This window comes from Copadichromis virginalis, linkage group LG2, assembly GCF_057382275.1.
Source record: "Copadichromis virginalis isolate Kocher_CV1m ecotype Utaka linkage group LG2, C_Virginalis_male_GT1.1, whole genome shotgun sequence".
In the NCBI taxonomy this organism is placed as follows: domain Eukaryota; kingdom Metazoa; phylum Chordata; class Actinopteri; order Cichliformes; family Cichlidae; genus Copadichromis; species Copadichromis virginalis.
The window spans coordinates 7,186,991-7,331,169 of record NC_140619.1 but is presented as its reverse complement, the minus strand read 5'-3'; the positions used below and the strand labels follow the sequence as shown (position 1 = coordinate 7,331,169).

The 144,179-nt window shown below is 38.9% G+C and overlaps 3 protein-coding genes across 13 annotated transcripts; 1 reads left to right on the top strand and 2 right to left on the bottom strand.

Moving 5' to 3' along the window:
* Positions 1-31,613: 31,613 nt before the first annotated feature.
* LOC146716901 (transmembrane O-methyltransferase homolog) lies at positions 31,614-35,206 on the bottom strand. Its single transcript, XM_085434923.1, has 4 exons — positions 35,116-35,206; positions 34,742-34,864; positions 31,933-32,129; positions 31,614-31,847 (listed from the first exon to the last, which is right to left on the bottom strand). The coding sequence occupies exons 1-4, from the start codon at positions 35,204-35,206 to the stop codon at positions 31,821-31,823; spliced, it is 438 nt and encodes a 145-aa protein (XP_085291049.1). The 3' UTR covers positions 31,614-31,820.
* A 1,823-nt stretch (positions 35,207-37,029) lies between these two features.
* LOC146716900 (LIM and calponin homology domains-containing protein 1-like) lies at positions 37,030-120,738 on the top strand. Of its 11 annotated transcripts, XM_085469572.1 has the most exons (29): positions 37,030-37,322; positions 73,077-73,147; positions 75,426-75,495; positions 81,232-81,338; positions 85,629-85,659; positions 88,780-88,890; positions 90,280-90,478; positions 96,574-96,832; positions 98,079-98,351; positions 100,733-101,119; positions 102,405-102,440; positions 104,592-104,718; positions 104,977-105,134; positions 105,586-106,072; positions 107,713-108,042; positions 108,373-108,478; positions 108,596-108,687; positions 109,076-109,181; positions 109,780-109,854; positions 111,320-111,348; positions 111,955-112,068; positions 113,624-113,716; positions 113,900-114,067; positions 114,534-114,628; positions 115,065-115,217; positions 116,034-116,129; positions 117,038-117,146; positions 117,778-117,880; positions 118,789-120,738. In XM_085469572.1, the coding sequence occupies exons 1-29, from the start codon at positions 37,221-37,223 to the stop codon at positions 118,812-118,814; spliced, it is 4,113 nt and encodes a 1,370-aa protein (XP_085325698.1). In that variant the 5' UTR covers positions 37,030-37,220; the 3' UTR covers positions 118,815-120,738. The 11 variants fall into 11 exon arrangements, with proteins under 11 accessions (XP_085325698.1, XP_085325634.1, XP_085325626.1 ...); XM_085469508.1 differs by lacking the exon at positions 98,079-98,351; XM_085469500.1 differs by lacking the exon at positions 98,079-98,351 and having other exon boundaries at positions 108,373-108,481.
* Positions 120,739-122,006: 1,268 nt separating this feature from the next.
* On the bottom strand, positions 122,007-125,438 carry phox2bb (paired like homeobox 2Bb). Its single transcript, XM_085469489.1, has 3 exons — positions 124,854-125,438; positions 124,030-124,217; positions 122,007-123,693 (listed from the first exon to the last, which is right to left on the bottom strand). The coding sequence occupies exons 1-3, from the start codon at positions 125,092-125,094 to the stop codon at positions 123,265-123,267; spliced, it is 858 nt and encodes a 285-aa protein (XP_085325615.1). The 5' UTR covers positions 125,095-125,438; the 3' UTR covers positions 122,007-123,264.
* Positions 125,439-144,179: the final 18,741 nt, after the last annotated feature.

The window sequence follows — 144,179 nt, the reverse complement described above, 5'->3', positions numbered from 1 at the left end:
CTACTCAATTTGAGCTCTCAAAGAACTTTCTTACAACAAGCCATATTCACACAATTACTTTTTTCTATGCCTGAGTGCTTTACCTAACATTGACACTCTCATGGATGCCTCAGGGGCAACTTGGGGTTCAGTATCTTGCTCAAGGATACGGGAGCTAGAAATCGAAAGGCAGACTTTCCATTTCATTTTATCTTTCATGAAATATATTTACACTGTCAGAATAATCATGCACTCCACTTTTACTCATACTATTCTACAAAACCCATGAAGTCATAGCTGCAGGATCACGTTACAATCAGTCACGAGCTGAAACGACAAACAAGAGTACATATCCCAGCGGATTAAACCACCCGTTCTCCCATTTTCACTCTATTCGTGTTCTGTTTACTGCTTATTTGATTCAGATAAATGGAAATAAACAAAACTAGGAAGCAGATTTCTCCACAGTGCAACAGTGTTTCCCTGGTGTGACACCATCTGTTTGCTAGCTCACTGAAAACGATCACTTCACCTGACTGTCAACAAACTGGGAAGATATCTTGCTTCCTCTGCTGAGATACAGCAAGGCTTAAGGAGACCTTGTTATCTCTGGCAATGTAACTTCAGTCTATTCGAACTGTCTCCTGTGTGTCCCTGCACTTATATATATATATATATACGTGTGTGTGCGTGTTCATGATATTGTTGCTTAAGAGAGACACAGGCCCATTCTCCCTGGGGATTCTGGTGTCTAGATTTGATCCATGTTGTCGGTGGCGTCAGTGCAGCTCTCATTGTTTATCAAGAGAGTATAAGACAAAGAACAGCATGAGCCAGTGTACCCATTCAAAAGATGGGCAAGAAAGTCCGTACCAACTGTGCAGTGAATGCCATTATCTGTGGTGTGCATATTGAGAGGCACCAAGGGCATCAACAAGAACGTGTTGTGTGTTTTGCCATGCTGTGAGCTGCCTTTCAACACATTTCCAAGGGCAGCTTTGGAAATGCACTATAGGGGCTCGGAGATAGAACAAAATATTCTCAATAGGCCATGAGCTCATGTTCTTTTCTCAGCCATAAGAGAGAGACAAGGGGAGAGAGTAAAACTGCCACGACCTTTAAAATTCACAGAGGACAGGTGCACCCCTCGGGGCTCTCAAGAGCGCTGCAGCCTGAGGGTAATATCATGCAATTCCAGTGTAGTTTAACTGTGTCAAGGGAGGCCTTGAGTGTGTCATTTCTGGTATTACTTCTAATGAACTTGAATAAAGAGGTCTTTTCAGTTACAAACAGACACGTTGAACAGACATTTTGCTCTAATCATACAGCCGTTAAGACTAGCGATGTTAGAGCCGCACCAGGTAGCATGATATGAGCGTAACCATTTTTGGAGGATCTTGGGCTTTTGAAGTATCTCGTTTTTGTGCATGTAAACATCATGCTCCAAGTTCAAAGATGTGTATGAGCATTTATCTTTTTAGGTGGAGCACTAGCTGTTACATGAAACAGTCGTTTCTGAATTCTTCTGGCTAACAACAGAAGCATACTGACATGAAAGAAGTTGCAAAAACACTTGCAACTGTCCTGAGGAAGAAGAGCAACAAGTACAGGTTCACCTATCTCTTTAAAAAATAATGTAATTCTTTTGAAACATAAGACATAAGATGACCCTTTGGTTTGACTACATGACAAACCCAGCGGTCTGAAGCCATGTTTTAGTCAAGTATGCCCTGAAATATTTACTGCATATAATCTTTCATGCATGTCTTGGAGCTTATATAAATAAAAAAATAAAAAAAACACTACATGGGCATGTTATTTATTTTTATTTAGATGAAGTGGGAGTAACCCATGGGGAACATGTTTCCTGTTTTCACAAATACTAATAAAAGAAATGCTAAATGAGAGATTGTATGAAGTTAACGTTGTTTAATATTCAGTTATGATCCATTTCACCCCTCAGCACAGACTGAGATGACTGAATATGAGCAGACTAACAAAACTTAGAAGGCCACGAGCTTAACAGGTTATTTTTGTCACTTTGGGAATGCAGACACTGATGGATTCATAACGTTCTTTAGAGCAGTATAGTCACACCTGCAGGTTATACTTCTTAAATCAACAGCATAAAATGCCTGCAACATATTTCTGTTTTGTTGTCATTATATAACTTGAATAAATCTGCAGAGCACCTTTTACTGTGAATGAGCCTGTAATATAGTAATATTATTGGGGTTGGTGGTTCCGGGTTCTGTTGAAGCACTCTGTCTCTTTTACTCAGTTTCATAAAACATTGGCATCTTATTGTTTTTACAAGCATTTAATATATGTGACATTTGGCTGACAAAGTGATGGATAGCAATAAAAAGTGAAGCGAGTGCTTTTTTATGTTAGTGCCAATCACTTATATTGTAACTCAGCAGTTGTTTCCTCCTTGCACAAGAGGTTGTTAGCTGCCATTCATTCTAGTACAATATGAGAAGAAGCTTCCATAAAATAAGATGATTCATTGCAGGAAACATTAGGCAGTGATTTCATTTAGACGAAGTTTCTGTTGCGATACTTTTTCAGTGAAAACTGAAAAAAATATGATATATATTGCAAATGCAAGTAAAGAAGAAATTGCAACTTGGAGATATTAAACATTAAGGACTGCTTACCATGAATCCAATCAAACGCTGGGCATGCAGCACAGGTCACCATGGACAGACATGGACAAGGCTAACACAGAGACATACAACCATCCACGCTCACACCATCAGTTTCGAATCACCAAATAACCTACTCCTAAACAGTGGAAGGAAAACTGAACACCTATGGAAAGCTCACACAGGGACAAGGAGTACATGCAAACCTCACACAGAAGAGGCCCCACTCGCAGAGGTGGGAAGTAACGTTCATTAGTGTACTTAAATAAAATGTTTATGTATCTGTACTTTTCTTGGGGATTTATTTTTCTGACAACTTTTTACTTTTACTACCTGCATTTTTAAAAACCTACTTTAGCATTAAGCTAGTGCTACTGAATAGGAGCGAGCATAAAGGAAGTAACATTTAACCGTCAGCTCATTTCAAATGCTATATTTCTATTAGTTCAACAAATAACAGCAAACAACCAAACTGTTTGTGTGTATTTTATTGCAGCTGTTAAATCCAGCTGCTGTATTTCCATGGAGAGAAAAAGTTATCTGCCATACTGCTGTGAGTTTACAGTTATGCTGTGTTGGACTGGTGCACTGGACAGTTACTGTGGTTCTTATGGTGAGTGTTTGGTTACATTGAATGTAGTAGACTAATTTGCATTTATTTGTGATGATGCTTAGATGCTAATTCACTGAATTACCAACTGTATACAGTCTAGTATAAAGGCAATATACAATATACTGTTAGTGTAGGAAATGGAAACCAGCCAAGATAGCTCATGAAACATCTGCTTACATGTTGTTGAATTGAGCTGCATAAATCCACAAACAGCAATGGGTCACCTGATCACAGCCTCTACCAGAGCTCACACATCACAGCTATATGTTTCAAATAGCTGCAAAACACCATCACCAGAATGTAATAGTATATTAAAGAACATTAAAGTATGGAAAAACACTAGACTTTTGGATGGTGGCTGAATTTTCTTTTATTCTCTGTGAAGGTGGTTCCACCTTGGCCCTTTTTTTATTTTATTTTATTTATTTATTTATTTTTTACATCAGGCTTATTAGTAGTAAAGTTTAACTGGGCAACTAGTAGTCGATTGAGAGATGGAGAACCAATAGCAGACAGTAAATCAGTAATGTAAGAAGTCTGTGCTGACAGGGGTAATAAAGTTACCCCAGTAAACAAGTTTGCAGGTGCGACCTATGTACATGTATGTTTGCTTCCTTAGAAGAAAAGAAAGAAGGAGCAATCCAGTGTCTTGACAGCTGTGTTAATTTTCCCTACAAATTCAAATGTAGTTTTAGTCTTAGAGTTTTGACTAAAATGTCAGTTAGTTTTAATCTTAATCTAAGTAATTCTTTCATTCCTAGATAAAAGACGACTAAATCTAAAGACTAAAATAGAATATTTACAAGTTTGTCATGTTTTTACCCGTGAGAGTTGCTCCAGACACTTTACATCAAAAATGTTCAAAAATGACATAAAAAATGTGGCTTCCTCTCAAGCACTGACCTGTTGTTATTATTTTGATGAGAAACAGGGAGCATGGGTGCTGGCTCTACCATTTCCCCCAACAAAGCTGTACCATTTACCAGGGGCAGATCAAATCTAACCCAAAACTTTACTTCTTTGGATCTCGTCTCTCCAGAATATCTTCATCGTCATTTTTGTCATTGTGCGTTAGGTTTTGTTTAGTTATCATCAGGAAAAAAAGATGTTGACAATAACATGACGCAAATTATTGGTCAGCTCACACGTTGCATTTAGAAATTTGGCACATAGATAAAAAAAATAATAATAATGCTGTAAATGCAAACTGAGTATGAATGGCATGAACTATCATTCAAAAGGGAAACTATTTGATATAGGTAAGTTACTGCTAAAATAACAGTTATCAGTTATTTTTTCTAAGAATTTATTCACTCATCTACATGCCTCATAAAGAGAGCTAACCTACTTGTATGTTGACTGTTATATTACTTTGACAAATGATGTGATTCAAACGTTATTGGAAGTACCTGTAACATCGGCATTATTAATCACTTGCAGTAATGTGAGTTTGCATCTAAATTCATTTTATTTATATCTGAGTGTTCTTCGTTTGTCAGTGAGGTCAACCTGCCTTGTATTTTAGCCAAGCTTTGGATATCTAAAAGCAATTACACTACGCAGCGAAGACAAAGAGAATGTATGGTGATGGTCAACATTTACAGCATTAACACTGCCCCCACATCTCATCATTATCCCAGAACAATCTAAGGCTCAATAAAATGCAAATTAAAATCTCTGCAGTTCTCTCTTTGGAAGATTTATACATTAAAGTGCGGCAATAAAAGGAATCTGCTGAGGTTTAAGGTCATGTTGAAAGAGTGTAGAGTAATGGAATATAGAATGAGTAGGAATGCTGATTAAATTAGCTGGGCACTATACTGTGTGGCATCAGGTGTTTTAATCCGTTTAGAGGGCTATGTGTGACTGTGATTTACACAGTTCATATATGTATGATTTACTGCTGTACCGAGCTCATCTTTGCTCATTAGAGAGAGATTTTCATTCCTTTCTGCTCATTTCTCTAAAAGAAACAACAAGGGAAGTGCTGGCTGCTTTTGGAAAGCAATCACTTTCCAGAGAGCTCATTTAGCAAGCATAAAAATAGGAAAAAATTTTTTTTAATATCACTAATCTCCTCTAGTGAGCCAACTTTTTAAAAACTTATCTTTGATCCACCTTCAAAACCTTTTGCAACTGCACACCTCTCTCCCCCCTACCCTGGCCTTTGAGGAGCAATGCTTTGTTACTCTCGCGTTTAATCCAATTCATTATTGCGGGCCCCCCTTGGTACACTCAGCTGTCAGGGGAGACAAAAGCCCCCTGCCAAATATGGATGCGTTTTTGTTCCCTTGGATTTGTGCTGCCCTCCCCTGGGGATATTGCACCCCCATTTCCACACTGCACACATACAAAGATACACTCACAGCCCCCTCCACCATCACCCCTCTTTCAGGACGGGTGAAAAAATACCTGCGGCTGTTCATTGTGTCACCTTTTCCATGGGTGGAAATGGCATTCAGGAAGGATGGAACTGAGCACAGTCACAGTGGAGAGCATATTCTTCTGGGGGTCATGCTAATTGAATGTAGAAAAAAATCCACAATGCTCAATTGAGAGTAGAGATCTACAGGGAAGATATTAACTATTGATCAATGATTATTGGATGCAATTGAGTATGGAGGCTGTCTGTTATGCTGGCAGAATGTTTTTTTTTTTTCATATCTAATTTTGTAAATGTTTGATTTTGTGTGTGAGACATGCACAGCTTCATACACAGACATTTTGAAACAATACTAATAATAAGTATTACTTAAAATGTCTGGATATCAAAAGCCAATCTCATCTACTGAGAAATATACTTATTTATACTGTTCCATATTTGCTTTACCCAGTACCTTTTAAAAGAAAAATAATTGCATTGTATTATGTTAACTAGCAACATTCACGTCACCTGTATTTATTGTTTTATGCTGTTTAAACATGAACAAAGACTTATCTGGAAACATGTTCAGCAAGTCATTGTTGATTGCTTTTATTTGTTTAAACATGACCCTAACCTTCACCTTAAAATGTCCTCATAGGGCTCATTTACGGGTACATAGTTTTATTTTTCCTTGTAGCACTTCAGATGCATTAATGTTCAAGAAATATGTTTCTGTAATACTGCAGCCTACATAGCTCTGCCACTCTTTTCACTGTGGAAAGCCCCTTTGCTGCGAATGTTTAGCTGTCCCAGTCAATATAAGGCTAAAACACATACTGTAACAGAGTCTATATAGGCATAGCCCTCTAAGAGCTGCCAGCTAGGAACAAAACCCTGAAGTTCAACTGTATAGGTTGAACCAAAATTGGACTAACAATGTAATCACAATGAAGAGGTACTCCTGCAGATCAGGGCTCGCAAAATCGCTAGCCCGACGTCCCGGGGCTAGCGATTTTTCCAGTCGGGCTACCAAAATCTATCTCTGCCCTGCCCGTCGGGCTATTGTAGGAAGGAAAAATATATGCCAATGCTTTTGCATTCTTTCAGAAATGTAGCTGGGTAATTATGTCATTGGCATCGGTGAGCCACTGTCAATATGTGACATATTGAAATCGCGTTTGAATTTGCGCTTGTTTTTTGCTTTCACTTTGCAATCGTGCAACTGTGTATAGAGAGCGACAGCACTGATTGGTGAGTGATGATAATTTGCGCACCAATTCCTCTGACATCATCTTATCAATCGTTAGCTTACTATGCAAACATGACAAGTGAAATCTCCCGCAGCAAGCTTAAACATATGAGAGGTTGATTGAGCAGAGAATCGCTGACCGTTATGTGTGTGTATGTAAAAGCAGCAGGATATATATTTTAGTTCTGCTGAGCCAAATAAGACAGGTCAGGGTGAAGAAGTGACAGCCAAAGAAAAGCTTACCACAAAACGGAAAAGTTATGACAAATCAGACTATAAGGCAAAAAGAAAGTGCAGCTTTATGGTTTCATGGACAAAAGAATTTCTGTGGCTGCAATATGACGAGCTAAATAACCAGGGCTGCACATAAGTGGTCCGCAGGTGCGCATTCGCTGTCAAAATAAAAAACGCGCACAAGATATGAAGTTGCAACGCGTGTTTGCGTACATAAGATTTTCTGGAGGAGGACAGACATTTGTTTAGAACTCTTAAAGATGTCGAAGAAGCTCCTTTAAGCAATTACTTTGGTGTTCCTCCACCTCCAAAGAAATGTCAGAAGGAGTCCGAACCACAAAAGAAGCACGTATTCTCAGAAAAGTGGTTGCAGGAGGTGAGCTGGCTTCAAACAAATGATGAACGCACAGAGATGTGGTGCGGAATGTGCCGTGAAAATCCCACTCTAGCGGACAAAAACAGTGCTTTTTATATGGACGCAAACGCGCGTTGCAACTTCTTATCTGGTGCGCGTCTTTTATTTTGACAGGGAATGCGCACATGCGGACCACTTATGTGCACCCGTGTAAATAACATAATGTTCTGCCGGGTGTGTTGTTGGTTTTCTCTCGATTTCTGAGTCGACAAGCGCCTTTGTTACTGGGACCAGTCATTTTAAGAAAGGCCCCCATTAGAACCCATGAGAAATGCAAGAAATGCATTATTGCTCAGTCTGCAATATCTTTCCCAGAACAAACACCAATTGCAAATAACATACTAAAAATAAACCTGAAAAATCTGTTTAGAACAGCGTACTATGTTGCAAAGAGTGAACTACCACTGGCAAAATTTAGCAGTCTTTGCAAACTTCAAAAAGCTAGATCTTGGTTCCACTTGTCTCTTACCCGTGACTTCAGCGGAAATTTCAAAGTCAGGATCTGACACAGACTGATTCATGTCCTACAGTTCTTACAAGTTCATAGAAATTTCTGTTCAATTAGAACCAAGTATTTGAGTTGATGATTGTAATTTTTATACAATGTTGTAATTTGTTTTTCAACATTTTTTTGATTAATGTTTTGTTTCCTTTACAATATTATACTTTAATGTATAATATTGTAAAGGAAACAAAACAGGAAACAAAACATCAATCAAAAAATTGCTCTCTTTTTTTATTCGGGCTACTTACATTTATTTTGGGCTACCAAAAACTGAAGAGTCCCTGCCCGAAGGGCTACCAGGGATTTTGAAATTTTGAGAGCCCTGCAGATGTAACTATGCTACACAATTAACAATGTTTATGTGTGATCCTACCATTTCTGTAATTTGGTGCATTGTGACCATGTATCGTTGATGTGCATCAGCAGTAAAGACTAAAAAATGGCAACTTACTGATTGCATAATAGTACAAAAGGCATCAAGAAAAGACAGTAGGCTAACATTTAAAGCTGTTTTATAGAATTAGATTTAGCAGAAGAAACTTATTAAAAATGGTGGACCGCAAACTGCTGCTCATCCTTTGTTTGAGTGTCTTAACTGCTAAACTTGTTGTTTTACATTTTGAGAAGGAGAAACAAAAAATAAGCTTTACTGTTGGTAAGTTTTATTACGTAAGATATTCAAAATAAGATATATACAAAATCTAATTTAAAAAACCCCTGCATAAATTACATACTCTACATCAGGACTACATCCGTCTGTAATTACAAATTACTTGTTTAAATATTCACATCATTACATAGAATACTACTGTGAGTGTCAATTACTTACAGAGTACTGAATCAGAAAACAAGTTGGGGATTTTGAACAAAGCTCATGAAGCTGTCTCTGATGGAGTTGTTTGTTAGAGAGCTTGTGTTTACCTCTTAGGTTTTGATTAATCTCTTTCCCTGTTACAAAAGAGCAGCATCTGAGACTACGGTTTTTAATTTTCATACACCGTGAGAGTTATGTTGTGCATCGAAATGGAGTACTATTTTCTTTAGTACTTTGTGATTTGATGTTGCCTAGTGAAGTTTTTTGCATGCAGATAAACAAATACCTTTTCAAAAATGCATCACAAAAGTAGCACCTGGATCCCTTTCTAGTTTTCTTAATGAAACTCCCTCTAAAAGCAACACATCATTTGTCCACAAGAGTCTCTTCAACAATTTGTTGTCAGTCATGGCCCTTGAGTTAGTTCTCTGCTGCTGCTCTGCTACCAATTACCTAGCATGAGTGATAGGCGGTAGTGTGGAGGGCTTGGGCATACACCAGGGTCACTAAGGCTAGGTCTCAATTAACACACTACATATGGGATCTGCCATGGCCCTTATCTTGTATTTATAGCATAACACAGAGACAAACAGAGAGCACTGTCAAGAAGCAAGACCCACAGGGTCAGCTGGTGTTGCTGCTTTATATTTGCAGCTGCTGCTCAGGGATGAAAAAGAAAAAGGAAACTTGACAGAAAAGTTTAAATTGAAAATGAAGCTTTTACAGCATGCACCTGCAGTACAGTTGCTTTCTGTGTATAGCAGTCGCACAATAAGGTGACTTTCTTGACACAGAAAATATGTTCTTTCAACATCCTTGTGCGTGTGTTTTCATTGTCATCTTTCATCTAATAAAGAACTTCAGCTATATCAGATTATCCTTTTTTCTATACTATACCTAGTTACATACTATACTGAGTTAAATCTATGTAACTCTATGTAGCATGCAGCATTTTGATTTACTTTTAGTAAACAGCAGATGTGTAGGCTGATATTAAACTAAATATGGCAATGTCTCCCCCGAATAATCTTCCTCCTGCACATGAGCTTCAACGTAATGAACTTCAACATATTAAAAATTGCAATCCGTGTGCTAATGGCCATGGCATTTTTGTCTCGCTTCATTATGGAGATTTAATGCAGACAGCAGAGCTTTCAAATCACTTTTTATGACAACCAAAATGCAATCAAAGCTTGCATTAAGACCTTCATTAGGTGAGTCTTAAGACATTGTGGGATACAATTTGCATCTTAAATATAAGCACTAACAGCTAAAAACACACAGCATGCATGCAGATTTGGTATAATTATAATAGATTCTGTCTTACTGAATGTCCACATATTTTAATGGTCCCTGCATTTGACAAGAAGAGCTACGTATCTACATGGCAATGCGAACAGTATGAAAAACAAGGTCAAGCCCTATATTTTACTATGCAGTGATACACTGATCCTAAATACACTGTGAATCACATAGCTCAAGCACATTTTCACAATTTCCTTTCAAGAATTACCGAAGAACAACACATGACATGTGCTGAATGGCCAGTGTGCATTAGCACATAATGTCAAAAAGCAGTGACATTTACAGAAAGGAAAACAGAGACAACGATGCTGACAGTCTCCTGCAGCTTGCTGCACTCTTCCTAGACATTTTCACCTCTCTGCAGTCCTTCCTAGCTGAAGGATCATAAAAATATTGCTTCTATACTCATCATCTAAATATTTAACTATTACCTGACAATGATGAGTGGTGGAATTTTTTAGAATTATTCTTTAGTAAAGGTAGCAATAAAACATTATGAAAACACCTCACTACACATAAAATCAAAAGTAAAAGTTCTTTTTCTTCAGAAAGATGTTCACAATTGGTGTTTTATGGATTAATGTTACTGTTGTTGATGTTTAAGGTTAAGCTCATTTACTTCATATTGTTAATCTACAATACATCGTGTTCTATAAAATATGTTTGTAGTGTGGCTGTCCTCTGAAGATATGTTATCTCTAAAAGCTGTTAATCAGCCCAGAAGCACAAGCCTACAGCCTCTTTTAAAAATGTATATTAAAAACACATATAAAAATGAAAGTGGTATAGCAGAACAGCTGGTTACATTGCCTACCACACTGGTCTTTCATAGGTTTCTTATCAGACAACAAATTTATCCACAATGCCCATGGACAAACAACCAGAAAAAAGCTCATGGCCTCCTAGCTTGACAAAAACAAAATAATTTGGCAAGCTAAAGCCATTGTTAAGGTGATATATACATGCTCACCAAATGCTGGCCCAATACAGGTTCCAGTGCCTCATAGCATCAAGCAGAGTTAATTTTGCTTTCAGAGACAATGGCCAGCTGCGGCCATAAGACAACTTTATAACAGCTTTATAACATTAACATTTGAGCTTAAAAGAGAGCAATTCTGTTTACTTTGGTATGAATTAATTGCTATCAATTTTTAGAATTTACTAGCCAAGCACTGTTTGTCTTTCTTGCCTTGACAGAACACCACTCCCAGAAAGCTTACACTTGGGGGGGGGGGGGGGGGGGGGGGATATGTGAAAAGCCCAGTCTCTCTCCCTCTTTGGCATACATGCATCTAGTCAAGACATCATCACATTTTAACACACTATATAGCCTTTAGGGTCTCAGACCAAACATGAAATTTAATGTATTAGTTCATGAGAAATTGTCCCCTTTCTTTTATGACAAATTAAAGCTGTGCATTTCATTGGAGGTATGTTTCATACATGTTTTGAGCCATATATAAAGGTTGCTAGCATTTTCACAGAAAAGGACCTACTGAAACACTTTGTAATCACTGTACTTTAACCTATGATCTTTCCAAAAACAAGTTGTTATTGTATCTATTATAACTAAATAGTGAATGACAACCAAAGTAAAACTCAGGTGTGCAGAGTGACCTTGTGTGAGATTCATATTGTAGTCTAATGATATGGTAAGTTTAACGTACTGTAACTTATGACACTGCCACCACCTCCTGCTTCCACGTGTGGCATTTGCTGGACGGGCTAATTGTAATCTATATCATTTATGTCCATGATCATTAATGAAAGGATGATTTCAATTCTTAGTGCAAAGTTATTGATGCATCTTTTTGTGTTTTCTCATCTCTGGCTTCATGTGCAATGTGAGTCTGCTTTGTCACATTCAGTATGTTTTCTTGTTGCTGTTGTTAAGTGTCTGTATTTCTGTCTGTGTCTGTTTCCTTTAGTTACTTCCTGTATTTTACTTTAAAAAGTCGGATGTATCTTTACTTCCCGTGCCTGCTCGCCCTGATTTTCTGATTGTTTTCAGCTGTTCTCATTACTCACCTGTTTTCTGTTAGCCCATGACTATATAAATAGCACCAATCCTCTTTGTTCTTCTTTGTCATGTTGTACTTTTGTAGTCTGCTTACTTGTTTCCTCCTTACTCCCTTAGTGACTTCCTTGTATCCCTAGTGTTCTTAGTAATCCTTGTGATCCTCATTCAGCTTTTTGGTCTGCATTTTTTCACTCTCCAAAATATACCACTGTATCTTTTTCCTATCTTCAATGAATGCATTTTGACAAAAGTTTTCATTGCATTCTTTTTAATATACGTATTACAGCTTTAGGGATCTCAGTTTTCCTTCTACAACAATAATATGATCACCGAGGCCTACACATGTAACACATAAAACTTACGTTTTATGTGTTACATGTGTACATTATGAGTACGTTTGCCCACACAATTAGTACTTAATCAGTAACACTGATCTATGCATGCTGAAGACATTCATAACAATTTATATTAATTCTAGTAAATTTACATTTGGTGATTTATTACACACAATAGCTAGGTCATTTAATTTTTTCGTCAAGATACAGGTACAGAAGAAACAGTCAATATTAAGGTCTTCAATAAAATGTATCTCTCTGCCAGTATCAGTTACTAAGTGTAGCATTGTTCATATGGCCTCAAGGTACAGTATATTACAACTTGTATATATACTATAACATCAGAACAATAAAACAGGTTTCAGATAAGGTAAATGGACTGTAATACTTCCATCCCTGTTAGGTGTACCTTCTTATTTTGACTGGTACATGATCTTGAACATAAAACACTACACTTCCACCACATTTATTTCTAACCTGTCTATAGTATACTATACCCTTGTATTGCAATCTCAGTATCATCAACAGCGCTGTGATTCAAAAAGATAAATATTATGTAAAATAATTTCCAAACAGCACAGGTTTAATCATTGGCCTTAAAAAGGACTGCCAAGGTTTTTCTTTGGTCTTAAAATGAGCTAAATTAGGGCTGTTCGATTTAATGATATATATCGGATGTTTCATTTTATGCTATCGTTTGTTTCGTGGTGTCGCAAAATAAACTGTTTACGGCAATACTTTTTTCATCGTTTTGATGGTCACTGTAGTGGCTATATTAATTTCTTAAAGTTCTCTCTTTCTATTATATTTAATATAACCACACTACAGACGGACAAGCCCCTGTTTTTATGCGTTGTGGTTAGCAACAACGACGGTAACAGCATCGGGTGTCCGCTTGTTTATGTTCCACATAAACCTTTCACAATAAAGCTCAAGATCCTGTTGAGGCTTTTCAAAATAAACTGAATCACGTGAAAGAGCAGATTATTTACGGATGAGAATTAAAAAAGAGCCGCCAGGTGCTAAAAAATAAACCTTAGACTCAAACGTTAGAACAGGCTTTTACCCGCAGCACACCGTGTAATAAATACTCACAAAGAAAACGGCGGCCGTTACAACTTATGTCTAAAAATGTATCGTTTCATGCATCGGTTAAAACACTCGACTCCAGCTACATGACACGCAGCTGGAAACACTTCCCGCGATTCACAGAATTTACAGAAAATGTTAGATTTTTGTGATTTATATCGTTATCGGACGATAGAATTCTTATAACGGGATATGAGATTTTGGTCATATTGCACAGCCCTAAGCTAAATTCATCTTAATTACAGTGTAATAATTTGGCTTCTCGGGTAAAAGCTAAACTCTTTTCTTCCTCAGTTGTCCTTATTTATGTACACAGTGGCATTTTTTAGATGGCCTCTCACCTTTTTCATGAATTTGATTAGTTTGTCATCCTTAATTGGTTGCTTCAGTATGGCTCTTTCTGAGTCTCTTCAAAAATTTCCCAAAGGGCTGATGATACTTTTAAAATGTACGCTATGATATACACAGTTGTTACATTGCTTAATTGCCCTTTGGGAAACATGGCGGCACTCCTGTCAAGTTAGAAGTGTGGCTCATCAATAACAGGCTACTGACAACAAGGTAGGAGTTGGTGTTAGTATAGGTCACAGATGCCCCATAGACCTGCCAAGTTGATCTCTGTAAATAAATGTCTGATAAATAAAAATAACAAAAGCCAGTCTGCACCTGTCTCTGCCTGCAATGATTGTAACCTAACTACTCAATAGTCATTTGTCAGAAACTCACAGATATCTTATTTTTGGTGTATCCTGAAATCTTTAAATCATGTTCAGAGCCCCAAGGACACATTAACCCAAACACCCTGGAGAGGACAGAGGAGAAAACAGGTGAGATTTTGCCAAAGCATAAATCCACTTGTACTAAAATCAGCACCCTTATTCACAATTATTGCACAAATACATTTAACCAAACTTTTTCCCCAACCACATGATATTAAGTTACATTTGTAGCTAATATTGTCTTTTTATCTTACAGTATCTGTCCACCATATACTGCTCACGCAGCCAGAAAACAGAATCGTACAAATTGCTGAAATGCTCAATAAGTGTGCCTTTCTCTTGTTTTGTATATATCCCCCTTGATTGTATATATTTCTCATGTTTGTTATTTATTCCTGCTGTCTCGCTATTTATATTTTATTCCTGCACAGTTGGTGTGGAGCACCTAGAATTTCGTTGTACATGTACAGCGACAATAAAGAGCTATTCTATTCTGTTCTATTCTGCTACTCTAGTTAGTCAAGTGTACTTATTGAGTTTTGAGTTTAAGATCTGCCAATTTATAGTTTGTAATGTTAAAACAGTTTTTTTCTCAAGTGCAGATTACCAACTAAAGTGTGAATATGCTGAGAAAAGTGTTCACTGTTACTTAAAACAAAATACAATTTACTCTGAACCAGTAATAAACCATTTCTTTGTTGCATTGGAGCGTGATGACCTTCTGTCTACCTGAACACAAAGGAAAGGAAAAAGAGGAGGAAAGGTATTCAGTTTTAAACTGGCTCTGACAGATTTGTCTTTTCAGAAAGAAGAAAAAGCACCTATCTGATGAAATGCTGCAAGAGAGAACAGATCAAAGTGTATATACGTTTTTATGTTTTAGTTAAAATTGTGTTTTACAAAACATAAAAACTCAGCAAGAGGGAAAAAACGACACTCTTATTTTTCTTAAACAACGCCATAGGAAGTGGAAATAACACGACAGAATCTCCCACTTTCTCTTTATCCTGCCAAAATGCAGCCTAAGAGATTTGATGCATTTAGAGTTGAACATTTTCACAGAATCATAGAAGTGCTATTGAGGATGTTGTACCTCTGAAGTATAATAGCTACGGATAGCTTTAATGGCACAAAATGCACCACTATGCAATTACGCAGCAAGTGATATATAGACCTGTCAGGAAAATATCCCAAATCAGGTCAGTTTTGCACTCAAGGCAAATGGACAGCTCTGGCCTAGACAAATTTAATCAGTGTCTGATTTACAACCTCTAACCACTTAATGTCCCAGCGCCACATTCACATCATATAGCCATTTGTTTTTCTATCAAACATCTACAATAAATCTATTGAGAGAAGAGGATGGGGATGCATTTCATTCTTTTCCTTTCTGCTCCCAGGTCAAAAAGACAGAAAGAGAGACAGCCTGACATACAGCATCATGATGTGCTGGTCTAAGGACTTTTTTTTTTTACATTTGATACCTGGCAGTTACCTTGTCTTTGAACATTGGCAGCTAATTTACAGGTAGTGGAATTACAAGCTACAGAATACATTACCAAAAAAACTGAAATGTGAAATGATGGATTCTAGTCTTTGTAGCTTTGTCCAAAGGTAATAATCAATTTATTAGCTTCTCTGGGGTTTCTTTTTACTAACTATTTTACCTTACTGGTTAACTTGTGTGTAGCCAGAGGGGAAGGATGCTGCAGTTTTTAATCACACCCCAGATGGCACTGCTACTTTTGGGATACCCCTGTGAGGAACAGTGTAGAGAGAGCACAACATTATTTTGGTATGAGATTAACATGATGTGCCTTTCAGGGTCCCAGCCTCTCACCCTATGGTAGCTGGAATCGATTTCACCCCCCACATCACTGATAAACATAAGAAGCAGAAGAGAATGGATTAACTTCATGTGATGTTTCTGAGAATCATGGTTAAATATCCTTTCAAACTGTTGTTTTCAACCAATAAACATTTAGAAAGCTGAGTTTGTGCACACTGTAAGGTTATGTTAATGAATGTGACTATATTTGAGTGCTCTACTGCTTACACCTACAGAGCTCAAGCAATTTCTGATGTGTGGTGACTCTTCTCCACTGAGTCAAGAAAGCAACCCTTGAATTTGAATTTCATTTGATGGAAAAGACAAAAGTCAAAGGGAGACAAATGTGGTGCAGACCTGCAGAGTAGATAGTGAGCAATGATTGTTAGTGCAACAAAGATACTCCTGCCCTGAATGTATTGAAAGCAAGTGCAGGATAGCATAACTGTATGGTCATCTGTATTGAATTCCTCAAACCCTTCAAAACGTTACAGTATAGAGTTTATTAATGACAGGCATAATCTTTGGATCACATTTATGGAGTAAAAATATGTCATAAATGTGAATGTCCAAAATTGAGACAACCATGCTGCTGGTAATATGATGAGCAGCCTTTAGGCTTGTTTACTCCAGGTTCTTCCACTAAAACTGCTTTAGTCTGGAGACCCAGCTCAGTTTGGCACAAAAGCAGATGTTTGCTCTCTGAGGTTTAAGGTCTGTTGTGAAATGGCAGTGGTTTAGAGCTGGACTTCCTGAGAGTCATCCAAATATAGCTGTACAAATAAATTTCATTACATAACTTTCAGCAGAACAGCATGCTGTTTTTTAAATTTCACTTTTGCTCTAAAATTTGTATTTTGTAATTCTGAACAGAGCCAGCTTAACCTATTGATGATTTACTGTCATCTAAGCTAATGACAGTGACCAATAACCTGTAGCCTTAAATTAACTGGAAAGAGAATGTCATTTGTTCACTGATCCAACCTTCAGCAGTATCTCTTTAAGCTTTGATTACTACAATCACAAAAGTAATTTTTTTATGTGAGTAGGAATTGTTTGAACAACGTGTAAAAAACTGGGATTAAATGTTGAAAACATGAAAAGAAGACACAAATTGTGTTCTTGTGAATCCTGCATTATTTGCCAAATCACAGATCACACTCCAGCTTATATTCACAGGCAGGGCCACATCAAGCCAGCATTAACATGCACACACACACACACACACACACACACACACACACACACACACACACACACACACACACACACACACCTGGAATCACATCAGTAAACAAAGACCTGGAGCAGAGCCAGCAGCTCCATTGTTTGAGATTTGATCATCTCTGCTGCTGCCGCTGTGACCCAAACCCATTCCGTGTCCTAATGAAAAGTCCATTTGGATGGCAAGTAATGTTGCCTCCTCCTCTTATGTGGCCTTATAAAATGAGGTTCTGCACAAGGGGATTGAGGAACACTTGTCCTCTATTTTCAAATAAAATGCAAAAGACCAAAGTGATGCATCAGATTAGACATTCACTGCAGCCATTAGCAGCTGTATGCAGGGGAATCTCAACAGAAACTATTGGAGCAAATAGGTTAGACAATATTAAAAAAAAAATCCAGGTCTCTGGAAGTGAGTTTATTCCATTAGGGATCCACAGAAATAGCCTCAATTCAGGTGTGCCGATCAGGGAAAATAATAATACAATTTAAATTTGATATTATGGTGTGCCGCTACCAAATATCTTTAAAACATGCCTTAGATCACATGGTGCTCTTTCTGCTTCAAGGCTTAATATATCTATGGCTACTACAACAGTTATAGACTCATGGGAAATAAACTCAGCAGTTCCATAACCGTTTCTGCTTCACCCATGGCAGTTTGTTGGAATTACTCTCCATTTTGAAATAGGGTCATTATAGGCTGGGTTTTTGTGGGGCTTGATGGAACATCTGTGGCTTACGTGAGGTTATTTTTTTTACCATTTGCCAGATTTAAGAATTTAACATTCATTTAATTTGGTGATGGCTCATTCTGACTGAATTGCTATTTTAAGATAAAATAGACATTAAGATTATTGAAACATATACTGATGATCATTTCTGGCAACATTCACAGGTTTTTAGCCGGTAGTGTCACTTTCAGGATGCTAATGGAAAGCAATTTTCTCACATGAACTCTGGACGATGTTAAGAGAATCATTCACTCGCTGTGAATTTGCTGGATAATTGCCTTGGCTATTCTCACATGGGGGTAATCAGACATCACACCGATTCTGAATTAAGGATCTGGCAGGTTAAAAGTAGCTTAATGTCTGATCCAACTGCTGAGTAGTGCCTTTGACAGTTCAAGGCTGCAGTGTGTGCATGAAAGCAGCTTCAGGCTGTCCTTTAATCTGTCCTTTGGGCCCATGCTAAAATACTGGTGACTATAAATAAGAATGCATTTTTTCATCATATTCCAAGGAAGATTATTCCTAATGAGTTTGTTAATTCCCAGATTTCTGACTAATATCACCATAAGGCTGGAGGTTTTCTCCTTTTTTGAAAGAAGAGACAAAAGAAACAAAACAGCAATTCTGTTTTCAACTGATCTGCTAACAAAGTTGCCACAATACAATTAAACTCACCTTGTTAAGCATTTGAGTGTGAAACAAACATCCAGTTGTAAACTGCACACACTTAAAACAGAGCTTGTAATTCTATCTTTGTGTTTCAACACTAACTGACCTCCAGTGCTACAGCATTGGTTTCTTCAGTTAGCCAAACCAAATAACACTGAAACAATCATACTAGGTTTCACTAATGCAAACAATGTGTGGTTTTAAAAGTAGATCTACCAGGTTTTTTTTTTTTTTATTGAATATCAAATCTAATATCAAAACACTGTATTAATTTAAATCATTATTTTAGTCTAAAGAGTTGAGCAGATTTTGCAGTATATCCAAGAAATGACATTACTGTGTTCAACAACAGTTTTGTTTTCTATCACTTTTTACTCATTAACTAATTCTTATCATTTTCTGTGAGTTCTAAGTGATGACTTTTTTGATGTGAACTTTGATGTGTAGGATTTCTCATTTCAGCTAATCATGTTTCTGTTTCATGAAGTATTTATTACAGCTTTTTGAAATTTGGATAAATTAAGTGTAATTCCTGAAGCCTTGTGCTATTGTTTCAGGTTTGGTGTGGTTGTTGGCCTCGATCGTTTTGCTTTTCATCACGTCATCATGTTTAGGGTTACTCGTCATGTCTCATTTACTTTTTTACAGTTAAGATTCGTTTTCTTTTGGCTCTTGTTTTGATTTTACTTCCTGCCTTTGTTCCTTTCATTCCTTCGTGATTGTCCAGCCTCACTAGCTTCACCTGTGTTGGTTTATTTTCACCTGTTCTTTATTTATAAATGTAACGTTGTTCTAGATGAGGGAAAATCTTTTGGTGTTTCATTCTTTCAGCAAATATCCAGAGATTTGAAGAATAAATCCCAAGGTGCATTGAACCTGTCCTGGAGGCATGCAGTGGTCTAATACTCTAAGTGTCAGGGCTCTGTGTGCGGGCAGGCAGAGATGAGGATCCAAATGCAGGACTCGGAAAATGGAATGTAACTCAAAAAACCTCAGCTTTATTGCTGGCAGGAAAACAAACATGAAGTGAGGACGGAACACTGAGACCAAGGACACACAGGCATAAACTGATGGTACGACACGACACTGAGCATGGGAAAACACAGGGCTTATATACACAGGGTAGTAACGGGGAAATCGGCAACAGGAGGGAGACACAGCTGGGAGAGATCAGGGCTAACAAGACAGGGGGAACAAAGCTGCACATACTAACATCAGACAGGAACAAGAACCTTCAAAGTAAAACAGGAAACAAAACACACTTTACTAAGACACAGACTAGACAGAGACAGACTTGACACTGACCAAAGGCTACTAAATGATAATCATAATCACAACAGTATCAGATCATAAATCATAATATAGAAAAACACCAAGATAACTGAAACACCAAGTACCAGAGAAACATAAAGGAAAATCCATGATGCAAAAGTACCAAAACATAATGAACTCAAAATACTGGGTCCAACGGACCCAGAACCGTGACACTAAGAGAATTCATCTTTTCCTTTAATTTGTCTTCTACAGAGTATGGAGTATGCACTGTCAGTTTTATATAATCCTCCTTTGAGAACTTTTTAGTGCCTATTCATCTCTCATTTCCCCAGTAACTTATAGATGAATGGATTCACATTTTTCCAGCCCACCTTTTTTGTGTGTATTTTTGTGCTGAAATCAATACACCCTTAGTGAGCTTTAAAAGGTTGATGATGCAGAAACACAATTGATCCATTAATAAAACTGTTGAGCTCAATCCATACTGAGCAAGAGAGTGAACACTGCGGCCTACTACATGCATTCAAGGATGCGTGCACACACAAACACACACACACACACAAACACACACTATAGTCACACAAATTATTTCTTGACCCTGGTGGACCAAGCAAATGCTTGAATAATACATAAAAGGTCAATGATAATGAGATGTCCCGCCAATGTACACTTATTGAACTAATTGCACTTGTTCCCTCTCTTCACCAAGAGTATTTCCAATCTACCTCCCTCATCGACCTTCCCTTAATGTCCCATCTCTTCCTTTCTTTTTCCTTTATGGGCTGAGCCACACAAAAATAACCGGCCAAAAGCTTCTCATGTCTTATTCTGATTATATGCTTTTATAATAGTTCATATTCTATAAATGGCATAACGGCATGAAGACTACCAAAGCAAACTACTAAACATACACAGAAACAAAGCAGTTTTGTCAATTTAAAATCTCCTAATGCAGGCTTATAATAGTGCCAACCTACAATATATGCAACTATAATGATGAATGAGAGTATTTATTTATAACAATCTGATGGTTACTTTTTTGGTGGTGAACGTAGCTGTGCATCTTTCTGCTATGTCTCTGAGAGGTTTAGTTTTAATATCAGCTTCACAAACATCAACATTGGTAAGCATTGAAATCTTTAATGTATAAAGGCTATAATTAAGTTCATTAAAATGAGGAGGCGTTTTATTGTCTTTGTTTGGCAACTGACAGAAACTGTGGGGGAGGGGAGGGTGTTGACACACAACAAAGGCCCTCAGTGACAAACCAAGGGCATTGTGCTACATTATTCAGTTGCTGCTTAATTAGGCAATTTTCCAAGTAATTAGCAATGCATTAAACGAGGTAACGTATATAGCTAGCAACCATCAAGGAGATAAGCTTGTTATTTTCAATACTGTGTAAAACATTGATTTTCTCCCATCTTAATGTATAAAATCCAGATTTTCATTAATTGTAGTAACATTTGCATTTATACAAATTCACAATGTAGTCAAAACAGGTGAGATGATATGTTGACAAAATGCCGTCTGTTTTATATTTCTAAAGAAGAAATATTGCCATCATTTTGGTGAAAATGTCTGATGACATCTTCCCTCAACAAATTTGAATTACAAGCAAGAGATGGACAATGTGTGTTGCTTTTCACTAAAAAAAATAAAATCCCAAGCGTAGGAGGTCTTTCAACAGACAAAGTGCATTCTGAGAGGCTTCAGTCCTCTTAAGACACCACACAGTAGGAGGTCTATTTTCTCTCAATCTTCCCTCTCACCACAGGGAAGGTTGAATTCATGTGTGTGTGTGTGCAGTGTATGTGTGTAGGTTAAAGTCTGGGCCAAAGGCGGGTGGCAGAGTCACTTCACATTATCAGATCCCTCTACAGATTATAAGAGAGAATTCAAGTGTTTTCATTCTTCAATCGCTGACACTTATCGAAATGATAGGAAGTAAAGGAACAGGTAACACAGAACTCCTCTTATTGTGGCTTCGATGATCCAGGTAAAATATTTATCTCAAAGCAAATCTTTCTTTTATTTATTCAGATGAACTTTAAATAAGCATGTTACCTTCTAAAACATCTCTTTGGGTTTTAGCACAATTGCCAGAGATATTTTAATATTAATAAGTTGAAAAAAATGTGTAATAATTTAGTTCATTTTCAAAAGTAAAGTAACAAACCCTAAGACTGTTGTATTCTCTTACTGTAAACTCACTCTAATATCTCAAAAGAGCAGGACAGTCTAAATTTAAGCTTGTGTCACAGCACCATTTCACAACCCCAAGGTGAAGAGTGAGCAGGCTGGTTTGTGTGTGATGGTGGTGGCCCGTGAGCCGGGATCACGAGCTATCACAGCGTACCAAATATAGAAGTCACTTGGTCTCAGGAGAGACCATCAAGACACTCACTCTTCTTTTGCTCTGCCCACTCCAGTTGATGAACTAAGCACAAAGGGCAAAGCTTTTTTTTTCCCTCACTGCCTGAGAAGAAACATGGCGTGAATTTAAAAAGCACCCATGCTGATGTTAAGATGAAAATAATCCCGTGACCATATTGTAGATGTAGGTTGTTTTGGTGCAGGCATAAACCACCTTGGTTGTGAAATAGATGAGCTAGGCCTAATATTAAATATATATATATATATATATATATATATATATATATATATAAAAACAACACCCAGCACACCCCTGCGGGCGGTTTATCCTTCAAGCTCGGGTCCTCTACCAGAGGCCTGGGAGCTTGAGGGTCCTGCGCAGTATCTTAGCTGTTCCCAGGACTGCGCTCTTCTGGACAGAGATCTCCGATGTTGTTCCCGGGATCTGCTGGAGCCACTCGCCTAGCTTGGGAGTCACCGCACCTAGTGCTCCGATTACCACGGGGACCACCGTTACCTTCACCCTCCACATCCTCTCGAGCTCTTCTCTGAGCCCTTGGTATTTCTCCAGCTTCTCGTGTTCCTTCTTCCTGATATTGCTGTCATTCGGAACCACTACATCGATCACTACGGCCATCTTCTTCTGTTTGTCTACCACCACTATGTCCGGTTGGTTAGCCACCACCATTTTGTCCGTCTGTATCTGGAAGTCCCACAGGATCTTAGCTCGGTCATTCTCCACCACCCTTGGGGGCATCTCCCATTTTGACCTCGGGACTTCCAGGTTATACTCGGCACAGATGTTCCTGTACACTATGCCGGCCACTTGGTTATGGCGTTCCATGTATGCCTGGCCTGCTAGCATCTTGCACCCTGCTGTTATGTGTTGGATTGTCTCTGGGGCATCTTTACACAGCCTGCACCTGGGGTCTTGCCTGGTGTGATAGACCCCAGCCTCTATGATCTTGTGCTCAGAGCTTGTTCTTGTGCTGCCATGATTAGTGCCTCTGTGCTGTCTTTCAGTCCAGCTTTGTCCAGCCACTGGTAGGATTTCTGGATATCAGCCACCTCCTCTATCTGCCGGTGGTACATACCGTGCAGGGGCCTGTCCTTCCATGATGGTTCCTCGTCTCCCTCCTCTTTCTTGGGTTTCTGCTGCCTGAGGTATTCACTGAGCACTCGGTCAGTTGGGGCCATCTTCCCAATGTATTCTTGGATGTTCGTTGTCTCATCCTGGACTGTGGTGCTGACACTCACCAGTCCCCGGCCCCCTTCCTTCCGCTTAGCGTACAGCCTCAGGGTGCTGGATTTGGGGTGAAACCCTCCATGCATGGTAAGGAGCTTTCTTGTCTTTATGTCAGTGGCTTCTATCTCCTCCTTTGGCCAGCCTATTACCCCAGCAGGGTACCTGATCACGGGCAGGGCGTACGTGTTGATGGCCCGGATCTTGTTCTTACCATTCAGCTGACTCCTCAGGACTTGCCTGACCCTCTGCAGGTACTTGGTGGTTGCAGCTTTTCTAGCGGCCTCTTTATGGTTCCCATTCGCCTGTGGGATCCCCAGGTACTTGTAACTGTCCTCTATGTCTGCAATGTTGCCTTCTGGTATTTCAATCCCCTCAGTTCTGACTACCTTCCCTCTCTTTGTTACCATCCGACTACACTTCTCCAGTCCGAACGACATTCCAATGTCATTGCTGTATAGCCTGGTAGTGTGGATCAGTGAATCGATGTCTCGTTCACTCTTGGCATACAGCTTGATGTCATCCATGTACAGGAGGTGGCTGACAACTGCTCCGTTCCGTAGTCGGTATCCGTAGCCAGTCTTGTTAATGATCTCACTGAGGGGGTTCAGGCCTATGCAGAACAGCAGTGGGGACAGAGCATCTCCTTGGTAGATCCCGCACTTGATGGTGACTTGTGCTATGGGCTTGGAGTTGGCCTCTAGTGTTGTACGCCACATCCCCATTGAGTTCCTGATGAAGGCTCTTAGGGTCCCATTGATCTTGTACAATTCTAGGTATTCCAGTATCCAGCTGTGGGGCATTGAGTCATAGGCCTTGTAATCAATCCAGGCAGTGCACAGGTTGGTCAGTCTGGTCTTGCAGTCTCGGCTGATTGTTCTGTCTACCAGTAGCTGGTGTTTTGCGCCTCTGGTATTCTTGCCAATTCCTTTCTGTGTCCCGCTCATGTATTGACCCATGTGCCTGTTCATCTTAGCCGATATGATGCCTGACAGGAGCTTCCATGTAGTACTGAGGCAGGTTATTGGTCGGTAGTTGGAGGGGACCGGTCCCTTCTTGGGGTCCTTGGGGATCAGGACCGTCCGGCCTTCAGTTAGCGTTTCCGGGTGTCTCTCGTTAACTAGCAGCTGGTTCATTTGTGCTGCCAGACGCTCGTGGAGTGCAGTCAGCTTCTTCAGCCAGTAGGCGTGAACCATGTCGGGCCCTGGTGCTGTCCAACTCTTCATACTGGAGACCCTTTCTTGGATATCTGCCACTGTGATGGTTACTGGACCCTGTTCAGGGAGGTCGCTGTGGTCAGCCCTCAGATCCTCTAGCCACTGAGCATTGCCGTTATGGGTTGCATCCTTCTCCCATATGCTCTTCCAGTATTGCTCCGTCTCCAGCCTTGGTGGTGCTGTTCTCTTATTGTTCCCTTGCCACTGAGAGTACACCTTTGCTGGTTCTGTGGAGAACAGCTGGTTTATTCTCCTGCCTTCTATCTCTCTGGTGTACCTCCTCAAGCAGCTGGCCAAGGCTGTGAGTCTTTGCTTGGCAGTTTCCAAGGCCTCAGGTATGGACAGCTTGCTGCATTTCTTAGGCACCTTATTTGTCGCACCTTTCTGCAACTCCGTTAGTTGGCTAACCTCCCTCCGTGCTACTTTGATCTTGCCCTCTAGCCTCCTTCTCCATGGAGGGTACTGCCCCTTGTCGCTGTTCAACTTGTAGCCAAGCATCTCACTGATCACTGTTGCCGTATTGTAGATCAGCTTGTTAGTGTCGGTAATCGTGGTTGTAGGTATTGCCCGTAGTGCTGCATTAACATCATCTAGCAGACCTTCTGAGGGTACTTCACGTAATCTTGGTAACCGGCTACGGGGGATCCAGGTTTCAAGCTTGGCCATGATCCTATTTTTCAGGTCAGTTCCTCTTCTCCTATCGCACTTGGGGCTATGTACCCAATCTCGGGTGGGGGTGATGATATCTCCCCCCTGACCTGGCGTCCTGACTCCTCCTTGCCGTAGCATTTGTGTTGTACCTCGTCAATCTCTAGCTGTGAGAGCAGTCCCTTCTTTCGAATGTTGGAACACCGAGCTACTAGTTGTTTCGCCGTCATTGTGGATGTTGGGTATCGAAGAATCCATAGGTCCCTCATCCTATTCATGTAGCCCCTTCCGCCGGGGTTACTTGCGTAGTAGCATTCCAACAACGCCCTGTTTTCGTCTCTTGCCCACCGATGCCTTCTTGTTCCTATATATATATATATATATATATATATATATATATATATATATATATATATATATATATATATATATATATATTATATCCATAGCAGCTGGATAGCGTAGTGGAGCAGCTGGATAGCGTAGTGGTCAGACTACACGCCTTTGGAACAGAGGATCGCAGGTTCCATTCCTGCCTGGGGAGTCTGTATCCAGTAAGGGTCCTAAGGCTAGACCCCCTATGCTAAGCAAGCCTACCGCAGACATGAGCGAGACAGATAAATATGAAGGCATGCTGGCTCGGACGTCGCCCCGATCAACAAGGTCCGCGTCAGGTGTTGAGGAACCAGGGCACCCTGACAAAAAGTGGGCTACTGGAACAAGAAGGCATCGGTGGGCAAGAGACGAAAACAGGGTGTTGTTGGAATGCTACTACGCAAGTAACCCCAGCGGAAGGGGCTACATGAATAGGTAGACTGGTAGACAGAACAATCAGCCGAGACTGCAAGACCAGACTGACCAACCTGTGCACTGCCTGGATTGATTACAAGAAGGCCTATGACTCAATGCCCCACAGCTGGATACTGGAATTCCTAGAATTGTATAAGATCAATGCCTTCATCAGGAACTCAATGGGGATGTGGCGTACAACACTAGAGGCCAACTCCAAGCCCATAACACAAGTCACCATCAAGTGCGGGATCTACCAAGGAGATGCTCTGTCCCCACTGCTGTTCTGCATAGGCCTGAACCCCCTCAGTGAGATCATTAACAAGACTGGCTACGGATACCGACTACGGAACGGAGCAGTTGTCAGCCACCTCCTGTACATGGATGACATCAAGCTGTATGCCAAGAGTGAACGAGACATCGATTCACTGATCCACACTACCAGGCTATACAGCAATGACATTGGAATGTCATTCGGACTGGAGAAGTGTAGTCGGATGGTAACAAAGAGAGGGAAGGTAGTCAGAACTGAGGGGATTGAAATACCAGAAGGCAACATTGCAGACATAGAGGACAGTTACAAGTACCTGGGGATCCCGCAGGCGAATGGGAACCATGAAGAGGCCGCTAGAAAAGCTGCAACCACCAAGTACCTGCAGAGGGTCAGGCAAGTCCTGAGGAGTCAGCTGAATGGTAAGAACAAGATCCGGGCCATCAACACGTACGCCCTGCCCGTGATCAGGTACCCTGCTGGGGTAATAGGCTGGCCAAAGGAGGAAATAGAAGCCACTGACATAAAGACAAGAAAGCTCCTTACCATGCATGAAGGGTTTCACCCCAAGTCCAGCACCCTGAGGCTGTACGCTAAGTGGAAGGAAGGGGGCCGGGGACTGGTGAGTGTCTGCACCACAGTCCAGGATGAGACAAGGAACATCCAAGAATACATTGGGAAGATGGCCCCAACTGACCGAGTGCTCAGTGAATACCTCAGGCAGCAGAAACCCAAGAAAGAGGAGTGAGACGAGGAACCATCATGGAAGGACAGGCCCCTGCACGGTATGTACCACCGGCAGATAGAGGAGGTGGCTGATATCCAGAAATCCTACCAGTGGCTGGACAAAGCTGGACTGAAAGACAGCACAGAGGCACTAATCATGGCAGCACAAGAACAAGCTCTGAGCACAAGATACATAGAGGCTGGGGTCTATCACACCAGGCAAGACCCCAGGTGCAGGCTGTGTAAAGATGCCCCAGAGACAATCCAGCACATAACAGCAGGGTGCAAGATGCTAGCAGGCAAGGCATACATGGAACGCCATAACCAAGTGGCCGGCATAGTGTACAGGAACATCTGTGCCGAGTATAACCTGGAAGTCCCGAGGTCAAAATGGGAGATGCCCCCAAGGGTGGTGGAGAATGACCGAGCTAAGATCCTGTGGGACTTCCAGATACAGACGGACAAAATGGTGGTGGCTAACCAACCGGACATAGTGGTGGTAGACAAACAGAAGAAGACGGCCGTAGTGATCGATGTAGCGGTTCCGAATGACAGCAATATCAGGAAGAAGGAACACGAGAAGCTGGACAAATACCAAGGGCTCAGAGAAGAGCTCGAGAGGATGTGGAGGGTGAAGGTAACGGTGGTCCCCGTGGTAATCGGAGCACTAGGTGCGGTGACTCCCAAGCTAGGCGAGTGGCTCCAGCAGATCCCGGGAACAACATCGGAGATCTCTGTCCAGAAGAGCGCAGTCCTGGGAACAGCTAAGATACTGCGCAGGACCCTCAAGCTCCCAGGCCTCTGGTAGAGGACCCGAGCTTGAAGGATAAACCGCCCGCAGGGGCGTGCTGGGTGTTTTTTTTGTTTTTTAATATATATATATATATATATATATATATATAACTTTTGTTTACACTGACAACTCAAATCTTTGTTTTGATATTTTATCTAAAATATCATTTCCATTTTGCACTTTTGCCTTTTGCTGTTCACAGTTAGCTGACAATGACCTGTGTATTGTGGCAAGTACGACTCCATCAGAGTAAAACAGTGATCTAATGTAATGATTGGCTTAAATTTGAAGCCCTCGGTTGCTCTATGTCTAAATACTTGAGGCTAATACTTTTAGGATATGCTGTACATCTCCTTAGGTCATGATATAATATGTTGATGTTTGCAGCAACTTGTGAAAATACACTGCACACTACTATTTGGTTTGACTTACAGTGTTGTAATCTACATATTATAATAAACTGTGATGTTTAAGGTGCAATCTTACATTCGGTCATGTTTAATAGTGTCGTATAAAATCATAGATGTCACACAGTAGTAGGCAAGCCAGTGCAAAAGATCAGCATAACATCCTCTGAGTAACTTTGACACTCACAGACACTGAACAAGTTTCTGTTTTGAATTTATCCTGGTAAATAGAAGGGCAGAAGTTCCCATCAGTGCAATGTGAAGCGTTTTGCTATGAAGGCTGGGCCTTTGTGCATAGAGCCTGAGGGCAGCAGAACATGGCTCTTTTAGGGTTTGATTTATAATTGAAAGCTGTGTTTACATCCGCTCTCCAGCCACCACAGCACAGAGTGCAGTTCATAGCCTGGTGACAGAGGAGACCAGAAAATTGAACCCATTAAAAAGAGAATTTTGGGGGGAAGTTGGAGGAAGGGGTGTAAGCTGGAGTGGTCATAGAGCCTGGTGTTTACATCTGGCTGTACATCACTATGTACACTAGTGTTACTCTGTAAGCAAGGCAAGGAAATGTTAAATCACTTCTGACAGCTGAGAAATTGACCGCTTCTTGGCTCTTACACTTGTCTTATGGGAAGTAAGGAGGCTTTCTGTGCTGAGAAGTTGCTGGAAGCTAATAAGTGAGCCTTACACATTGTCTATTTTGTGTAGTTACATGCATAAACATGACATTTGAAAACACATCGATATGTTTGTAAGTGACTCAAAAATCCTTCCTAGTATGAAGAAAACCACTATCTCTTTGTGCATTATGGGCTGTTAAGGGAAAAAGAGCCAATGTGCAAATATCAACTTAAAAGACTAAAATGCAAAATACAAATGTAGGTTTGCAAATCCACCAGTTTGTGACTCTATGGTATCTGCATAAGGCCCAAAAGGGTGTACATGAATTAGGGGGGGAATGACCATTTCATTTGTTTGTTATTATTTACAGTGGAGAAAATAATTATTTGATCCCAGATAAATTTGTCAGTTTGCTCACTTGCACGAGTGCCAAATTGGACTTGATCTTATCAAGAAGATAACTTGTTTTATCTAGCAAAGCCGAAATGGGACCGACATCAGGGCAAAACTTGCAGTCAACATCAGCAGGTCGGAGCATTCATGGACGGAGTTTCATTTCAGGATGTAAAACTCACCCTAAGATTGCTGTCTTCTGGCTTAGAGAGGCTAGAGTTAGCTTGAACTAATGAACAGTACAATATATAGCACAGCAAAACACTCGCTTTAGTGGATAAACAACAGGGTCTGATCTGACGGGCAAGTTAGATTATTGTTTTTATATTACTTCAGCCAATGAAATGCCATTTTTTCAATCCACGGTACTTACAAATCGTTTTCATTTGAGCCGTCAATAAATTATTTACTTGTACAAAGTAAGGGTATATACCACTTTCTACAGCCCTAGCCAAGAGCAATGCAAGGCAAAAGGAAATAACCAGATATGTGTAATTTTTGCAGCATTCATCAAATGTTCACCATTGTTGTCAAATATTTATACTTAAGGTATAAAACATGCCGGTCTCTCAGTCAGTGTTTTGGCTGATGGTGTGCCCGAAGCAACAGGATGCTAAATAATAACAATAGTTGTACCCATGTTAACCAGAGAACATTAAACTGATAAATAATGCACAATAGTAAAGATGAAGAAACATTTATTAATCTGCAAGCTGTCAGAGTTTCCTGAAAATCTGTGTTTTTCCTTAAAGTCTAAATCCGCAAACGCAATCATGACTTTTCCTGTGGTATAAAGAAAAGTATCATCTATGTATGAGGTTATTAAGTATTAATGAGGCTTGCCCCATTACCTGTTTTGCTCTTTCTCGGTATTAAGAGTGAACAGTTAAACTGGATAGAGCTTAGGGCTTTGGTTTCAACCAGTTAGGGTGAGAGGAACACGGGTAGCATAATAGTAGTTTCATTCACTGCTCTTCCCCTGACTCTCATTTTCTGTCTCTCTTTAACTGCAGTAAGCTCTCTTCTTATAATTTTACATATTGCGACATTCATTATTCTCTTGTGCAACAGTTGCGACCTAGAATCTAGACCCTCCCTGAGGCTGTGGGAAATATTGCATTTAATTAAATCGTTATTGCACAAATATTATTTATTTATATCAGGCACTAAATTGTCTCTAAACCATGTAATGGCTTTCCAGCTGCGTTGAAAGCCTCAGTAACATCATTACAGACAAATTCAGAAGAAAAAACACTGAATCCCCTCATCTAAGATGTTTGGTGGAACAGTTAATCTTGATAGACGTTAGAGTCACTTAGCAGAAAAGGGAGGAAAAGAACAACTGAGTTCATTTTCTTGTTTGTTTTTGCTTAAATTTTCACAGAAATTCAGCTCATCAACGGAGGAAATATGTGTCAAAATGCATGAAACAAAAAAAACCCCACTAAAGATAAAGTGGATGTATTAATGCCAGGCTTAAATTTCCAATTTAAAGCAAAATAAATATGCATGTATTTACAACAACATGGGTGGCATTCACCTTTAAACGCTTTCCATAACAAACACAGTTCAGGGTCTAGGTTGTTATCTTTTTAAGGCAGGAGTGCCACCAAGTGGTAAGTCTGTGCAGTACATCAGGTAATGTCTTCTCTTTGTTTCTTTTGTTGAGGCGAGGCGGTTGTGTAAGCACCTTAAGAATTTTTTAGGGATGTGCTAAACAATAGGAGGTAGTCATTTGTCTTTTGGGGGCTATGATGTGGAAAAGAAATAAATGAAGAGAAGTAATAAGCTTAAGTAAAGTAGATCATATTTAAAGTATATAACAAATGCTTCTTATTTCTGCCACAGAGGAAACTGTAATATCTTTGGAGACTTTGAAATACTGAGAACAGACAGACTTATAGGATGATTAATATCACTTTTTTATTTATAATAAAATTTTCTCAAAATTGCAGTTCTTTGCCTTATGAGTCATACTAGAGATTATGAAATATTTAACACCCCCAAAATACACCCACATCTTAGCTAAACTTTGCCATTGCAGACTTCCTTTGTACTTCCCTTCCTGTAAAAAATCTCCATCATAAATGGATGCTCAGTTTTGATGCAGTAGGAATCGACTCTTCCTCTGGTGTGATCCAGGACTCCTCTGAGATCGTCGGCTCTTTGATTCCTCTATTCAACAGCACAGTGCAGCCAGATGGGCAGAGGAGCTCCTCTCTCTCCAAGGCCAGCAGATCTAAAAGGTACTGCTGGGAATCGTGGTCCATTAGCACCAGATTTATGCCATCACTGAAAGAATTTAATGTTGGGATGGCCTCAGCTGAGCTGGGTAAAAACCTGGAACTGAGGAGGTTTGGAAAAGTGAGTAATAGAGAGTTATCTTTTAGAGATATTTTAATCATATTCTGGTTTAGAGTCCTCACTGTACCTGGGATTGCTTGAAGCCTGCCACCAGGATGATTTCCTCTCCAAGATCTGCTGTGACTGGGTCCAGCACCACTGTGATCAGTCTGCCTCCATGGGGCAGCAGACGAAGCAGACGGCCAGAGCTGTAGCCACAGTGCATTCTGAGCTCCAGCACCCACAAAGGGCGGACACTTTTCACTACGTCATCCAGTATCTCACCTGAATCCACAGGAACAACAAACTTTATTTCCTTTGCACACACCAGGGAGTATAGTTGACATTTTGGAACATTTTGACATTGTGGAATGTAGAACATATGCACCCAATAAATAAGTTACATTACAATAACTTATATTAATGAATATAAAATACAAAAATGTATTACATAATAAATTAAGGGAATGGTTACTAAACCAAAGGTAGGTACCTGCTGCCATTTCAGCCAAACTTGCTTTTTAGCAAAATATAGTAATTGCAGACTAATAATGTTTAGTAAATGAAAGAAAATTAAATAAATCAAATGGTTTAAAGCAAGTTCACGATTTACCATTGCATTGCTAAATGCTCAGTGTTCAAAGAAAGGTGTTATATTTCTGACTTTTGTGGAAAAAAGCATAAGCAAGTTGGGTAAAATTGCAAGATGTTGTGGTATGAAATGCTCTGCTGTTACGACCCGGCTCAAAGACCGCAACATAAAAAAAAGAGATTAATACCAGAGTGTTAGTGAGAAGAGGTTTTATTTTATAATGGAATACCAGGTTGGCTAAAATGGCTGGTGCCACCAAGGCGACAAGTGAGCTCCTAGGGAACTTGCCTCAGTATGCTTTTATCCTAGTGATGTGACGTTCTGTATCGAGGCTTCGAAGCTTGTGTCGAGTAATGGAGGGGGCGTTTCCGCGAAGCGCGTATCGAGGCTTGCTTCATTTATGGGAGGAGCTGAAAATGATGACGTCCGAAGCCTCGCTGCCCGGCTGTACCACGTGACTGGTTCAGGAAGCGGTTCGAACTTTGCCGCGAGCTATGACAGCGATATAAAACCCTCAGACCCCATTCAAAATGTGGGTGTTTGATGGAGAGTTGCGGTTAGTGAGAGTTAGAGACAGTTTGGAGAGAGTTAGAGACAGTTTGGAGAGAGGTTGGAGGTTTAGGAGAGTGAGGAGAGAAAGTCAGGAGAGAATGGAGCCAGCTAAGAAGAGGAGGATGTCCTCCCCTGTGTGGGAACATTTTGAGCTTATATCTCCCAACAAGGTATGTAAATTTCCACAGAAGATGTATTTTCATAATACTGATGGTGCAATAAAACCTATGTGAAGCTGTCTGTACTTTTGTACAAGGTGAAGTGTTTGCTATGTGCCAGGGAGCTGGGATATAACAACAACACCTCATCCATGCATAGGCACTACAGAGCTTTGCATGAGAATAAGGGGAACACCGATTGTGGAGCAAAACCAGGTGAGCCATCAAATGCCATGATAATATAGCATGCTGTAATGTTACTAAATGATATAACAATATTATACAATGCAATAAGTTATGTGTGTGATATTTATATTTGTGCTTTGTCTTTATTGTCTTTCCTCAGGAGAACAATCTCAAATAGATGAAGACCTGGTTAGCATGGTGGTTGAGGACTCCCAGCCATTTAGCATTGTGGAGGACAAAGGATTCAAAAGATTTGTTAAATCATTAAATCCTAGCTATGTTCTCCCCACTAAAAAGGTCATAAAAGCAGCGAAAATTTAGTTTTTACAGAATAAAATGTGAACAGGCAGGACTGACGCCTCAGTGTGTAGCTGTCCATACCTCAACGTTACAAAAGCACAACTACTGTCCACACCCCAACCACACCTCACCTCACAGTAAATGATCATTTCCATTTTAAGCATTTCCAAATGATCATTTTCCATACTGCCAGTATAAATATACACAGTATACTGCCATCAATACAATATACATGTTTTACACACTCCTTTTGTTGTTGACATTTACAGGCTGTGTGCAAAATGCCACACTCTTCAAATTCATGCCAGCTATTATTTTTATGTCCAGTAGGTGTCCTGCTAGAGCAAATGAAGCTTCATGAAGCTTCGCGTTGGGGTGAACCAATTGGATGAAAAGCTTCAGTGCTTCATGAGGCTTCATCTGCCCATCACTATTTTATCCACACCTGACTAGGTGTGGCCAATTAGCACCAGCTGAAAACATTGAGATGATTAGGGGCTGCAGAGGGACGTAACATCTGCAAAAGCAACATAGTTTGTAGAAACTGAGCTAATGACTGCTACTTTTTATTGTTTTCCTCTGACAGAAGTGGAAAATATCCAAAAGCATGAAAAAAAAAAAAGAAATATTTTTCAGAAGTCTTAAAAGAAAAGGCAATGGGCCCCACGGGGTCTTGATGTCATTATCATGTAAATAAATTACACAACCTTTATTATTTTACCATCAAGTTGCAAATGTAATTGTATATCTAAATAAAAGAGACTGCATCTTATTTATTAACGCGAGCATTCACAAACTTTTTTGCAAAAATATCATCTTTATTAGAGGCCTTATTCGATAATTGTAGCCTACTGCATCATTGCATAAAAATAAACAAATAAATGAGTACAGCCTACATTCTTTATTCATTATATTTAATGATAACCATTATCACATCCATAAACATGTGTTCTTTTTTTTAGTTCAGTTTTTAAAGTCCTTGAAACTATTAACGCAGCTAATTAAAATTTGTGAAATAGCATTTTAAGTAATGAAATAAAATCCATTTGTTCATCCAAAATGAGTAAAAAAAATAGTATTAAATGGTAGACCTATGTCCGTACACTCACCTTGACCGTTCCACTTCAAACCTGCCCACAGGTTGCTTGCATTAAAGCAGGCCGTGAGGATAAGCAGCAGAAATGAGGTTCTTCTGCTGCTGGGTGTCTGGTTGTATGATCTTAGGTAAGGAGCTCATTCAACTCGGAGTAAATAAGTCAGTTGAGATGCTTCGGCTACCTGTATAGGATACCTTGTGGACGCCTCCCAATCCCTGGTCAGGTTTTTCAGGCTTGGGACACAAACAGAGACACGCTGCTGGATAGAGTATGTACGTTTGTATTTATATGTATGTATTATACACGCTCCCTGGTTTGTAAAACCATTCGGGGATAATACCCCCAGGGAAAGCCGAAGACAGGAAGGTCTTGGCACCCCTGCTTACCCTCCTGGATAACGGATAGAAAACTGATGAATGAATGGATAAAGCAGTACTCGCCAAATTTCAATATTGCTCGTCCAGGATCAGAGTCCATCCTGTCAAACACAGGTCATCTTGCCTCTTGTGGAAGTCAAGCAGGTGGTCAGCATAAACGGATCACTTTTTATCTCTCTTACAGACTCTCTGTATGACTAAAGTCCGAAAGACAACACTGTTTGGTGGCATCCATGAAGCAGGCGTGGTGAGTGCACCTAAACTACAAAAAGAACATACAATCGATGGTGCTGTCTGGGAAACTCCTCCTCCTCTCTGTCTGCACCACTGCTTTTTTCCACAAGAGGTCAGCAGAGATGAAGGTTAAGAATGCCAGCAATCATTTGGAAAAAAGAGTCTGTGGGGCTTTGAAAAGTTTCAAGGGTCGTCGTGGAACTGACAAGTCTCAAAGTATACAAGGCATGGGATGCGACTCCAAATGTTTTTGTGCGGAATCTGCCATTTGACGAATAAATAATTTCCCGATGGGTATTTCACTCATTGCTGGTTGTTTTGGCTCCAGGTGGACAGCTGGTAGTACTGAGCAGTTACAACTTCCATTTCAAACACTGATATGGCAGAAGTAGAACTGCCTTAAGGAAAACTCTGACAAACAGATAAAATAGGTGAAAAGAGAATAACCCAACAGTTGCAAAAGCGTGGAAACATTGCTGAACTTTCGTTTGCTTTTATTTACAAAAGTGTTCTTTTTTTTTTTTAAAGACTAACACAATTCTCAGAAGTCTGTAACAGAATTAAACTGATAAATATGAATACATTATATCATAGAGCCTGTAGAGTTTTGTTAATGGAAAATTATGTTAATGGATGAGCATCTGGAGTTTAATGTTGGCCCTCAGTTTCAGGCGCCTTTGCTCGAAATCTGTGCACTTCCTCTTTTCTAAGTTGCCCCACATAATGAAAGTGGGTGTGAGCTCCCCAGCGTGCTGCTGCCCTCGTTGGCTGCCGGTGAAGCGGCGCTGCTCTGTGTATTTTTGGTCGTTGGAGCTAATCATACTGCAGTGTGCAAGTCCATCAGTCCAGCGGAATCAAGCTGACCTAGAACTGCTGGATTATAACCGGAAGCAAAGCACGGTGCCATCAAAATAAGAGCAAACACAACATATCAGCGTGGATGGAAGGCTGTAACCATGGAGATGACCAGCTCTAGAAAGAAATGAAACATACTTGGCAACATATTGTTGAACCATTAATGCTATCAAAATGAAACATTGTATCATATGATCATATGCATCATATGTATGATGTGTAAATCATACATACGTAAATAAATATGTACTTTTTGGGTTTGCATTGCCAAAATAATGATAATGAAATAATGTTTACTTCTGATTGCCATTATGTTTCTTAAGAAAGAGGACTGCGACTTTTTTTTGACTTAATTTAATTTCAAAAGCTGGGTTAGTATATGGTGAATCAATCTATGTAACTGGATATTTATCTTTGAGAAACACATGCTACCTTACCCTGAATGACTGTAGTGTAGCACTGAACTCTGTCAGCCAAAGGTGGGATGTAGAAATTATGACTGAACAGTTACAGGACAGGCATAAACAGAGTTCTCCCTTTAAGCCTGGTTAAAAGTGAGATATTTTTCAATCATATCAGTTTGTGATTACTCTCAGAAACAATGTTCATTTTCTTGCAGCATTGAAAAGAAGTAGGCTGGAATATAAATACATAATTCTAATAGCGATAAATAATGCAATTTGATGGTGGGTTTATACTCAATTTACTGGACTGTATTATTATTTTTGATAAATTTGAATTTCCTGGTCATCCACTAAAGCTTTTATTCTGAGATCTCCCACCGGAATTCCTGTGTTTGACGACTCTCTCTGGCTTGGAAGCTGGTTGTTTGCCCACATACTCTTAACAGGAGCGATACGGGAGCAGCAACTGGTTCGTCCGTCTTACCGGTGCTGCTGCTGCTACAGCACCTTCTACAATCAGGGGAAAACAGACTGGCCGACGCATTTGACGACCAATTTCGGTGGAATAACGCTGCACCAAGCTGCTTTCATACATATCTGCAGGACACAGCTTCTTCGCCAATGGCAAGTCCGGTTGCAGACATAGGACAGTCTCATCAGCATCACCCCGTGAACGAGTCGGCCGCACAGTCCGCGTTTCTGGAGGCGCAGAAATGGATAGAGGTGAGTCACGGAGTACCAGCAGCGAGCCCAAACGCTGTGTCACCTCTCCACCACTTTCCTTCCCTTTCGCGCAGGTGTTTCGTTGTCATCGCATGGCCCTAGTTACTGGTTTGTACCTGCAGCGTCTGCCCCTTTAAAAGGCAGTTTATTTTATTGCTTCGTCACCTGTTGAAAGGTGACAGTAATTTGACTCAGATCCTAAAAACACATCGTCACTGTGTTCCTGTGAAGTCCCCGGGATGGGTTAGAGTTCCCTTGCAGGTGTGCATATTATGTCAGTATGAGCTGTTTAAATTATTATTATGTTAACAATTATCAGTACATATGAGTTAAAATAACTGTCCTCAAAATAAAATGGAAAAAGATAATTCATTCCTATCTGCAATAATACAGAATTCTTCCAAGTGACACTGGCTATTTATTTTGTGCGCATTTTCACCAGACCTTCCTAAATGTTGAAGAAGGCTTTCTGTTGTTTTTTGGTGAGGGCCTGTGTACAGTAGCTTTGGTCGCTATGAGGCCTGGTGCGTGTTTGGCTGCAAACAATGAATGCATCATGTGGAATGGATTTTTGCCTCATTGCGAGCCCGGTGAACAATAATCACACAAACGAGGTTTTGTTCTGAGAGAATTTCAATCACGACACTTGCCTGCCCCCATTGCGTTTGACTTTGTCATCATGCAGTGAGCTGTCCTCCTGTCAGGCTTCAAAACACTGATGACTGGGTGGTTATAATTTGCATGTTGGTCGAGTGCAGGCGTGACTTTGTGTGTTTCCATAAAGGGATAACAGTTCGGAGTGGCACAGCGCTTTTTCTAAAGTTTGTGATTCAGGGTAGCAGGGGTGTAGACTGGGATTATGGGGCCTCTATACAACATTTTTGTCAGTGCTGATGATATGATTTGTGATTTTCTTTTCTTTTTTTTAAACATTTTTTCTGAAGGGCATCAGTGTTTTTGTTTGTTTTTTTGGAATGATCACATCAGTTTCTTAAAGCACCTTTGTGTTGGTCCTTAAGGCCAATAATACCAGATTTAAATTTCAGATTAACATTTGAATTAAACAACGAAAAACTACCTGAAACACACAAAACAGCACAAAAGTTAGTGGTAATGTTTCTCATAGTTAATAGGAAGTAATATGAAGTGAAACTTCCTTTTTTACTACTTCTGTGCCCGTTGGTATTTTAATACACTGACTAACCTGCGTATGTCATTGACTTCATTAAAAGTGACAGATCCTCTTTAAGCGTGTCAGGCGCCATTACAGGCCTATTTAGTAGTTCCAAAGTCCTCAGAGGCTCAAATCACATCTTTAAAAAGCCACTATTGACCTAGAATTTCCAAGGTGGATTAGGGGCAAAAGCTGAAAAGGTGAGAGTGAAGTGACACCACTCCTGCATTTTTTCTCTTTCACCCTTTCCCCATGGGGACTGATTATCCACATACACCTGTGACAGTCCTTAAGTAACCTCAAGGAACAAGAGACCACTCACTAGATCCAGAGTGAAAACAGCAACACAAAACCTCAGTCCAGATTCTAATAACTGCTCATATTCAACTGCTGTGTCCTATATAATATCCGAGCCTGAGGCTAGAGGTTGTAAAAAAGGTTTTCTGTTTGACATGAATTGTCAGATAGAAATTTTTAAAAAAGCAAAGGGACTGTTAAGACCTGTGGTTTTTGTTTTGTGCACCTTTGCAACCACTCACCACTGTTTAGAAACTAAGCTTTTGCTTTTTGTTTTTTATAATTTTTGTATATATACACTACCAGTCAAAAGGTTGGACACATCATTTCATTTAATGGTTTTTCTTTATTTTCATGACTATTTACATTGTAGATTCTCACTGAAGGCATCAGAACTATGAATGAACACATATGGAATTATGTAGTAAACAAAAAGTGTGAAATAACTCAACATGTTTTATATTTTAGATTCTTCAAAATAGCCACCATTCGCTTTGATTACTGCTTTGTACACGCTTAGCATCCTCTCGATGAGCTTCAAGAGGTAGTCACCTGAAATGGTTTTCTAACAGTCTTGAAGGAGTTACCAGAGATCACAAGTACTTGTTCTGCGATTCCATCTCATCCCATGGCTAGGTCATCTGGCGTAGTACTTCATCACTTTCCTTGTTGGTCAAATACCCCTTACACAGCCTGGAGGTGTTTTTGGGGTCACTGTCCTGTTTAAGAAATAAATGATGGGACCAACCATAAAGGCCTGATTCCCACAGTCTCCTCTGAACAGTTGATGTAGACATGTGTCTGCTACTGGAACTCTGTGTGGCATTTATCTGGGCTCTGATCTGAGGTTAACTTGCGGTTTCTGAGGCTGGTGACTCTGATGAATTTGTCTTGGTCTTCCTTTTCTGGGGCTGTCCTCATGTTAGCCAGTTTCGTCATAGCACTTGATGGTTTTTACGACTGCACTTGGAGACACATTCAAAGTTTTTGGAGTTTTCCAGACTGACTGACCTTCAGTTCTTAAAGTAATGATGGACTGTCATTTCTCTTTACTTAGCTGATTGGTTCTTGCAATAATATTAATTCTAACAGGTGTCAAATAGGGACGTCAGCTGTGTCCCAACCTGACTTCTGCACAACATAACCGATAGTCCCATTAAGAAGGCATGAAATTCCACCAGTAAACCCTGTTTAACAATGCCATTCATTGTTAGACCAGATGATAGACTTGTCTTGCAGAGCTCTTAATATCCTCCTTGTACTATTTTAGGTCCAAATATATAGAGTGATATACTTTTATTTATTTTCTTATGTTGTAGAGCAGCTGTATTCAAGTGTGGTTTGTTTTAGCCAGTGAGATTATTTTAAAATCTTTGCACTCAATAAGCATACAGAGGTCCTTGAAACTGCTGTTGAATTCCAGATTTATGCCTCTGTGTCAGCCTGTTCTGCTGGTCCCACCAAAAATGCATTAACAGTAAACTGATTTATAGCTCAGTGTTGGGTTTTACTCTGTTGATTGCTGATGCAAGCACCATAACCATGTTGTGCATTTATTGTATACTTAAATTAATGTTTCCTGCATGTTGTGACATGGGAGGGCTTGCACTGGCAATTATTTTGCTAGATAGAAAACAAAACAGTCTTTTGTAGTAAAAGAAAATAAATCAATTGTGATACATGTAAATATTTAATGAACACATTTGTGTTAGAAAATGTTTTAAGGGAAGATTAATGAATCATGTTGTCACATGTTTTCTTGAGTTCACGCTCAACAATCTCGAACAGCAGTGGCGACATGCCTGAAAAAACACGAGCAGACGTATATTTTGAAGTATATTTTTCAATCACAGTTATGCTCAAAGGCAATGTTTAACTGGGAGGGAGGCATAATTTAGATTTTTTTTTCTTTTTTTTTTCAAAGCAGCAAATCTGTATTGTTCAATTTTAACGCGTCTTCAACGAAGTCCTATCAGATGGCATCCAAGAGTAAAAATCCAACATCTTAAAGAAGCATTCACACCTGCACTTATTGTTTCCTTGAAAGTGGCAGCCTCTCACCATCTGTCAGTAACGCCGTTGCCAATAATGGTGTTTAAGCTTCTCTGAACTTCAGAAGACTGACGAGCCCTTTGATGAGGGCGAAAGCTTTCAGTTGGTTAAGTTGATTGATTTCTGTCATGTAGCCACAGGCTGTTTGTGTGAATGGAGCCCCGATGATATTATCTGACTGGGTCTTTTTCTCGGAGGCCTCTTTTTAGTTTGATTAATTTGCTTCCTTGTTAACAGTGTTTGAGGAGTACTTTGCTGCTGGCAAATTCAAAACAAAGTGTAACTATGAGTGAATACCAGAGTTGCGTAATTCCATCACTCTCCTTATGTTTGAAGACAAACATTCAGCTGATAAATGAACATGAAGAGTGTCCACTGGAACAATTTGAGGAAAAAAAAGTTTAAATTATACAGCCAAAAAGTTGCCAAGAAAAGAAAGCTTACTTTGGCAGATGGAGTGTAATAATCCAAGTGCTTTAGATTATCTCACTGATTCTTTTTTGTGGTGGTGGGTGGTTTTTCTTGAGGTGTTAGACACGGTAAAAAATTCGTAGTAATCTATGTAAACTGGCAATTACCCCTCATCACCTGAGAGCTTGTCTTGTACTGTTTGGCACAAAACCTGCATAAACTGGAAAGACAGCTGGGTCCACATATTTGCAAAACTTGGAAGGCCAACATGGACTTTACATTGACATTTACTGGGTTGGCATCTCATTTGATTTCAGAACTGCTTTAATTCTTCATGGCATAGATTCAACACAGTGCTGGAAACATTCCTGAGAGTTTGTGATCATATTGACATGGTAAAATCATGCATTTTGGATGATTTAAAACTGGTTTCCAATCATCACACCACATAATCCTGGACTCTGGATACACCCATCAGAACATATGTACATTCTCAGGTAGGTTGTAGTTTTTAATAAGTGCTCATCGGATAACAGTGGGCGCAAAGTCTGCCAAGAAAATATCTCCCATATATTGATTCAAGGCTGGATGGTTCTATGGTTCCATATTGTTTACACCGAATTCTGAACCTGCCATCCAAATGTCACAGCAGAAATTGAGATTCAACAGACGGGCAACATTTTTCCAATCATTTATTATCCTGTTTTCATGAGTCCTCATGAATTGTGGCCTCAGTTTTGTATCCACAGTTGACAGGAATGGCCCCTGGTGCTTTCACCCATCTGCTACAGCAGTAGATTTGACATGTTGTTGCTTCACAGATGATCTTCTGCATACCTTAGTTGTGACAAGTGGTTATTTGATTAATGTTGCCTTCCTATTAGCTCAAACAGCTAGGATTTTTCACCCAGAGAACTGCTACTCACTGGATATTTTTCAGCAGGTTGGCTTGACCATGTCTACTTGCCTAAATTCACTAAGTAACTGCCATGTCATTGGCTGATTAGATGTATGCATGTGGTGTTACTAATGAAGTGCTTGTTGGGTATTTTTCCAAGCACTTGTCTCAACTTGTTTAGAGTCTCTTCTCTCTTGTCTACTGCCTAAGTCATAACATGTTTAAGCAGTTGAGAATAATAAAATTCCATTGTGAAATGGAATTGGGAAAATGCTACTGGGTCAGACAAATCAGCAGTCTAATCAATGTCCTCAGAACATCTTTACAGTATAGATATTACATCAGTGGAGATTTAATCCTAACCAACTATCTGCAGTATGTATCTGCAGTGGTATTTTACCTTGGAACTTGGATGAAAGTGGGTTTTTTTTGTTTTTGTTTTTTTAATGCATTCATTGTTATGCTATTCAACAAACCTGCACAAAATTGCAAAATATCATTCAGCTAGAACAAGTATCTATGGTGGTGTTCTTTGAAATGATAACAAAAGATTTTGCAAAGGCATGATAAGTCCTGTGCAAAGGTTCAATGGAAGGCATCCAATACAGACTAGACTGCAAACATGTTTACATAGTGACTGATTGACAACGAGAGCCAAACTAATCCTACTGGAATGGGATGCCGTATATCAAGTTAAAATGCCAAACGGGACCAGACTTGATGACAGCTCTTGGTGTTTGCTACGGAAAAGTTGAGTTAAACAGCAAGGAAAACATGAAACAAGACAGTGGCGGGGAAAAAGAACGTTATAATTGTTAAAGAGTTTTAAATACTGATGATCGTGCCCTCTGAGAACAGTCTCTACACACTTCTTAAGATGCCTAACTTGCTATGAGGATCATTCAAATTTTCAGAAGATTATTTTTTAGACTATGATGGTAGTGTTGAATAAAAAAACATTTAGCTTGTAAGACTGTGAAAGATTTGAATGAAATTCTGAGTACTCTGTGGAACAAAACAGCCAAAAGGTGTTTTTAAAGTGAACCAAATTAATATTTATCCCATCCAATAAAATGAAAGAGCCTATGGTGTGATAGCATGATATAAGAATGTTTACCAGGGCAGCATAACTTTTTTGTAGACCCAAAGAAATGGCTTCTGTTGAGTTATACAATATGTTGATAAAGTAATCAATGGAACATCTTAAATTTGGGAACAGTGTTGCTGCATCTCTTACACCTTTTCCATTGATGCAGTGCTGCTGCAAGTGTCCTGTCTGGAAGTAGTTCAATATATTGCCACCAAAGAAAGCTGGTACTGGTGCCAAAGGTGACACCACAAAATTGCTCAGCCCAAAGTTGGAATTTAACCCTTTTTTGCAGATACAGCCAGCCATGATTATTTTGCCACTGAACATCAACATGTGCTTGTAACACTACATAATCAACAGGTTTTAGGACTGATTATTAAATGTGGGCCTGATCTCAAAAGGAACCAAGGCAGAAGCTTAGTTGCAGTGCCAGCACAGGCTGATAGAAGAGAGGCAGTTGAGAGCTATTTAAGACTGATGCATATCGAAGTTCCAGTTGTTATTCATCATTATTTGGATTTCTTTGTAGTTGTCTTTGCAGTCTGGATTAGCCACTTCAGAGTGTTTTGTTTTTTTGCTACACAAACGCTATTGATAGGTACACATGGAGAAGCCATCATTGTCTTTCATAGTGACAAAAAGCTCTTATTAAGTCCCACTCTCTCTTCTTCTGTCTGAACTATAAGATGGAAATCCTTTGAATCTGGCCTCCCAGAGGCTGTTGGCATTTTTAGGCATTTTGATCCAAGTATCTTCTTTCTGTGGCCCCAGGCTGTTTTGAAAGGCTGCCTGACAAAGGTCTGTACTCTCCTGTATCATTCCATGATGTCATTCCCAGTTTGTGGTCATTGTCATTCTTTCCTGCAAAACAGACTGAGATATGTTTAGTTTTCTTGTCACTTTTTTTGCAGTACCTGCCATGCATTACTATGACTACAAGCTATGCAGGAATGTAATTTTGGAAGGAAGTATTCTGTTAGAGAAGGATTCAGGCTATATTGAGGAAGTACCTTTCATCACTTACCTTAAGGATATGACAGTCTACCACATGACCTGCTAACTGTAAAGCTTAAATGATGAGGTGTTATTTCAGGAGGATAATAAAGTTTGTTTTTTCCAATTTGATAAAATGTACTAAGAAAATCATAATCAGTAATCATAGATAAGACAGAAGTTAAACCGTTGCTTTAATTTTATTATCCTTTATGGCCTTTCAATTAAATGTAAGGAAATTAAAGGCCATTATAGGCCAGCTGTTTTCAAGTGCAAGTATTATTACAGACAGATTCCCAAGTGGAAAGAGTCAAAGCTTATATCCTTTTGACATGGAGTAAAAGGTCTAAGTGAAGCATGCACACATACAGCCTTTTCAAGATGCTAGTCACTGTCATCACACAGAAGTTTTTACATTAAAAAAAATGTGCTGTTTTGAACAATTTTCATGAAACTATCAGGGCAGAGATATAGAAGAAAACTCAACCAAGTCTTTGTTACATGAAGTAGTTGCATGAACATTTTCAGAATTCTTGTTAAGGAGGTTTTAATAATCATTTAGGGGCATTACCGCTTATGGTTCAATCTCCAGGTCTTCCAGTGCATTTGTTGAAGTGTTGTTGGGCAGAAAAAAATGCTGTACAAATGGGTGAATACTGCTTGTAGTATAGGGCTGGGCCATATTATACCGTTCACGGTAATACCGGTATAATGTTAGGCAACGATAGGAAAATGAAATATCGCGATAGAATGGGAGTAAAACGCGCATGCGCAGTGCCTTTGTTTTCATACGCACATGGCCGATTGTTGAGTGAAACAGATGAACCAGAATTGGTTTGTAAAAATGGTGCAACTTCCGTGATGTGGAACTGGTTTGGTGTTTGTCCGTCAGATACACGACAAAGCACATTTTTTTTGCAGAACATGCAAGCGGCCGTTGTTATTGTCATATTTGTCGGACTAAGATGCTCTTAAATCTGGGAGTAATCTGGGTCCTAAACTCCGTATGCTTCAGGTCAAACAACACTGCAGCATCACTTAGAGTTAAAAACTGTCTAAATTCTTTCATCTTTAATAAAACGATCAGCATTGCTGCTTTACCAGGTGTAACTATGAAGTTTAACTTCCAGGCATCCATGAAAACTAAAGTTATTACATTTAACGGAGTTAGACGTTAGCAGGAAGCTAGCGGAAGTTAGCTCGCTAGTTTCGCTAGTTACCTAAGCATGATATAGCATGTTCTGACTGAGAGATTTCTGAAAAAAATCAAACGTACAGTTCTGCTATCACTTCCAACATAAATGAAGACAGGAAACTAAACAGCAGTGACGTTTGTAGGGTTACTGAAGTTGGGCTAGCTGGTATATAATGATGTGCTACGTGATCGCTAGCGACACAGCTATGTTAGCATAACATAAACAGTGAAGTTGGAGGACGAACACTAACACTTTTCCACTTATAAAAGTTAACGTGAAGGTTCTTCATGGTTAGAGACAAATGCAATCGCATGGCAGGATGCTGTAAACGGACCAAACTTCAGTCAGGAGAACAACTGAGATAATCCATCCACAATATGAGGTTAGTCATTAATAGACTGCAACAACATGGGAATAGAGCAGCTGCCAGAGAATTCAACATTAATGAATCAATGGTACAGAAGTGGAGGAAGCAAGAAGAATGAGTTTAATAAAGTTTGATTTATCTGACTGCTTTGTTTCGCTTAATGTGCCTTATAATCCCGTGCACCTTATGGTCCGAAAAATACGTACTGCACACTGCAGTTTAATGTTGCAAAGCACCTCTTTTTAACTTCAGTGGATATTATACATGGTTATGCTCAGGATATGTCAGCCCATTTCTACTGGAAATGCCTTTTGGTTAAACTTTCAGCAAGGAATTTGCATTTGCACTGTTACATTTTTATAAAGCTTTAATGTACATAAAAACCAGCTTCTTGTTTAAGTGAAAATAAATGGAAGGTTGTCTTTTTGCGCTAGTAATGTTGTGGAGTTGTATTTTGTCTCGCATCAATTATATCGTCGGTTATATCGTTATCGCAAATTTTCAAATATATATCGTGATAAATATTTTTGGCCATATCGCCCTGCTCTATTGTAGTATACAGTGTTTTAAACGGTCAAAGAGACACTGCCTACACTGCTTACAGAGAAGCATTAGAAATGCCACTGATTAAGCTAGTCACAACATAATTAACATGCAGCACTGAGCTATGGCTGTTACTACTCCCATACAAGATTGGATTCTGTAGTGTTGACAGTTTAATGCAGTCGCTTCGGTCACTGACACAAATGAGAAATCCCTGTCGGTAAGATGCTAATCGATCTCTAATCCTGTGGTTATGATCTTCTTAACCACAGCCAAAGCCTTCTGAGAACTGGTGTGTTGACATGGTGACATTAGTGAAAGAGGAAGTAGCAGGAATTACACATTTGAAAGCGGTTGACTGATGGCTTTTCCATTCACACTTATGAATGGAAAGGTGTATCTTTTGACTATAGTGTTTTTAGATATAATCACTAGCTTTCATGTGGATTTGTGCAGTATATATCCGTAAGTATGGACTGTTAGCAAAAACATGTATACCTTTTAAACAAAAATCCAGATGGTAATGAAATTATAATGTTCTCAGCAAATGCCTGTCAGTCTGGGTACAGATGGGTCTTTATAAACACATGCACGTTTAGAGTGGGAGGTGATCACATGATGGTTTACTCAACTAGATGACAGATTAACCCCCTTTCCATTTCAGTGTGTCTGAATCCCTGTATATTTGTTCTCATATTGTTGTAAAAGTGGCTACGCATGCTGAGGTTTCAGGTTAGCTGAAAACCAGACACTGCCATATTAATCAAATAAACTTGGGTAGGACATCAAGAATATGTAGGCTGTTTGATATCTACTGAATCGGGGCCAAGATAACTGTTATTCCTCTGCTGTTGGACTCCATGCCACCCCCCCCCCCCCCTTGGCTTAGTCATGATAACAGCTGGAGGACACATCATAAAAACATGCTTCTGCAGCCACAACTCAACGAGTTTTTCTTTTTTGTTGGTATAACAATCATTTTCTCTCGCATGTATTATTTCTGTCAATTCAATTTTGTGTGTTCTGTTTTTGTTCTTTCGTTTTTTCCCCCCACAAGTAGATACTACTTTTTTTTTTTTTATCATTATTTTAACATTATGGATCATTTTCCATTCTCACATGGACTTCCATAAATTTCCATAGTGGATATTTAAGGCTGTATCTACCAGAGCAGACTTACACAAGAAACGTGCTGATGTGATGCAGAGAGGTTCAGCTTATCTATTAAAATCTGCAGGTACTTCATTTGCACAGCCAAATATATTCAAATAATGTCAGTCGTTGCACTTGGTGAAAGCAGCATTATCCAGTTTGACCAATAGCAGCTTATATTTACTCAGTGTCTTTATAGGTTCTCAGGCATCAAAGTTATAACGACTGAATGACTTTCTGGTTTGTGAAGATGTTTCACAGGTAAATCTGTGTGTGCTAATGGTAAGAGTGTAATTCTGTTTAATGATGGTTTTTCATGGTGGACACAGACATGTATCGCTCCTCTGTCAAGCCAGCTGTTCCTGTCCCCCTGTTCAAAATTTTAACAGGAGTGTCCTTGAAAGAGGGTATTTTAGGTGCAGATTTACAGCTTAGCATCGCCTTGTTGAGCTGGCTCTGCTCTGTTCAGTTCAATTCAATTCAGTTCAATTCAATTTTATTTATACAGCGCCAAATCACAACAACAGTCGCCTCAAGGTGCTGTTGTTCCATGTATCCATGTAGTGTTTGTTATTTTTTGATATTTTACTTGGTGTACCCTTTGGGAGTTAGTTTAGTCTTTTCTTTATTTTTTTTTTTTTTTCCAAGCGTTAATAGCTAGTGGGTCATCTGAGAAATGACAAGTTAGGTTTAGGAATCAGCTTCTTGGCTCTTAATGGGGGGAAAAAACTAAGGTTGTTTTAGTTCTTAGAATATTTTAATATGCCAAAGTGTTTCAAGGCCTCTTTAACCTTTGTTACATTCACATTTGATGAGACTGTCTTATGACCTGCTCACGTGTCCAACTTAATGCCAGAATTATGTAATGCACTGTCCATCTATCCAGGGTGTGCTCATCTCCTCACTAGATACTGCATACTCTAGCAGAGACATTAGTCCACTGCAACCTATAATGAAGTGCATATTAATTAAAATTGGTTAGAATTATTAAACAGCCATCTAGAATCCAGCAATGAGAATATCTGCTGCTACCTTGGGATGTCTTTGGCTTTCTGTGTATGTTTATTTTGCCTGATGGGGCATGTCTGCCTATGACAAGGTGAACATACTCATCTTGTTCAGCTGTCAGCGCTGTGTGTTCATGCACTGAAAGAGAAAGGAGGAGAGATCAAGGCAGCCTGGCACTTAAACTGCAGTGTGACACACACATACACATTCACAGACAATAAGGACCACTGTGAAGAAGTGACAGCCGGCTGTGTGCCAGGGCTGAACAGCCACCCTCTGCAGGGAAGCTGTTGGTAACTGTTGTTACTTACCACACTCACTCTGACAAGAAACATAACTGACATAATAACAGCATCTTACTGTGAACATCAAGCACTTTAGAGTATACTTAAAGTATCTAGAGTGCCCTAATAGAGACTGACATTAGAAAGCCAGTAATCATAGCTTTCACCATCCCTATAATACGATCATTTCCAGTGTCTTCTTGCATAAGTCCCCATTTTCACTCACATTTCTATTCTATTTTGCAGCATCTGCTGTTGCGTGACCTACCAAGAAAGTTGGCTTGTGGCAAGTACAAAGTCAGACACTCAGCACCCTGATGAAGTGTTAAGTCTGAACTCTCTAAAAACACTTAATGTTCATTGTAGAAGGATTGTGAGTTTTCAGGAGTAACATAAAAGCCAAGCAGGCAGAGAAACTTTCCTTTTTGTTCTTTTCTCTAGTTTCCAGGAGACAGATAGCTGAATGTAAGGATAGACAGCTGCTCGTTCCAAAAAATGTTCAGTTATCTTTGATAACCAGCTCCACAGCCTGGGCGGGCGTGCTTTAATATTCCACATCAGCCTTGCCAATTTTGTTGTTTGGACTGATGAGTCACAGCCCTTTTTTTTTAAACTTTCTTTTTTCTCTAAGAAAGGCCAAATTCAAAATGAAACTACAAAAGAACATTTTGATCGTTGTTCAGCTCAGTACTTGTGCATGGCTGACATTTAGCATCAACATCAAGTACAGGAACTGTAAAACATTTTTATTAATATTTTTAAAGGAAAAGGAAAACCACTCGAAGGCACTCTTGAAGTAGATACTGTTATGCAGTTGTCTTGTAATTTGCTGTACTTCCTCATGAAACCCACAGCTAGAGTTAATAATTTTCTTTGTAATACCCCATAAAATGAAAACATTTAAAGTTTACTTGAAGGTTTTGCTTTTCTTCTCATTAAATGTGAGATGAAGTTCAAAAATGACAGGGATCTGTGCAGCCGTGCAAAAGTATAGTCTGTCAAATTATTCAGGTTAATTTAAAATATTCAGCACTTGCTTTGTGTAGAAGATAAAGGGAGAACAAAGTTACATGTGAAGTATGGCCTGTACAGACAGTACTGCCATCACTACTGCTCTGAAAGGATCTGCAATATATTGGGAATATTATGAGATATTATCAAAGCTCTCACAGATCAAAGCGTCACAAGCGTGTCCTCTAATCGTTATCTATAATTACAGGCCATACCTCTTTCATGCAATCTCCCATTGCTCTATTGATTGCCCTTATTCAAAGGCAAAGTGGGTCACTTTGCATGCATCCGTTTAACTCGAATTTATTTACTGCTCTGTTGATTTTTGACGTGGCCTTAGACTGGCAAACATTTGCAAATGTTCAACGCTCTCCAAGAGATACTTGTAAAGATCTCTCTTTGGGTCATGTGCTGACCTCTCTCAACATCTTCTGGAACCTACTGAGTGATGTACAAAATGCAGATTTGTTGTGCAATAGGCAGCTTTCAAGGCTATAATTAAACTACAATAAAACATGTTAATATTAAGGCTTTACAAGAATTGTTACCAGGATTTCTTTCTGTATGCAGTAATTGGAACTATTTGATAGATCAGGCAGAATGATGTTTCTGCACTGTCCAGGGATGTTTCTAATTGGGTCATGAGCTGGTTTCCTAGTTTTCTTAGTTGAGGCGCTGGGGAGCTGGACTCTTTCTGACTATCAAGGGAGCAAGTGTGACCTGTGCTGCATGGCTGACTGACAGTCACAGTCACATAGCAACAGTTTCAGGCTGCTTTATATAAAAAGACTATGCTCAAGTTCCCTTCCTTTTGCTTTAGGCTTGCTATGTTTTGATGTACATGATTGGCTGAAGATCATGCCTTGGCTCTTGTCACAGCAGTGTTTGTTGGGCATCGGAGTGTTTATCGCAGAGCTGGTGGTTTGATTCCCGGCCTTGTTTTTTTTCTCTTTTTTTTTTTTTTTTTTTTTTTTTTTTTAACCAACCTGCTGGAGCCTAATTCAGGTGACACGGTGAGCGATAAGACACACTCATAGACTCTGTATGAGGATGATGGCCAAGCGCTTTGAAGCTGCATTCTTTTTTTGTTGCCGTTTATTGCAGTAAGACATCCACAGGTAACACTCAGCTTGTGGTTTCACAGTTGGACGCCACTAACCAATTAGTTATGGTGGCTGCTTTTGCCTGTGGGCAGACTACAAGTTCATCATCACAGGGCTTACACAGAGAGACAATTTCAAATATAGACATAATTAGCAGTAACCTTACTAGCATGGTGGCTCCAGAGTACAGTGGTTTACGCATTTGCCTGACAAGCGAAAGATTTTTATTCTGGGAGGGGGGGCTTGTGTCAGGAAGGGCACCCAGCATAAAAGTCCCACTGTGGCAATGTCTCATGAATAAGGGAGCAGGTCGCTGCTACCTTATACCACAGTGTAAAACAAATAGATACTTAAAATCCTCTCAGTTATTAAGTCACCTAACTTTGACTGGCGACATTTGGATACATTTTCTTTCTATGATTGTTTAATTTTACACATGTTCTTGCTTTTCTATTTATTGATTCATTGATTTTATTTATTTATTTTTGTATAATAATAAGTCTATATTTGCTGATCGGTGCCTTGGCACACAACACTGATTGTGATTAGTGTTTAAGGACCGTAGTTTGAGTTTCACTCTGTGAATAGGTTTTATAGGTTCACTGCAAACAAATCTACTTTATGGGATTAATAAAGTTATCTGGATCTGAAAAAGTTTAAAGTAGTTTTTAATTAATGTTGCTTGCGTGTATTTGGACTACGGGAGGAAACCACAGCATCCAGATGAAACCCACTGAAAGCAACATGCTTGAGAACGTTTTTCATGTAGGTAAATGTTTTAATGACTAAACATCAACATGCTTGCATTGCCCCTTTGTACAACTTACAGCTAAAACCACTAAATGTTAGACAGAGTTGACATTTACATTTTAACTAGAGTTAATATTTAGTTGTTGTAGGTAGTTGCTGATGGTATTCAGTTTTAATTCAGCATAAATGTTCTGGAATTCTTGAATCAACTAGAATCATCCGCTTCAGTCTCTTATAAAACATCTTTCTGTTGTTTAAAGCGAAAGGTAAAACTGTTAGTCTTGTTTCACTGGAGGTATCAAGATGACTCAGGTTCACCATGAATGGAGGCTTTTAATACCGAGTGGGATGGTTTTCATTGTCTCGCACACAGCGTTGTACACATGACTCCGTTCCCACTCACCCCAACATTCCTAACCCCCTCAGTCCCCATCCCATTCAGACACCAGCGTACACACACACACACACTGTTACACACATATTGGTAACCCCCCAACAACAATGCATGCTGTCACCAAAATCTGGAAAGTGACACAATTGTGCCTCAGCTGACTGGCATTTGTCTGAACTAGCCTGCATGATACAGCATGTCAGTGTTTTTCTGCTATATCAGTGAATGTTTGTTTAGTCTATAAAAGATCTTTCCGTGTAGTTACAGTCTACATAAGTTGATTTAGATTTCTCACTTGAAGGGTTAAATGCCTGGTTAGAAATTCTTGCAGCTACATCTGCTAACAACTAATTGCGGAAATTTCTCTTTGCTCAGAGAAACTCACTATTAAATGACTCTTAAACAATATTCCTTTTGTAGTGGGATTTTTTTTTTCAGTTGTTCTTGTTTTCCCATACTTTCAGGTCCAAGAAGCTGTATGGGAGAGGCAAAACCTTCAGTTTATAACAGAAGAACATAATGCTTGCTAGATAACATCTGTTTGTATCCCTCAGTGCAAACATTAAGTTTATTTGATTGATTATTATTATTTGGTGTTCAGTTCAACCTATTAACTCATATTTGCTTTAGAATAAGTTTCAGAGTCTCTCTTTCTCTTTTTTTATATTTGCTTTTCTTTTGGATTTGAATGAAAAGCTGTGTTTGTCAGCTCCTGAGACAGCAAGAGGGGTCCTGGTGGTGAATTTGAAACATCTATTGATTCACACGTAGTCTTAGAGAAATAAATACAACTGTGGAATATTTGGCTGGCTGTCTGTGTAAACATAGATCCTCACTTCTCAGTTTGTGTTGAGAAATCGGAATTTATTGGAAGATTGAAAACTCTAGGTGGTCCAGCTAATAGTGGCATATTGTGGTGATTTCCTTTCACCCATTTGGATCTCATCACCGAGCATGAAGTTTAATTGGCAAGATGAGAACCAGGGCCACACAAATATACTGTCAGCAGATGTTACTGTAACAAGCTGTAACAGTCTAGCAAATTATTCTAATAGCATATCTTGCACCTACATTAATAGATACATAGTCATTCTTCTCTTAAGCAGGGAAGATGAAACAGTGAGCTACTGTGCTATGACTAAGTGCTGTTGAAGTAAACAAATCTTGAAATGAATTATCACATTTTATAAATTCAAACAATGTTTTACACAAACATGGCAAAACCTATATGCTGATCATGAATTCGTGTACATCTGCTTAATTACAGCAGTTTACTACAAAAAGAAAAGAAAACCAATCCTAAACTCTGACAGTTGCCTGTTGTTAGTATCTCATTGGCGCTGCTACTAGCAGGGTAAAAAGTTCAGATTTCCCCTGGGCCCAGCCATGCTGAAGATACAAGCAGTCACTGTAGTGAAGGGGATAAAAGTTTGCGCTAGATGACATGTGTTTAGCTTGTACAGTAGGAGCCCTGTTTTCTCTGACTGCAGCAGGTCAGCCTCTGTGTAACGACAGCAGCAGGCAGAGGAGCTGGACCAAAGCCAGCCCTTCAATTCAGGGAGCCTGTTTGTTACAAGTTGGCAACAATTTAATTTTGGCAGGGTATTTACTGTACCCAAGATAGGCAAAGGCAAGCTCTGCTAGAAATATTGTATATGAAGCCCTCAATTGACCAGATACTGTAACTCCCTCTATATTGGCCTCCAATCTACCCTTCACTGCAGACTGCAGCTTGTTCAAAATGAGAGGCACACCTCTTAACTGGAATTGGCAGGTTTGACTCTATTACCCTTATCGTCGCTGACCTGCATTGGCTTCCCATCAAATACCGTATTGATTTTAAAATTCTATTGCTTACCTATAAAATTATAAATAACATTGCTCCCAGCTATCTTGTTGAACCTCTCAGCTTGTACACTCCTGGGAGAGCACTGAGATCAACAGGCCAACTGCTCTTTGTGCAACCTAGGTCACGGCTGAAGAGCAGAGGTGATTGCACTTTTGCCATAGCTGCACCCAAACTCTGGAATAATCTTCCTACTGCTATTCGCATATCTGAATCGGTTCAATCTTTTAAATCGCAGTTGAAAACCCATTTATTCAATCTAGCCTTCCCTAGTTAGTGTCTGTATCCTGCAAATGTTTTTTATGTAGTTTTAATAATTTTATTCTATTTTATTGCTGAATAATCTCTTAGTCGAGTTGTGTTTGTATTTTCTTTTGCATATTTTCACTGCGCTGCGGCTAATTGGTGCTCTCCACCTGTTGGTGTATTTATACCCTGTTAATGTTTCTTTCTCTAAATTATTGCATTACTGTAAAGCACTTTGGTGTACCGCTGGTTTTAAATGTGCTATACAAATAAAGTTGTATTGTATTCACATACACACTGATATTAATTAAACTGACTAAATTACTACCAGACTGCTAAAACCTCTCTTGTATAGACCGGTGGACTTGTGCGTTCACTGTTGTTCTAAATTGGCATTGTGACATTTAAAAAACAAAATATATTATTCAAAGCCAAATAGCACCCTTACAATAGGTGATACTTTTATACAACTGGTATAAATACTGTTTGTTACTTAAAATCTGCAATATTTTAGAGACCAACATTCAAGAATATGACTGAGTGTATATATATTTTGAATGAGCTACATTAGGAACTAACAGTGATTGTAGGCTGGGGTGTTTTGCTACTCTTTCATGTCATGTCACCTTTTAGAAACCAACTAACACACTGCTCATTTAGTTTGATAGTGCAACAATCATTATGCAATATCTCTAGTTTTCTTGCTCAGAACACTACTGGCTCCCACCCCGAGTCCGTCTTGGTAACAATGTCAACTTAATACCTGCAGTGGAGTAGCTTAGCTTACAGTACCGGTCTTGAGTGATGTTATCCCCATCAGCTTGCTTGTAACAGAAGATAAACTCTAATCTTGACTAATCTAGCCAGCTGCACCTCCCTTCTTTGGGGGCTAGCTTGACAGCTCCCCCCACTTGGCTTTAGACCAACTTTGACACCATCGTTATATGAAAACAAGAAGCTTATCTGCATGTGGTGTAGTGTGATGTTGTGAACTGAGTTATTAAATGAAATTTTTATCCTGGATTTGTTTTTCTCTGATAGATCTATAGCTCTGAGTACAGGGAATATTGTCTCATGATACCCTATGATATAAGCGAACTGTCAAGATCATATGTTACTTGCCTTTTAAACTATTTCCCCCGGGGCAGCACAGGGCAGAGATGCTTTAAACTTAATATTCATTTTCACAACATGTACTTCAGAGCTCAGTTCCATGTTAATCCTACTGCAGCAGGAGTAGAAACAACCAGATCTGTCACCAGTCCATACAGTATCAGATTGCTGACAGTATGCAGGCTTGTGTATAAACAGTAAGTAATACAAACTCTATGTAATAGAGTGTGGGCTGTCGGTTTACATGATCCTTTCATGGAAAATTCCTTTAAAGAAGTTGTTACTTACAGGTTATTTGAGCATTTTAAGAGTTTACCTCCTAATTACAAATTAGTTTACAATATGCCACCAGAGTGCTATCGTAGAAATGTCTTTTTCTTTATTTTATTTTTATTGACATTTCACCATGTAGAAGATGTTTGCCCACACAGAATGATAGGTAGGTCCGTAGTTTTCTGCTTAGGGACTCTCGGTTCTTGGTTTGCAATTGTTACACCAGCTTTTGAACAGTTCAAACCTTTGACATTGAAATGATGGCTCCTCTAACTGTTTTCAGCATTTCCACTGGTAGATTGCTCCATTACATCACAACAATTACCTGAAGAGAGCAGCATTTCTACTCCACATTGTGCCCATCAGTTCTGGGAATCTGTCAATGAGTCACACAGCTTCTTCTTTTCTCCAAGCATAATATTTGTCTCTGATCTGGCACAAACATCTACATTTTCTTAAAACAGATGATTTCCATATCTTGTAATATTACAGATACAGTTATAGTCTTTTGTTTTTGTTTGCTACTTTTTTCTTTTTCTTTTGAGGGACTGACCCACCCGCAGCTCAACATGATTAACTTTAGTAATTTACTCAAATGTGGCTGAGCTAGTCATCCAATTCATGGAATGACTATAGTGCCAAAAAGATAAATCTGAGACGTGTTATCTCCAACATTTTGTCTGTCTGTGTTATATCAACAGCAGAATTGACCCATATAAGACTTCTTTCTTTTTTTTTGCTATTTCTTGTTATTTTTGATATTTAAGAGAACATTACAGCCACAATGCTTTCAGCCCTACTACTTTGAAAAAATAATTTTGGAAGTATAGTCCATTATTTTGCTCTTTGAACGCTACAGTATTGGTCCAGGGATTCTTTCTTAAAAACACCCTGAACCCCTGGGGAGAGGTACAATGGCAGGATTTCTGTGCATTTTGGGAAAGGAAAGCTTGGCTTCAGTGTTTCATTTTCCTAGTGGAAGCTCACTGCTAACTTGGAATGACAAACATCCATGGTTTCCTAGGGTGAAAAAAAGCACTTAGCTTTGGGAATCTGTCAGGGAACAGGGATTCCATTACCTTCCAGTTACCTATTGAAAGTTTGATTCCTTGACATGGGAGAGTGGGTGGCATCTGTGAATTTTGTAGTCTTTGATGCTTTGTGTTAAGTGCTCATCTGTGTTTGGGTAGTCTTAGGGGGTGTAGGCATATATTTAGCTGGATATATTTTTTTAAAAGTGTAGTTCAACATTCAAAATGAATTTAAGTTGTATTAAAGGGGCCCTGTTAAAATCATATCATCATATAGATCTGTATTTTTAGATCTGCTAAAAATGGCATTGCACGATTCACAGTTTAAATTCTTATTTGTACAGCCTTTCAGTTAAGACTGTCTGAAACAGCCAGTTTTTAGCTCCCTTCCTTGTAAGACGACTTTCTTTTATTTGGTTGCCCATTATAAACAGAAGGTTTGAACAGCAGATGGGTGGGACTTCAGAGCAGGTGGAAAAAAACCAACTGTCTCAAAACAAGTGTGTAGCCTGTGGTTGTGGCTTAGAGCAATTTCTTAACCATATGTTTACATTAATTTTGTAAGCTTTTGGTCATGTTTAACTCAAACATTGTAATGCTTCATCATAATTACACTGTTGAACAAAGCGCGTCTCAAACGTCCAACAGCAGAAGTCACAGTAAACAGGCTGATTATCTCCGACTGATCTCGTGTTGATACAGTGTTTCAGCAAAGCTCCCAATTTGTTCAGTCCTTCTGAGGACAGAGCTTAATAATGAGACTAAAGAAGAGCATGTTGAGACACGCAAACAGCTTAAACCAAAATCTAGTTCTAAAATAGAAATTTAGAAGTGTTTTGGTTTGCCTTGGCTGTGATACAGGCCCCCTTTTAATATTAAAGCATGAAGATGAATGTAATCATTATCTTCTTACTTGTTTCTAGCAGTAAGATCTGTTGCCTGGATACTGTCTGAAGGATGGTGCTTTTAATGTGCGTTCTGCAAAATTTTGGTTTCCAGTTTGACATTTTCTGTCATAATGTCTTTACTTAAAGCTTAAGACCTTTTTTTCATAGGGTTATTATTAGCTTGGACATTAGGTTGTTTAAGATCAGTACAGAATTAAAACTGTACAAGCTCTAAATCATACTCCCAGTAACAAGGTTTTTGTGTTATCTTGTTGTGGTTTCTGTACTTGCTAATAAAAATATAGAGAAAACACAACTAGGAGTTAACTTATAAAACTTGCTAATATAATGAAGGAACTCATTATGTTTGGACTAGTAATGCATCTAAACTATTTTAAAGTGTTTTAGGCCTTTACCACGCTGTCTTTGTACATTTAACCACTGAGTCAAGTCTTTCAGTAGCTATTGGAGATGTGTTTACTTGGTAGCTTAAATGGCCCTCTGTTTCAATAAAAGCACCTATTTAAACCTGTTCGATCTAACACTGGCGTCAAGATGTCCATCCAGCTAGACCAAGACCGAAGTGGCTGTCTATTTTACTACAGCTTCCAGTGTGGCTACTGGATAGATGTTTCCGTCATTCACAGGAAAACTGTAGCAGGCAGGATATTGGAGACTAGGAGAGGCCCCTGTAAAAACCTGCGCGCTTGCAAAGCTTAGGTCAGACGGCCAGTATAGACACGGAGGTTCTTTGTTTCTGATCCTACAGAGCTGTGGGGAGCAGTCAGTTAAATTCAGCTAGGTATGGTATGCATGGTATGGTAAGGCATGGCTCTGCATGAGATGGTTAATGTTTAACCTCAGTAACCATCATTATTGGGTTGTTTTTTTAATCTGTATTGTATCCAGAGGACTTGGCCCTAAAAAGGCTAGACTATAGCTCAAAGGTCATATCACTCTTGTCATTCATTGTGAGCAACTTTGTGGGGTCTGTGTCAAACTGGAACGCCATTTCTTCATAATTTTTTTTCCCCTTCACAAAGTTGTCTTTTATAAATGAATTCACCCTTTCGCTTGCTGTGTCTAACTTCACTCAACATGTGTGTAACATGATCTGGGTTAGTAGAATGGGGATTTGTAGCAGCTAAATTGAAGAGCCAGAATCTGTGCCACTGAGAGGAATTCAAAAGCCCCTAGAGTATTTCCTGAGTAGAGGGGGGTTTGAAGGTTTATTCTCACTCATGTTCATCCCATAAAGCCAGTTTGGGGGTGACAGTTAAGGGCTTGTATGCCCCTGTCCTACCCAAAAGGCTAAATGCAAATATAGAAATATATTAAATTCTCAATTGTAGTTATAAAAAAAATCAAAAGCAGGTTTCACATTCATAATTTTGTACCTAACAAAGATACATTGTTTTAAGACAAAAAAAAGACATATAACCCCCTCTTATCTTAAAAATTTCCATGCGAGCAGCCTTGCAAAAGTAGCAAATAGGCCTCTACTGCTGTCAGTGTTTTTTGTTCTCCCAAGCACTTTAATGGCACAGTTGAACAAATATTTGTGAGTCAATATACAGATATCAAATGTCAGTTATAGCACCCACACCTGTGTTGTCCTCTAAGGACCTCGTTTGTGGGACCAGTATTTAGCTGTCATGTGCTATCTCTTTAATAAGTGCATTAAAGTGAGTCTGCTTGCCCTCAGTTGGGACATTTCTCTTTGCAGCAACACTGTAAACTGGTAGGATTGATATTAGAGTTTTACTTTCGCTTAATGGATGTATTGGTAAAGAATTTTGACTGATTTCTTTACAATTCAGCAATAAATTTGGTCTCACATCGTTCAGTTGTGTGTGAGGCCTTTAGACAAATCATCCATAAGTGTATACTATATGTTCTTTAAGTGTCAGCTCAAATGGATCACCATAACGTCTTTCATTCAAAAGTGTTGTTGCATTAGTCTGCCTATTGCCCACTAGACTACCGTGAACACAATTAAATATTGATTTAGGAAGTGTCACACAACGGTTTCATCCCTGTTCCTGTGTAAACACACTCGCCACATGCACCTTTCTGAAGCTGGCAACCAACCCAAAAATATAAGCATCACCTTGCAGCTAAAACAGGACATTTTAATCAACTTAAACCTGCCTGTCATCTCATAATATACCTCACCTTGGACTGTACTCCATCGTCCATTTTAGTCCCCTCTTCTTTTTTGTCTTTTACCCTGACAATTGCCAAGTCATTCCCAGGACAAAAATATCTTCCCCTCATGTCGACTCAAAGACCCACCAAGCATAGAAGAGTATTGGAGGAGAAAACACTGGAGGGAGTTGGGGTGGAAGTGAGCATCTTTGGGGGCCAGGACTTCAGTTAATCCACAACCCAAACATTGTTCCATCATCTAATCTGGGTGGAAATGGGACGGACTGGCTGGAATACTAACATTTAGCTCACAGCGCTGCCATTTTACTTGCAGGAAATTTGGCATGTTTAATCAGAGGGGGCTTATCCAGAGTTGAGGGAAAAGGGAGGCATAAAGAAGAGAACTGGGCATTGGAATTCAGACAGTTAAAGCTCTTAGGAAAACATGTTTGGAAGAGAGCTGTCTCCTCTGCTCTAATTCAAGGTGTATAGTTTGAATGTATGTTATACTGCTATAGTCTAAAGGGTTAGCAGAGTAACAAGCTAAATAGAATTTTAGGTATTTTAAACACTGTAGCACTTTGAAAAGCCCCCTTGTTGTTATTCACAGCTAAATATACAATAGCACTGGGCATGCCTGAGTAGAAAAGGAACTGTATTGTGTGTGAATGGTGTGTGGGAGTGTGTGGCACACTTGGTAAGCTGTTTTTTCCTCATTGAGTAATAATCACAATGAGAGAGATTAATTTGTAAAAAGAAACCTTTTGATGGTGTAGGTTAGAGTTCAATGAAACAGTTTTTACAAACCTAATTAATACAACATATTTTGTTTGCATTCCTCCTGTTCTTCCTGCTTGTTCAAAGCCATGTTTGAATAGTTAATTCAGAATATGAAAAAAACAAATCAAGTAAAGAAAGTATATTAACCATCAAATATCTAGCTATCTAGCAACTATTTTCTTCTGCTGATTGTCCCCTTGTGGGACAATCAAAGGATTATTCTATTCTATTCTATTCTATTCTATAGCATAATTGTTTTCTGCTCTCTTGGTTAGAAATCTTTTCCCAATCCAAATTTCTCCTACTGCGCTCACATACAGCTTTACAATTTGCTACACAAACGATTTATTCTGCAATTTCTCCAGTGTTGTGTAGTACTTCAGCCCTTACTTTAACATAATACGGTATCTGCAGTTCTTTTTTTTTCTTTCCTTCTTTCTTTCTTTGTTTTTTTTTTTCATATTAAATGCCAATGCTTTATTCTTGAGATGTTTGAAATTTGACCTTCTTGTTTAGTGTCAAGCTTCATCAAAAGATATGTTTATGTGAATGCTGAGCCATCTTTTCATCCAGCATTTCATCTTTGATGTGAAAGGAAATGACAAAGAACGGCTTTTACGGCCAAATTTAAAGAACTAACAAAAACAAAATGGCGAGTTTTCTCCTTGCTCGTGTCCTAATGGGATTAATGGGTTAAAATGCTTAGTTTTATATAATAATGGCTGTTGAATTTAAAAAGATCCATATAAAAAAATAGTATAATACTTTTTAATGTCATTGGTTATTAAATGAAAAAACCTGTGCTGTTATACACCGTTGTTTACACCATTATGGGGTATTAAATGAACAGCTGCATTGGCATTGCCCACATTTCTATCATGATCCATGGAAAATATTCAAAATTTAAAGGGAAAATCCTACTTAATGTACCTGTTTAAAATGTGATGACAACGTGTTTACTTTGCAAGAGGCCACAGCTTGCATGGTTTCCAGTTGACGTTATGAGTTTAACTCCCAATGATATCTATTGACACCATATATTTAAAGATTTATGGATGCAGGAAAGGCTAAGACTGCATCTTTTGCAAGCACCCTTTGAAAAGTAAACTAACTTGGATGACATGTGCAACTAGTAAATTAAAAGTAGTTTTTGAATACTCCCTTAACAAGGTAGTGGCAACAGATTAAATGTTAGTTTAAACTGTGAACTTAACTTTGTTAATATTGTGCCATATGTGTCACCTCTCTCATGAGTGGGAGTTGATTCATTGCTCTGTTGAAGAGAGATGCAAAAGTTGAGCCAAGTGTGGAAAACTTGCTACACTCCAAGTTCACCTACTAGTCTTTGGGAATTACTGTCACAGGGTGTTTAGCTGAATGTAACAGATTTGGTGTGTGTGACTGTTTGTGTCTGTCTTTTTCCTGCTAATTGAAACCAGGTGACAAGCGGTTGGGCACTTGCACGCTTGTATGCAAGGGTGAAAAGGAGAAGTGGTTACTATTAAAACTGACAGTCGTGTTGACCAGTGTCTCAAGAGTAGAAAATTATTTGTATTACGAGTAACATGTAGCAGCATCACCACCAACATGGGGCACTCAGCACTCAGGTACAGTTAAAAAGAAAAAAGAAAAACATGAAGGTCATAACACGAGAAAACCTTTCAACTTAAAAGCTGTTTTACCTTTGAGTGAGAGAGTCACTTTCTACTCACTGAAAACCAAAGAAAAAAAATCAGCAAGACAGAAAAAAGCCTGGTTGCATTTGGAAAGAACCAAACAGGACATGTGTTTTATATTCTGACATTTCAATTATGATATCTTAAAACTAGGGCCTCCAGTTAACTGACTTCTGTGTGTCCAGCATTACGTATCTCCATAAAAATCAGAATAACTGCAGTCTTTAAAGAGCTGCGGTGTTTTTACAGTGATGACTAACAAATGTTAATATCAAAAACTTCTGTCATAATGTAATCAGGATTATAAACCCTTTTTACAATATTACAATTCATAACAATAAGACTTATCAATTACCTTTAAATGAGTCAGCACTTTGCATGTGCAGTTTTAGGAAAGTTATTTAAGGATTCTAAGCAATCCTGTGAAAAACTAAGACACCCTATGATTCAGTAGCAGCAATATTGTGAATTACTTACTTTATCGGTATCTCACATTGTTGGCCCACTTTTCCTTATATCATCGCTTATCTTCAGTGAGGTTTGCCAGCAATAATGTACAGTGGGGCAAAAAAGTATTTAGTCAGCCACCGATTGTGCAAGTTCCCCCACTTAAAATGATGACAGAGGTCAGTAATTTGCACCAGAGGTACACTTCAACTGTGAGAGACAGAATGTGAAAAAAAAATCCATGAATCCACATGGTAGGATTTGTAAAGAATTTATTCGTAAATCAGGGTGGAAAATAAGTATTTGGTCACCTCAAACAAGGAAAATCTCTGGCTCTCACAGACCTGTAACGTCTTCTGTAAGAAGCTTTTCTGTCCCCCACTCGTTACCTGTATGAATGGCACCTGTTTGAACTCATCATCTGTATAAAAGACACCTGTCCACAGCCTCAAACAGTCAGACTCCAAACTCCGCCATGGCCAAGACCAAAGAGCTTTCGAAGGACACCAGGAAAAGTATTGTAGACCTGCACCAGACTGGGAAGAGTGAATCTACAATAGGCAAGCAGCTTGGTGTGAAAAAATCAACTGTGGGAGCAATCATCAGAAAATGGAAGACATACAAGACCACTGATAATCTCCCTCGATCTGGGGCTCCACGCAAGATCTCATCCCGTGGGGTCAAAATGATCATGAGAACGGTGAGCAAAGATCCCAGAACCACACGGGGGGACCTGGTGAATGACCTGCAGAGAGCTGGGACCAAAGTAACAAAGGTCACCATCAGTAACACACTACAACGGCAGGGAATCAAATCCCGCAGTGCCAGACGTGTTCCGCTGCTGAAGCCAGTGCATGTCCAGGCCCGTCTGAAGTTTGCCAGAGAGCACATGGATGATACAGCAGAGGATTGGGAGAATGTCATGTGGTCAGATGAAACCAAAGTAGAACTTTTTGGTATAAACTCAACTCGTCGTGTTTGGAGGAAGAAGAATACTGAGTTGCATCCCAAGAACACCATGCCTACTGTGAAGCATGGGGGTGGAAACATCATGCTATGGGGCTGTTTTTCTGCCAAGGGGACAGGACGACTGATCCGTGTTAAGGACAGAATGAATGGGGCCATGTATCGTGAGATTTTGGCCAAAACCTCCTTCCATCAGTGAGAACTTTGAAGATGAAACGAGGCTGGGTCTTCCAACATGACAATGATCCAAAACACACCGCCCGGGCAACAAAGGAGTGGCTCCGTAAGAAGCATTTGAAAGTCCTGGAGTTGCCTAGCCAGTCTCCAGACCTCAACCCCATAGAAAATCTGTGGCGGGAGTTGAAAGTTCGTGTTGCTCGGCGACAGCCCCAAAACATCACTGCTCTCGAGAAGATCTGCATGGAGGAATGGGCCAAAATACCAGCTACTGTGTGTGCAAACCTGGTAAAGACCTATAGTAAACGTTTGACCTCTGTTATTGCCAACAAAGGTTATGTTACAAAGTATTGAGTTGTATTTTTGTTATTGACCAAATACTTATTTTCCACCCTAATTTACGAATAAATTCTTTACAAATCCTACCATGTGGATTCATGGATTTTTTTTTTTTTTCACATTCTCTCTCTCACAGTTGAAGTGTACCTCTGGTGCAAATTACTGACCTCTGTCATCATTTTAGGTGGGGGAACTTGCACAATCGGTGGCTGACTAAATACTTTTTTGCCCCACTGTATGCACAGCTGTCTTAAGGGCCCACCACAGCTTTTCAGTTAGGTTGAGGTCTGGACTTTGACTGGGCTTTGCGACCCTTTGGCTAACAAAAGAGATGACTCATACTATTTTAGATTTGGTGTTTGTGGTAGGATCGTGCTGTATGACACAGTCTCAGACAAGCTTTAGTTATCAGACATATGGCCTTAAATTTAACTCTAGAGTTCTTATACATAGACGGTCAACTTGGTAACTTCAAGCTGCCCTGGTCCTGTGGCTGAAAAATAAGCCAAAATTATCGCCCCTTCACCACTGTACTTGAAAAGTACAGTATGAGTTGTTTGTGCTAATATGCTGTGTTGGACCTTTCACCAAAGATTGTCCTTTGCATTATGTCCAAGTTCTCCTTTGTCCAAAGGACAGAGAAAGGTTTTATTCAGCTCAGACTACTTTGCAAGCTTAAGCCATGCTGCCATCTTCTTTTTAGAGAGAAGAGGCTTGTTCCACACTTGTTCAGTCTTTTTGTAATTGTACTTATTGTACTCAAGAAATTCAAAATTAAACATGCTAAATGAGATGTGGCTCTTGGGTTTTCTTCAGTACATTTTTGTCAATCCTTGATCTCTATATATTTTTGGTTTCATGTGCAGTTTCAGTCTTTGGTAGTTAATTTTTATTGTTTTGTTTGTCCATTTGTGTTAAAAAGAAAAATGCTCCTCATTCATGAATTAAACTTTATTATAACTGTAGCTATAGCTCCACCACAAGAAAATGTCTTTCTCGGATTCAGAGTGAGCTTTCATTTTACTGTTTCCACTTTAGCATGAGATTTTTAACCAACTAGTTTTGTAGTTAAATATTTATCTGGACCACGATTGCTCTTCGAGTGTCAGTTGACAGCTCCAGTCTAACATGTTAATGTGATGAAACTTCTTCTCAGAGAAAACCAGTGTGTCTTGCTGAGTAGGAGCAGTACATGACTAAGCATTGGTTTTGTAGGTTTCCCACGCCAGATGACTCTCACAGGATCCACCATGTGCCTGGAAACATTTGTGCTCTTTGGACTGAAATGTGACAGTACTGCTGAGAGTGTTTGTGTTTTAAAAGGAAATCTATTGCATACTGGGGGTGGGGTGGGGGGGGTGGAAAAAATGTATCCATACAGGGACACCAAATATTTAATATTTCCACCCATCCATCCGTCCATCCATCCTCTTCCACTTATCCAATTCAGGGTATTGATATTTAGATAAATAAATCTGAAATTGAATTGACTCAACTGAAAAAACATCCAACAGTGTACACACTTAGCTTGACAAAGCTACCTTCCAATTCAGACCAATCTAAAGGCACATTCGCATTGAGTAAAAATAGGACTGCAACCTCTTTGCGTTTATAAACTCTATCTTATAACAATATTTATGACAAGTTTTAGTGCCAGTGTTGGTATTCTTAACAATATAATTTTGCAGCAAAAAATAAATAAATAACTGAAGTGATATGACTTTCTTATTGGATACAAACAATACTGACAAAGTTTAACTTTTAAGGACAGAATTTGAAAAAAGGTGAGAACTCAGCAAATTGTTTTTATGTCATATTATGGATGAAGTATTGTGATATTATCATATTGTGGTGTGTCTGGTGATTCCTACCACTTTTGAAACTATTCTGTTTAACTAGTCTGTTTCAGTGTTTTTTTCCTTTCCTTCTCTTGAACTGCACACTTTATTTATTCCTTCTTTTCCCTCTTTATTGTGCTCTGCATGACTATAAATCAACATACTTCATTGCTGCTGCCTACGGCGTGTGGTACAAAGGTCTTGCATAACATGCTGTCCCACACATATTTTTTTCTGTTTTATCTTTGAGATTGAAAATTAAATGATGTTTTGTACCTAAATGCTTTCCTTCTGACAGCAGTCTTTATTGCATTTGTTCAGTTCAGCCTTTCACAAGTTTTACTCTATAAAACTCACTCATCTATCAGATAAACTGAGCATTCCTGCTCTGTGATTGGACTGTTGCACTCCAGTGCTGATTCTACTATTTCCTATAATAACATGCTAATTAGTTTCTATTAACTGTCATTGCTTGCTTAATACCTGTTTCATAATACTCTTTTGTTCATTGTCTCCAGGCTGGGCAGCAGCACTACTGCCGTTCCAACTTTGCTCAATTGACTTAAAAACTTTAGCCACTTCCTCAAAGCCATTTGTCTTAACTCCTGCCAAAAAGAAGGAAAAAGAACTTTGGTGTTGTCAGCATGTGTTTACAGGATGCAATCAAATACATATACTGATGGGTTTGTAGAAGCCTGGGTCACTGAATGCTTTTTGATGTCTTGTCCAATAGGGGTCTCTGTGTTTGTGTCGGTTGATAAACTGTTGTTAGTCACTGGCATTTAGGGCTAGATTGTGCGAACATGCTTGTTTGATCATCCCTCTGGCTGTTTTTGCTCTGCAAACTGGATCTGGTGATGCTGTCTCCAGATCAGTCTAACATGAAGAAAGGCTGGATGTGCTGATGATTGTTGTGATTTAATGGGGAGCTGCCATGTCAACTTCAGAGGCAAGATCCAATATTATCCCAAATCTTATAAAACCTCTGCCAACTCATAGAAACCTCATGATGTATGCTAAAGATTAGGCATGGGGCTCAAAGATGGACACGGTATTCCTTTTTCCAGATTCACATGGGCCCCAAATACCTTAAGTACCTCAGTTTGCTAACTGGAAATTACTTTGTTACAGGATTTGGAGCTCATTCTTACACTGAAAAATGGTGGTTTCTAGCAAATCCCTAATGATATGTTGATAAATAGATTTTCTCACCCTGGACACAGTCTGTTTGACCTGCTCCCCTCAGGCAGGAGGCTCCGGTCCATTCGCACCAGAACCTCTCGCCACAAGAACAGTTTCTTCCCCTCTGCTGTTGGACACATGAACAATAACCACATGATTGTCCCCGCCACTAACACATGACCCTACGCTGTGTCACTGCATCATTTCATGTTTGGCACTGATCACCACCTGCACTCATGTATATATCTTTCTACGTAGCACTCATAATTCTTATTCTCATGTATATATCTCATGTATATCTCATGCACATATCTTTCTTTCTACATAGCACTTTAATTCTTATTGTCTGCACTGAAGCACCGCAGCAATTTCCTAATGTTGTAAACCTCAACATCTGGCAATAAACCCATTCTGATTCTGATTCTTTCCATACTTTGTCACATAAAACTTGAACTTCATTCTCTTAAATACAACAGATGGTTTTTCTAGATAATACTTTATGTAGTTATAATCTCTTGTCTTAGAAGCTAGTCCAAAATGTCTTTTATGTGGGATAAAATATGTTCCAACTGTCAGCTAACTGTTGGCTCAATGCTAAAGACATGTTTTGTTTTTTGTTTGAAAGTATGAAGTTCAGAGTTCATTCAACATAATTTTCACAATTTAAAAAAACTCACATATTGTGCTCCATTGGATAAACAGTGCACAAAAATATACACAAATGCTGACTCATCTCATTTGACATAAGTAAAAGTGCTTATTGAGAAATTAACCTAGCTTGCTCAGATCAACCCGACCCCAGATCAACTTCCCAGTTCCTTTTCTTTCCCATTTATACAAACGCCAACACACTGTGCACAGAGTGAAGGCTCTGTAGTCACAATGAAGGATCCCTGTGATGGTGGCAGTGGCGGCAGGCACTGAAAAGGTCTGGATGACTAATCATAGTTAGATACCACTCCTTATATTTGGGTGAACTTCTTGAGGCTCCATAAGACTGGGTACCTCCGGCCAGAGAGTCTCCTCTTATGAACAGTCATTTGTTCGTAATTTCACTCCTTTTTAATGTATGTATTTATTTATTTATTGTCTTTGGAAATCTCCCTTTTTTATCAAGTCCTTTATTTTCAAAAAAGCCAGAGGCAAGATTTTATCTTTTTATGATATTAAAAACTTGGCAGTTTACGCTCCATTTCTGTGCCAAGATGGTGTTTTGTCTTGAACTGGAAAGTTGATTTACTGTAGATTCTCCAGTACTGAACACATTGAGTGGTTTTATTGTGTCGCTTGCTTTGAAAAGACACTCGACTTCACAAATCACGCAGCAGCATTATTGTTTATTTCTGTTCCTCCCGCACTTCTTAGTGAATTGCTAGGTTACATACTCTTGCCTTTGTTCTGTTAATCAGAAGCATTTACAGATTAGGATAGATTCCTGCCCAGTTGAATTAACAAGATTACCGGCCCTAGGCCAGAAGACGTATTTACATGTGTTCTTGGACCTGAACACACAGTGTTGGATTCCACCAGGATTATGCAACACACTTAAGGCAACATCCTGTGAAGCAGAATGTGTTTGACTACAAAGGAGGCATGTGGTTATAAAGCAGTCTGTGGGTTGGAAGCACGTCTCTGTTTATGTTCACCAGCCCCTGAGCTAGCAGCTTTCAGCTCTTTAACAGGCCGATAACACTTTGCCCAAGGGTCCTGATGTAAGTAATGTTTTACTTTTACAAGTCACAAAAAACAGCTTCTCTGTAAATCTTGAGCTATTACTTGATAATTTGGGACAGGTAGTGGTCCAAAGCAAGGCCTCTGAGATTACTGCAATGGCTTTGTTTTCATTGGATGACAGTCACAGTGGAAGGATTGCAGTTATCTGGTTCAGACAGGGAGCCAACACTGATGGTCTTAGACTCAATGGTTTGATGGAAGGCTCTTTGATATAGCTGTTGTTATGACTGCCGTTCCTAGTTTTTCATTTTTCTTGGCGATATTTTTTTAGTAAATTGTTTTGAAATTGTGGTCCACCGTCAGATATGATTTAACTGTGGAGGAGACTCCTAACTTCACATGTTTTATCTCTCAGAACATGAAAGCAAAGTCTCTTTGGAGTTTCCATGCTAGCCTTTTATTGGGTATTCGTTTTCAGAAATCGTTTCATTAAAGTAAAAAATAGATTCACACACACCAATGCTCCCTCAGGGATACTTGATTTGGCAAAAGTTTGACTCTGCAAGCTTCATTCATGCATTTCCAAACCAACGGGGACTTCTTTTATTTGTTGATGTAAGAATAATAGTAATGGGTGCTCTAGACATGAATCCATGAGAATTAGTTTGGTCTGGACACATGAAGGGCTTCTGAAGGAAAAGGAAGTGAAAAGAAGGAAAGTAAAGCCAATCAACAACGTTCAATTGTGTGTGAAACAATGTGGGCGACATTCCACTGAAAACAACAAAGGCAACAAATTCCTCTTTTTAATTGAATACCCTCACATGACCCTGAAGGGGTTAGAAAACACATTCATATCCAGAACCTTCCAGGTCTTTACAGCTTTATCTTTGCGTTGACAGCTTTTAAATTTGAAATGTTCTCATCGAAATATTTGTTTTTGTGATCAGGAAATAGTTTTTGTGGTATTAGTCTTTCCATTATAGTTGCTGTAAGTAATGTTTTTGTTGAAATCTTTATTGCCCACTTGAAATTTTCTTTTGTAGATTTCTGTCTTTATATTTAACCTGCAGGTAATAACATTTTAATAGCTGATGCAACAGAGATGCAAGGCCACGCAGGTAGCTAGCCCCTTATTATAAATAATGATATTTATTTTTAATGTCACCACTGGTATGCCCATTATCAACAAGTATTTTACCTAATATGTCCATTTGATTTTGTATTTTGCTCAAATGGTATAGTCAAGAATTCCCTTGGGTCACAGAGGAGTTAGGAGTGTCTTCTAACAGATGTGCCACAGATGTGCATGAATCAAAGTCCTTGGCTTGTGTGCAGACACTGCCAAACTGAAAAGCAGGATAATGAGGATACCAAACCCTTTACATTTTCTACAGTTCGGAACTTTCTGTAGCAAGAAGTCAAACATGTAATTGATATTAATGTGCATGAACCCCAAAAGGCAATATATTAATTGATTTACCCTTGGAGACACTGGTTTCCACCGAGGATTTTTGACCTACTAAAGGCCAATAAAATGAAATATGGGATTTATTGGATTTGGCAAAAAAGCTTAATATTCACGTACAGTTCTAAACATTTTTTTCATTGTTTCTTTTTTTCATGAAATTATGATAGTTTGTGTATTCCACTGAAATCCTAAAATACCACCTGTAAGGACATTATAAGTCAGCATAGAAAGTTATTTTTAAATTTTATTTTAAAGAATAATGGCCTGTGTTGTTTTTGTCTGTCTAGTCCACTGACCATGAAATGTTGCTGTCTTGAACCAAACCAGGGAATGCTATTTTTAATGTGCTGAAACCTGGGATTGCTATTCAGTAACGCTAATCCCCTGGGAAGGATAATCTCTCATGCACAACACTACAGTATGTTACAAAGTATTGTAAGACCTGGAAATTTCATTCTCAACTGTATAAAGGATGAAAATGCCATTAGCTAATAGTGGGATCATTTAGCTGTCCTCTAGTTGTAAAATCTCTCACAAAAGAATCTTTTGTGTTATAAAATATTTATTTGGTGTGGTTTTGGAATAGATTTAATCTTACTGTTTAAGTTAAGCATGAGCACGAAGAGCCAAGACAATTTTCTGGCAAGGTAACTTTACCCTGAATCAAAGTGACTCCAACTACTACTGGCAGTCAATGAAGAAAATGTACATCGATAGTCGTCTGCTTGACTAAACCAATTAACATTTGGGGAATTATTTGATTTATTCCTGAGTTAGATTTGACCATTCTAAACACTCTAATTTCTGTAAATTTTATAACAGATAATAATAAATATTGGAAACAGGGAGAAATAGCTAGCCTGGCTGTATATAGAGGGAACAAAATGCATGTAGGAGGATCACAGAACCTCATTCTATAACATGTTGTATCTTGTTTCCAACTGCAAGACCATTTATGGGATTGTTATCGCAGTGTGCGTGTGTGCGGGCATGTCATTATGACACAGTGTGGTCCTAGACACATCTATGCACACTGGTGCATAAACACACAGGTGCACACTGGCTGCTCTTTTTGTCTGTATGTCCATAAACTATACAGCAGTGCAAATTAAGTTTAAAGATAATGACATCCAACCCATGAACACTATTGTGGGGTGCCATTTTCCCACAATTTTTTTTTATTTGTTAGGTATTTGTAAGAAAAATAATGCAAATACAAGTCTGCATATTGCACATCAGCTATTGTGCAGGTTAATCAAATAAAATATAACAAACTGGCTCTATTCCCTGCTTGCAGATTAAGTTTAAGATTGAGTTTCCCTGTGTCTCACTTACACAACTTGCACAAGAGGAATTACGCTTTTAAAGGAACATGTTGTAATTTTTTTCTAAACCTTACCAAGTAGATGTTAGTGACTAATCCTAACCTGCGAGTAAAAACGACATCAAACAGTGAGTGGGGGAGAAAAAGTAAAACCAAGGTCCAAATTTTGGTCTCCTGGCACATAATCCTGCATTTTATGCATCCCTACCCTGCATTGTATGTCTGTAAAGAGGGTCTAGGCACAACACATGTTTTAGAAAAAAACTTTTAACTCTTAGAATAGACCTTTGTCCGATTCATGTTTAATTCAAGAAATATTAGTTCTTTGTGCAGAGCAGGTCCGTTGCAGTGTGGGTTTGTGAACCATCTGTTTGCACTGTAAGGCAGACTTTTAGGCCTCACACTCAGGCTTCACTCATTGCTTTTGTGCTGTCAACACCAGACACACAATGGCCTGTTCATAAGTGCTGCTGCAGTATGGAATAGTGGCAGTGAATAGCTAAATGTCAGCAAAGTGATAAATTCTCTGCCACTTTCCTTTCACTGCTTATCTCTTTATCTGCCTCTCCTGAACACCAAACATCACGCCTCTCGTAGAAATGAGGCCTACTGTCGGCCCACTCATTGACACACAGCAGTCCATTTCTTTTGTAAGAGGTCCAGGTTCCCAAACTAGCCAAGAAGCTGACAGAAAGATCCAGCCAGGCCAGATACTCTACATCTCCACGCTTTTTCTTTTCCCCACAGCTGTGCAAACAAATGTGAAAGAAATTCTCAGGAAATTTAATCTTGTAATTGTTTTGGCTTTTAAAAGAGCATTCTAAAGAGGTCTCCTCATTTTACACCAACTGTCTGCCAGCGTTTGTGGGAATAAATAGATTTTAAGTAGGCTTGGTCCCAAAAGTCTCGCAACAGCAGATTTTTGGAGGTAATTATTTCAACACTGGAGTTGCACTAAAGATTGTATTGTATAAGATTGCTTGTATTTTATCTATCTGTCTATTTGTCTGTCTGTGCAAAATGCACGCATGTGTTTGTCCTTGACCAGTTTTACACATAAAAGTAGCTCAAAAAACTTAAGAGCTTTAAAATAGAATCCAGAATCTCTTGCAGTAAGGAACAACCATCCTCACAGTAACTGAAACTAAATGTCACATCTGAGATTCATACATATCTGGTGCAATATTTGTCCAAGTAAATGCATGTTTTATGATGTACAGTAGTTGTTCACATGCAAGCTGGCAGCTTTTTTTCCTCAGAGGGTCTGACCAACTATTACCCGATAAATCCCCTGTCCCACCACATTAGCCTGCCAGAGCCACTTGGCTGGGATGACTGCAGCTTATGTCAAGCTTGTTAGCGTTTAGCGTTGTTGACTTGAGAGGGACTTGATATATGTCCGAGAAGTCTTTGTGCACCTCTCCACACAATCTATCCAGTTCAAAGAAAGATTTAAAAGGTGTGCTGATAAGTGTTGCTTTTTGGTTTTCAGCAGTGAATGCCACTAAACACAATTTTTGGTGCACTTTTTTTTTCATTCTTAATTTTTCTTTTAACCTGAAGCCCTCTTTACATGTTATATGTTGCTAACTCAATCCTTTTACTCCCATCTGCAGGCTGTGACAGGAAGATGTTTTGGTGAGAAGGATTTCCGAGGAGGTTTAGAGAATGGAATACTACTGTGCGAGTAAGTTATGACTATATTTGTTATTGTTGTTGTTGTTTTGTTTTTTTCTTGTAATCTAGTTGCAGAATGTTACACATCTCTGGTTTGTACGTTTATTATTCTTGAATAGTTTTCAATGATTAGTCATCTTACCAATTCATTGTAATGTTTTTGTAATTTAATTGTACATATGCTGTTTGGTTTAATACTTATAGTGGTACTGTATTTGTTTCAGTATCATAATGCTCTGGTTGGTAAACGTAAAATAATCACACATTATTTAAAGTGAATAGAAAGAACTTTAGCAGTCAAGCAGGTTTTTGTTTCAAGTACTTTGAAGTGTGGTCCAGTGATCAAAACGACTGGTGTCCGGTTCAATTGTCGTCTAGTTTGACTCTTGAACTGGTATACCCACTCATATTGAGTCGAGGTGCTGAAACGAGACTGAAAACACTCACATGCACTTGCGCTTTCCTCTTCCACGTCCCAGTTGCTGCCAGTGTTGCACAAACCCAGCGTTTGTGCTGTCTTTATTGTGAATACAGATATCAGAGCCAATTTACCAGTGTGCCCACTGGTTTGGGGATTTCTGGGAAATCATGGAATATTTAGACGTGCAGTAGTACTGTAAGTCTCAAAAATAAAAGCCCTTCATTGCTTTCTAAGTGACTGACAAAAGGGGGGGAAATTACAACCAAGTAAATAAAGACTAATTTAGCCATTTGTGCTGGATTAAAAGTGGCAATGCAAGTATTGCTATGGCATCATAAGATTTCCCTATTAAGTCCTGAGATAAAGTGACAGATGCTGTCGGAGAAATGGAAAGTCGTGCAATGTCCGGGATAATCTTGTGAGTAAATGGCTACAGATTGACTGTAGCCACTGTAGCAGATTGATTACAGACTGGGGATCATTGAAACAGTGCATTTATAGAGGTCATTGGCAAGAGCTGTGATCAAAATTGTGAGTCCTTGGTTACTGGAGCATATGACATGCTCTTGGCCCCAAAACTGCACAACCAGTCAAGTAATTCATTTACATATAATTCAGGTAGAGAGGAGACCTGATTGAATCAGTTTAAATGCTCTCCAACCTCTTCCTCATTTTCCTGATATTCAAAGAATTAGGAAATGTCCCTGTACACACTCATAAGATTATTTGTTTATGCGTCTAGATTTCTTTTGACTGTGCCTTTGTTTTGATAATAGATGACATGTCTCTCACAGTTCAACCATGTTAATGGCTGAAAGTGAAATTTTCAGGAGACACAAGTGGGCCTCTTTTCCCAGCATATAAGTTTGAATAATTCCATCAAAGCCACAGTGGGATTTGAAAACCATTTCCCCCAAAACATGTTTATAAACAAAGTCTTACATTTTAAAAAAGCAGACAAACATTCACATTCCAGGCAATTTTCAGAGTGAAAATACTGTCTTCTCTGATGCCATTACTCATTCTCCCCACCTACACATCTTAATATATTGGCATGTAGGTAGGATTAAGAACTGCCTTCTCCTGGGGTTGTTCAGAATTATTCTTGGAAATATACAGTGTAGCAGGAAATCTTCAACTTAACGTAGGAGTACATGAGGCATGCTGAGGGAAAGAGAGTTCACTGAAAAGGTAAATTACAGCACTTCATCTCAAAATACCTGCTGAAATACTATGAACACCATAAGACTGTTGATATCTAATACCTCGTATCCAAGGGCGGATTTTTCCTTTTTAGAGGAGAATCATTACAGCGCTTCCTCTGATGAAAACACGCACAAAAGATGAAACTGGAGACAGAGAGGAAGGGAGAGAGAGGCGGGAATGCTGAAACTGCTTGTTCATGGCTGATAAGCGGGCAGAGTTTGAGGAATGCAATGTACTGTACACTTCCCGCCAAAAGGTTTCGCATCGGCGTGGGTCTGATGAGAGATGACAGCACCAAGACAAACCTACTCATGTGTGCTTCCCTGTGATATAACATTTACTGGAACTAGTTAACAGGTCCCAGTGGGTGAAAGGAGCAGAAACGATTCTCCACTGTGATTTAGGATGCGTCGTCGTTATAGATGTTCCAGACGCCACAGGGGAGTTTTAGAAATGTTTCTTTATCCCTTTAAATTCCCCTTTCTTTTCTCTGTAGAGACACCCACAGTTTAAACCTATTCATGTATTTTGCCTGCAGTTATTTCATTCTGCTCTAGCGACGTTTCATCTTTGAAATGCATGCTTTGAAGTATTGAAGTCAACATGTCAGTAAAAGAAGTTTTAAAGCCACAACTCTTCTTTTTTATGCGTCTTTTGTCAGGTTGCTGAGCTCAATTAGACCTGGACTGGTGAAGAAAATCAATAGACTTCCAACACCGATTGCTGGCCTAGTAAGTGTTTTGGAATCATTCTTTAGACTGCTTTACAGCATTTTAACCAAAACTGAAGACCATTTTATAGTTTGCTCCTTTTTCTTTCATTGTCACACTGTCATACTATGATTCAAAGCTGTCTAATATCAAAACTTGCTGTCATATTCAAAGTCTTTAGACTACAGGCCACATTTAATTATACATTCATACATCACTTTTTTCCATATGTTTCAAGAGGAAGCTGGGGTAGGCCACAGTTACCACTAAACACTCTGCCACCCACTTTGCTGATTAAAGTAAAGATATGAAACACATTTTCCGTAAAATAACAGCTTGTAAGAAAATGGCTTTTCTTCCATTCATCACCCCAAGTACTGTTGTGTCATTGTGGAATTTGGGTGAGCTGATACAATCTCTCAGGGAAAAACGTGTTGTTAAGTCTGCTTTTCAAAAGTTGCTGAGTAGCAGTAGTAGTAGAATTCAGTATCCTAAAGTTATGGATGTGAATTAGATGAAGTTTATGTTACATTAAGCTGTTTCTTTGGTTTGTATTAAGATGGTGATTGTTTGTTGCTGTGGTGCACAACAGGCAAAGTGTGCATTAGCAGTCGCGTGTAACACTCAGCACTTAAAAGCTTACTTATTGTACAGTTCTGCAGTGAACCAGATAATCTTGAGAGCCCTTGGCTATGAAATATACTGGATCACTGCAGGAACACAAAAAATCCACTTGAGGATTTTATATGTCCCAAAGTCATTTACTGCCTCAACATTATTATTGGTGAGGTGCATCAAAACCAAAAGGATTTTTCAAAGATGTAGATGATAGAAACCCATTCCTGCTCCCAAAACCTCACATGGAAGTTGTTCATTGTTGTCTGTGGTTTTACTGAAGAATCCCAAGTTTGGGTCTTGCTTTGAATGAGATTCTGTGAATTGAAGTTGATCCGGACACTGATACTTTCCAGCTGAGTACAGTGCAATACAGTAGAGTTCTTTCATAACGACCTTAGACCTTAATCTGGATGAAGTGGCCTTTCAGGACCAGCACTCGCATGTAAACATAGTCATAGTGAAAGTTGATAGCATGTACTTCCATCTCTCTTCTCTTCATGAATAGCTTGTCAGTGTATAACTTCAGGCTGTCTTTGTAATTTTTTTCATATTCACGTTTAATTTAACACCTTTTTTTGTAAACATAGAACACCAAGAAGTAAAAGTTTTAAAAAAGTGACAATTAAAACTATATTTTATTAGTCATTCTGAAAATGCATGACTTATTTTGATCCTTTGGCAAATATCACTGTATTTAAGAAATAGGCAGTCTATTCTTGTATTGATAAGAAAACAACTGATGCTTTGCCCTGTTTTGTGTCATTGTGAAAGCTTTGCATCATCAGTTATTTAACTGTACTTTACACTGATGTGTTTTAGCAAAGAAAACTACTCTGGCAGAATGTTTCCTTAATAAAATGGAATTTCTGAATTAAATGTGATGATTGTCGATGATAGCAGTTTAGAGCAGAAGTTCTGGTACTTCAGCAACAAAAAATATGTAATTATTTAGATCACAACATCACAGATGAGGGATGGAGGCCGTGGTCTGGGCAGAATGGCTACTCTTGTCTCACTGTGCCACTAATAGCCGCCATTGAGTGCTCTGACTTTTAAAGAGCGTTGGATAATTACGCTGTCTTCACTATATGTTTTCTACCATAAAGTAATAGACTTTTCAAACCTTTGTACTTGGATCATTGTTGCATTACTTCAGCAGAGTAGATATATTTTATCCACTCAGCTCATGGTTGTTTTTTTTCAGGGTCCAAAGATGCTTTTCTGCTGAGCATCAAACCAACAGTATCTGATGATGGAGTTTTTACTTTTCATTTCCTGTCTTATTTTTCTCAACAGTGAACAGGAAACAAAGCTGTAACACAAGGGATATTATAAATGAGCATTTTTAAGCTTATTTGACGCCTTTTTGATGATATAAACCACAATCTGTAATCTGAAGATTTCTTCCACTTTGCAATAACATAACTCGTAGTTTATTGTGGAATACTTAGAAGAAGGAGTTTCAATAGCAGGCTCTAATTGAGACTGTTTGTACAAACAGCTAAAGAGGTGTTGCCCATTACTTTTGTCCACATAGTGTATCTCTGGTGGCATGGTGATGCTATAGCTAGAACTGTTGCATCACTGTGTCCACTAGTGGCTACTCCATGTCCCAAAGTTATAAATAAAAAGAAATCTAATTAGCCTCAGGTGTAGACACTTAAAGGTCAAAAAACACAGCACAACCATTACTAATTAGCTCAAAGGGACAATCAGTAACCCATTGACTGCCTGTTTATACTAGTAGCTAGAGGATAATATATAATAAAAGTTGAAACAAGAAAACAAAAAAAGCGGCTGGATGTTCTGAATAAAGTGACTCGTTATACTTACAACGTTTCATAGCTTTTAAGTTCCTGTGGCCTTGCAGGGATTTTTCTTCCTCTTGGCTTTGATTAGTGAGGTGAGAAATACATAAACAAGGGGACTGCTGTTATCTGGACCATCGTAATAAAACATAGCCTACTCCCCCTTCCTCTTCCTGTTTGGGGGCTAATGCGAAAACGAGTCTCTGTGGAGTTTAGGCTGTTTTATAATCACAGCAGCTACCTCAGTGTTTTGGCAGGTCGAGCTGTATAGGTCAGTGTTCGCTGGTTGTGGCAGATTCTTATCCCAGGCATCTCTGGGTTGACTGGCATGCTCATGTCTTATAGTGTGTTAATAGACATGCAACGGTGATCTCCTGGCAAGATGAGTAGTGGTAATTAATTAATATGAATAGTAGTAATTAATCTGCTTGAATAGATGTTTCATTAGACATGACATTTATTAGATCAAGTGTTTTATATTATTTTTAATAATAAACACTGGTATGTTACATAAATGCCTTCCAATTTGAACTTTACATATTTTGCATATCAATTTTAAAAATTCTATGACTCATTTTTGAAAAAAATATAAAAGTGTTTGCTGTCAACTCAAAATTTAATCTTGATCAACTTGAAGACTTTCTTTTTTTCAGTTTGAAGCAAAATTAATTATCCTGTTGTCATTAGAATATCTGTAAACCTGATTCACCACTGCAGTAAAAATTGAGCCATATTAAACTTTGCACCGTTAGAATAATTTATATGACTGATAGCTCTGAAAAATCCATTTCATATTTGGATATCTGAGGTGATCTGTGGGTGGCTTACCAAGTCTTTTGCAGTGTTTTTCTTGAAAGGGACAAAAACAATTGTCCAACATCAGGCCTTAAACTCTGACCTGCTTCCCTGAGAAAGTTGTTGTTCTAATTAGGACATTAATCAAATTCCAGTGAAGGTTAAGTCTGAAGAAATCCAAACATATAAAACTAATTTGACCTTTACGTCTCGGAATATGTGACCAATGTGTTAGCTAAAGAACATATGTTCTGATGTTTGTAAAATTAATTTACATTCCATTCTAATTCATGCTAATTTCACCACAATGCTGAAATTTTGAGAATGGACAGAGTGGACAGGGGCTTTATTTCTGAGTCTACCTCCAGACATCAAGTCCTCCTCCAAACACATTCAGCTGTCAGTCATTTCTTTGTGGTAGACACCCAGTTTCCTGTGGCAAGGACCTGCATATCAGAACAAAGTTATACTCCCTTCCTTAAAAACGCGCACACACACACTCTTTCCAAATACCCACTAAATTATCCCTTTATCTATCATGTTAGTTGCTAACAAATGAGCCAGATAAATCCCCTTTTGTTATTGTTATTTATTCTGGTTCCAGACTACATGATATTAGAACTAAACAGAGAAAATGTGGGATGAAACTGCTTAATTGGAAACAAGATTAAGTTCCTCTTTCACACTACCATATCCCCTGCCGCCCCTATCTATGTATGCTTCTTAGTTCTTTTTTCTTTTTCTTTAAATCTGTATTGTATTTGGTCTCATATTCAACTTTCTGCAATTTCAGATGTTAGGCAACAGCTCAAAGTAGACTCATTATGTCTGCTTAAAGATATTATTTGATCCAAGTTTTTGTGTGGGAAAAACAAACCATGTTGCCTTCCCTGTGTTACATCAGTATGATGATCATATTCTTAGAGTATGTTTCACAAAAATTCTAATCCTCCTCCTTTGTGAGTTGGAGGATTCCTTGTTCCAAGTGTTAACTCATTTCTACTATCTGGAAAATAAATACTAGTATTAATTGAATGCAGCTGATGTGAAAACCCTTTGTTTTGAAGTTTAATATGACCATGATCAGCTTAATCCTGTGGCAGGTGTGTCATTTCAGAAGTAAAATTTCTCAAAAAGACCTTGCTGGTCCTGTTAGAGAGATATCCTAGCATAAGTGTGTATATCTTTGGGTGGGGTTGCCTCACCAGGAGAGCAGAGATGGCACTGTCCCAAAAACACAGGAAGGTGCAGGGTGGATTTGGAGGGGTAGTTTGCTACAGTTGGAAAAGGATCGTGAGAACAAGTGTGCATGTTTGTCATTGTACCCATGCTTTACCCAGGTTTTTTTTTTTTTAATTTTATACTTGGTAGTGTGTACATATAAATAACACTCCAAGTTTTATGTGTCTGAATATTCCAAAAAGAGTTTATTTAAAGCAGCATTTTGTGCAAGCGCATGTATACAAGCACAGTGTGCTTGTGTTTGGCATGTGAGAGGGAGAGACTGTGTTTGGGACAATTGGGGTGGAGAGGAAATGGTGACACCCTGAGAGAGAGAAAGGGAGAAAAGAGTTTAGGTTGTGGCCCTCTGAAAGACTGAGAGACATAGAAACAAAGAGAGCGGGAGAACCTGGGAACTGGAGAGGAGAGCCTGGCTCAGGTTGCGTCCAACAAAGAGTTTGTCAGAGAGCAAAGGAGAGTGAGGGAGAAGGACTAAGACGATGGGCAGAATAAAACATTGAGGAGAGAAGGAAGGAAGGATTCGAGAAGAAGCCGATAAACAAGAAGCAGGAAATATTTGAACAGAGGAACCCGTCAAGAGCGAAAGCTGGAGTAATCTGAGAGATGAGATGTACGAAAGCTGGGCACAAAACCTGATGGTGTCACATTTCTGTTGAGCAGGTATCCTGATTTTTATGGCGAAGAAAGTATCTGGTCATTTCAGTTTGTTTGGCTGACAGAGACCTTGGAAATGTTTGTGGGACATGGTTCATGTGGGATAATTTAAGAGAATGTTGACATTTTCTCTCTTTAGCTGTTAGTGTGCAAAGATGTTTCTACCAGGAGTTCAGTCTATTTAATCGAAAAGAAAATATAAAATTGGGGTGGGGGGGGAAGATTACTACGCCAATGAAAATAAATGAAGTAGACATACTCAGAAGGGCTAGAACTGTGTCAACAGAATCACTTTTAGCAGTTAATATTGGTTTGTATATTCATTCCCTTTATTTTTTAGATGAACTTTGATTTGATGAAATAATGAGCCAGGCAACATGTTGATTTAAATGTTTAAGTCAATAAGTGATCTGTCTCACCTGTGTGACTCGCATGTTTCGAGTAGTTCAGTGTATATTCATGTTAAATGATATGGTCCTTCTTGCAGAGTTTGCATTTAGAATAGAATAATAGAATAATACAATTCTGTAATTATAATAGAAAGTGTATATTAGTTGAGGTCTTGCATGGTTTATCTGATGTAGCTTTTCTTTCTGTCTCCTAGTATTTATCCCAATGAAATTGTGCTTTCGCTCTACAGGACAACCTCAGTGTGTTTTTGCGTGGCTGTGAGGAGTTAGGACTGAAGGGCTCCCAGCTCTTTGACCCTGGAGACCTGCAGGACACATCAACACGCCCCACGGCCAAGTAAGACTCGACCACTTGAGTTATTTCCACAGATAATATCTACCATTTGAACAAGTCGAGTCCTGCAGAGTTGACTGTGTAGATTTGACCATATATACTGTATGTAGAAAAGTCTAATGTGATGCTTTCCAGATGGTAAAACATAGATACATGGATGACAAAAAAGAGCCTAAAAGTTAGTTGATGAATTTTAATCAGTTTGCTTAGTTTGTGAATGTCTTAGAATTTACTGTTTTTTGCGCTCTGTTGACACTGTTACTGTGGCACTAACTAAAGGTGACAGTTTTAAAATAAAACTTACTAATGTGAGCTTTAAATTATTTATAGCTTTGACATTTATTTACACAAGACTCTAACTTTTATCTCTCTACAAAACAGTGAGGGTGCTGTTCTTTCATAGTAAAGTGAAGCTTTGGTGAATGGAATTTTCCTAAATGTTTCTCTGCTTCAGAAGGTAAATATCTCCACATTTACCTTTGGAGATATTTTTCTCTGTTGTTATAGGACAGATGTTTAAACTTTTTAAATTATTCTTATCACATTTAAATTGAGGTTTAAATTTTCAAACAAAAAAGACAAAAAAAACTGTATTTCCTAAAATTCTTTGTTGGAAATGCTCTATATCACTAGATGGTGATGGTGAACACTTTTAGCCTGCTTGTCTCAAACACTGGTTGTGCATTTCTTTGTCTCACTTTGTCAGTAACCCGTCTGTCATTCTCTGCATCAGACAATCAAGCAGTTCACTGAAACACAAATAAGTAGACGGGAGTCAATGGAAGTTTGCATGAGCCTGTGCCAGTGAAGCAACAATGACATATCTGTGAGACACAATTGGTCTCTGTCCAAATAAAACACAAGGGTGTGCATCACACACTGAACCATGACTCCTACTTTGTTGCTTGGTAACAAAGCCAACTGCATCTAGCTTTTCATACTGTATATGTGTTTGTGTGAATATGTGGGTGTTTCACTGTCTTTGGCATGCACTGTCTGCTGGCTGTGTATTACCAAGGTTTCATTCACAGAAGGGTTTTAAAGGTGCTTTTGGAGATGGGGCAATGCATCTCTATTTTGTTTGCGTCTCTGTTTATTTATTCTTGATTCAGCATGTGCACATATCTACAAGTATAATAATTTAGTTAATGTAAGAAAGATCTAATCAAGATTGTTAGATGAAGAGGGACATATAATTGTGTCATTTTCATAACACTGTTTACAACTGGTTTTGAGTGATGTGGTAAAAAAGAAAAATGTAGGTATATATCGAAACAAAGAACAGGGGCCCAGGATAGAGCCTTGGGTAACAACACAATTAAGTTGGGCGACTCATTAGCATTCATAGTGAGCCTGTACCTAATATGCCACGGGGTGATTTTTTTTCTCTTTCTGTCATTGATTGTTTAATAGCATCTCCAAAAACATGCAGGCAGTAGTATATTAAAAATGATGCAATCTGGATTCATATTTACTCAATACACCATTGCTTCTATTGACATGTTAAAATTGAACTTTGCTTTCATTGTTCAAGTAGCCCTGCACTTCATCTGGTGCTTATGTAACTCTCTCACATATAGAAGGTTATTTCCTACACCTTTACTCTTCTAGAAAACTTTGGACAGCTAGGGCTCAGACAAACAGATTGTAGTGCACTGTGAGCTGAGGAATAGAATATCTACTGTTCCTGTTGATGGTCATGGCTCATTTTCCAGGATAAGCAATGGTTTGCCAGGTAGTGGAGATGAGAGGAGATGACAGCTGTGTTTCTGTTCAGCAGTCTAGTGGATTTCACAGAAAATTTTGAAATGCTGTAAAATATAAAACACAGGTTAAATCTTTACCTCAGTTGCATTATCCATAAATATACTGATTATGGCTAAGTTAATGCCACTGGCAGTAATTATGGAAACCATTTAAAGCTTTCATCAAAAATAAATAAACATTAACTCATAAGCAGAAAGAATAATGTTACTATCATCACATAACATAGAGCTAATAGAGGGAAATGTCTTGGTAGTTATGTTTAACAAAAAAATATAGTGTAAATAATAAATTATGACTTTCAAAGCCAGATTATAAAATCTAATCACGTGAGAGAATTTTTTCAGAAATAACTAGCTAGCCAATTTGTAAAGGCTTTTTCAAATGTTTGTTTTCAGCCATAAGTTACTTTATATCAGTTTTTACAAATTTGATATTAAACTACTGTATATACCCATGCTTAATATACATTTGACATATGTAAGAGAAAAGAATAAGCAGCAATATCATTACTAGTTTATCTGTTTTTAGCCTTTACATTAAATACATTTTGTCATTTAAACGACAAAGACAAACATGCAGGAAAAAAATGTAAGAATATGAGAGCTGTTTACATTAGCTTGGGCCTCTTAATATGATCTAATACCTTGTGGAATGTGTATTTGTCCTTTGATTGTGAACTTACTAGCTAACAGCAGAGAAAAGGTACTTGTCTCCATGTTTATTTAGTCAACTGACAGAATGAGAGGATGATGAGGGAGGGGTTGCTGTTCATGCTCTCAAGCTCATTTCACCTTCTCCACCTTTATTTGTTTCTCATGTACCTGCTGCCATTCAAAGCCCAACTTTGAGTGTCACTTGCATGTTGAATGAGTTGGCCTAAGTTAAGCAGAGTCTCAGGATGTGTTGTGTGAATTATGGCATAAAATAGTTGTGTTCTGTACCTGTAACATTGAAATCCCCACATAAGAAAATCCTGTATATAAGTACAAGATAAGCTATTTCGTGTCCTTGTTTATCTTTTCCTTTTGAATCCCTGGAAGTACAATATATATATAATAAGGACATGTTAAGCTGAGAGCCTTCGTAAAGATGTTTACGAAGGCACCAAATAAAAAAATAAAACTGCTGTGTGCATTTATACATCAAACAAATGGGTTGGTTCAGCAGTCTTTGGAGTCTTGGGAAATGTACTGTAGATGAAAACAAGTGTACTACATGAAAAGAAAAAGTGCGCAAGCATCTCTGGTTGAACTCCTCTACATTTGCCTATAAGCAGCCCAGCAAAAGATAATTCCAGTCTAATTCGTGTTCACCTCTTGGCTATACATAGTTTCCTGGTATCCCTCCCATCCATTATGCTTTTTTTTTCCAAATTAAAGGTTATTATTCTTAATTTTAAAAAACTGTAACATTTAAGCTAAATATGAGTTTCCCATAATTAATTGTTTTTAAGTTGACCTTTTATACATTGTCCATAAAGATATTTTTTAAAAAAAAAGTAAAATGTTGTGAAATGACCTTATGCTGGTATGATATACATTAGTTATTTTTATTGACCTTGATACTAAGATATAATAACTATTCTGGCTTTTCCCAAGTCGCTAATGTTTAATCAAGTATCAATTTTAACAATTTATTGATCCTGTGATCCTCTCATGCTGTGCTGATCCAGATACAAAGATTGTGGCAGGACATAATTGCAATCAACTCTAGTTTAAGAATACTTTAAATGTTTTTGTTGCCTTTTTTTTTTCTTTTTGTTATCAAAAAGAAAAAAAATATTTTATCCATTGTTAGATTTTTATTTTGCCATTCATCAGGCTTCACGTGTCTTTCACAGCTTAAGAAAAGGCAGATTGTGGATTTTATGTGATTGAGACTATTTAAGAAAACAAAGTCTCACACTTGTATGCGTCTGTGTTTTAGCCTTTGTTTTCTCTGTCTTTGTTTTTCACCTCTCAGCCTAGAAATTTGTATTTCTACAACATGAGTGCATTTTAGTCAGGTTTACAATTGCTTCATTCCACTTCCCATTTATAGCTCACGTGGTAATCCGCAAGATTCACATCATTTCATTTTGGCAGCGTCTGTGGTGCTAAGTGGCCTCCGCTGTGGTGTTCTCTTAGAGACGCTCCACCTCCCAGAGATCAGTTGGCAGTCAACTCACTAGGCTACCACTATAGCACGTGTCTCTTCTATCTACTACAAAAGTATTTCTCTTTGTGAATTCTGGACTTACCATTTTAATTTCAGTGTTTCTTTCCTTTCTATTTCAGCAGTTATTCAGTTGCTAAGACTGTTAACGAAAGGTTTTGCCAAAATGTTAGCTTTCTGTGCGTGGGCTACAGTCACTGCAGATTCTTATATTTCACAAAGTTTAGTTTTTTCTGCTGTTTCACATAGATATGTGGGAGATGGCACATCTTGAAGTTGTCTGCTGTTATCTTTATGTAAGGCACTTCACTGAATAGAACCAGAAGTCTCACTACCTCCTCTGTCTGTCTCTCTCTGTGTTTCATTCTCCAGGGGAAGTGACGGCAGTCGAAAGCTCAAGAATGTAAGTGATACTGTCAGGTTACAGTGGGATAATTTGTTTGTGTGCTAAATACATGTTTGGAAAGAAAGTGTTATTCTGGTGCTGTGTTTCTCTTTTTGCTTTCACTATCCATGATTTCAATGGCTCTTACTAATCCGTGATCCACCTCTGTGTTTTCCTGTTAAAAAGTTGTTCCTCTTTTCTACATTCTTGTCCCTGGGCCTGGATCACTGGGGTTCTTTCTCTATATTGTGGGGCATTTACCTTTACATAAAGTACCTTGACACAACTCTTACTATGAAATGGTGTTAAATATCTAGTTTCTATTCTGTCTGTATTATCCTTTATTACCTTTCCACTTTACCCTGTTTATGTGCATCTGTTCATGCATCTTACTTTGTTTGTTTTAGATGGTATGTTGGTTTTTCATATTTTTTGCTTAGTGTTTTCTTGCACCTTCGAAGTCAACTATTTCTACATATTCTGTGAGTCTAGATTGATTTCAGGCGTCTTTATTCTTGCCTCTCTTACAGCCTTTTAATTATTTAGAAGCCCGTTATAGTCACTGTCTGCTCAAATCAGCACCTTCCTATCCTTTTTCTAATAATGCCGCTTTAAGAAGTAGAACACACAATGCTGGCCCTGCCTACTCTGCAGTCAAAGCAGTTCTACTCGCGCTCTCTCTCTCTCGCTATGTCTCTGTCCTCCCCTCCTCTCTCTGTGATGCTGCTGTGCACTGTACAAGTTAAAGTGTCGAACTGCAGCACTGGTCAGGCCTGTTAGCTCATTTAGCTGACTAAACATGGGGGACTCCAGCATTTGCAGCGGTGGCAAATGGCTAACATATTCCCAGCAGCCAACACTTTTGCAAGGAACCTTCTGCTGTGATGTTCTGTAGATTCAGGACTAAGGACTAGGATTTGACAGCAGCTGTCTCTGCAACACATCAAATATTGAGTGGTGACGAAACTGCATCGAAAGGAATTTGCTGATGTGATGACAAAGGTGTTGTTTAGCAAACAGCAGATGGGACGTTACCATTTTTAAAAGAGGTATGCCTGGATAAGATACTGCTGAATCTGCTGTGTTCATGAGACTGTTATTTAGCAGGTAAAGGTGTGAAGAAGAAGGCCTGATTATGCATAGTGATGACTGTGAGGTAACAAAACAAAATCTGTATCTGTATGCATGTCTGCATGCACTGGATAGTGCTGAGGTCCTGACATAATAGGTGGAATTTTGGCTTCGTTCATGACCCTGCAGTGTGTGACTTTAAGTGTGTTTGCACATGAACCAAAAAGGTGAATGTTGGTTTCCAGTGGAACTTCCTTGACAGGTCTGTCCACGTGTGCACTGACAGGCAGCTGCTGAAATTGACAAGGCAAAGCATGTGTGACGCTATGCATTATTCTGCTGTCACGTCGTTTATTTTCATTCCTGACTGTCGAAACTCCGCTGACATGTACTTAAAGTTTGCCTTTGAAATTCTTTAAGAATGCTCTTCGTTAAGTATTGGTTGGTTTAGTGCTGCATGTGTAAATCATACAGACAGAGTTTTGGAATGTGATTGTGGAGTTTGGGATTGATAAGGGTGTGTTTACAGCACAATAGTAAGCAAGTGAAACACATTTGGTGCTGACCCAGTTCCAGTGGGAGTTGGCATGAATCTGCTATTGTGGTGACACAGAAACTCCATATTCTGCTGCTGAGAGAGCTGCAGTATGCAGCTAATGAAGCTAAACCTCAGCAGCTGTGTTGTCACAGCTTCACCTCTGTAGTGTCAGGATATTAGATAAAAAATCTCATGTGGTTCTGAAAATATGGCTTATGAAACTAAAATTGTATAATAGTTAGAGTCAATGATTGATCGATGGAACTGTCCCCAGTTGCAGCTCAATCATGTTTCACCCTTTAATAAGACTAAAAGTTTAACTTATCTTCATCGTCCAACACAGCTTCACATAAAAGGTCTCATTTAGCTTTGTGCTTATTCTGATCAGCAGACTGGTTCTTTTGCACTCCCTCCAACTGCGCTTGAATGGCAGAAGTTGTTTACACTGACAGTATGACTGAAATAAACACATTAAGCCTTGCTGAGCTTTCTTATCAAAGCGCTCCCTGTGGACAGCTCGTTGACATGGACACAGTAAATATAGCTGGGAGCTCTTTGCCAACAGTGTTAAAGGTGCAGCTCTGTGTGATTTCCCTTTGGCTGGAGTCGGTGTGTAAATTTTACATTTTAGACATTTAGCTGACAAAAGAACTTCAGTTCGTTGGTTCCTCAACCACAGTCAGTTACGTTGGGGCATTTGTTACAACCAGTGGTGCCAAAACAAAAGTAGAGGCTCTTTCAGCTGCTCATTCAGCTGCTGTTAATGTGTTTCAGAGAGTTAAGAATGACCGGGTAACTGATATACTCAGCACTAAGCTAGCTAACAGGCAATTATAAATCACTGTGACCACAGAAAGGTGGCTATATGTCAGCAAGAGAAGTGCCTGTGACCAGTTTCGGTGTCTGAACAGTGCCTCAGTGTTGTTGTGTTTCTTCCAGCTGCGTTTGCTAACTTATCACTTCTTTGGAAGAGGCTGGGCTGCAATTACCAGGAAACTAGCTGGCACTGTTTTACAAAAAAGGGAAAAGTGAAAGCAAGAGAGTGGGTGTTTTGTTGTAGTTTTTTCTTTGTTTTTTTCTTTTTCCTTCAATGCATCCAATATTATTTATAGCTATTTGACTGCTTTGCTGCATGAACATACCAGAGATACACCCGTGTAGCATATTTTGAGTTGACAGGCTAATGAACAGTGTGAATCCAGGTTATCATTTTGAAGACTTGGGATGCCAGTGGCCTGTGAGGCTGCTGCCCAGACTGCTTTTTCTCTGCTAGTGACGATTAGGATTTGAAAACTAATTTTTAATGTTATTTTTCTAAATTAATAAGTTTAATATTGTTGGACTGTACAATTTGTTTAAGGTGATGTAAGGCCGACTGGAATTAAGACAGAGTGCTTTGAGTTGGTATTGAAATGTGATCAAGTAGCTCTTTAGTTTTAAAAGGTTAATTTGTTTCATGCTTTTCTTTTATTGGAAAGATCAGCTGATATTTTTTCATGATTTTTGTCTGCATTTCTTCTTTTCTTCAGGTTTTAATTACTATCTACTGGTTGGGTCGTGCTGCCAATAGCTGTACATCCTACAACGGGCCCACGTTGGACCTGAAAGAGTTTGAGGGCCTGCTGTCACAGATGCGAAAGGTTGGATAGCTCATGTTTATGCCAGCGATAAAAATATAATGGAAATCTCAAGTACATGGATAATATAGTCAGCACTTGCTTTTCCCCCCCATTATGTCTCTCTTAGTAACCAGAGCTATCAAGTGTAATAGGTAGGGAGACCATATGCTATATTAAATATTTGATCCCTGCAGTAATTCATTTCTACAGCCAAAGTGACCTGAGGCATGACACACAGCTTCTGCAGAATCACTTATTTTGGAACTGAGATTCAGAAAATGTGTGTTTGTTCGCTGTACTAACATTTCTGAGAAAACACCTTTCACCCGAGTTCCAGTCAAGAAAATTGAATTTAACCTACCTTTTACCTTTTTAATGACCCAAGAAAAAGGAGAAAAGTTAGAAATGGCAAACCCTCAAGACACATACATGCATACACCCTCTGTGACCGTCATTCGTAGCCATGATGTCAGTTCTGTGCAATTTATTCCACTATGTGACGTCCTTTTGCTATTCTGTAAAACTGGGAAATTGCTGCCAATTCAGCAAAAATACTTTCCCAGATGTTCACACGTTGCAGACGGACAACACAAAGCCATAATTCCACAAAGCAAAAAAAACTTTGATAAAATGAAGGAAAGCTCATCATGTGCAGGTGCATGAAATTCCAGAGTGACTATTCACTTCCCGCCACACTTCCAACAGTTACTAAATGGAAGCTGGACCTTACCAAAACTGATGATTGAAAAGCACTAAGCAGGTAAATGTGAGCTCAGCTGCGCTCTTATTTACTTTTTGTAAAAAACTTAGTTTAAGTGCTTGTTTTAAAGGGTGAGTTACGAGGGAGATGCATATTTTCTTACTTAACTGGTATAGTGGTATATAAGTTATAATATATTGGTTTAAATTGTGTAAAAGTGAAAGAAACAAATCACACATGACTTCTGCTGCTGTAGAGCCTGTTTTATAAGCATAACAAAGACATTTAGGAGAGTTTGGGAGTTGCATAACAGATGGTAGAGGGGTCATGGGCAGGAAGTCTTTTGGTAGACAGGAAAGGCCTTTCCCCACCTTCCATTAGCTGCAACAACACATTAAAGCTGTGGACAGAGAAAGGGAGGGGTCACTAAGGTGAAGAGAAAATGATGAAGAGTGATGTAGGTAGAAGAAGAGAGAGGTTATTGGAAAAATAGATGTGGGCAGAGTGGAGACTTGCAGCATGACAGCTGTAGTGGACACAAAGGCCAAACAACACAAGTTTGGGGGACTTCAGTGACGACTTATGGAATATGCAGCGAAAATTCCTAATTCATTTTAGGGTGTTTGATTACTTTCATTACTCTCCACCATTTGTTATCACTCTTTTTTTTGTGCTCATGCATTTTGTAAAATGTGTGTATGCATTCTCAGGAGACAGAAGAGGCAGAGAGCCCTAAACGCAGCATCCGGGACAGTGGCTACATTGACTGCTGGGACTCTGAGCGCAGCGACTCTCTCTCTCCGCCACGCCACGGGCGCGAGGATTCATTCGACAGCCTGGACTCCTTCGGATCACGCTCAAGACAAACCCCGTCACCAGACGTCCTGGTCGCCCGCGGCAGCAGTGATGGTAGGAAAAAAATTTAGTCTATACACTCTTCGATTCACACTGAACTGCTAGTTTTAGTTGACTGTGAAAGACTGGTTACAATGGCCACCCTTTAAATCACAATTTGCAGGTTAAATATGTTCAGTAGCCATTGTGTTGTTTTAGCTATAGCTGTTTTTCCTGTGAGTGAGAAGTAAGTCTTTGTGCAGGTTGGGCAAGGTGCACAGATGCAACATATAGATAAATGAGGTTTATTGTGCTTTGAATGCTACTGTATGAAGGCTTGTTGTTCTGGCTGTGTTTTTGCAGGACAACGCCCAGTTCAAGTCAAAGGCTGTTTGAGAGAATAACATGAATAATCTCTGTACTGTTTTGAAGTCAATTTATGGCTCTTGTTATATTTAAGCCATGGTAATGTACATTGTAAAAGGAATTCAGTAGTGGCTGGGCTCAGTTCCAGTGTCTGTTACCTCTCTTAGACCAAGGGCTACAATCGCACCGTATTAAAGCTCTCTGTGTTCTTCACCTTATCTGACGTCAATCTGCAGTGTCAGAAAACATCCTAGAGTCTAGTTTCAATAACAAATCTGTCCACATTTGGTTTGGTTTCAAACACATTTCAGTTATGTAATATTAACATATGCTCCAACAAGCAGGTGATGTAACACCAAAGGCATTTCATTTATTCATCTTTTTGGAAGGGAAAATTCAAAATTTATGAAAAGATGAAGTTGGCAAGGCAGCAACAGCCACACAGCTTCTGTTTTGTCCTTTCTTTTTGTTTAGAAATTTTGAAAAGTACTTCTTGTTACAGTACAAATTAGAGCCTGTCCTTATGAAGAAGTAAGCAGGGAGACTTTAAGCTGTAGTTTAAACAGTGAAACACTTAAACCCTGCTTATTCAGGGAAAGCTCTATGAAATCTTAGTCCTTAATTCCCCTAAAAATGCACAATGCAGTAGATTTATTTTATAACTCTATTTCTTTATTAACTCTGTTGCTTATCTAATTAAATCTAGTATGAATGAAAATAGTCTCAGCTATCATACTTGTCCCAGCTCGCAGTCTTAAGGTGTTTGTACCATTCCTCATACCACTGACATCTGCACAAAAGTATCTCTGTGCTTGATGTTTGAACCTTTTGTCCTTAGTTACGGCTTTTTGATGCGTTTCTTTAAGTGTGCACTCAGATGAGTGACAGCACCAAAGACTAAGGAAGGTATGACCTATCTCTATACAGTATGTGAGACAAAGAAGAGGAAGAGTTGTGGTTTCATGAAGGAGCTTTCAGTGGTTTTGATCTGACACTTGACTGGTATGTCAAGGATTATGAAACTAACAGCTCTTGGTTTTGAGAACAGAAGATATTGTTACATATAATGTATGTATATATGTAAAAATATGGTCTTTGTAATTATTTGGAAGGCATCAAATAGAGATTAAATATGTATACTTTTAAATTTGTCACATTAATTTCTGTCTTTGTCTCTAGATTTCCCTCAACGTGTTTACATTGCTTTGTTGTTTATTACGAAAAATGCTTACTACTGTATATGTGCAGTTTAAGACATCCGACATGGTAGCATGGCACTTGCAAGACCAGCATAAGCTGCAAAACCTTTGAAGTGGCTTTGGGCTGATGTCAGAAATTGAGTTAAAAATACATTTTGGTCTCACATGAGTATTTTATAATGCCAAACTGGCCACATGCTTTCATTGAAAGCTGCTAATTGCTAGACTGTTTGCGGATTTGAAGGTATAAAATTTTAATGGTAGACTATAAAAAAGATTACTGCGTTCGTCACACAGTGTAATGTACTTGTCATTGCTGTGCTGAATGTGGGAAAAACTGAGGAAAAGCATCCTGTCTGATTATGTTTTTGTTTTGAGGGAAGTGCAAAAGGAAACTGTTGTCCCTTGTTGTCATCAACAGTCAAACTATAGTGCTTTAAGGAAAAATCCGCAATGTATCCTGTGGTTTTTTTTTTTGTTGTTTTTTTTTTAAGTGTTTACTTTATTGTTGTAGATAAGTAGCTTTCATTTTTGGTTGTAGAAGCAATATTCGCTATTTTTTTTAAAAAAGTGCTAGGATGATGGTATCCAAAACATCCTAAATATGGGCCAATGAACAAGTTTTAGCCAGTCTACTGAAAGTTGACCCCTTACCATGTTTCTCTTTATTTTTTTTTTAAACCTTTTTTTCAAGTTTAACGTAGGTTGCACTGCCTGCTGTCATTTTGTCTATTAAAAAATATGGACTGTGTAGGCTTGGTGGGGTGCCAGGCGGGTAGAAAACCTTTTATTAGCGATCTTGTTAACCACATGCACACACATGCACATGCAGCTTGAAAGAGTTAAGAAAACCAGGCAAATGTTTATTGTTGTTGTCTGTCTACTCATGTTTGCTAATAAAGGTAGGCAAGATATCGCTATACAGGGTGTCCCACAAGTCACTATATACTTTTAATAGAGCCCTAAAAAGAAACTGCTACGTTCTCTTCATGCTTGAAGTGGGAATTAAACATACAATAAGCAACACCAGCCTGACGACCCCCAAATCTGACAATAACTCAAGTTTTTCCGGCCGTGACCCAAAATTAGCTTTTCAAGGGTATTCCACTATTACGCAAAAAGAAACTTGATGGAATAAATGGGCTCTGTTTTCTTAAAAATAGCCTCGAAAAAAGCTGCCACAAACATTCTTTCAACCTCTCTTGTTTATACTACAGAAGCATTACCTAATCAATTTTTCCACCGACACATGTAACTCACAGCTGATTAGTCACACTGTCAACCTGCTGACACCTACATATCATCCAAAGATTGAAAAGAACGAAGAGAGTTGATAGCTGATGAACTGAGGAGGCAGATTGAAGTTTAGCATACCGCTACCTGTGGTGGAATTTCCTTTTAAGTTTTGATAAGTTTATTTTATTTCAGAAGCACTTTGTGATGCATACATGCTTTCAAAAGCTACATATTTAACATCACAATCTTGTGATATTTATTATTCCTGGTTATCAAAATATCAGTGATCAAATGAGACCCACAGGTACAAACTAGATATTTTTAACCCAGGGGGCTTTGAGTACATCTAGCCCCCTGGGTTAAAAAAGAATCCTTTTGTTAACATCCATACAAACTTGACTCCAGCAGGTTTTCCCTGCCCTGACCTTTAGACAAAGCCCTTTCTCTGTTCAGCACTGAAAACTGACTTCACCCTGACAGAAATTAGGAACTTTGATTCAATCGAGAAATTCAATATTGGCAATGCCCTTTTGTTTGGGCTATGTGTGGAGATGGATACGGTTTGGATAAATGAGGCACTTTTGTGGGCTTCTATAGTAAAATTGTCCTTCTCACTTTCTCTGTTTACAGGGCAGCGCCCACTGCCAGTCAAAAGCCGTTTGAAAGAATGATTGAATGATGTAATTGAGATAGTTTTAAAGGTCTTGTAGAAAATATCTCTCCAAAGTGTCTGAAAACTATATGTTTTCAGACTCCTGGCTTCATACATAATCAATGAAAAATCATCATAAACTGAAAGCATAGCTTTTTTTCTCGTACTGCCACATAAACAGTTTACGATTGTAAGAATGATATTGTCTGTATTCAAACTTGGAATCTTTTTTTAATTTGTTTTAATTTTAGTTTGCATAGAAGTGAAAATGATCTTATATAAAGGCAACAACTGTTAATTTTGTAAACTAAAATGTAGAGTGTAACTAACGCTTGTACGGACACGTATAGCTGGGGACCCGGCAGCTCAGTAGTCATTCCTGTTGTTCTTCTTTGAAGTTCCCTTGAAGGCTTGTGCCTCGGATGTCTGGATAGTTGGTGCATTATAATGTAAAGTCTCAGCAGTGTACGGTGTATGTGGTCAGTGTTTCTGATCACATTCGAGTGGTCAGAAAAACAAGCATGTGCACAGACACCCACATGGACACTCGCACTCACCATCTGATGATAAAAGTCACTCAGACAATAGCGGACTCACAGATGAATATAACAAAGCTGACGTTTGTTCACATTCATTGGATGTCTTAATGATGATGCACTTTCATCAGCAACTGATGTGCTTCCATGCACTGGAAATAATACATACTACGTATTAGTTACTTATTTACTACTATTGGTATTAATAGTAGTACATTTGTGTTATTTCTTCCAGTTTTTCTTTTTGCATTGTACAGTTATAATAAATGCTACGTATTTGTAGTTAGCAACACATTGTTGAATTAATTATTTCTCACATTGTTCTTACATTTTGTCTTTTCATACTTGGTGTTTTGGACATTCGTTACAACTTTTCAGTTACTGCGATCATTATTGAACTACACTTTGTAACTTTTTCTTTCGTAATGCAGTATAACTAGATGATGATGATGATGACTATTGATGTCACTATATTTTTCTAAAATCTTGGTACACTATGGACCTGACCCATGATACATTTTCTCTCAAGCTTCACTATTACCATGTGTGCAGAGGGAGCACATCATCCTGTAAAAAACATATGTTGTTCCTTAAAGATGGATCGACTTGGATGGCAGAGTCCCTCATGTTTCCATTGCATGGGTTAAGAGCCATAATTGAACCCTTCGTTGTTAGAAGTGCAGATTTCTCGAAGTCTTTTTTTGGACCTTGATCTGTCAATCTTTGAAACCACATAAAAAGCCTTTTGATAGAAAAAGAAGCTTTTCACAAGTTCAAATGTGACAGCTGCTTCCACGTGTATGTCCACAAAACTAAGGGAAGATTTTATGACTTAGATCTGGTTAAAATTCTTGGTTTGTACTCTGAATATATATACATTGAGTCATAAATTTATAGGTCATAGTCTGAGTACACATGCACTCAAAGGGAGGAGACAGTAGCACATGTGCTGAACATCTTTGAGAGGAATTTTTAGCGACCTTGAATAAAGCAAGGCTGCAGTTATCTGTTTGCTGCGGGTTTTAACATATCTAGGCTTTGGTTTGCAAAACATTGCCAAGTAATCGTGGATGTGACTGGTATATCTTCAGTAAATCACTGGAACTATAAACATGTGACCTGCTGAATGAGACTGAGTTTCATTTCTTTCTTCTATATGTTTTTAGAGGATCACAGTGGGCCATCGCACAGAGGAATTTAGGACCCCAAGTAGGGAAAGTCCTTAAGCAATAAACTTCTGCAAAGCCAGGTGTTACCACTGATATTACAAAGCTAACATTATGTTTAAAATCTGATTCACACAGGAAGAATTTACTCCGTGTCTAACTGCGTGCTAATATTTAGTCAGCACAAGCTGCACAATGCAAATTTAGTGATGATTTATGTCACCTGCTTTGTTTCATAAAAACGGGCTTGCATCTGATTTATGCTCTGTGGCAAGAATGCACAGTGGTCTAATAACACTATTAGACCACTGTAATTTTGTTATGCGTATATGAAGGTTTAAAGAAATAAATCTGGGCTTTCTGCCACGAGACTCCTCAATCAACAGTTTTTCCTCTGATCTTATTTTTGGGTTTAATCTCTTATGTCTCCCTCTTGTTCTCCCTCTGTCTCTCTCTTGCAATGACTCAGCAAGATACAGTTTTCTTGCTGTGTAGGATACTTAAAATGAAGTCGTTTTTTATCGTTTTTTTGAACACATTGCGATTGAAAAGGGGCTTTAATATAACACATACTTGTGTTTACATGATTTGTCACAAGTGTAAATGGGCTGAGAACTGGGTGCTTTGTAGAGTATATCTGAGTTTCTGATTACTTCTATCACACTTTGAGTTTTGTTGTTTTTAGCTTATTTTTTCTTAGCATTGAGGTAAAGGAAATCAGTATTAGCAGGTAGCATTGTTCCTGCCATTTTGCTTAATTTCAGAACTTTTAATCAGTGTTTCTGTCATATCATATCAAGATGTACAGCATCATACCATGACCAATGCAAAAAAAGTGGTTATGTTTTTCTCATGCAAAATACTTTTTGAGAGACATCGCTGTGTAGTCTCTAAAGACACACAGTGCATATATAACATGTAGTATAGTCTGTTTCTTCCATATGGGTTAAAAAATACAATTTTGATGAAAAATGTGTCCTCTGGTGCCAGTGAACACTTCTGTTCGTCTCATTAGGCCGTGGCAGCGACTCGGAGTCTGACGGCGCTCCTCACCGGAAGATGCCAGACGTTCGTAAGGATGACATGTTGGCACGACGGACGTCTGTCAGCGAGCCACGAACCGCCGTACCCTTTAACCAGTACCTGCCCAACAAGAGCAACCAGAGTGGATATCTGCCAACGCCACTACGCAAAAAGAGCAACGACAAAGAGGAGGGAGGACGCAAGAGCTGGAGTACCGCCACTTCACCTGTAGGGGGTGACAGACCTCTTAGGTAGGTGTAACACTAGAGAGTGCTCTTGTGACTTGGCTATCAAAAAGGCATTTAGTTTAGCCTAACTGAAAATATCATATAATATTATATGTATGGAATACTAAAAGGTGTCTGTTGTTTGTGTGTCGATATATACAATTGTTGTTAAGTTGGGCACAATCCAAAATAAGAAACAAAGAAGTTTAATAGCTTAATGAACAGATTATCAGGGGTACATGTTACACCACTGTGGCTTGACACTGATTGGTGCAGATAAACCCTTTTAAAGCTTGTTTAAAAAGTTCTGGCTGAAAGCGCACAGTTCAGGGTGCGGATGGAAGAAGTTTGACTGCCCAGAAATCCTGTTAATAAGCGTGAAGATGATGGCTGAGATTAGTAGATATGGATGTAGACCATGAAATAATTTAAAGTAATTACTTTAATACAGAACTGATAAAACAAATCAGCTGTTGGAGATTTTTCAGTGTTTTAAAATGTTTTGTGTGTGAGTGATGTTTAGGGGGGGTTTGTTTGTTTGAGTTTTTTTTACAGTAATTGGCAAGATTAGGTGTTATGTCAAATTGCATATGTCTGTAATAAAACCTCTCAGCTTTTGATTATTTTTCTAGTATTGTACAGATGTGAGTGGCTAATAGAGGCCAGATGTGGGTTTTCATTGGCTCTAATTCTGACTGAAGCAAATGTCTGAAGCAGATTTAAAACAAAAGGTCTTTTTGAAATAGTCTGGCATGACACCATGCAGATTTCATCACAAGTTTCAGATTTCTGCTTGCTCAGCAGATTCCTTGATGTGCTTTGATTGTCTCTTGTAGCTTCCGATGTTGCTTGTTTGCTATTGACTAGATTGAGTTTGGTGTTTAGTACGGAGCCCCGCAGGGGACATGGGAGGAAAAAAAAATTAAGACGGACTTTTGCGAGATCTCGCAAAACAAACTCGGGATCTCGCAAAAGTTTTGCTACCCAATTGGTTATTTCCCTATTTTTTTCATCCATCAAAGCTCACATATTGATTTTGCATTTATTCTTTTCCTCTTTCCCTCCTTCTCCATCTCTTTACTTCACCTCTTATTATTTTATGTCATGGTGTGTCCTTCACTCGTTCTTTCCCCAACCCTCCCTACATCTGTTTGTGCTTCATGTCTTATGACCATCATGTTGTGATTATCCTCATGTGACTAATTTTACTCCCAATGTGATTACGTATTCCTGTCCTGTGTGTGTGTTGCATGAATGGGTGATGCCTCAGTCTAAATGAGGTCTGTAGCTTAGAAATCCCTCCTGGAGAATCCCCTAGTCCATCCCCCACCCTGCCCCTTAAACCCTGTACACAGATTCAAAAGGAGAACCACATTAAAAAGGACAAGCACGAAGGGAGGCAGTCTGCATCTCCGCCTTGCATTGAGATCCATACAGCAGGCAAAAGAAGGAGAAGTGAGCCTCTGCCCAGTAGTCTCCCCCAGCCCCAAGCAGAGCCCCCAAGAGAGACTGTAATTCATCTGATGGTCACCTCTGAGCAAAGGTTTTAACCTTCACTCATATTTTCTCAATACCAGATATCAACATCCCCATTCCTTTTTGTAATTACTATTTTTTATGTTTTTGTTTTTTTTAATTTAACCCGTCAAGTTTATTTTTGTGCTTTTACACATTGTTTCTCTGATTTTTAAGCAAAAATTTATTTTATATGTGTAAAGTTTTTAGGTGGCTGCAGAGAGCTCTGTGCAGTGTCACAGCTAAGGTGGGGGGGAGGTCAGAAAAGTAAATAAAGTAAAATTACCACACCACTATCCATATCTGCTTTAAGCTAACAGCTCCAAGGTAAATGAAAAACTAATAGCATGTTGTTATTCTACACTCCAGTTTGATAATAATATATAAACAGTATTTGGAGTTGTTTGGGGTTAGAATAGGCATTTTGGGTGGTAGTGCAATAACGTTATGGATGGTATGGATTTTCTGACAGATTTGATAGAAATGTATACGTTTTCTGTAAAAATCTGACCATTTGATTGACAGTTATTCCTGCTATGTTTGGAAAATCAATCACCAAATGAGCAAAATTTAAATTGTTTTTTCAATACTGATGATTTTTCTTTTGGCTCTGCCTAAAACCTCCTGGTGAATGCCAACAATTGGTTTTTGCAGGAAGAAACTTTGCAAGTCCATGATAGAAGAGTTTAGTGCTCAGTGTGTAGAGATCTTTATTATTGTTGGTCATGAGTAGAGTCAGCAGTAATATTTCAGCTGAACTTTTGTTTTTTAAAAGGTTAACTTATTCTACATCAAGTGGTATTTTGCCGTGTTTCATGTGCAAGTTTTGATATATTTGACTCTAATCCTCTTGAATGCCACAGAAAACACTGAAAAATTGATCTTGCTTATTTCAGCTGTAGCGTACCTGTCCAAAACCAATGTTTGTGATAGTCACGATACTCAACAAACATCTCTAAGAACTGTTTTCTTCAAGACAGTTTCCATGGTAGAAAACTTTTCCAGCTGATGTTTAATTTTTCTTTTTGGCATTGCTTTTATCAGATCATCTTTTCCACTGCTCCTTTTATCCAGTCTTGGGTAACAGTAAGTTAGCAAGAGGGTCACATCTTATTTAAACCAGTTTCAGACTGTAATGCACTTGCAGCCTTTTGCTTATATATTTCAGAAAGTCTGTACGCAGCAGGACAGCCCAAAGTCTCAAATTATACATTTGGTGTCAGGAAACAAGGTGAGGATTATGAGCTGTCAAAGAACAATGCCATTGTATATTTTACAGCTCACACAAATCCAATGTGATCGCAGTGCTCCTTGAAAAATGTCAGTTTAGGTCTCTTATGGAATTTCGCAGTCCGGCCTTATCCGGTGTTATTTCCTAGTCAAACCGACGTTTCGTTCACAGTGCTGTTGGAGAGTCATGCCTCCAGTTTCCAGCATTGTCTTCTGGCACAGATGTTGTGACATTGATTGAATATTGAGAATGTTAAGGGAGTGAATCCTCAATAGAAATCGGATGGTTGTCCGAGACAAAGGGGATTTGTAGGATATTTTATATGGATTTCCCCATCTTGCATATTTCCTGAATAAAGCCAAGGCTAGAATTTTTTTTCAATTTCAGCTAATTGGTTTTTGCAATGTTGACACATCCTTTTTAAGAGCTTTTGCTGTTTCACTCAATTAGTTAAGTAGAGCAGATACCCAGTGCCATGTTTTTTTAGCTGTTTTTGTAGTTGCAGTAATGACCAAATCTGTTTGACATCTAAAGTATCAGAAATCTGTTGTTCTCTAGATTTTTTTCAATCAAACATAAATTTTGATCAAGTGAAAGGGAGAACAAAAGAACCAAGTGGTTGCTTTCCAGTTATATCACAATATATTTCTATCAAATCTGCAATCATATGCTAGGAGCAAAGCTGCATGCACAACTGAAACATGGACACACAGAAATATACATATATATGTATATATAATATGGATGCACACAAGAATGTACTGTATGTGTCCACACACAAACAAACATTCACAGAGAACATGAACATTCGACCCACCCTCAGGATGTAAGGAAATGAGGCCTTCTTCCTTCCCTGACCCTGAGCAGGCTGGGACTGAAGCCTGGCCTTTTCACTGCCGGCAGCTGGCCAGTCTCTCCCTCCCTACCATGTATTCTGGGAATTTACAGTCCAATAATAAGCCTCCCAGAAAGTAGCTGTTCATCACAGGATGACAAACAGCAGACTGTTTTGTGAATTTTGCTTTGACTTTGTCTGCTCTGAAGGAATTTGTGACCATGCGCTATTTTCATAGATTTATGTCTTTAAAAAAAACTAGGCTTCTCCAGAGGAATGCTGTCTTATGATGTAGGATAATAACCAGGCAGCAAAACGGTTTAGTTTGCTTTGCTTTCTGCAGTACTCCAGCTCGCTCGTGCTCAGAGGAATTCTTCCACCTTTCGTCGACCCTAGCAGCAAATGCCACGGCCGCCTCCGTGTTTCAAACGAGCCCCATCAACACAGCTGGGAAGCATTCACCTGTGACACACCAGGAGGATGTCGCAATAAGGAAAGGAGTTCCTGGTTCTCTGGTAGCTGCAGATGCAAAAGGAGATGATAAACAGGCTTGTCAAATACCGACCTCACCCAAATGTATCGTCACCCTGAGTCCGTCTAGCTTCCTTCCTGTGCCCACTGCCATGGCAACCGCATCAACAGAAACGACTGATACGTGCCGGCAGAAGGGAAAGCCACAGACTGAAATGGATGAAGGCACGTCTTGGGTGGACAGCAGTCTTCCAGCAAAGTGAGCTCACTCCAACAGCTACACTGTTATTTAATGAAACTTTGCTGCATTAAGCTAAAACGGCTTAATTCACTTCAAAGTGAAGGGATCTTCTATTTCCATGATCCCTTTGAATTTTCTATATCAGCATGTGATCTTGACGTGAGACTGCAGTGCTTCTCTGTGGATGATGAATGTCACTATCTGAAGACTGCATGACCTTTTTTACCTGTTTTACATGAAGGCAAATTGATAGTGCCAGCTAAAATCTGTTGTTGAAAAGGGCTGCATGGAAAGTCTGAAAAGTTGACTTTTTCTCTTATCCTTGCTTTTTTGTGACTGATTAATTTGTGAAAGTAGAAACATTTGAGAATGTGCTTTTTGATTAACTGTGCATGACTTTAGTTGGCAGCTTTTGAGCTGTTCAGGGATTTCAAATTAGGAAACAACTTCAGTGCATTCTGAAGTAAATTTGATCCAGTTTGAACCAAAATCGATGAGTAATTCTTCAGTCTATATCTTTGAATCCAAATCTAGATTGGCAATCACACAGTGATAGTTCAAAGTGTGCCAATGAAATTCTATAGTAAAGCTGACTTTAAAGCATATTCCCAGCCACACATCTATCTACCCCAAAACATATGGCAAATAGATGTTTTACTAGGACATACCATATGACAAATACCATTTTTAGCAAACAATCTGCCTGGTCTGCCTGGTTTAGTCTTTTTTTTTTTCCCATCTTGTGAGATTCAAACCACAGGCCACACTGTCTCTCACACCCCTCCAACATCACAGAGACAGCTCTGTATGAAGACCTTTGTGGTTAAGGCCAAACCTACAAGTGGTGGTCACAGACACAAAGACAGCTGCATCCTTGATGTTACCCTTGTGCTGTCTAATAAAACATGCATTTCCTTTTTTCTTTCTTTCTTTTTTCAATAGTTTAGTGTCAACTGCATTCTAAGATCATGGCCATATAATGTGTTTTTTAAAATTATTTTTATTTTATGCCAGCAGTGCTTTTAGTGCTGCAGTAAATTTGTGTTCTGGATAAGACTGCCCCCTTGTGTCTGGCTTGAGGTTTGTCATTTAACCTAGGAGCTAACACAACCAAAGATCACCACACATATTTGTTTCAAGCATTAGTAATTAAATTAAGCTGGTGCGTAGTCACAAACTAACTCATTATCAGCTGCAAACATGGCTTTTTAATATTTGCACGCGTGGATGAGATGTTTCTCTCTTCAGAGTGTTGTGTTCATTTGTGATTGTGTTTTCCCTCCATGCTTTCTGACTTCTGTAGATTCAGCCACACAGATTGTGTGTCAGATGATCCGCAGTAAGTTGTCTTTTTACCCCTCACAGGCTCAGCTGCCTGGCATTGCTCTGCAGTACAAAATAGAGCTGGCTCAATAAGTCATTAAATCATTTGTTCATTGTTGGAAATAGGTCAGGGAAGTGGGGAAATCTGCCAGAAATTGAAGGAATTTAGAAAAATGTCGCCACTGACAGCAATTTATATTTATAAAAGTTCTATTTTTTCCTTTATTAATTTCATATTGACAATCTTGTGTTGAAAAAAATGCTGCATTATGCTGTCATTTAACCATAATATGCTCTTACCAGGGTATGGATCATGTGAAGTGGCCCATAGAACCTCAAACTTTACTGGAATTGATACCCTAATGTCATAAATCATTCCTTTAATTCATCTTTTGGGGCAATTTTGACATGACATGTTAAACACCACATAGTCTACAGAAATGTGGAATGGAACCAAAATGCTTTCTGCAATGACAGTAATTTATCTGATTTCTGTTTTCGTAGAGGTATTAGTGGGAATCAGTGCAGCCAGTCGGTGCTGATGTATGACAGCTTTTGTTACAAGGCGATCTTATGTGACGACTTTTTTCTGCATGGAAAACATAAATGTCTCACAAATAAGCAGATTTTCCTGCTTGCAGTTAAATGATTTGTGGTGGACATTTTTGGCTGTGTGCTTCAACAGTGTCAAACAGTGTCCCTGGCTCTTAGGCTTATCATGGAAAATATGGCTTCAATAAACCTAGTGCTTTTTTGCCTTTGCCTGGCAACAATCCATTCCTCTCAAATTTATTCAACGTGCCTGCTGCCAAGGATGTGGAGAGGACTTGCTAAACTCATCCTCAGTGCTTCTGCGAGCCAGCTGCATGTGTCATGTAAAGCAGCCATTTCTACCAGCCTGCCAACAACCAGTCCCTTTAATCCCATACACAACAGCTAAAAGTGCAGCATGATGACAGGGGATTGCTTAAGTGCAGTTGCCCCTTGGTGTGAAAATACTGTACTGCTGCAATGTTCTTTAATGCACACACTGCTCAGTGAGAACCAAAAAGCATTTGTGAGTGAGTACCATCTAAGTGCCACTCTTTTGTAACTTATGACTGTAAGCCAAGCGATACCTTTGAAAATTACCTGTTGCCAGCACATAAAAGTACTAAAAATAGACAGGTGCTATAGTCACATAGTTAAGACAGTTGTCATTGCTCTTAGGCTTTCTAATTCTGTGATCAACATGCATTGTTGCTGCATGCCTCTAACAATAAAGCTGTACTTTCTGTCTCATCTGTAATGTAAAACTGTTTCGCCATTGCAGAACAAATGTAAAGAGAAATGTAAACTGCCTTTAATGAGTCAATGATTGTATGAAGATCATACTGATTGTTGCATCTGATGAACTCAGATTGAAACTGATATTAAATGTATTTAAATGTGTTTTGAAACATATCGAATCCATCCAAAGAGCAAAGACGCAGAAATCTTTGTTTGATCTTCCGAGGGAACAATGGGCTGGATAAAATCTTAGTTCTGCTTACTAAGCAAGCATGAAGTTTCCTTTAAAAACATGTTTCCATGGAACAATGATTTTATTTTTGGTATCTCTCTGAGACACTGGGACCAGTTTATTTACCTTTTCCTCATTATGATAAATTGACGTAGTTTTTGAACGATGTGGTTTGTTTGATACATTCTGTTTTGGACTGTTCCATGGTATACATGGTAAAGCTAATTTTCTGTGTTTATTTGACATTAACCATTTCAGTGGCTCCAGTAGTATAGTGGATTACACACTCGCCTTATAAGCAAAGAAAAATCCCAGTTTTACGGGAAGAGGGAGAAATCCCTTTTGGGTTGCTTCAGGAAGGGCATCTGGTGTAAAAAGAAATCTGCCAGATCAAACATGTAGACCTACTTGCTATGGTGACATCTTATGATTAAGTGAGCAGTCAAAAGTAGCTTTTTTTCAACATTAAACATGTTACTTCTTCAAAGTTGCATTGAAAGTATAGAATATGTTAAAGCAGTTTTTTTTTTATATTGTGTTCCAGTGACAAAATGAAAACACCATTACAGTAGTAGTACATCATGTACTATAGAATCACTAGTAGTATAACTAATAAGCCCAGTTTGATTTAAATAATTACTGCTTGTTTTTTCCCCTTGCCTGCAGGAGTGTGAGTATGATCGACATGCGTGGTGAGGAAGAAGCCACGTTACAGCCGCACAGTCAGGTGCGTCATGAGCGGATGCATAACCAGTACAACAAAATGAAGGAAGAGGAGGACCACTGGCAGGATGTGAGTTTCTCAGACATTAAGTCGCTCACTCTGTATCTTTCGGTCTTTGTTTTATGGGACTGACATTTATTTGTATGCAGTTTGTTACATCTTTGCATTACTTTCATTATTCCTTTTTAACTGCTATGGTTTTACTGCCTGTGGCCTGTTATACAAGCGTCTTCTAAAGTCATTTTAGCTGTGCCCCAGTAAAATAACAGGGAGCTCAAAGTGCTGCTGAACCAGGACATACTTTGAATCTGTCTGTATGGGTGTCAGGACCTGGCCCGATGGAAAAGTCGGAGGAGGAGTATTTCCCAGGATCTGATCAAAAAGGAGGAGGAAAGGAAGATGATGGAGCGCCTGATGTCAGGAGACACTTATACCTCTCAGAGGAGAAGAAGCATCAAGACCTATAGGGAGATAGTAGAGGACAAGTAAGTTACATCCACGACAACCTACTGAGAACTGCTTTAATGAGTATACCACAGGAAAGCCAATAGCTCTTTGCTCAGTATGATATCAGAAGTAAAGAAAAACTGGGTCATTCTCAGAGAAGAGAATTATATGTCCCCTGTCATTGCTGTCAGCGGGCACAGAGGTGAATGCAGCTCCTCCTGGAGTTCACTTTAAATAGGTCTCCTTCAGAAATTAAAAGGAAGAGCAGATTGTGTGAGTGATTGTGAAATGACTAGAAGAAACTGATCTTTTGCAGTGAAGAAAAAAAAAGGTCTCTTGAGTTTGACAGCAACCAATCAGCCTTTGGTAGCAATTACAACTGATTTCTGTATCTGTCTTTTTAGACAAAGCTTGGCTAAAGCAAGAGTAGGTTCAAATAATTGTTATATCAACTGCTTTACCTCTGCTATGCTTTCTCTTCTTTCTAAGGGAGCGTCGTGAGGAGGATCTACGGCAGGCATACAAGAAAGCCAAAACTCCTGAGGAGGCGACTGCCATTCTCCAACGTTACGCCCAGCGTTTCTCCATAAGCGAAACAGTCCTCGAACGCCTGCAGCTGCCAAAGTTGTTGGACCGCAGCATATCCGCTGACCCCTCCTTCCCCACCTCACCTTTCCCGCTCTCCCTCTCCCTGTCAGCCTCTCCCACGACACCAGACCCTTTCGATTCTGACTTCAATGGGCCCATGAGGTATCTGCGCCAGCAGTCTGCCCCGACTCCAAAGTTTACTTCTACATTTGAGGCGCGAATCGAGGAGTTTCCCAAAGAACCGTCCTCACACCAGCGGTCTCAGATACGCTCTCGCTCCTCTGAACCGCCATCAACCCGAGCCCTGTCACCCAAACCGGTGCCTTTGCTGATGCCCAAGCCTTATTTCCAGGCCCGACCTGCAGGAGGTGAAACTTGGAACAACAAGGTATGATTGACTCAGGCGAAGGAGGTCAGATATTGACTTACCTAGATATATCTGAATGTGAGAACACAGATGTCAGTATATTTTTTTCATTGCACCACAATTCACACGTGGAAACATTTAAGATTAAGGATTAAGGTGACAACAATTAAAATGTTCATAGTTGTCTACTCCAAATACTGAGTCCTGTTTTTAGCTGTTTTTGCACATGAACAATATCAGGAGGTTCAGTCCAAAACATTGGCAGATGTTACCCTCTCTCACACGTGGGACACAGCAGGAAATAATCCCATTCATGTGTGATCTGTTCTCACTATTAGATATACCCAGTTTGGTTTAGGCTAGGATGCTGCCTGGGTATAGAAGGAAGTGCATATGACTCCCACTTTCTTAGTGTCTGTTCATCGAACATGCACATGAACATATTGGACTATGACTATGCACTAAGCAGCTGACAATCCAGCTGCTTTCAACATTTGCACTGCCTGCAGGTATTGTCACAGGAAGCTTCAGGGCTGCTGTGGATATACAGTATGGTGCTTCTTGTTCAGGTTGTGTACACAGTGATTCTAAAGCTTTATTCCTATATACAAAAAAGAAGATAAGATCTTGTTAGTCTAACGGTGATTAAGGCCTTGACCATTTCAAATGTGGTTACTTGCAAGTGTCGGTTTCCCTCCTTGTGGGTAAATTCCTCTCCGGGTCTCTTGGCATTTACATTAGAATACCACAGAACTGCCATGGTGATGAGCTGGCTGGTTTGTAGGAAAATGTAAGACATCCCCTCCCTGAAGAAGCATGTAATGTTTCAATTTAGCTCGAAGTACTCTCAACGGGATCCATTTCCTTTTCTTCTAGAAAAAAATTACAAAATGGGAATTTTCATGATGAGATCTTATGTTTTGGTGTGGAAAAGAGGGAGGGTAAGATTATTATCAGACCAAATGGAACAAAGCACTCTTCTGGAATTCCTTGTCAGGAGTCTGAGCAAAGCCTGGGCTTCAATGGAGCCCTCTGTTCCCTATTGACTTAAGAAGTTGACAAGTAGGACCCTCTCAATGTGAAGTGGGCTCCCGACGGACAAAGAGAGCCCACACAGGCTGCAAGGAGAGGGATGAGAAGGTGGAGGCAGAGAGGGGGAGACTGAGCCTGCATTCACCCATCTTTACCACCGTGTCTTGAGTTACCGCTCACTAGGAGCTCTTCGCACATATATTAGTGCCTCTTGTTCATAGAGGGCAGTGTGGTCTTGTGAGCTGGATGAATAGCTAATTACTAACTGAGAAGAGAGGTTCATAATGACCACAAATGAGGCCACTGGGTTTTTTGGCGTGGTTTATTTTACATTTTTATTCGCAGTCAGTGTTGTTCAGGATTTCTATATTTATCCATGTAATGAATGAAGAATAAATTGGACAATAAGCACCTTCTTATCTAGAAATGAGTGGTTCAATACTGTAATCTTACCTTGAAATTGCATATGTTATGATTTAGAGCAAAATAAATAAAATTGAATGGTATAGCCATATCGTTCAGCTTGCTTTCTTAACATTAATGCATGTTGAAGCCATTTATTGAAAAGCGAAGGGTATAAACACTACACACAGAAAATTAAACATTAAACTTTTTCTCTTTTTACCTAGGTGGATGGTTTGCTGCGAGTAAATGGTGACGTTGGAAGTGACGATGTTCCCACCACACCTGAGAGTCAAGGAAGGGACTCGCCTCCCCATTTTCAGGCATCCCCTTCCCAAAGCAAAAACAGCACTGTAGATGGTGCTGTAGATGTTCCCTTGTCAGAAACCTCACTCCCTCACAGTACCCACACCTCTTCTAGGGAAGGAAGTCCAGTGTCAACAAAGGCAAAGGAGACACAAGATGTTACAGAGATAGCTTCTGAGGACACTCAGGAGGTCCAGGAGGAGAAAGTCACTGAGTCAACACCACCCAGCCGGCCCACCTCACTCCCATCAGTGAGAATTCCGATGTTTTATAGTTATTTACATTTTTTTGTCTTTTAAAGAAGCATGGTTAGTGGGTATTTTACTCCAAGCCCAGTTTTCTGGGTGCAGAGTATTTTGCCTCTCTCAATAATGCCGTATATTGAATACTTGCCCTGTATTCTGTTCCTTGCCATGCATTATATCATGCATCTTGCAATGATTTTGCCCAAATTTAGTTGAGATTGAACTCTTCAAGTCTGAAATATCATGTTTCGTTTGTACTTCTTACACAACATAGGCCCTTTGATCTGCAGAATTTAGTTTAGCATTCAGAAAGAAATCCATATGTGACCCCTACAGGAGCTGCAGAAGCCACAGGAAAGCTTTGGAAAGACTGGAAACCAGACAGCAGCTGCTTCAGAGGAAGAAAAGCCAAATGCTGTAGCTTATCAAAACCCACCTGCAGGTAGTAGTATGCTGACACCTTGTGGTTACTTTTAGAACAAACACGTGTTACTGAAGTTCATGCAACACTGTGCAACTATATTAGTAGATTTTAAACTTCTTGTATGTCTTTTTTCAGAAGCCAAACAAGAACAAGAAATGTCCAAACCATCTAGTGAAGACCTCTCTAATCTTGTCCAGTCTGGGGTTGATATACAGTCATATCAGCCAGTAGGTGATATCAAAACTCAAATTATGAGCCATCTGTCTAGTAGATGTCTAGTGGATAACATGGATAACATGCACTCATAACACAATTCCACCCCCCAATCCAAGGGGTGGAATTGACACAGACTACACAACTACCATCACCACGGTGCAATCCTTAATTTGTAAATTTATAACAATATTTATTTATTTATTTTTCCCGATTTTTATATTTGTACATTTTAAATTTTGAATACTGTTCGTATGTATATAGTGCTGCAGACCTGTGCACCTCACCCCCCTTTCTTTTCCTACATATCTGCACTGTGTAGGAGATGCTCTGTATCTCATTGTACATGTGTATACTGACAATAAAAGGTGTTCTATTCTATAATCTTAAATCTACCTGCAGGCCAATGATCCCTGCTCCCAGGAGCTCTTACAGAGGTCAGAGATGTCATCAAGCTCAGCTCCACCAGGATCATCTGGTTATCACCAGCAATGGGAAACAAAAGCAGGTATGTACATGTTTAACACCCAGACATCTGGCTTATTTACCATACTTATTGTTTTAGATGCTTGATCAGCAAATCCCTGTTAGTGCCTGTTTTTCTTTTTGCCTTCCAATATGTCACTTTGCTTTGCTGCTATGATTAAAGGGGCATTCAAAGGTTTGCGATCATGATGAGACTTGTTTTAGCAAAGCCTCGACTCACTTATCATATCGCTGTAGTATATCCCATTTTATTTCATAAGGGAGATGGACATGCAATCCAACAAAACATCAATCAAAAAATCTGCCTTGCTTTATTGTTTTTTTTTCTTATTTGTTTTTATTCATAATTTGTATAACCAAACTGGAATTAATTTTTATGTGGGGAAAAAGTGTTGCTCTTTAAGGGTTTTTTTAAATTTTTTTTTATTTTAATTTTAGTTTTTTTTTATACCAGTTTTCCAGTTTCCACTTACAGTATCACAGGAGGAATGCTGCAATCTGCACCCTCTCCACCTCCTGGTTTTGACATCTATCCCTTATTCTTTCCTCCTTTCTTTCCCTTTCTCCCCTAATTCCCTCTTTTCCTTCCACCTGCACATTTTTATTTTATTTCGCTATAGAGCTTGCAAACAGTGTCAGGTCTTCGTTGGCAACCAGCAGCCCTAAATTACGCTGGGAGTTCTTCGCTCCGCAAGGTAAACTCCCTCCACTCGTGGCGATCACATTTCCGCCCTTGAGTGCTGGTGCACAGGGCTTCCCTGCCGTTTCTCCAAGGGCTAGACCCCAGACCCATCTCTTGTTTATTCCTTCATTTCCAATGTTTTTGTGAATGAACAGTGACGTTTTCTGTGTTTTAAATGTGTTTTGAAGTTTCTCATTCTTAGTATTACTGGCTCATCAGTGTCTTGTTGTTGTAAAAGATGTTCTCATCATGTTTACAGAAGCTCTTAATGAGAAGAAGTGCCCTTTGACAATGTATTAAAAGAAGATTATACACATTTTTGACCTGCTTAACTTTTAGTTTCATGCTTGCCTCAGTGTGCTTCACATTATGGGGGCTTTTCCACCAAAAGCTCTAACATCTGGTGTGTATTAGAGCTCTATTAAAGTTGTGATCAGCATTACTCAGTACCCACTGCAGTGGGAAAGCCAGATGTTGGGTAGGGGAGAAATATATTCTCACAGAACTGTAGTTACAGCCTGTAACTAACAGAAATTTATTTAATTGTGTAAGGTTTATCTGTTGTTTTGATCATTCGAACATTTGACTGTTATTTATAAGTTGTTGTGGACTCCTTTTGCGTAGCAGTCTTTCTGCATGCAAGTGTGAATTTCAAAAAAATAATCTCCAAAAGTTGATTCTGTTCATCTGAACGTAGCGTTTTGTGGGAGAAACGTTTCGTCACTCATCCAAGTGACGTCTTCAGTCTCAGCTGACTGCAGGTTTCCCCAAATCTTATAAACAGTATATTTGCATAATGACTGAAACCAGCCCACTGAAGGAACAAAGGGCTGGGAGGTCAGTTCCTTCATCATAATTATGCAAATTCTCATGGCCATTGATCAAAGACCGCCGATCAATGGCCATGAGTTCCATTCACAAAGAGTTGGGGAATGGCTGCAATCACAGCATTGTAAGATGCTGAAAGATGTACCCTTAGGCCCCCTCCTCGATTCAGAGGTCGTTCCCTTTTCACGTAAATGGTCTCCTTGACTCCACGCTCAAACCAGCGTTCCTCCCTGTCCAGGATGTGTACATCCTCATCCTTGAAAGAGTGTCCACTGGCCTGTAGGTGTAAATAGACTGCAGAGTCCTGGCCAGACGAGGTCAAAAAAGATAATGTTCAGCTGTTTTCCACACACTGGTTAAACCTACAAAACCTGACCTAGTAAGAGGCAAAGTTTCAATTTATATCAACATTTTTCTAACTAGAAAGACAAAATAAAACCTTTGAACCTTTGACAAATTATTAATTTACTGACTATGATTGTTGCTCTTGGTGGACTCAGCTCTGTCTTTGTTTTCTTTCATCCCCATTTTACTCCTCAGGAAATCAGCACTTGGCGTGTTGTCTTTTTCCTCAATATCCGAGTGACTTAGTTTGATCCCCTGTGTCCAAATATCTCATTTGCTTTAACCGCTGTTTCCTTTCTCTGTAGAAGAGGCGGAAAAGGATCACCGTGGAAATGTGAGTAAATTCACAAAAACCCTTTTTACTGCTTATCCCCTCCTGCAGTACCATGGGTACACCAGTAGTTTAGCTTAATGTTGTAAAAGTAAAATTATGCGGAAGGGAGGGAATACACAAAATACAACAGGTAAGAGTGAAAAAGGTGTTTTAGACTTTAACAGAAACGCAAAGCAAGAAAACCATTAATATGACTGCATGTGAATCTTTCAGTTTTATTATTCAGTGCTCACATACTGTCATATTTTAGGCGCCTCAGCTAATTATTATAGGACACACAAAGCTGTTTATGTAGCATGCCAGATGATGATGCTGTAGTCGATGGCTGAGACTGCTTTTATTTTATTTTCATTTAAGCTCATCTCTCTCTTTCTCTGTCTCTTCTCTCCTTAGTAGGAGTCCTTTGGCTAGCATTGGAGTAGTGCTGTTGTGGTAGACCAACTATTTCTGTCTCCTCCCTTCTCTTCTTCTACTTTTTTTTGTGGTGGATGTGTGTGCACTTTGGTGTTGATCTGTGCGTGAATGGGTTGTGGTTGGATGTGAATGTGTGCATGGATATTTGTATATGGTGATATGTGTGTGTGGGTGTGTGTTGGGGTCTATCAGGTGTCAGTTCCGGTGTTACCCCAGGCCAAGCGGGGAGACCGCTGGTCTTGGGACCCGGATGAGGAGCGAAAGCGTCAGGAAAGGTGGCAGCAAGAGCAGGAGCGCATGCTGCAGGTACACAGTATACCTAAAAGAGTCAAGCATGGTGCATGAGGCTGCAAAGTTAGGGGTTAGCTTTCTTATAGAGAACAACATACCTACAGTGTGCTATAATGATATATTGTGTTTTAGCAGCACAAACCAGTTTTGTGGAAAGACATAACAGGTTGTGGTCAGTCTCGGCCCCTGAGGTTTTAATGACATTTAATTGTGAGACCTCAGACTCATTTCTACAAATGAGGTGATTTAACAAAAATAATAATAAATTGCAGCCGGTGTGGAAAGCAGGTGTTGTTACTGAATTTTGCTATTAAAGATTATTTCTAATATGATTTTCTGGAAAGCTTTTTTTTTTTTTTTGTAACTGGAACTAAACATGAATCCAGACCACACTGCTGCACAGCTGCACAGTCACTGACTTGCTCCTCTTACAGTCGGATGTATTAACCACATTTCATTGCTGCTCGCAAAGCTTGCCTCCATATTTGTTTTGTATTGAACACATCCTCCTGTAAAGGCAAACTCACCCCCATCCCCCCCAAGCTGCGTCTGTGCACACTTTAACCATTAGGTGGCGATTTTGTGCAGTGGAAGAACCTCTGTTTTGGTTTTATTCCCTCACTGTCTCCATCTCAAGCCACAGACAGAGGCAAGGACTCTGTCCAAAGCTGCTGCTGTTGCTGCTGCCCAAGTCACCCTCTCTCTCCTCAATTTATAACAGGTGCATCTCAAGTCTACACACTTGTCAACATTTAATGGAGTTGCAGTGTCTGTTATTTATCAAGCTCATCTACAGTGTTATCTTGAAAAAAGACGAAGCAGTGATGAAAGCAGATTTCCCTTCTTTCCAGTTGTTGCAGGATGGTTTGAGATGAGATGCGCTGAAATGGATGAATGTCTGGTGCATCAGTGTACTCATTACTTCCTTTTAGCCTCCCTGCGTCTGTGTTGTCTATGTGTTGTCTTTAAATGGCGCCTTCTTTTTGGGGTTCTTACACAAGTCTAAAAGGTTAAAAAGGTAATCTGAGAAAATATGTTTGTGTTTTTTCTGCTTTTATTGGATATAGGCAGTTATAAACCATACTCCAAACCAAAGAACATTTAAATGGAGTTTTGAAAATTGTGTACGAACCCACTGTTTGAGAGCTTCTGCATGATACGCTTTCTGCTTTTGTCTGCACTGCCTGCTTTTGGTCTCCTTTGTTTGCTTTTTGTTCCTAACAAGCAGATATAAAATCTGTTTTTAGGCATAGCAGTGGATAGGAAGCTAAATTTGCCTTCACATATGTCTGTACATCAAGTTTCACATAGTTAAAGTGCATAATGAGGGTATTCTGCATGGAAATGTTGTAGCGTGTGCCTGTTATCGCAGCTCTCTGTCTTCTTGGACCAAGTTAAAACATTATCACAAGCAGAGAATTTTTAGCATTTGGTTGGCCTTTTGAAAAGTCTCTCAGTACTCTGTTGATGTCGGATATGTCTGCGCATTGCCTTTGTTTTCCAACTGCAGACAGTTTAGTCTTCCTCTCTGCTGTGCTGCATGTCATGTGTTGTGTTGCCATGGTAACAGGAGAAGTACCAGCGTGAGCAGGAGAAACTGAAGGAGGAGTGGGAGAAAGCACAGAAGGAGGTGGCAGAGGAGGAAAGGAAGTACCACGAGGAGGTGTGTGGGTGTGTTTTTTGCTTGACAGCACCTGTGATGGGTTTTTCTGCTTAACAATATCAACTGAATTACATGTAATATGTGTGTGTGAATTTGAAGTTTAAACGTAGTATTTCAGCTAACCTTTGCCCAGCTGGCCACTAAATTATGGTTTAAAATTCATCTATGTTCATATTAAAACAGGAGCGTCGGATACTGGAGGAAACCGTGACGCCTCTGACGCCCCGCTCTTCCGCCCTGCCCTCCCCCAGTCGAGATGAACTCTCCTCTCTCCCAACTGATCCTCAGGACACTATCGTTCGTTCTCTTGCTGACTGGGAACGTAAACAGGAACTGCTGGAGAGGCAATCGGTGAATAGCGCATTGATCATAATATGAGCTGTGTACCGTCACACTGTATAAATTCACCCTCATATGAACAGTGGCCAGAACACCTGCATGTGACATGTTTTTTGTTTTGTTTTGTTAATAAAGTATTTTCGTTTGCTACCTCGTTTAGCTGAGTTCAAGTTAAAAAAAAAGGTGCAATTTACAATTTACAATATAGTGTATATATGAATATGTTTATGATGCTCCTTGATGCATGCACAAAATTACATTATTTAATTTGGTCTTGACAATATGTGGCTGTAAACAAGCCACAACCACATATAGAGCACTTCATTGGATTTTAATAGCATATATGATAAGTATGATAAATATAAGTTATTGCTAAATTCATTACTTTTTAACTGGCTCAAGTTATTTTTGAAAGTCACTTAAGAGGACATCGAGGCTGGTCAGCTAACAGTTTGCTGTTTCTTACCTGCTGCCACAGAGGGAGAGCACAGAGAGCGTGGATCTGAAACGGAGAGAAAATGACCGGACTAGTGACATCAGCACCGCTGATGACAGCATGAAAACAGCCAGAAGGTTAGTTAAAGTGTCTCCATTAAGTAAATGTTCCAATGTTCTTTCAAATAATAAGTTCTTAATCCACAGTAGCACTTAATGAGGCTTAAATGTTAGAATACTGCTCTATATTTGGTCATAAATAGGAGGGCTTTCTTTGTTTTGTTTTTTTGCAAATGAGTTAAAAGGTTCAGTTTTAAATTGAGAGCCACTTTTGATTTTGATACTTTAGGTAAAGGTAAATCAGCTTAGAAGAGAACTGCTCTCAGGTTAAAATGATGAACTACTAAATGATAAAATGAGATCAGTGAGACTGATCCGCCTGTTTCTGTGTGATGAAACAAATCCTGCAGGCTATGGCCATGACAGTATTTTGTTTTGTGTCTTTGTCTGAATTCTGTGTATTTTTGACAGTTGACCGATCATTTCAGCACATTTCTCTCTCTGCTGTCATCAGCTCAATGAGTCAGAGCAGCAGTCAGGTGGAGAAATTTGAACACAGCCTACAGAATGGCCAAAAGGTTCCTCCGGTACTGGCCAAGTCTTCAACTCCAGTCAAGAAACAACAAGAACTCCCAGCAGACGGCAGCAAACCTCCAGGAGGACGAAGGTGTGTGAGAGAGAACAAGGCTTCAGTGTAGCTTCTGCCACAGTTCCTGAATATTATTCTCTAATAGCTTCCATTTGTTTTCCTCTTCTAAATAGAGGTGGGTTAAAAGCATGCACATTAATGCAGTTTCTTGTCCTGACACATATAATCTCCAAATATGCCATGTGTTCATGTTGCAGTGTGATTCTTTAACATTATTTTATCCTCTCATGTCCATTGTCTTCAGTTTAAAAAAAAATTCTGCTTTTTAAAAATATATATATATATATATATATATATATATATATATATATATATATATATATATATATATATATATATATATATATATATATATATATATATATATATATATATATATATATATATATAGGGAATGAATAAGACTTCTGGCTTTCTGGTTTCTGTATATATATATATATATATATATATATATAAAATCTGTGTTATAAATGCATATTTTAAATAATCACACCAGAAACCAGCATTTTTCTATTGTGTTGGAGTAAAAGCTCCTGTTATGCTGTTTGACCACCAGGTGGCATCTTATACCTGCATTTTGCTTCATAGTCTTCCAGTACTTGAAGCAGCATTATTGTTTGCCATGACCGAAGTGTTATAAACCTTATCAGCAGAATCATATACTCTAGTAACACATAACAATACATTTTAATGGATGAAGTAATGCTGGATCTATCCAAACATCACTGAGCAGATTTGACTGTTGTTCTGTCTTGGATTGGCTCGTGTCTGTCTCTGACAGCCAATAGTGTCGCTGTAACTGCGAGTCATCGTCATGTTGCTGTCCATTTCCAGGAGTGGCCCTATTGATAATAACATGGGCCGCAGCTCATCAAAAACCCCTGCAGCATGCCCACCACCCTCTGACGCACTGCCTCCAGCACCCAACAGGTATTGCATCACAAATGGCCCACATGGAGGAAAGGGAGCTTGTGATTCACTTCTGCATTGTCATTTTCTGCTTTGCTGCTTGCATTTCTCCACCCAGCTCATAACATGTACCAGCAGCATTTACCCTCTAACCTGTATGGTATTTGAATAGAACCAAAGAATGGTGGAGTCGAGAAGTAGCAGTGTATTCATTCATTTTATGTATTTTTTTTTTTTATGTTTCATCGTCGTACAATGAGCACATTCACATAAACTGCTCCAAATGATCCATTATCCAGCTTTAAGAAATTGTGTTTTCTTTCAGTTAACATGTTTTTAAAATGCAGTTAACAGCACGCAGAGGAGACCAAAAACATACATGTACACCATGATGTCAGCAAACAGCCTCTGCTGAACATCAGTGAAAGCACAAGACAGCACGTACATGAATCTCTGCCACAGATAACTGCCTGCAGAATCTATAGGGAATGAATAAGACTTCTGGCTTTCTGGTTTCTGTTTGCAGTTTTATTGGCAAATCGTGTTTGAGCAGGCTTAAGTTACACACAGGTGAGCAGTCCTTGTAGAGATCAAAAGAGGGGATGCATTTGCTGAAAACACATCTACTGACTGATGATAATGTTGTTTTTTTTAAATGTGTTTCCATTCAAAGACAGTGACTGATAGAAGGAACAGAGAGTCTGGATTTCTTGGCTACACCAAAAACCCCTGAAATATTAGCTTTTCCCCAGGAGCTAAGTCAGCATACTAGTCAATGAATTTTCAATATTTTAAATATACAGACTCACAAGTTAGCAGGGGTCAAAAAGAGCACCACAAAACATAAGAGTGGAAAACCAGATTCTATCTTAATATTGGTGATTTTCCATCTATGTGTCTTCCTACTTCTCTCTCTCTCTCTCCTATAGGTCTGTCAGTGGGAAGAAGCTGTGTTCCAGCTGTGGTCAGCCATTAGGGAAAGGGGCTGCCATGATCATAGAGACCCTCAGCCTCTATTTCCACATCCACTGCTTTAAGGTTGATGAAAGAGAGAGTGCTCATCTTTGTCATTCTCTGTTTTGTGTATTATCCAGATTAGATTAGATAAAATGAGTAGCAGTGTTAAAAGATAAGAGTGGTTAAATTATTGTTGTTTTTCTTCATTTTTTACTTCAGACAATAGTCTACAAATATTTCAGGTCAAGTCAAGTGCAAACAATTTTTAAATCATCAAACACGTGTAAGAGTATCAGTTGAATCGATGAGGCTCTACAAGGCTTTGCTTCAAAGACTGCCTGGTTACCTCTGCTCTTTGATTAAATTTATGTACAGCACTTACAATAACAGGTCACAGGACATTTTAAAATTAGCTGTGTTCCGTATTCTTCCTGAACTTGGAAAAGGACAGCCTGTATAAATAAAGGATTTAATAATAATCAGTCACCCATCTGTATGTGATCTGTCTTTAAAAATGTCCACCTTTTAGTAGAAATAATTGGTTTGAGTCTCAGTACCACAGAAAGTGAAGGTTTGAAAGCCAAAAAGATTTAATGAAGTCTTTCACTGGATTTGTTGACACTTAGAAACTCTTAGGGGAACACCAGGCTTCTCCTTTAGGATACAACAGTTGGTAACAACATTTGCAATTTCCCTCTGTCTCTCTCTTCAGTGTGGCGTGTGTAAAGGACAGTTAGGCGATACAACCACAGGGACGGATGTTCGAATAAAAAACGGCCTCCTCAACTGCCACCAGTGCTACATCCGCTCCCGCTGTGAGTCCTCCTGAACCCTCTCCTATGTCTTCCTCCTCTGTCTCCCCCTACATTATATCTATGTCTCCCAGGGAGAATGGAACATTCACAAGGAATGTTTACGTCTGTGGTCAGGGTGTACGGAATTAGAAAACAACACCACCATAAATAACTAAAAATAACCAGAAATAAATAACTATCTTTTTGCATCATCCTCACAAAACAAAAAGTTTAATCTTTGTATAAAATTAGAAGGAAAAAAAAAAAGGGAAAGGTATTCTTCTCCCTTATTGTTTGCTAATGTTGGCCATATGTCTTATTTTCAATGATGAATAAATGCAGATTTTAATAATGTGAGCAGCAGCAGTAAATACGGCTCTCATGAACCAGGTAGAAAAACAAACCAAATTTATTTTGATTTATTGTTTTCAAAGTAAACTTGACACTATTTTATGCTAAAACTTTTCAGTGTGTTTCAAAACTTAGACTCTTTATTGCAGCGTAACTGTGAGGCTGATAGGACAAGTGTATTTTAATATGAAAATCCTCGCCAGCGCAGCTTAATACAGGTGCACCAGATGCAGTGAAGCTGAAACGGGCAGAAGGAGGAAATGGGGGTGTTGCACTCAGAAGAGGAAGACAGTAACTTTCTGTCCCTTTTCACTTTTACTGCACAACAGCAAAACTTTTTCAAACAACACAGCTCGTGTTTCAGTAACCTCTCAACAGCCGTTATCATTCGGGGATCAGTAAACCGCAAAATCAAATCAGGGCCTCTATCAGAAAACTCCTGAGTCTTTATCTCAAATTAAGAAGGTCTTCTTTCATTAAAGCTCCATGTCCTTGAACATGAAGTCCCAGAAAAACAATTGTGGTTTATAAAAATTGCCAATTTGATTCTCTTTCCCCTCTTTTCCTTTCCTGTCAAGCTGCCGGACAGCCAACCACATTGTGACGCTCGACTGACAAGCACAAGGTTCAAAGGAAGAACCCCCCCATCCCTGTTTTAACCTGATTATCTGCAAATCACGTCCTTCGCAGTGTGTCAGAATCTTTGCATCTTCTGCAGTTCGATAACCATTCAAGATTCATCATGTGGCCCAAATGTGGGGAAAAAAAAAAAAATCTTCATATGTGTGTCATCTGATGCATGAGTGAAATCTGGATTTGATTGGTCCTCATGCCACCACAGACTGTGTTTCATCACGCAGCAGCGAGAAAAAGACTGCTCTGAGGCGGCAGCCATGTTGAAAAGAAAACACATCTGCAGATGCTTCAAACACAGGTAGACTATGTTGATGCCCTGTACTGTCTGAATGAACACACAAAAACAAACAAGGTGTTCAAAAATGTGAATTATTGCCAGTATATTATATCACTTTTTATCGTTTAAGAGAGATTTTCTTAATTTGGAGGGATAAGCATCCAAAAACTGGAAAGAATATAGATTATGCGGTAAGGCAGCTAGGCAGACAGAGAGCCTAAACAGGTTTAATCCAAAACACATTAATAAGTGTATCCTCCTTCAGTTAAGTGATAAATTACAGCAAACAGATATAGAAAGTGCAATAAAGGTGACTATTTAGACTCAAATACAATATAGAGCAAGCCACTATTTTTATCCTTTGGCCCTTGCAGTGACCTCCAGTGTCTCTTTTTCTTTACAGAATAAAATTAGCTTCGAGTATAAAGACATAGTATGGATGTAGGTTCATCATTAGGGCAATAACAGGACTTAAAAGCTGGTTTTGTGCTTTTGGGTCACAGCAGGTTGTTCCTCTTCCAATCTATCAGCTTGGAAAGTCAAGACTTCAATGTGCCTTAGGAAAGCAAGGTGATGCAGGAAAAAACACCAGCTGTATGATGGTGTTTTATTTCTCTTTATTTTATGTTGTTTTATTTTATTTTGTTGGAGGGATCTGGCCAAATTTTAAACTGCAGACAAGAAGGCTGCAGCTCTCCCTCACATCACGCTTTATTTTAGTTGATAAGTACTGTTTATTTTCACTCAAATTTGATTTCATAATTCCCCCGCCTCCATTCCTCTGTGGTTTGCAGTGCTATAAAAATGCAAAGACTGGAATAAAATGAAATAAAGCGTGTGATGTCTACTTGGTAAAAGACAGATAATGTATAATGCAGGGGAAAATTTCATTTAATTTGGATGTTTTATTCTAGAGTGATATAGACTTCTCTATGCTTTTAATTGAGGTAATTTTGATAATGGCTCAATGATAGAATTCATTTATACCTTGAAAATTAAAAAAAAATCACTAATACACGTTATTACTAGGTAAAGAGCAAAAATACTATAAACATATACCAGCAGCAGCTGCACCTGTGCAATATTTGGTTGGATGAAAACTAAAGATTTGTGGCGCTGGCTGCACATTTTCAGTCACTTGCTTCTTTTTTAAGGTGTATGAGAAGAGCTCTTCCTGTTATGTGTTGTGGATGTAATGAAAAAAAGTGCACGTTTAAGCCTAAAACCAAATGATTTGCTGTATGAAAGCAAACTAGCAAACAGCCTCCTTTTTCTCCTCCTGAACTGTGTCCTATAGCCAAGCTTCCCCTCTGGGGTCATCTCTTGATCTACAGTATTTTTAAACTTCTGTTATGATTGTGTATTTTTTTTTTCTCAATTTAGTTAACGAATAATTGTCAAGCCCAGTCTCTTATAGCGGGATCTTTGAGACGGAGCTCTATATTCAGACGGTCTTCTTATCGCAGGATAGTTGGGGAATGAAACCTTTTACGTCTGTTCTGTATTTATTGTAATATTCACCTGAGCACTATGCGAAATATAGATTAATTTGATGTTTAAATGCATTTGCATTTATAGCATACTGTATGTTTATAAATAAAATGTTATACATTAACGCCCTGCTTCTGTCTGGTCATTTTGCAATAAAATTACAGAAGAAAAGTAAATAAATGCTTTAAAATGTAGATTTAGTAAGATGCCTGTTTGTTAAAAGTGTCACAAAGCGAAACTCTTCAGGTCTGGAATCATGAGTAAACGGACAAATATTATGCTCAGTCATTTCACCTGTAATCACAGCGTATTTGTTTTTGTCCTTTTTATGTGTCATGTGACTCCAAGAACAAAAAGCTGACCGTAACCAATTTTCGAGTGTTATTTAAAGATTTACATAGAAATTGTTTAAAATGTGTCTTCCTATTGATAAACTATCAAATAATATAATAGCTCATTCTAACCCAGTGAGAATAGAAACCTCTTTTTTTTTTTTCTTTTCATGTGCGTTTTTATGACAGCACCATAAATTTCTAATGATAAAACACAAAAAACCCGTCTGTAGCCTAATGATGTTTTCAGGTGATACTAAAATAATACTCAAGTTGGGTCAGAATAAACCGAGAATAACGACTCCGAACATTTATTTGGCCTTAAATTCAAAGAGGTGCCTATTAAGGTCCTGAGTTTTTTATTAGAGTGCCTTTTTAAAATGTGACTTCATAAAATTAAAACCTTTACCTCGATGGACTCTCTGGCTTATACATGAAACGAATTCTGTGTTCAACTAACGGATTTCCGTATTTTTGATCTCACCTAAAATCTGGTAGCGATTATTCCCAAATTGTGCCTTGAGTCAAAAAACTGGATTCCACGGATGTTTTTTAATAAAAGAAAAAGTGTCAGCCAGTTTGTTTAACTCCTTATTTACCATTTTAAAAATAAACCTGATTGAGTTTCATTTCTTGAAAAATAATTAGTGTATTTTAGTGTAGTTTAATTTCAAGTTCGTATACAATATTTCCCCCGAATTTAAACATTGCCTTTTAATAAGAGTTAGTTTCTTGAAGAAAGATTGACTGACTGTTTGTTTGTTTGTCTGTTTGTTTGTTTGTTTGTTTTTAAAGAAACATCCTGGTTTCATAAATTAAACTAAAGGCCGATTACCTTCTCTCATTCTTTTTCTTTTTCCCAAAAGTCAATCGGAAAGAACGAATTGTGAAACGTCGCGGTGCTGTCCGTGGTGCTGAAATCTTCGCCCTTTTCAAACCACCGTGACAAAAAAATTTTTCAAAATTGTTCAAGAATCGTATACTACAAAAAGAATAATAACCGATCATTTCCACGATTTCTTTCCCAAAGAAAAACATGACAAAACAATATGGACTATTATTTTTTTTTTTTATCATCAACAATCATTTCAATGGTACACCTGGAAAACTATGTGCACATGTAGAAATATTTCCTTCTTAAATATAAGCATTCATTACCTACATATAAATAACTTTCAGATCCTGGACAAAACATGTTACATAATGCTCACAAAATGGGAGGGAAATCATTGTAAAATCAGACAAAGAGACAACATGCAAATTATATAGAAATAAATACAATGTTTGCATCCATTCCCCTTTTTTACCCAAAATAAATTCTTCCGAGGGAATTTTGTAAAACATCAAAAAGACTTGTATGATCGATCTACGAGGGAGTATGGCCTATGGTTCAACTATAGGAGACAATAATACGTATTAACACTATACAATTTTGAGCCACAAAAACATTGCCGTAGAAAGACACACAAAACATACAGATTTCCTGTCAGAGGTGAACATTGCAGTAAGTTTGTGCCTTTTTTCTTGAGGAAATAATTGTGTTTATATCGATAATTTAAAGAAACTAAACTCTCAGCAGCCTTAGAAACCAAAACACAGCTGTAAGAGGCCACTTCCACACAGCAGGTTGTGTCTGCAGAGAACAAAACAGCAAAATGCGTCAGCGTCTTGTTGGATATTGGTTGTTTCATACCATGTTTGTGGGAAAGCATCCTCAGTCGTGGAAATTCAACGTCTCTGAACGAAACAAAGCATCTGATGAACACTGACATTTAATGTGACTTAACGAGGCTCCTTTGCTCACTGATGGCACTACGCCTTTCCAGCGCGGCGACGTTTGTTTATGCTCCAAATCTGACCAAAATATATTCATCTTAACAAGTCAATTGAGCCGATTTTAAGTATTTATTTCAAGCTTAATGTGTTTTTAATTAATGCATGAATAATGGCTGTTTAGATAACATTGGTGCACGTAGAAAAAGACATTTTCTGTCTTATTTCTCAGTGTATTTCGTCCCGAGACATGCTTGAAAAGATTTTACACAACTTGCACTTGTTTGTAGAAAATAACTTTTTTTTAATTATTATTATAAGACGATCTGACTTGTCAAGATGGATATGTTTGCCGCAAACTGCCAACTGGCCACAAGAAACGACGCAAGGCGTAAAAATAAAAGATAACAGTAGTAATCTTTTTTCCTAACTGCTTTTTGTTGTCCTTAAGTCAGTCTTGGGCGATTGCTTTTCAGTCTCCAGAGAAGGAGGAAACGTATCTCTCTTCCCCTGCTCTGCTTCTCTTTCCCCGATGTGAAGCTTCATTAGAACATGCTGGTCTTTACTAACGTAGCTTTGGCTCCGTTCTGTCTTTGCAAAGACGACAGTACGCTGGCGAAGGGCCCGCCCAATGAGTCCGGGATAGAGGTGATGGTCCCCGGTGCGGTGGCCCAGCCTTGGCTTGGTGCTGTCACTCCCATGCCGGTGGACACGGAGGTCTTCACTTGGTCCGCTTGTCCGTTCCCGGTGGTGTTGACTTGGCCTGCAGTAGGGCTCGGCCCGCCGCAGTTGGAGGTGGGCACGGGGTTCGGGCCCGGTCCTCCTGTGCTGTCAGGGTCGGTGGTTTTGGTCTCTTTGCTGTCTTCATCTCTCGAATCGGACTTTTTTCCAGAACTGGACTTGGCTGCAGCTGCAGCCGCTGCTGCAGCCCGCTCCTGCTTGCGGAATTTGGCACGTCGGTTTTGGAACCATACCTGTTTAGTTGTGAAAAGGTGGAAGTAGAAACGTTTAACGACCGTGACTTAAATTTCTAGAAGACTGACAAAGCAAAGGGCGACAGAAAAGTTGAGTTCTCTAAATAATTTAGTCATATAAAGATGTTTTAATATCTGAAAGCCTCAGAAGAAAGACGTTGTCTATTTTGCCAATGTGTACACAGCAGTAGTACTCAGCCCTTCACATTGTGAAAGCAGTTCAACTTTTGCTTAAAATCTAGTGATAATGATTGATTAGACCCAGTATTTTGAAATAGTTCTCATTTGCATCCACCAGTGCGTAACTGTGAGTAAAAGGAGTCGGTAGTTATGTACCTGCACTCTGGCTTCAGTCAGATCGATTTTGAGTGCCAGCTCCTCTCTAGTGTAGATGTCCGGGTAGTGTGTTTCAGCAAAAACCCGCTCCAGCTCCTTCAGCTGTGCGCTGGTGAAAGTGGTCCGGATGCGCCTCTGCTTTCTCTTCTCGTTCAGTCCCCCGTGATCCGTGAAGAGTTTGTATGGAACTGTGAATGAAATGTCATGGTTACACGTGCAGTGGTCTTATCGGTGCAGTAATGGGGAGATATGAGGGTGTGTAAATGTGATGTTGTCAAATGGAAGTAAATTCAATATTTTGTTTAAAATCCGGTTAAGGACGCTGGGCTAAAGCTTCCAATTGTATTATGCCTTTGATTACCTTTGAATTAGTTCAGAACTGATAACGTTGCAGACCTGTGATGGGGTTAATTGTAATGTTAAACTAATTGTTCTCCTCAGATTGAGGCTCAAGTTTGAAAACTTGTCATAATGTTCCCATCCGCCCCGCTTGTTGCTACTGTAACTCCAATTCGGTGTCAATAATGAGCTTTAGTCTTTGGTTATCTAATTATTTTCGAAGCTTTATGTCTCATCGCAAAGTAAATAAATTATGCCTATCATTTTGGCAGCTTAAGATAATTCTGTTGGCGGTTTTGGGTGTGACTGGGATAGTATAACCCCGTAACCGAATTACCGCTTGCCTGCAATCGCTTCTAACGTGATAAATTCTTTCATTTGTGTAAGCAAATTTCGTTTCGTAAATACTAAACACATTTCCATTTTCAAATGCAATCAAGGCGTCCTATAATACACCGGGTTGAGGCTCTGGAGCCGCTGCTTACCTGCGGCGTACGGGCTGCTCTGGTGGTCCCGCAGGGTCCCCAGACTGCAGGACCCCGGCGTGAGAGACGGACAGCCGGAGGTGGCCCCAAAAGTGGTCCTGATGGGATTGTACTGAAACCCACTGGCTTGACTGCACGAACTGAAGTCCGCATAGGCCGATGCCAAGCTCGAAGTGTCCATCCCGGCCATACATGACTCGTAGGCAGAGGAATTTAGGTAAGAATACTCCATTTTATACATTTGAGAAGGCTCGGTAGAGTTAGAAAGCTGCACTTCCCTGGAAAAAATGGCAAACAAAAGCACCCAAAAAATGGGTTTGAAAGAAAAAAATAATAAAAACAAAAATGAGGAGGACGCGCGGTCTGAGTTTGGGGGGAAAGATTACTTGTTTGGTTTGAACTGATTGGGAAAAAAAGGCTGGACGGTGGGTAGATGTTCACTGCTCAGCGCCTGCTCCAAAACTGGCCTCCTTTATAGGAACCTAGCCCTGTTTTATGAAAAGCCCCCTAAGAGCCGCCTAGCCCGAGGTCTCTAGAGCATATAGTCCTCATAATAAACTTGGCTCTTTCCGCTTGGACAATAGCAAAGCGTTTGGTCTTATTGCTAGCGCTTTTTTACATGACAATAACTCATCAGTCTATTGGGCTGGCACTGGGGGCCCGGGCTGTCCAACCTCCCTATCATTGATCCCCTGCATCTCTAATTAGAATTTAATACCTCGCCATTACGCACCCCTCCACCACCACCGCCGCCGCCGCCCACCCCTCTACCCATCCACCCCACTCCTCTCCAACCACCATCTTGCCCTTTAATTCAATCACACCACTTGGAAATAATGAAAGTTGGGTGACGATTCTCCCTGATCCAATTTTCTCCAAGCTTTTAAGCCTTTTAAGCGACCGTATACCTTGGGCAGGATTTCACATAGTATTCCCCCTCTACCTCTTCTTTCTGCCCGTCTGCTCCGACTATTTTCACTGATCCTGACTCTGGTCTTCTGCAGTGAAGCCAAACGTGTCGGCTTTTATCTCTTATAACCATCTATATTTTTATTGGGGGTAAACAATTTGTTACAAAAGCACCTGGTTTAATTTTTTAATTACCTGTTTGTATCAACTTTAGAGAAAGAGAAACGAGATATGCATTCACGTATATGATTTTTAAACTGAATGTGTGCTACCTGCACGCAGTATCGCCTGTCTGGATTTCTTCGGGTTTTATTTAACACGAAACTCTTAGACACAGCTCGATTTTAAATCCGGACAGTATCATTTGTGGTTCACGACTTTGTTGCTGTTATTAAGGGGGAGGTAGAAAGAAAGGTAGAAATTGTCTCCATGGGCTCAAAGCCCAACGTGTTGGAATTTATGCGCGGTAATAAACGTATTTTCCGGCTTCGATTTCACACTAAATTTTGCCTTTTCTGCCAACATTTTTCCAAATCTTTTCATGCTCAGCTGCAGTATAATCTCCCCGAAACTTCCGGGTGTATTTTTATGATTCAAATGAGTTTGTAATTGTCTTTATTACTTTCATTATTCCGTTTATTTGGCAAATAACATCTTTCTAATGAAAGTAACGAACTGGCGAGGCAGTCATCGGACCTCTTAGGCTCACAATATTGGCTGAGTGGTTAATTTGGTTTGCGTAATAAGGTGAACCATTTTGTATGGCGCTTACACTCTCGATGCGTTTCTTCTTCCTCTTTTTTTCCACTGGACCGAGTTCAAGTCCTCTGTTGAAGCAGCGAGTTTTCCCTTTCAAATGATCGAAACACAAAAAGAAGAAAAAGCAATTACGGTGCATTTATTAAATTTAGCACATAAGTGTTTGATTATTGAATTTATTATTCTGTTCATGTTTGGGTGATTGATATGAGTAGTGGCCCTACATCGAAGTGTTACAATAATATTCTTATAATAATCTGAGGATAAAATGATGACTAGAGTATGTTAGTATTTTCTATTATTATTATTATATTGAGGCTATCAGCTTGGACATTAAGACAAAATTTTGTAATATGTAAAACCTATAAAACGTCATCATAAGATTTTTATGGATCTTTGTTTCTTGTAACTGTAGTACCTCGGATATATTTGATTTTGTCATAATATTGAGTTTTATATACAATAATTTTTGTAGGCTGATATAAAAACAATGTAGACGTTTACTGGAAAAATGCTAGCAGACATAAAGATTTCATATTCTAAATAGCGGCACTAAATAAAATAAGATATATTACCTATATATTCTATAGCTATATATAGACTGTGCACCATTTATAGCCCCATGACATAAAATATACGATTTTATTTTTTTAATTGTTGCCTTTTAGTAAAAATATTGACTTGCTTTGTTATTTAAACTGAAACAGGGGGGAATATGAGGCTGAATGTGGCACCGAACACAACAAGGTGCAGCTCCCGCTAAATAAAAAAAAAAAAAAAAAAAAAAATAGAAAACCTGCTTGCATTCTGCCATCAATTATTTTTCTCCACAATTGCTGACGTGTTGCAGTGTGTTTCTCCCTTTTCTTCCTTGTGTACATTGTCTTCCCAGGGATCAATGAGAACAGAAAAAAGTTAATTCTTTCTTGACACAACCGTCCCTATTATGTAAATGTTTTCTTTTTTTATTTTCTCTTTCTACACACGAGCTGGGACCCAAAAGTTGTACCAAATGGTTAATTTGATTATTGAAACCAAAGAGCCAAATGGTTCACCGTCCTCCCTCCACGCGTCTGGCAGCGAGAAAAGAAACCATCTCTGGGAATTAATCTAATAACGCTCAAAGGAACGAGAAGTCTTTTCTGATATTTCGCCGAGGCAAATACAATTATAGCTTTTAGCTATCGGTTTCTTTCACTGAAGCTGCTCTTTATTCTTGTGGTCTATAGTCCCTCCGCCATAGACCAGCTATTGAAACGCCTCCTTTTTTATAGTTTCAACATCTTTTAATTCTTTCAGCTGGTTCGGCTGGCACCCAAAGCCGCAGTTTGATTTTGTTTTGATGTGAGAATATAAAATCTGAAAGGAGAAAATCTGCAATGTGAGTTGACTTCAATGACTTTTGAAAAGATTTTGCACGATGCAAGACGTGCAGTCAGCTTTTATGTGGATGCACAGGGTCTGTTGGCTGCAGGTTGAAACACTCTCCATACAAAGCACCTTTTCCAAACACCGTGAGTGAGGAAGAAACAGTGATTTACACTAACATAATTGTCCTTTAATTCGTAATTACGGTGCAAATAAAGGGCCTCAACCATATGTATTCACTTAAATAAATCAGGAAAACGCGATGTGTGCAAGACCTTAAATTCCCTTGGCAAGTGCCGGACAATAGAAGGGATATGGGAGGAACTCCTCTCCATTTAGTGCACACTATCGTTGCTCAGCAATATAGGAATGCGGGTCGACAGGAGGGACAAAAAGTGGAACAAAATGCCATTGTCTCTGGATGGATTGGATGGATCCACTCCCCTGAAAAGGCAAAGTAACAGAGGAGGATAAAGAGAGAGAGAGAAAGATGGGAGGATCCCGCTGTCACATTTCACCTACAATGTCTCACTCCTCCGCCCGAGGAAATCCTACGCTTATCAAAACGGTTATTAATAAGGCCGCGTGTTGCAGGGGAGGGGCTCTGGAGCAGATAAAAAATTCATTTTGGGGACGATTTCTCATGGCAATTTAGTCTGATGTCTCAATTTGACGGGATGGATAGAAGGTCTCCCTCTAGTTGCAAAATGCGTGAAAAATATCTGAGAAAAACGATTACAAGATGAGAAAGGAGGCTTTGCTACATCTTTACACTAATAATTCGGGTTATTATTAATGGGCGGCAATTATTCTGTAATAAATCACATTCGTGTTGGATATTTTGTCTAGGTGTACTTTCTTTTCACCATGTAAAACTGAACATCCCAAAATATGTTAACTCAAAAGGATGGGTTGGGGTGGGGGGAGTGGGGGGATCAAACATCAGACTTTAAGGTGTTCCAGGCTGGTGCGTAAAAGGCGCATCGCGTTTCCAAGCGCACAGATGGAAAGTGACATCTGGGGAAGAGGCAAAATTCAATTAGAAGCTGGTGTCTTTCTCCATGTCTGCAGAAAAAAACGTTCAGCCAGCACAAAAGACGCCAGGGATACAGCCTGCTGCGAGCAGGCTCAGTCTCGTGTTGTTGTTTGTGTATTTTGTATTTTTATGGAGAAAATATTATGTGCATTTACAGCTTGTTAAAATCTATGAAATAAGATCACCAGAGGTCACGGTGATCGTCAGATACAGTAAAGGAGAAGAAGGGAGGGGGAAAATCAACTTAGCGCCATTTCATCTCGCCTTTATGGGTTTATAATGATCACGTAATAAATTGTGAATGTAACTGTTTTGAATTCGTGGACTACAGGTTGTGTTGTGTGTAATTTTTCCCTCTTATCTTACGTTAACTGTCTTCCAGATGCTGCAGCCAGCTCCAGCAGAGCACAGCTCGTCTCCTCTGGCCTCTCTGGCCCCTCTGAGCCTTTATCTGCTCTTCCCAAGTGACCAAGAGACCAGCCAGTGGATTAACATAAAAATCTTATTCCAGTGGATAAGATTAGGAAACATATTACCCTCAAACGCGGCCTTGGCACGGGCGAGAGCCAGGCAAGGAATCAATTACTAAATTACTCCAACCTCTAAGTCGACATTAACGCAGAGAAATGCCATCGACCGGTCCTGAAATAAGATTTCGCAAAGATGTGATCATTAAATCTCTTGCCAGTGTTCAAGAATTTGATTCATAAAATCGTCTGAAATGAGATGGAATTAAATTCTTATCGGAGCTCTTGTCATCGTTTCATCCCGCGCTGTTTAACGTTGGTCAATGGCCTTCATGAGATTTTCCCTGTAAATAAACTTGGTAATTGAATCCGCCTCTCCACGACACATTGTTTGGTTGTTATTAATTTATTGCAGCCATGCAGGCGGACGGATGGGGTATGCAGGCCGGAGTCAGGCTTAGAGTCAGAGTCAGGTCCCAGATAAATGTTTTAAGTCACAGACGCCGAACCACGTTGTGATTTATACTCAGTTAAACTGCAACAAGCTTTTTTGGGGAGGGGGGCAATCTGAAAAATCATCTGTCATTTTTTTTCTGGCCTCCTGCTTTCCCCCCCAGTGGGGTCAAAGCATATTTTATTTAGCATAGTCTACTGGCATTAACCCCCTTCCAACCCCCGCATTAGCAATTGACAATTATTAGCCTGAGCCTCATAAATCAGCTGCGTGACCCGTTATTATTGTTGAATTGAATAGCTGTTGGGGAAGTGAGGGTCAGTGTCATTAACTTGCCTCCCCTCTCACCCTCCGCACCCACCCCTCCTCTATCCTACACCACCCTCGGGCCCCCTGAAGGCATTTGGCTCTCTATACAAGGACCTGCTTGCTAATAATGCCGTGTGGTCGGCCTAAAAGCTTAATCACACATGCATTAAGCAGCAGACAGGGGCCTTTTGTGCGCACGTAGGTTTACTGGAATTAAGCGATTAATGGTCATCTGAGCGGCAGGCGACAAGGCGGCGCATCGAGGATGATGGAGCGGTTTTTAATGTCAAAAAAGGGAAGAGAGAAGGAGCGGAGGCGGCAGGGTGAAAGGAAGGAAAGAGGGAGGGAGGGCTGGGCAGCAATTACAGTAGGCCGTGTCTCCCAATCCATCATAAAACGTCAAGGTCATTGTGAGTTATATTGATTATTAGACTATACAACGCTTTGTAATGTTTATTACACACCCCTGCTTCGACATTACAATATGCAAAAATGCCGCATGTAAACACCTGCTATCAATTTCTAAAGCTGCTCATTTGTTTAGCCTCGTGCCCCGTTCTCAATTTCATATTCTTTTGATGCGCTCAGACTAAACACGTGGCCCCAGTTGTACATTAGACTCTTTATTTTGCCCCCAGACTCCATCTGCATAAATCACCAGGCAGCTCATATGAATTATTATTTCCATATAGTCAAAAGAGTCCCAACAAGAGACAATAACCCTGCATGCACAAAAACAGGTCTTCTCAAATCTATTGTTTCTTGTACATCTGGTATAAATGGTACAAATGGTAATGAACTTATCAATATCACAAGCTGTCAGGGTGCTATATTGTTACTGCTGTAACAGAACTGCTGTAACAAAACTTCAAACAGTGTCTCTCACAAACATTTTGTAAGACAGATTAAATAACCATTTATTTAAGCTGATGTACAGCAGTGTTGGTCAAGTTACTTGAAAAAAGTAATCAGTAACTAATTACTGATGACTTCCCCAAAAAGGTAATCCCGTTACTTTACTGATTACTTATTTTCAAAAGTAATTAATTACTTAGTTACTTAGTTACTTTTTAAAAACACGATTTACAACCTGAATAGGTACTAAAGCGATAGATCTTTCAGCCCAATTCTACTTTTTCTGCATAATCCATCATACAAAATGTAATCAAATGGAAAAGTCTCTTTTTTTAACTTGTTTTATCAGTTTTAATCTTTTAACTTTATGCATCAAGCAAAAATTTAATTATATGCAACATTCTCTGACTTGAATAAATTAGTTTAACATTTAAACCTATTTTCTGCACATTCCAGCAAATAAAATAAAATATTTTTTGTGTTTACACTCAGTCTTTCAAATAGATGCAAGTAAAACACAGCAGAAAATAAAGAAAGTCAAAGACACTGGGTCCTTTTGCTCTATTTTCACCTGTAAAGCAGGACTGCGGTAGGCGGAGGTTTACCCTGGTGCAGGTGTGCCGCGGTCAGTTGAAGAATCCGCGAGTTTCTCTGTGAAATTCCCATTACATAGTTGCGCACTCGGTGCTTGTTTAGGGGTTTTTTTCACTGTAAAAAGAAGTTTTCTTCCCACGCACAACGGACACTAATGTTTTTGTCACTTTTTATGGAATCAAACTCAAAGTAAGGTCAGTACTTCCACGCTTTAAACGCTGCATGCACATACTCTCTCCCACAATCGATATATGATCCATTGTTGATCTGCACACAGAGACATTCTCGCAAAAAAATCACGGTTTTAGTAACGCAGCGTTCCTACGGGAAAGTAACGGTAATCTAATTACCGTTTTTGCAATAGTAATCCCTTACTTTACTCGTTACTTGAAAAAAGTAATCAGATTACAGTAACGCATTACAAGTAACGCGTTACTGCCCATCTCTGATGTACAGCCATCACCTGATCATGCAGATGATTTGAGGTAGTTTATTGTGCAGGTGTGTTTGACTGAAATCTGAACAGCTTCAGTCAACCCTTATTAACAACTAATGGACACCATACTTATAAACCCCTACAGTCATGTAGGTTAAATTATAATGGCTACTTTACAATTCATTCATACACAAATAGTGTTTGAAGTTTATTACTGCAAAGTAAAAAGTCTAAATCTACCATGGCTGGTGCTTTTAAGCAAGTTTCTCTCCACTTTTTCCACTGAGATGAGGTACTATATAGTTTTAATTTTACAAAGTCCTTTTTTTCAGTTTTAAAACAAAAGCTTTGAAATAACAATAAAACAAATAGATCTAAACTTATATGCAAAGAAAGCTAAACATAACAGCGGAAATATTGAAGAAGCTGTGCTCAATGGTTTGTTTCCACATTTTTTTATAATTACTCAGTTGAAGAAGTTTACCACATGGGGTGGACATTACAGTAGCTCCCATTAGTATCACCCATAATAAAGATGGTATCACGATATAGCAGTTTTATAATTCTCAATACATGAAAATCTATTATGATAAATAAGGAGTAGGATCATATCACTTTAGTTAATTAGCGCTCTAATTTATTTTCCATTGTCATGCCCACCATCATTCCTCCTGTGAGCTACTTCTTCACTAGAAGTTACTTAACTTCAGTTCACTTTAGATTTAGATTAGATAACCACACTATCTATTTTCCACTAAAGCAGTTCCAGAGCCCAATCTAAAACTGGTTCCATGCTTTTCCATTGACACGCAGTGGCGAAAAGCTTGCACTGGGATGGCTAGCACAAAATTGCCAGGCCCAAATTTGAAGTCACTGTTTTCAGTGGCTTTAGAAGCTGAAACAACAAGAAACTCACCAATGGAGATGCATTCTGCAGCACATAGCATACCGCTTGTGCTTCATAATGCTAGGTAGTAGAACAGTACAGTACAGTCGTGACTGATAAGTTAAACTGCCTCTGTTTAGAGCTTTTGGCTACAGCTATTGATAAGATATTTAGAGAAGTGAATAAAATCTATTTTAATTGACCATGCCACCATTTTAACTGATTTGCTTGTTCATTTTTTGTTGATTTGACATGTTTCAGTCTAGCACTTACTACTCCAACTGCTGTTTGTGCATTACTTTGAATATTTTAGTGGTATTGAGTCCCACATCCAATTTGTGAAGCTCTATTTGGCAATGTTTCCTCATTAAAAAAAAAGTTGTTAGTGAATTAATTGTTGAATACCAGATGGATGCTAAATTGAACAAACCTTGGTTTCTTCCCAAACAAAATGTATAGCTGTGTTTGTTGTACGTGTATCTTGGTAAGTGCATAGTATTTGAAATTTTATAATCAGTTAATAAGTAATGATTAGCGCACTCATTTGCATGCTAGAAAATCATTTTATAAGATAACTGTGATGAGTTTTTCATGCGTAAATCCAGAGTTCATGTTGAATCACATCCATCTTTGAACAGCAAGATCCTGATACCATCATCTCTCTTCTCTCCAGCAGCAACCTCAAATTTACTAAACTGTACAAGAGGAAGTCAACTTCCTTGAAATTCATGCACACTTTGTCACCACTGCTCATCTTCAATGAAGCCATCCGTATTGATGGGAGAGGGTGATTTATATTGCCATGACTACCATCCAATGGCAGCACTTGTTGATCAATCAAAGCTAATTTGATTGGATGGAATCCTTAAAGAACAGCCAGATGGGAGCCATCAGAGTCAGTCTGTCCACTGCAGACTCTGATTCACTTCCTGTTCCCAGAAGGCCACTGTCTGGGCTCTGAAGGATGATGCTGCACTACAGAACTGGAAGACAAAGATTCGGCATTCTGGCTGAAATCAATAGATGCGGATGGCAAATTGGTCGGTAAACAAAAAGGGTGCTTTGATTTATAATGTTTTCTAATGTTTTCACAGAGGCTCTTGTTAGTGGGCTTCATCATTAGAGCCCATATCAAGTCACTAGAAGATACAGGCATAATTTCTTATGTATTTTTCATAATATGAACAAATCAAAAGAACACAACGATTTGATCATTATGATATGTTCTCTGTAGCCAAAATCTTGTTCATTTGTTTTGTCAAATTAAAAATATTGCAAAGCCACCCTGTTGCTTCATTAGGATGGATAGATACGGTGTTTAGAGTCCATCCAACATTCCCGCTTCTGGAAATAGTAAAGCACAAAATGTGTATTGATCAGCATTTGAAAATAGTCCATAGCAAATGCACTATTTACTCCAGCTTGACTAATAATGATGCCTGATCATTTTAAGAAATGCTTCAGCCTTTTTAAAAACACATTTTTCACCCATTTACTGTTGATGCTTTTGCAATTTTCATGAAATTTTCTCAGAGAAAAAACAAAACAAAACCCATAACACCAGCTTTATTTTTTAAATGACTTTTCAGCAGCAGTTTTGTTGTAGTTTGTTTGTTTGTTGGTAAAGAACTTTAAAAAAAACACATGCACACCAAACTAATCACTACATGAAGCGGGTAAGAAAAATATAAAGGGACCTCATGAAAAAATGATCAAATATATGACTTTGTATGGAACAACAAGTCTGCCAAATAAGCCTGCCTGAGACAATCCATAGATTGTCCAGAAATAACGTGCTATAATACACTCAACAGCCACTTTGTGAGTTCGGCTACACCTGTTCAATAAGCCATGGCATTATCTTAGACAAATAACCTACTGAAGTTCAGAGCATCAGAATGGGGATAATTTTAGTGGCTTTGAATGTTGTTGTCAGATAAGTTTGTCTGAGTCTTTCAGAAACTGCTGACCTACTGGGGCTGTCCTATACAACCATCTCCAGGGTTTACAGAGAATGATTAAAAGATAAGAACAGGAAACTAAGGCTAATTCACATGTGCTCATCACAATTGGACAACAGAAGACTGGAAAAAACCTTGCCTGGTCTGATGAGTGATGCTGTAACATCTGAATGGTGGGGTCCAAATTTGGTGTAAACAACATGAAACGGTTCAGGCTGAGGGTGGTGTAATGGCATTGGGGAAAATCTTTGCGGCAGATTTTGGACTCCTTAGTACCAACTGAGCATGCACTAACCCTTTAACACAAACTGTATTATATATGATACATATTCTTGTGGATTTATACGAACATGTGCATCATCACTGTGATTTTTTTAAATTTTATTTACTCAAAGCTTTAAAAAATGGCACAATGCATTTTACGCAGTCAACTGCACAAAAATGCCAGATATAGTAAAATTTACACAAATGAAAACTGCTAATTGATCATATTCTTTCTTTTTCCTTCTTTTTTTGTAATTTAAGGCACCATATTATGAAGGTTTCATAGAGATAGAGAAGTCTAGACTCTCTGTGAGACTACTGCAGCACTGCTTTTGGAAAATGATTACATTGTCATGTTTAGCAAAAACTGGGACCTCAATGTTCATAGTGCCTGTATTTAGCAGTAGGAGTCATGTCAAAGCCCACTATAGGATAAGTAAGAGTTATTCTGAATGGGTAATGATGCAAAGCTACACCAGTTCAAGAATAAACACAGGGAGCTAGAAGTGAGCTGGAAATCATCCACTTTACTCTTAGAGTGACAAAGTTCATGTTAAGAGGCAGGTAGCATATCAGAATTTGACCAGATGGCTGGAATTTGAATATTTTGTTACTGTCGTTAGCTTTTCTTTCATTTGCATTTTGATTTAAGGCACCAAAACCCAAACATTACTGGTTTGAAAGAGACACCTTGCAACACAAGACACATCTCAGAAAGCTCATTTTTAACATTAGGGTGATGACAACAGCTCTCATTTTACATGAACTTAGTAACACAGCCCCCTGCTGTTTGCTTTACTTTAATGCATAACTAGACTGTAATAATAGCTTTCCCAGGTGATCTTTGGGGCCATATTATGAAGGTATGATAGAGATGGAGAAGTCTAGGCTCTCTGTGAGACTACTGCAGCACTGCTTTTGGAAAATGATTACATTGTCATGTTTAGCAAAAACTGGGACCTCACTGTTCATAATGCCTGCTAAATACAGGTACTGTGATTTTACTTTTTTTTATATAACCAAGTACTGAAAAAAGAAATCATATAGTCAAATGTCAATGTTACTTATTTAAAAGCATGCTGAGAATGTGTGAATATATTTGTACCCAATTTCATATCAAATATTCAATAGATGCAAAGAAATCCCTACCCCAGTCACAGACAATCTAGTGACATATGAGTATACATTACAAAATGATAATGATTTGTAGGGAATATCCATTATTTTTGGAGCCAGTTGTGAGTAAAGACCTCCTGTGATGTGCAAGAGAGGGAACACAGTTTCCAAAATGAAATCTTGAAACCACTGGCTATTGTCATACGGTGATGTATTATTATTATTATTATTATTATTATTATTATTATTGTTAGATTTAAAAATGTATCTACATTTGTAAACAATGCCCAACACAGACGAGAACGTTTTGAATGAGGTATCCTGTATAATAAGTAATTTGGCCTATAGTCTCAACTATAGTTGAAAGGCATCATGTAAAGGGATCACTAATGTCAGTAGGCCTGTAAAACATTTCAGACAATCTACCGTTTTTATTTTAGACTAAAGTGTTAGATCAGCCCAAACTACAAGGCTAAAAATGCATATGTTAGCTGAGTATGAACAGAGTGCCGTGATACACCTTTGAGCTTCCTTTCCTTCTGCAGTATATTATTTCTGTGCAGTGCATCTTCCCTCCTCTGCCTCCCCTTTGGTAGCTTGACGTGACAAATAGCTGGATCTGCACTTTTCTGCAGCAAAACCAACATGCCCCTCATCATCGCTGGGTGCAAATTTGATCAGAACACACCCAGAATCCCCTGGCTGCCTGATGATGAATTGGCATATTAGGAACGATGTTTATGCATCAGCCCAGCGCTCTCTGGCAAATGACAGTAAATTGCCTCTCAGACAAATCTCTGGTCTGGGATTCCACTGACTGGCGATGAATTGAGCCTTCTTCCTGGATCCCATGGGTTCCAGGAAACCTTGTCAAAGAGAGCAAATGATGACTCCTCTTTAATCAGCTGGGGTTTGCAGATAGTTTACAGAGAAATTAGAGCTTTTCAGCTCATTTGGTAAAAACAAAGGTGAGATTAGACACAAATAAACTGCACAGTAGCTCTGAGATAAATAAAGATCGATGCAGAGCATCACTGAAAACAACCATCTTTTTTCTACATGGTATTGTGATCAGATTTTTTGTATGTTTTGGCATTTTATAGAAATGAATATGACATCAAGCAAACCTTAATATAAAAAAGTACCAGAGGAAGAACATCAATTTACCCTTATTGCTTTGAGGGATTTGAGAAAAGCTACATTCATCAACAAATTACTATTACTGTATATTTACCTTTTAATGTACTCTGTCAGTTGTAATGCCCCATTGATGGAGTGAGCTTGGGAAGTCAGGAGTTGAACTTGGCTGTTCATATAGCTTTTATATGAATTAACGTCACTGTAAGCTGGTCTAGCTTGGCCTGGTCCAGGTCCAGATTGAAGCCACAGAATGAAAACCAATAGCCCTGGGCTGATATAGAGTAGCAGTGAGAAGACAGAGGGAACCATAAGAAGAGCAATAAAGCTAATGTGATCAAAGAAAATGGCTCTCTGAATAGAGGTGGAATGAAAGCCATACCCCTGAAATCTGGGTTTGCAGGCCCTGGTAGAGGTGACAGCATGATGAAGTTTCTATTGGATTTTCTGAGAGCAGAAGCAAAGTAGCCCTAAACCACTACTACTCATGTGTTGGATATGAAATTGATAGGCAATATGTGTTCATGAGGTAAATTGCATTGGCAGACTTGCTGAGATAGGCTTATATATGAATAACATCCCAGACACTAGCAAAGTTGACACAAACTTTAACTGAATTTCTTAATGGTTGGTTGATGCATTTGAAGTGAATTCAGTTAAAAAGCAGGTTTCACTAGTTTCAGCTGAGGGTTGTTAATGTTGTTTTTCATGCTCTGTTATAAACGTGGAAAGAAAATCTGTGGACATGTTCTCCGTGGTTCTCAGAGGAGAATAACCAGGCTGCTGTGAGCTGATAAGAAGGTAATAAGAACAAAAATAGCCACTTGTTTTAACCAAAGTATGCAAAAGAGCATCTCTGATTGCGCAACCTTGAAGCAGAAGAGCTACAGCATCAGAAGACCACTCTGGGTCCCACTCCTGTGGGGTAATAACAGGAAATTTAGGCCACAAATTGTATGGGCTCTACAAAATTTGACAATAGAGGACTGGAAAAATGTTCCTTATTCTTTTTAGGTTCAATCCAGTGCTAGCAAGGACTAACTAATCAAGTTCAGATGGATTTTAACTTTCTCCCTTTAATTCCAGTCTTTACTTTAAGCTAATCTTAATATTCTGCATGAATTCTCAGGTAGAATTCAGAAAACAGCTGTAAATCTTAACAAGTAAAACAATCCTGGTTGGGGTTTTATGGAGGTTTAAGTTTACGTCTTGCATCAATAAAAATAACTTTTTTAGGAAAGCTATGGAGTCTATTCATTCTTTTTGGCAGTTATATATTAGGTGGGGTGGAAAAGGTTCGAACATGTGATTAAAAACGTATCATGGTGGATTTTAGCCACAACCTACACTGTCTTTTTCTAAACCTAACCAAGCAGTTTAAATGTAAAAACCTACACTTTAAATATAATGGTCACCCACTGGATACAAACGTCAGTCTCCTAGATGAAAGTTCTCTTCGGACTGTATCGGTCCCTCAACACTTTTGCTTGCTTTAAACGAGGACTTAGTTGCTTCTTATTCTACCTCAACTGACTGTCCATCCTAATGAGGCATGAGCAAATCTGCAAACTAATATTAGCTGTTCTGGGCACCACAGGCAATCGACCAACTCTGCTGTGTAGGTGAAAGGACTTCCTGATTCCAATTCCAAATTCTCATGAAAATATCTGGCCTTATTTGCTCAGTACTGTCAACATTATAGCCATAAATGTGTTTACCATGTCTTCAGCAAAGCCAATCAGTCAGCAAACCAAGGCCACTCCTACAGGCATTTATTAGCATGACTGAAGTGTCTTTGCTGGTTGTGTTTGCATTGATGTACAATTTGATGGGGAATTAAATCAAGTAACCAAGTTGATGCATGTTGTGATTTGGTTAGGGTAACTCCGCTAATCTCATATTCTTATTATGACACACCCAGTTCATACAGCTGGTTTATTATGATAACACACTTTATTTTCAGAGTAAAACAAGACTCAATTATACGAAAGAAGTGACAGACAGAAGCATTTAAAGTACCAGCCTCAATTTATTTTGCTACAAATGAAATGCTGCTCAGTTAAAGACAGAAATATATCGCTTTATTATATTTAACAAACTATTTTAGATGGTATATATTGTAATTGAATAAAGTCTCTTGTTAAGTGGTTTACTGCAGAGGTATGTCCATATAAGCAAATTAACCTGAATATTACATTTATCTGAATCGTTGACACCTTTTGATTACTGCTTTTAATACTTTATGATTAAGAGAGCTAATTGGTATTTCCTATCCAATCCTATCCTGTCAGCCAGAGAGTGTTGAGGTCTGTTTAAAAGCAATCACAAAATGCCCACCCGTTTGATACCAGCGTTTGTCCGCCCTCTCCTTCCCTTGCCTGCGTTTGCAGGTTTGCATTTGAATCAGTGGGCTGGTGGGGGCCCGAGCGCTCGGCCACGTGGACCAGATTGATGTCATTGTCTCGGCACACTGACCTTTGCTGTAATACCCACGGCAGACATCACAAACTCTCACATCAATTTAGCCCAATTGGATGTGGCATGTCTTGGCTAACTCAATTTGTGGAGAAATGCACCTGTCTCTGCCTTCCCTCCCTATAGATTTCCTCAAGGGGAGGGGGTGGTATTGCAGGGAAGAGAAAGGGAGAGTGAGGGGAGGGTTTTGGAGTGGAGTTGGCCGCTGATCCGCTGCACCCCTCCACCCCTCCACCCTCATCCGACCCTCACCCTCCAAAACATTCACCCACATGCATATAAACACCATACACCAACTTCTCCCTTCTTCTCTTTCTCTCAGCTCTTTTCCCTCTGCCATACTTTGCAGATGTAGTGCCTCTGCACACACCCTGAACAGTTTGTGTGTGTGGTTGTGTGTGTGTTTGTGTGTGTGTGTATTTTCCAAGGTCTGGGCAGAGTGTCTGGGAGGAGCAGAAGGAGAGCCATTAGCCCAGTGGTAATCAGATTAGAACGATGTTAAAGGGGGATGTGAATTTAAACAGCCAGCAGAGAGAAGAAGAGGAAAAGTTGGAGGTGTTATTAAGGTTGTTCATTACTCATATGCTCTCAGTGTGTGTGTGTGTGTGTGTGTGTGTGGCATACATTTACGTTTGGTCTGCAAGGTCACTTTTATATGCAGCATATGTGGATTTGAGCAGCTGTGCATTATGTCTGTGTTCAGCAAAGCATGCTAGTTTTTCTTTCGTGTGTGTTTAAGAGGACGCGTTTTTTGAGTTAATGATGCCTTTAGAGTAAAATTTTAGGAAATGCACATCCTATAAAACTGTTTCAAGGTCAAAACTTCAGAATCAGGTTTAAGTTATGGTTAGGATAGTGGTTAGGAATTTATTTGGGATGGGTACGGTTAGAGCGAGGGGCTCAGAAAGGCATTCTAATCGGTGAGGGTCCTCAGAAAGATAGATGTACAAACATGTGTGTATCTGTGTGATTATGAGTGTGTGTTTGTTTTATGCAAAGTGCGCAAGCTGTCAGAGATGAATAATACGTGTTGGGATCTGAGCATTAGGTAATGAGCTCCATGCTGTGAGGTGAGGCATGAACCCTCCATCTGCACTGATAGTGCTTACTTGTAAACATGTAACAACACACGTTTGTTTTACTATTCTTGTAAGGACATGTAGTCTTGTACTTTCCGTGATCCTCAGCAAAACTGAAGTCCTAAGTAATATTTTACTTTCCTTAAAAAATAAACAGATTGTGCATGGAAAGATACAGACTAGTGGAAAGACACAGAGCAGCAGACAGCTTCTGCTGTCATTTGTTTGAGTTTGAGGCTATTATTCAAGTAGACTTTGGGATTATGTTGGTAAAAATGTGAAGAGCAAAAAAAGGGTACAAATTAGATTAAACCTCAAAAATACCAGCTATCATCTGATGAGGATTTAGCAAGTTAGCATTTTATTTTCCAAACAATATTTAGTCCAGTCAGTCCAGTTTTTAGGCTCTTGATGTGATTACATAACAAATTTTACTATATAACTGAGCCTCTTATTAAACCCATTTTCATAAACAGCAAAAAGAACCCCCAAAAAACCAAATGGTTATTTCTTATTATTATAACAAGAAGAATTTGCTCAACGTATCCTGTAGTTTATTCTTTGGTGTCCAATGTTCCAGTCAAGAAAGCTCTGCTATTTGATGATGTACAAAGTGAACGACTTTAGATCAGGGTGATGGATGTGTATCATTTTAGACTTTCATTCATAAGACTGAGACCTGCACCACAGTCTGCATTTTTATTTACTGTGACCACAATTTTTCTTCAAACTTTATCAAACTGTAATTCGCATTTTAGATACTGCCGTTACCAATATTTGTAAAATGTTTGTCCCTTAACAGTCTTCATTATATTGCACAATCCTCCACTATCACTTTTCATGCCTAGTTATAAGTTTATGAGAGCTGCACGACTGTCACCTTGTTTTAAAAATCTAATGTCACCAAAGGGCAAAGGTTAATTCTTACAGTTTTATGAAAGGTCTTGTTGTTTTGTTAAAATCTATACATATTTCTGCTCTCATGGAAACATTCTTCCCATCATTCAATGACACAGTACATTTACACCGTACACTAACAACATTTCTCCAAAACAGTCAATTTAAAGCACATTCTGCTAAAATATTTTGCAACACCATTAAACCCCGGCATGCATGAGTGAACCAACACACCCACAAATGGATGTTGAGATAACATTCTTAGGCTTTATAGATTTTCCCTGCAGTGGCATTGACAGGTGAGTCAATAAGCCAGCAGGGTAAAGACGAGCCTAACCTTACTATTCACTTAACATTGACTTACGTGGAATCTCCTGGAAAACACAGCGAAAAGAGCACTGAGTTTCACAATAGCAAAATACCCCAGCATATTATACTGTTAGTGGTTTTCAAGTGATGAGTGTCAAAGTATTTACCGTTTCACCATGATTAATAGTGCTCCTATTACATCAATAGTTAATTTGTATAAAGGGTTTGCATACATGTGTTGGAATAAATGGATCCACGCCAAAAAATGTAAATCTTTCATAATAAGTGGTAACAAACTATACAGAAAACCGATGTTGAAAATGATAGCGGATATAGAGTCACTATGCAGTTTATACTTAGTTATCCTTCATGTTTTCTATAATGCTCTTTAATACTTTGGCTGGTAATTAAATGATAAAACAAAACTGTGTCCCGGTAATTAAAGACTTTATGAGGGAACTGCTTCTTTCATAAGTTAAAATGCACAGTCAAGTCTTTTTTAGTATTTTTTTTTTTTGTCTAATAGAGTATCGTGATTATGGTGTTAACCCTTTAAAACCCGAACCATGAAATAACTGCCAGAAATCTTTAATTTTTTGATAATGGAGTGTTCCTATTTTCTTTAGACAAAAAATATAAAAATATATAAAATTTTAATCTGCGTATATGAGTTTTAATTTGTTTCACATTTGCCACATTAGCCGTATTTTAGCAATTTACTAATTGCAAATGTGTCATGCAATTTATATCATTTCTTGATGGTAAAAAAGTCATGCCGATGATGTAGAAGTCTCACAACTCACAAAACTCACAAAAACACATGTATCAACAATGATACACTTAGCTTTAAAGTGTTAAGTGTGACTCCCACCAATTTCACACAGTGATTGTCCTAGAACCCATTTGACGTAATAATACATTAACCAGCCAAAAAGGTCCTTTAGCTGCTCAATTAATTAGGGATCAAGACCATTTATCAATTTATTACTAATTAAAATTACAAATCTTGCAAAATGCAAATCTCTATAAATTTATAATACGTTTATTGCATTTACTGCATTATTACTGAGTATGGTATTATTAAATTCTTTTATATAAACAGACTACAATTACTGACATAATTGTAGCTTTCATCAAAAAAGAATAAGGAAACTTCATGCTTTGTAATAAAACAAACACATTTGAAAGCAGCAACATCATTTACTATATTAATTTCTTTATATTTGTATGACATTAAAGTGACAGTGGTTAAGATGACCACTTTAGTTGTAATACAGTTGGTGGGACTGTCCAAAAATGGTGTTGTGCTGGATGGCATCACTTCTGTTTTCCTCATAACCTATCAACTGCACTCAAGACAGCACATGGAGAAAGAAAACAAGAAATAACCTTCTTCACTGAAGAGGTAAAGTAAAATTATCATGTGGGTTTTATGTATAATTACAGTTTCTAAAATTTTGTTTCCTCCAAACAAGTGGTTACAGCTACTACCATATCACAGTGGAAAGGGGAAAATGTACATAAAGAAAGCACACATTCCTGTAGTCTTAAAGGAAGACATTGCATCAGAATTATTTAGTATGTGAGGAAATGTCTGTCTAAATGATTGTATTACTAAAATCTAATATATTCCAATAGTGTTCATATATCCGCCATGCCAGCTAAGGATAACCACTGATATCAATCAAGATAAATCACTAGCGCTATCCACTAGGCTGGTGGCAGGAATAAAAGAAACATTAATAGGTCATCGATCTAAGCTGTTAAATGCAAATAAAATTTCTTCAAAAATTTGAGAAATACAAACAAAACTCAGTTGCTAACTGCAGGTTTACTAGACACATCCTAGCCAATCAGAAACTGATATTTTTGTGTTATGTTTTATTTCTCAGATGTGAGCTCAAAGAGGCTTTGAATTGCCGGTCATTACAGAGCAGGTGAAATTACAATATAAATCCTGTGTAACACTTGTTCACTCATGTCCTGTGTTGAAGTGGAAACTATTGCAACATGTG

Bases quoted from the DNA above. Each gene is read 5' to 3' on its own strand.
- LOC146716901 (XM_085434923.1), bottom strand. From the start codon at position 35,206: ATGGACTCTGATCCTGGACGAGCAATATTGAAATTTGGCGAGTACTGC. The intron at 34,865-35,115 runs GTAAGCAGGGGT...GAGTTGAATGAG, and splicing joins TCTATCCGTTATCCAGGAGG to CTCCTTACCTAAGATCATAC. The intron at 31,848-31,932 runs GTACAGTGAGGA...AAACCTCCTCAG, and splicing joins CAGGCTTCAAGCAATCCCAG to TTCCAGGTTTTTACCCAGCT.
- LOC146716900 (XM_085469572.1), top strand. From the start codon at position 37,221: ATGGCAAGTCCGGTTGCAGACATAGGACAGTCTCATCAGCATCACCCC. The intron at 37,323-73,076 runs GTGAGTCACGGA...TCCCATCTGCAG, and splicing joins AGGCGCAGAAATGGATAGAG to GCTGTGACAGGAAGATGTTT. The intron at 108,688-109,075 runs GTAGGTGATATC...ATCTACCTGCAG, and splicing joins ATATACAGTCATATCAGCCA to GCCAATGATCCCTGCTCCCA.
- phox2bb (XM_085469489.1), bottom strand. From the start codon at position 125,094: ATGTATAAAATGGAGTATTCTTACCTAAATTCCTCTGCCTACGAGTCA. The intron at 124,218-124,853 runs GTAAGCAGCGGC...TTTCATTCACAG, and splicing joins GAGCAGCCCGTACGCCGCAG to TTCCATACAAACTCTTCACG. The intron at 123,694-124,029 runs GTACATAACTAC...ACAACTAAACAG, and splicing joins TGACTGAAGCCAGAGTGCAG to GTATGGTTCCAAAACCGACG.